Source organism: Acomys russatus, chromosome 4, assembly GCF_903995435.1.
Source record: "Acomys russatus chromosome 4, mAcoRus1.1, whole genome shotgun sequence".
NCBI lineage: Eukaryota > Metazoa > Chordata > Mammalia > Rodentia > Muridae > Acomys > Acomys russatus.
In genome coordinates this window covers 38856265-38991109 of record NC_067140.1, presented here as the reverse complement: position 1 = coordinate 38991109, position 134845 = coordinate 38856265, and the positions used below count along the sequence as shown (strand labels likewise).

Sequence of the window (134845 nt, the reverse complement as noted above, 5' to 3'; positions counted from 1 at the left end):
ATCACTTTAAAAAATGATTACAAGCCTCCTGAGATCAAGCTATGGAGTGCTTCTAAGTGTGGGTGTAAAGGCTGAGAAGAAGCTGGCGTTCCCAGGATTTTGCTGGTGATAAACCACTGGACCCAGAGAACAGGGCAAAAGGCTCGTGAGAAGAGGGAGGGGCTGGGAATGGATCAGAAAAGGGAGAGAAGCAATAAGCTGGTGATGTCATTCGGGAGATCAAGAGACTATAATTTGGCCTTATTGCTTGTGCTGATTGGAGGAGAAAGCAAGGTCATAAGGGTTAGAGTGGTCAGGAGGCTGTGATGGTTGCCAGGAGACAAGAAACAGGTGACACAGAGCACTCGCTTCCATGGGGGCAGGTGGAAGCAATCCAGGAGAGGCCAAACATTTCAAACTATGTGTGGATTCCAGTTTCTGTTTTTGATGTTGGCTTTGTTTGTGACAAGACTATGTAGCACAGGCTGGCCTGGAACTTAAAATCCTGCTATTGCTGTTTGCCTTGTACTGGGTTAAGAGCATATAGCACCAGACCTAACAATTGAAGTTTTTTAAAAATTGCATTTATTTATTTATTCAGTCTGTCTGTCTTTCTGTTTCTCTCTCTCTCTCTGCCTCTGTGTCTCTGTCTCTGTCTCTGTCTCTCTCTCTCTCTCTCTCTCTCTCTCTCTCTCTCTCTCTCTCTCTCTCTCTCTCTCTCTCTCTCTCTCTCTCTCTCTCTCTCTCTCTCTCTCTCTCTCTCTGTGTCCCACAGGAAACACCCACGCATGTGGAGGTCAGAGAATAATTTTCAGGTGTTTCTCTTTGCCTATACTGTGTGGGTCTCAGGGATCCAACTCAGGTCATCAGGCTTGGAGGCAAGGAAGGGCCTTAAACCACTGAGACATATCACCAGCTCCAAAGGCAGAGCTTTAGTTGCAGAAGACAACCTTGCATGCCTGTCTCACCTTCTACCTTGTTTGAGACCAGGGCTGCTGCTGCTTCTTCATTGCTGAAGTCAAGCCAGGCTAGCTGGTCTGACAGCTGGGGACTCTCCCGTCTTTACGTTTTGTCTACGTGCAGCGCTGTCATTACAGATGCTAGTGCTTGGCCCCCAGACAAGGGGAAGCATTTTAATCCATTGAGCTTAGCTTGCATTATTGTTGTTATTATTATTATTACTACTGTTATTATTATTGTTGTTGTTGTTATTATTATTATATTTGCTTATTTTATTTTGTGTGTATGATTGTTTTGCCTGAACGGATGTTTGTGTACTACATTCGGGCCTGGTGCCTACAGAGGTCAGAAGAGGGTGTTGATTATGTGACCCTTGAGCTCCTGATTGCTGTGAGCCACCATGTGAGTGGTGGGCACTGAACCCAACTGGGTCCTCAACAAGAACAACAAAAGCTGAACTATTTCTCCAGAATGGCTAGCTTGCGTCCTTAAAATGTATTCTGGTTGTCACTGGGCAGTGGTGGTGCACGCCTTTAATCCCAGCACTCTGGAGGCAGAGGCAGGTGGATCTCTGAGTTCCGGGCCAGCCTAGTCTACTGAAAAACAAAGCATTCTCAATGAGCACTTGCCTTTCCTCATGTCCCTAGCACACCAGATACTCTTGCATCACTAATGCTATAATGGACCACAGGTCAGCAGTGCGCACTCCCTAAACATCTCCGTATCTTTCTTCCGTCATTTACCATAGCCACGTCCTAAAGAGACTGCAGCTGATCGATCACCTCTGCTCTTTTTCTAGTTCATTCTGTCACCTGGTGAGATCTTTCTGGGAACTGAACTCAGTCCTGTAGAAGTGCAGTAGACGCCCTTACCTGCTGGGTGCATATCTCTAGCTAATGAGAACTCACTTAAAATAAAGTATTGCAGCTGGATGTGGTGGCATACACCTTTAAACCCAGCTGTGACTCATACTTTTAACCCCAGCGCTCTGGAGGCAGAGGCAGGTAGATCTCTGTGAGTTCGAGGCCAACCTGGTCTAGAGAGTGAGTTCTAGGAAACCCAGGACTATACAGAGAAACTCTGTCTTAAAAAAAAAAAACAAAAACTGTGTTGCAATACTTCCTAATTGTCCTTAGAAGATTGTTGGAATCGCAGTGCTAAACCATGGCATGTGGCAGCATCTTCTTCCAGGTGTGTAACATTTTCTTCTGAGATTGAAAGATTGCACCCTGCAGGGAAGCTCCTTAAGCAGGAAGGCAAACAGCTCAAAATAGCTTCAGGAAGTTCCTAAACCTTACCAGATTCACTAGGCCCCTCCCTGCCAGAGTTAGCAATAAAAGCTGAGAGTCCCTCTCAGAAAAGTGCACCTAAGCTGCAAAGAAGACTCTTAGATAAGACAGGCTGCAAAGAAGACTTTAAAAGGAGAAAAGCTAGCTGGGTATGGTGGCAAATGCCTTTAATCCCAGCACTCGGGAGGCAGAGACAGGTGGATCACTGTGAGTTCGAGGCCAGCTTGGTCTGCAAAGGGAATCCAGAACAGCCAAGACTACACAGAGAAACCCTGTGTCGAAAAACCAAAACTACTAACCAACCAACCAACCAACCAACCAAACAAACAAACAAACAAAAAAAAAAAAAAAAAAAAAAAAAAAGGAGAAAAGCTGCAAAGGAGATTCTGAGACCAGACTGGCTGCCTGGAAGAGGTTTATACCAGAGTCACTTGGAAGGGACACTCTCCAACCTGTTCAACTGCCTGCAAGCTGTGCCGTATACTCCAGGTTCCTACCTTTGTGAGCTGTCACCCATGCTAAGATGGGCCTTGGTGATGTGCTTTCTGTGAGTCATTTCTTCTTCTAAAGTAACCATTCTTCCTGTAGGTAACCCCAGTAAAACTCAGGGTTCACCCAGCTGGACTTTGATGGTATTCATACTTTGGTTTGTCATGAGCTCCCTCTCTGGGTAAGTAGACATGTACATTGTGTCTCTTCAGGAACAGTTCTGTCAGACGACACATGGGAAGAAGTAGCCTGCTGTGGAGCCATACCTGTGTCAGTCACCATTGTGTCACTATAGCATACACCCAAGACAATCTGTTTATAATAATGCATTTACTTTGACTCCTGGTTTAATTGGTTGGCCTCATTGTGTGAACAGAAAAAGGAGGAACTGGGGTTCCCCTCAGGGGCACATTCTCAGCGATACATCACCTCTCCATTCTCCTAATAGCACCACATGGGGGATTTAGATTTTTCCAGTTAGTCCTTTGTGGGACACTCAAGGCCCGAAATGCAGTACTACTGATCACGAAACTTTCCCATGACTTCCAATGGTGACTGGATGGCCACCAGGTCCTATCTCATGTGACCTTGATTTTTTTTTGTGACCTTGATTTTGTTCCAGAATTCATTCTTTCTCTTCTTCATTTGTTATGTTTCAAGTATGTGGATGTTCTTGTCTGTTCCTCAACTTCCCAAGCTTCTTCCTGACCCTGGGCCTCTTGTGTTCCCAGGAGTGTTTCTCATCACACTTGCCTCACTCCAATCTTCTCTGAGAGATAATCCTCAATGACTGTAAACAAAGCCCTTCTCTCTTTCCTTGGCATTAGTGTCCTCTTCTCCTCTCCACAGAATTCACCAGTATCGAAGTGTGTTATGGTCTGACTGTGTAGTATCTCCAAAATTTCATGTATTTGCACATTTGATGCCCAACTGATGGCACTATCTTGCGAGGTTGCAGAACTATTGAGGAGGGAAACATGGCTGGTGAGTGCAGTAGGTATAGATGAGACTTTGAGGATTTAGCCCAGGTCTGCCTCTAGTGGATCTCTCTGCCTCCTGATCAACTAATGTGTGAGAGGCCTCTGCCACATGCTTCTGCTGCTCTAGGTGGCATGCCTTTCCTGCTATGAAGGACTGGTATCCCTGAAACTGTAAGCCAAAATAAATCCTTTCTCCCTCACATTGTTTCTGTCAGGTTTCTTTTGTTGTATTTTTTTTTCAAGACAGGGTTTCTCTGTATCCTTGGCTGTCCTGGACTCACTTTGTAGGCCAGGCTGGCTTCAAACTCACAATGATCCACCTGCCTCTGCCTCCGGAGTGCTGGGATTAAAGATGTGCGCCATCACACTCTGCTCTGTCAGGTTTCTATCACAACAAAGAGAAAAGTTAACTAATAGAAAAGGGGACTCCCTTCATGAATGTTGCTTTTCTCTTGCTCCTTGAAGGTAGGAGCCATGCCTCTTGTTCATTTTTGCACCTCTAGTACTTAATACAAATCAATGATGGCACAATGTGTTGGCCAACCAGCAGAGTTGGGATTATGCAAAGGAAATAATTGAATCTGTATCCAAGGGACTGTTCATGTAGGATCTCCAACTTGATTTCCATCAAGGTATTCTCAGATTTAATTAATTACCAGCTGCCTTAGATGGGAATGTGGGCACTCCTCAATACCAAAAGAAAGAAAGAAAAGTAAAACCCAATGTATTGGAAATGTTCTGTTGCTATTAAGAAAAAGGTGGAAGAGAATTTTTGTTGTTTGTTTTTATCATTTGCTCCTCTGCTCCTCTACTAAACACACTTCAAGGTCCTGGGTTTTCTGGTAGATGTTGGCAGGAGGGAGCTCCTGGGCACTAAACCTTCTGTGCCAAAGGTCGCTGATTTTATGCCTTGCAATTAGGTCAGATGCTGAGCACAGTTCTCAAATGGTCCTGTTTTTATGGCTGGTGAGTGCTGAGGGTGCCCAAGTGCTTACCTGAGTTCTACATCCGGGTTGGTACCCATCATGAATAACCACATTAACTTATTTTATGACTGGAGCTTTGAGGACTGAGAACTGTATTCCAGTGTGCACATGGCTCAGAGGTCTACCTGTGTTCTCATAACTTATGTGCCAAAGGAGCTTGGATTGTTAAGACTCTCCTCCCCCCACATACATAGGGAATGGAAAGAGGCTGGGGAGACTAGTCCATAAAGCACTTGTTTCCGGGATCAGAAGTGCTTGTAAAATCTGGATTTGGGCACCTATGTCTAATGACAGTACTGTGACGGCAGAGACAGGAAAGATCTATTTCTAAGCTCACTGCCCAGCCACCCCAGCTGAAGGGCTGAGCTCCAGGCTCAGTGGGTGTGGTGGTTTGAATAAAAATGGCCCTCACAGGCCCATAGAGAGTGGCACTATTAGAAGGTGTGAGCTTGTTGGAGCAGGCGTGGTCTTGTTGGAGGAAGTATATGGCATTTCTCTTCCTGCTGCCTTCAAATCAAGATGCTGGGCTCTCAGCTCCTTCTCCAGCACCATGTCTGCCTGCGTGCTGCAATGCTTCCTGTTGTGACAATAATGGGCTAAACCTCTGACCAGTAAGCCAGGCCCAGTTAACTGTTTTCCTTTATGAGAGTTGCCATGGTTGCCTGGCATGGTGGCGCACGCCTTTAAACCCAGCACTCGGAAGGCAGAGGCAGGCGGATTGCTGTGAGTTCGAGGCCAGCCTGGTCTACAAAGTGAGTCCAGGACAGCCAAGGCTATACAGAGAAACCCTGTCTCAAAAAAAAAAAAAAAAAAAAAAAAAAAAAGAGTTGCCATGGTCATGGTGTCTCCTGACAGCATTAAATCCCTAACTAAGACAATGAGAGACTCCATCTTAAAAAATAAGGTGGAGAGCGATTGAAGAAGACATCATGAGCCTGGTGTAGTGGCACATACCTTTAATCAGCACTTGGGAGGCAGAGGCAGGGAGATCTGTGGATTCAAGGCCAGCCAGCTCTACAGATTGAGTTCCAGGACAGCCAGGGCTACACAGAGAAACCTAACTCAAAAAAAGAAAAAAAAAAATGTTGTTTCAGCGGTGGAGCATGCCTGTAATCCCAGTGCTCAGAGAGGCAGAGGCAGGCAGATCTCTGTGAGTTTGGGGCCAGCCTGGTCTACAAAGCGAGTCCAAGACAGCTGAGGATACACAGAAGCCCTGTCTTAAAAAGAAGAAGAAGAAGAAGAAGAAGAAGAAGAAGGAGAAGGAGAAGGAGAAGGAGAAGGAGAAGGAGAAGGAGAAGGAGAAGGAGAAGGAGAAGGAGAAGGAGAAGGAGAAGGAGAAGAAGAAAAAGACATCCAACATTAGCCTCTGGCCTCCACCCAGATGCACACACATGTGAATGATTACTTCCCCAAAAGGCATACACACAAACTCACACAGAAAGGAGATGAGATGAGGCTTGGAGGGATGTTATACCTTCCTCTCAGGAATTACCTGCCTGGTGTGGTATGAGACATCAAGGACACTGAGGAACGGAAGGTGGTGGTGTGAACTGGAGAGTGGACCTATATCACCTAAGACACTGGGTCACCCTTGTGGGATACCAAGTCCATAAGGCGCTGAGTAGTTTAATTCTGTCAGCTGGAGTGGTCCCTGTTATGAATCAGAGATGGAAGTAGTTAATGGAACCAGAGGATGTCCTGCATTGACTTTGCAGAAGACCTGCTCTATTCTTTCATGCTGTGGACAGTGTTGGACTGCTCACCTGACTGTGGTCTGATTAGGGCTCTTCTGTGGTGGAAATGAATCCTAGGCTTGGGTGGGCAAGCTTGCCAGGAAAAGCAGAACAGTAGGCCTCTGGAACCAAGGTAGTTTGTGTGCCTAGGGACCCGCCTCAGCAAAGGCCTTTGCTTTGCCCCATTCTCCATACCCCCTTTTTTCTGTCTCTGTCCACTGTGGCTGCTTTTACCTTAGTAGTACTCAATTGATGTCACCCAAAGTCAAGTTTTGTTTGAAAACAATGGATTCTCTTGCTAGGGGAAAAAATGTTTGAAACCCATGATGCTCTGGTGCATAATGTCTGCTTGCTCTCACCCCTTCTAGCACAGACAGGCTAAAAGGTGTAATGAGAGTGATGGGGAAATTGATGAAGCAGGACAGGAACAGAGAGAAGCCAGGAGTGGCTGGGATGGTGGCAAACTGGAAACTGTGTGTCCTCTCCAAATAGGGAGAAAAGCGTTGCAGAGCTGGTCACACGGTCTTGTGTGCCTACAGTATGGCTCCCACGTCTTTCATGGCAGGGTGAGAATCTCTGTTTTCTTTGTTTTTGTTTGTGTGTGTGTTTGTTTTTGTTTTTGTTAGTTTCTATGAGTAACCAGCTTTATTATTAATCTCCCATTGACAGGCATAAAAACCCAACATCCCCCCATCCCCCAACATGTTGAAAAGCATTTAACAAAAGCAGAGCCAACACTAGGGAGTCTGGGATCCTGTGACCTGTCATCTCTGCTTTAGTAGCCAGAAGTGAGTTTGAGCCTCTCCAAGGCATCCAAAGCTTCAGGGAGCCCTGGGGTCATCGTTTTGGGAGGACTGCCAGTTGAGTTCCATCTTTCTGAATTGGAGAAACAAGAGGGTTAATCTAGTGTGTCTATTCTCTTCAGGAAAATGCCTCATCTTCGGTTTGTTGTCCTTGCAAAACTGCCTGAACTTTAACATGTCCCTTCCACAGTGGAACCCAACCTTAATTTGTTTTTTTTTTCTCTCAGTTTCAATCTGTCGGCCAGCTCCTTCACAGTCTTCTCATGATGGCTGGGGTCCACCTCAAGGTGTTTCATTAGGGCCTGGTACTGTGTACAGGTTAAGCCAGAGTGTTCATCCCAGCTGGGCAGTCTCCGAGCTGCCTCCATTGGATTTGTCTCCATCAGAGTTACTTGGCTGCAGCTCGCTTGACTCCAGTTCCTCAGTTTCAAGAATCTCTGTTTTCACACGAAGCTTTCTGACTTAAGAAAATGGAACAAGCCGGGTGTGGTGGCGCAGAGGTGGAGGCAGAGGGAGGGGGAATCTCTGTGAATTCAAGGCCAGCCTGGTCTATAAATCGATTCCAGGATCATCAGGGCCAAAGAGAGAAATCCTGTCTCGAAAAACCAAAACAAACAAACAAGAGAAGAAAAAAAAAAAAAAAAAAAAAAAAAAAAGAAAAAAAAGAAAGGAAATGGAACAACATGAAATTCAAACAATATGCACATAACTAGTCCCGTCCCGCTGCAGACAGTCTGCAGCCTCTATAATCTAGAGTTCTGACAAATCATGACCTTCTACCTCCTCCCCCTCCTCCTTCCCCTTCTCATCCTCCTCCCTTCTTCCTTCTCTTTTTCTACTTCTTTCTCTATAGCTAATCCTGAAACTGGAATGTGATTTATCCAGTACATTTTGGGACAGAGTGAGTGTGTCAAAGGACAAATCTATAGCTTGGCCAAATCTAAGTCTAGATCTCACCCTTAGTCCTAAAAGGGCTGCCTACGATTTGTCCTTTCACCTGAAGCCTGGTTTGGGTCAGGTTTCATTTCAGAGAATGGCCATGACAAACTACAGGTATATGTGTGAAAAAGAACTAGCTAGCATTTTCTGCCCCCACAAATCTTTGTTTGTGTGTTTGTTTGTGTTTTGAGACAGGGTTTCTCTGTTCTAGCTCTGTAGATCAGTCTGGTCTCAAGCTTATGGAGATCTGCCTGTCTCTGCCTCCGGAGTGCTGGGATTGCAGTCTTGGCACCATCTCTGCCCAGTTCCTAAGAGATTGGGTGTTTTTGTTTGTTTGATTTTTCAAGACAGGGTTTCTCTGTGTAGTCCTGGCTGTTGGCTGTCCTGGACTCACTTTGTAGTCCAGGTTGGCCTCAAACTCACAGACATCTGCTAGTCTCTGCCTTGCCCAAGTGCTTGGATTACAGGCACGTACCACCTCGCCTGGCTATAAGCGAATATTTAAACATGATCTGTGTTGAATGCTCCCAAACAAGAAGACTCCCATTTCTTGGTAAGAAAAGACAGTGTTTACTGGACAGTTTTTTTTTTTTTTTAATTTGCAAGGTGGCAAGCAAGAGAGAATGGATCAGAGAAGCCCCGATTTACACCAAAATATTGGCTTCTCATTTTAAGAAGATTCTGTTTACAACGCTAAATTGGGTGTGCTGTCCTAGACTGTAATCCCAGCACTCAGGAGGTGGAGGAAGGGGAATTTACAGTTCAAGGTCATCCTGGGCTAAGGGATGTGGACGCCAGCCTGGGAGTTTAGAGCTCTATCTTGACAAGCAAGCAAAGAAACAAACACAAAATCAAATCAGCCAAAGTTAAAACCTTTTGAAAATTTTCTCCCAACATTTGAATACTTTTTCCTTCGCCTTCTTCACCGTCCTTGGGCAGGTCTGTAATTAATTTCACCCCTATTGCACGATGCCCTGTTCTTCATAGGCAGTCCGCATGGAATGTACTTATTCATGGAGTTTATTCCTAAAGCACATACTGTGGACATTCTGTGTGCCTGGTGCTCATCTAGTGACTTGGGCAATATCAATCAGCGAACAAAGGAATGTCTTTTTTTTGTTTTTTTTGTTTTTGTTTTTGTTTTTTTTTTTTTGTTTGTTTTTTTTGTTTTTGAGACAGGGTTTCTCTGTGTAGCCTTGGCTGTCCTGGACTTGCTTTGTAGACCAGGCTGGCCTTGAACTCACAGCGATCCGCCCGCCTCTGCCTCCCGAGTGCTGGGATTAAAGGCATGTGCCACCACTGCCCGGTTAGGAATGGGTTTTAAGATGGCTCTATATGTAGGTAGGTGGGAGGGGGAGAGATTACATTTAGGAAAATTAATTTATATAACATGTAATAATATTACAAGGTAATGGGTACTAAAGGGATAAATGAGAGTAGTGAAGGGCATTGGGAGGAAGGAATGGATTACAATTTTATTTTGAAACGGAATATTTTTGCAGGCTGACCCAGAACTTCGGATTCTCTGGCTACAGCATTCAAGTGCTGTGTTTACAGGGAGAAGGAATCAAATAGGTCTCCTTGAACAAAGACCTGTAGGGGGGGGAACCCTAGCAATGGAAATGCCTGGGCTCAAGGCTATCCTTTTCTTACTGCAGGGATAACAGTAATAATTGTGTCCTGTGGGTTCCTGTAGAGATTCCGTGTACTTCCTCAGTGTGAATTCCTCTCGTCCTTAGTCATGATCCCAGATCTCTATTGTCTTTACTCCCCTTTCAAGGGAGTAAACTGAGCCTTGGGAACTCTTCAGTAATTGGATAATACCCTGAAGCTAGGAAGGAGGTTGGTATAGCCTGCCTTGTCGCTCTTTGGCTTTCTCTTTGTCCTCCCACCACCACCACCCCCTTCCTCCTCTTCCTCCTCTTTCTTTGGAGACAGTGTCTATATAGCCTTGGCTGCCCTGGAACTCCATATGTAGATCAAACTGATGTTGAACTTGCAGAGATCCACTTCCCCCAGTGCTGCTCTTAGAAGCCTGTGCCACTGTGTTGGCTAGGCCAGCTTTCACTTCTTGCTCACTGCCCAGCTCCCCCAGGCTTTCTGCCTCCTGCACTGGGCTGGGCACCCTCCCCAACTTATAGAAGAGACCCTTCAGGTGAGACTCAAGGGCCTTCTGTAATCGTGGGGACTTCTCTAAGATCCCTGGACAAGGGAGGGCCTCACCTCCTCCCACGCCTTAACACAAACGTGTCATAGCGTTATAGTAGCCAAAGCAAACTCAAATTGTGCTCGGTTTTAACTAAAAAAGGGTGCACACATCTTTTCCTTTATCAAATGTCACTGTGGTTTTAGAAGTTTACGTGTTGATATGAGGTCGGACAGTGCTTTAAAAGAAGTTCCTGCTCAACCACTGGGTAAAAGCATGCAAGCAGGGAGTTCTGCAAACAGCTGCATTTAAAAAAAATTTTTTTTTGTTTGTTTTAAGACTAGGACTCATATAACCCGGGGTGGACTAGAACTCACCAAAGCGCTAGAGTGGCTCTCAACCTCCTTAAGGCTGAGACCCTTTAACACAGTTCCTTATGTTGTAGTGACCTATAACCATAAAGTTATTTCGTTGCTACTTCATGACTGTAATTTTACTACTGTTATGAACTGTAATAACTTGATATGCAGGATGTCTAATGTGCGACTCTCTGAAGGGTCTCGACTGGTTGAGTACTGCTGTGCTAGGATCATGAGCGCTTCACCACCAGATCGGATTCTTAGCACACCAAACAACACATTTCCAAAATAATTTTACATAATTAAATTATTTTTTCTTTTTTAAAAGACATATTTTTTCGAGACAGGGTTTCTCTGTGTAAGAGCTCTGCTGGCCTGGAATCCTCTCTGTAGACCAGGCTGGCCTGGAACTCACAGTGATCCACCTGCCCCTGCCTCCCAAGTGCTGGGATAAAAGACATGAGACACCATGCTCAGCTTGCAGACAGTGTGCTCTTAACCTCTGAGCCATCTCTCCAGCCCTACATTGTTTTTAAATTTTAGAATTGGTTGGTTTTCTGTGGTTTCAATTCTGAAAATCTGTGGTGTTTGTGAAACCGTCGCCTGGAAAGAGCACCCCAGATCTTTAAATTCGTTTTGCAACGCTAAGGAAGAGACACAAACACGTGTGGAATCGGCTTGAGAACCCTGCCTTAAAGCGCATTCGCACTTGAGCTCCCCTAAGCAGCAACAAAAACTCTCTCAGCCTCAAAAATGTTCAGCAGAACTCCGCTCCTTTTTATCTGGTCGCACTAACACCTCTGGCCTCCTGGGGGAGTTTCTTATTGTAGGGTTAGCAGTGGGAGGCCAATCTCATCTTCAGTTAGCAGAAAGGGTAGCGCGGAGATCCCTTGCTTTAAAGCATCTTCCCCTGCTTTTTAGGACCTCGGGCTTGGATTCCATGAAACTGTTGAAGGGGATTTAAGCGCTTGGGTCCACCGCCTCCCCTTGTTGTTGGCTAGGAGGCGTGGGATGGGGTGAAGCGAGGCGGGGGCGTTAGAGAGAAACTAAAGCGATGTGCACCGGACAGGAAAAGTGGGAGGAGGATGGGGAGGAGAGGAGGCGGCCGTAAGTTGAGAGGAGGGAAACAGTCACCAGTCGGACTTTTGAGGCTACGCCTGAGGGAAACCCTAGGCTGGACGCGACCAGGAGGAAGGCAGAGCTGAGAGGACCTAGGGAGGAAGAGCAAAGCGGGAAACATCCAAATCGCTAGTTCTCTCCAGCGAGAAAACTTTTCCTGGAACTCTGGAAACTTTTTCCTGCGCGCGCAGTCTGGGACGGAGGCGAACGGCGGGTGTGTGCGGCTCGGGTGACTCACGCAAGGGACCCCAAGAGGGTGAGTGGGGAAGTCCCTGGAGGGCCCGGAGTCATCGGTTCTGCAACTTAACAGGCTTGGAAAATAACTCGCTTGGTGTAATGTGGGGGCGGGAGTACGGGCATCGGGACAGAGAGACTGAGAGGAGACTCCACGAGGTTAAGGAGCCTCCGCATCGGATGCTATAGGCGGGGAGGTAGACCACCAAGAAGTGGGAGGGGGGGCGGTAGGGGTCAGGCCGTCCTGGGTATAGTGGGTCATGGTGGGCGAGGAAGCGCTGTGAACGGCTTTAGGGGGACCCATAGTGAGCTAGGAGATAGGAAAATAATGCGTCTGTCTCGTCCGCCCACGGCCGGAGGGGCAGACCTATAGAGCTCTGGGTGCTCAGGGGGCTGGCTATTCATCAGAGAGACTGATCCTCTCTGCCATCTCCTTTCCTGAAGGGAGGCATGGGAGCCAAGGCAGTAGAGGGCGGCCACTTGGCCCGATGCGCTGGGCCACTGTAGCCAGCGGACAGCCCGAGGGAGACCTGGCCCTAGTGGCGAGAAGCTCCAGTCGGGTTACTACGGCTCAGCGCCGTGAGCCCACGGTATCCCCTTTCCGCTTCGACTTTCGCGCCCGCGGGGCGTTGGGCCGGGATTTCCTCCGCGGGCCCCGGTGTACGCATTTTGCGTTTTTGCGCGCAGGGGGCGCTGTGGAGCCCGCGCCTCGCGGCGGGACTCCTGGTTCCCAGGACTCGCTCCCAATCTTTCCTGGAGTGCGACATGGACCAGGTGTGCTTGCAAAGTGTCCTTCAGGAATAGATTCTGGGGGTGCTACCTTCGTTGGCTGTAGGGATTTCCCCGAATTCTACCCGTGCCCTGCCAGGCATCACATGCCACCGCCGCCTCTTCCTCCGCCGTGCCAGAAGCCCGCGTTTTGCTTGTCAGCTGTAAAGTGGAGAGTATTTATAGACGCCACTGCAATCCTGCGGTGTGCAAGGTTTCAATTATTGCGCTGCGTCGCGCCCCACAAGACGAGATGCTTACGCGCGCTGCGGCTTAGCTAAAGCGTCTGTTGCGGAGACCCGCATGGAAAAAGTCTCCAGGCATCCCTACCGGGGTGGAGTTTTGAAATCCTTGCCCAAGGGATACATGCAAATTCAGATAACCCATGATCAGGACCACAACAGTCCTGGACAGTCACGTTCTATCCGTCGGCCGCTTTTCTCCTACACTCCGCCAGCATGGTATCAATCAGCCTTTGACCGCATATTAGTGATTTTGACCACCTAAGGTTTGAAGTAACAGTATTGGAGTAAAATTATTTTCCCCACATACTTCAAAACGTCTTTGTTCTGCTAAATCGCTTTGGTGGTAGAAGATGCTGTTGGTGATAACACGAAGTTGCAAGTGAGCCAGGAGGGAAATTTCATTTAGCCACATTTTAAAATTAGCTCTTAGTGAGGTTCCTTACACATCTGCCAGATGGGCCTAGAGCAGAGACGTCCTCTAATTTGCAGTACTGAGCTCCAGAAAGGAGCATGGGCTATGGAACCAACAAGGTTTCTGTAACATGCTGCCTTCCAGAGAAGAGAAGCAATGGTTGGCTAGGTTACAAAGTTGTCTAATGGTTTCTCCACTCCCACCCTTTGTTCTAGTGTTTTAACCACACTTTTAACAGCTGGACCTATTAATATATAACAGAAAACTGGAAGTAGAAATAAGCCTGCTTATATTGTGGAGACCTGCATGGAAAAAGTCTCCAGGCATCCCTACCGGGGTGGAGTTTTGAAATCCTTACCCAAGGGACACATGCAAATTCAGATAACCCATGATCAGGACCACAACAGTCCTGGACAGTCACGTTCTATCCGTCGGCCACTTTCCTCCTACACCTCTGCCAGCATGGTATCGATCGGCCTTTGACCGCATATTAGTGATTCTGACCACCTAAGGTTTGAAGTAACCTGAGCCTGTCTGGTTCCCGAAGCACTGAAGTTCATTTCTTTCAGATCTGGAGGGGTGCTGGTATGTATTTATTTCCCTGGGTGTGGTTTTAACAGAATCTTTAATGTTGAGACATTGAGAAAAAACTGCTTCTAAAAGTGAAGGAAACTGAGCTGGGCATGGTGGGCTTTAATCCCAGCACTCAGGAGGGAGAGGCAGGTGGATCTTTGTGTGTGAGTTCGAGGCCAGCCTGGTTTACAAAGCAAGTCCAGGACTACAAGAGAAGCCCTGTTTCAACAAACAAACAAACAAAAAGAAAGAAAGAAAATGAGGGAAACTGTAAACATCTCTTCACACCTTCTGATGACATGATGCTTTGCATTGAGACTGGTAATATTCCACAGTCCTCAACGAAATGTTGGTAGAGCACTACTGCATGCCCAACTGACTAGGTGAGCACACTGAGGCTCAGGAAATGTAAGGAGTCTGTCTTCGGCTACATGCCCAGGAGATGGAGCTCAGAATAGATTGCTACTCTAGGTTTGGAGGCTGGAGATATCCTCCTCTCTCTCTCTGTTGGATCTACCAGATGTTCACTAAGTCATCAAAGAGTTGATTGCATTTGTGTGTGCATGTATGTGTGTGCTGTGTGCTATGTCTGTATGCACTTCTGTATTTCAGTGCTGTGTGTGTGTGTGTGTGTGTGTAGAGGCCAGAGGTCAATGTCAGTGTCTTCGTCAGTTGATTTCTAATTTTTGAGTCAGAGTCTTTCACTGATTCTTCCAATTGGCTGGCCAGCAAGTCGCTGGAATCGTCCAGTGCACACCTGCCTCAGTACTGGGATGGCAGCAAACCATCAGGTCTGGCTTTTTACACGAATCCTGAAAATCCAAATTCAGGGCCTCATGATTGTGTGGCAGTGCTTTCCCAGCCAAATGAGCCTCCTCCTCAGCCCCCATGTTGTGTTGTTGTTTTGTGTTCAAATTACTGAGAAAGTTCCTCATCTTGTCTTAGAATACAATTGCAAGCCAGGTGCAGTGATGCGCATCTGTAAGCCCAGCACTTGGGAGGCAGAGGAAGGCGGATCTCTGTGAGTTTGAGGCCAGCCTAGTCTACAAAGCAAGTTCAGGACAACCAAGGCTATACAGAGAAACCCTGTCTCAAAAAAAAAAAAAAAAAAAAAGAAAAAAAGAAACCAAGAATTGCCATGAGTGTCTGAAAACCTCCCACTGAGGGGCCTTCCCCGAACGTTCTCTCTTCAGCTTACTCATTAACTTGGTGTATGTTGAACGTTGAATCCACTCATCCGGAGAAGGTACAACTCTTCTTGTCCTTCATCTGTCCACATTTCTCTGTCCCGGTGATACGAATGTGTGTTCCTGTGGTCTAGCTTTGCAGCCCTTGTATCAGGTAAAACAAATGCAAACTCTTTTTCTGAATTGCAGACTTTCTCTATTTGGTCCTTTTTTTTTTTTTGCCAAAGCCAGACCAGCATCGGATTGCACTAGCATGTGACTCTCTGCGAAGGATTGCTTACAATGTCTGTCATGAAGGGCTTGGTCTGTAGGGCTACCTCCCTCAGTGCAGACTGTAAACATATTAGAGGCCGTATTCACTGACTAACACAGTAGAGTGAATTAATACCTCTGTGGATGAGATTTGAAAGGAAGATATTTTTGTGTATTTTGTCCAGGATGCAGAGTTACTCTGAACCCTGGAAACAGTGGTACCTGGAAGGAGAAAGCATTACCGTCATAAGGGAAGAATCCACATTGGAGTTAAGAAGGGCACTGGGAACACAGATGACACAAGACAAAGACAAGCCATCAGAGATCAGCTAGACATAATTCACATTTTGGCAGCCTCCCAAGTTCTCAAGATGGGTCTAGCAGTTTACATGGAAGTTTCTGTATCAGAAGTCAGTGTTCTAGCACCGTAGGGAGTGTACAGTGGAGAAAAAGGAGGTCATGAGCCTCAAAAGATTGTCCCACGGAAGGAAAGAAGCCGAGAGTAAACACAGAGGACTCTACATTGGCTTGGTAAGGCGTGGTCCTCTGTCACACATCCATATAAGCCTTGGTGAACTACATGCCTGATGCGGTTCTCCGATGGGAGGGCAGTGGGAAAGGGAGTCCCCACCTCCTGGGAGTGCCTTTTATTTTTCCGTGCCAGCTTATAAACCAAAGAAGTGAGGGAGGCCCATGAGGCCTGTTTCCACTTTAATTGGACTTGGCCCTTTGAGGTAACAGTCACTCAATCTCTCTTTAAATATTCTTTTCTTATGCTTTGCCAGTTTATAGCCAGTGTAGAGCAATGCTTGGATTTCATTTCGGAAAAAGGGAGTGGGGGGTGGAGGAGGGAAGCCCAGAGGTTAGTGATTACCAAATTGGATTAAGTTCTGTCTAGCAGAGTTTAAAGAAATACTGCTTGGTCTCTAATTACCATTAACTAGGAATTTAAACACACTATTAAAGTGAGACTGGCTTTTAAAAAAATGCAGTATTTTCAGCTGTACCATATTCTAGAATTTTAGAAACTTTTATATAGTACATAAATGTATAGAGATATTCTTTATATAGGTATATCTCTGCACCCACATTTTACATTTCCATAGCAGATAATGCATGATGTCATTAATGGCTACACTAAAAAAAAAAAAAAAAAAAAAAAAAAAAAAAAAAAAAAATCAGAAGTTCACAGCCATGTTCAGCCACTTCAGCAGCTTCTGAAGAAGCCAGGTCACTGAGGTAACCTAGAAGGGTGTTGGAGAGTGACGAACTGTTGGGATCGCTTTTCCTCTTTTGACTGTGGTCTATGGGAAGACTTGCAAATACTAGCCCTGGTACTGCCCAGCATAATTACGTATGCAATATACTCTGTGTGTAATTATGTGTTGCCTTGCATTGTATATTTCCTCTTGCCTTTCTCTGCTCTCAGGCTCCCTCACCAGCTCTGAGGTGACAGTAGAAGAGTCTTACACAGTATCAGACTCAGGTTCAGCAATGCCTCCTGTTTCTCTCTCCTTCTCTTTTTACTTTACAGAGCTTTCCCCCAACCTTGCTGGAGCTTTTTTTTTTTTTTTTTTTTTTTTTTTTTTTTTTAAACACTCGTTGAGCTTTTGGTTTTGTGGAGAGAGCTGGGTTGCTCACAAATTCAAAGATTAAGGAAAAGGACTGTGTTGGGCGCCTTTGTCTGTTTAGATCCCTGGGGTATGCAGTTTAAGCAGAGCCAGGGACAAAAGCTAAAGGTTTGTTTCTGGCTCCGTGCTCAGAACTGGGATTCAGAATCCTAGGCCTGCCTCAGAATGTCTGTATTAGCTTGCTCTCAGCTGCCTCAGACTTTGTCACAACCTGCTCCTGACCGCAGCAGTGTAACTCCCTTCAGACTTACTGTTGAGTGCTACATAAATCCTTGGAAACTGACTCATTTGACCTTTCCTGGATCTCCTCGGGAGACCAGGGAGAATTCTGCAGTCGTCTGGAGAACTCTGGAGCATCAGGAGCCTATCTCCCTTGTCCCCTCACAGAGCCTGTGCCTCTTTTCCTTGTGGTATCTGCCAAATTAATGGGTAAACTTGGTAATCCTAGTGTTTCAGCAGGACAATAGATTCCTTGTAGGCTTTAGAAAACCCCTTGTGGCATGCCTTTTTACTCTCCATCCCCCCTTCCTCCATCCCCCATCCCCCTTCTCTCCTTCTCCCTCTCTCTTCCTCTCTCCCTCTGTATCTTTCTCCCTCTCTCCCTCGCCTGCCAAAGGTCAGTCTCAAGTAATGGTATCTCCAACGTCCAGCTTGGTGAACTAGAGTTTATTGGGGTTACTTACAGAGTGGAAGACTCAAAGACAGCTACATCACCAAAAGCCTGCCTGAGTATAGCAAACCTTGAAGCTCTTTGCATGCTATTCAGGCAGCTCGACAGGCTGGATAGTCTCTTGTTCTTAGCAGTCTTCCTTATCTAAAATGTCTCACGAGTGGGGCTTGTGAATCTTGTGAGTTTCAGTAACTTACTAAGACTTGGAAGTTGCTTATTTCTTGAGTCTTAGTGAGCCTCTGTCCTTGAGGGGGTTTGTTTTAATTTATAGGAAATTGCTACATGGCAGGGTCACAAGGAAATCCTATGAAACTACAATCTGTGGGTCCAGTTGGTCTTCATGGGGCCCTGGATGAATACCCGACTCCAGGACATAGTGTTTATATCCAGACTCTGGGTTTTGAAGCAAGGTTTCTCCTCTTTGGCTCTACTGACATTTTGAGCTGCAGAGTTCTTGTGGTGCTATGAGATGGCCTCTATCCAAGGGATACCCATGGTGTCCTCTGCCCTCATGCCTACAGTGGTAACAGTCCATAGTATCTCCTTACATGCTGACTGCTCCCTAGGGAAGCAGGAGACTGTCACTTTGTGCTATCAATGTTAGATGTATACCAGAGGCATCTGGCAGAAGCTAGTACCAAGCCTCAGCACTAATGTAACAAAATCCCCCGGGGAGGACCAAGGAATCTATCTATTCTGTCATCCTTTATTCATGGTGCCATTCTTGGTTTCAGTTAACTATAAGCAACCCTAGTATGAAAATGTTAGCTGGGGAGTTCCAAAAATAAAGAATTCAGGTTTAAAATTACACCCTATTCTGAGTAATATGATAAAACCCGCTGTTCCAAGATTTGCTGTTGGGTGAATCATGCCTTTGCCCGGTGTGCTTTCCTTGTATGCAATACCTGCTTGCTAGTGACTTAGCAGCTGTCAAAGACATCAAGTCCACTGTTACAGTATTGCAAGGCTAGTGTTGAAGTAACCCTTGTTTTACTTAAGAATTACACTAACTTCAAATGTCTAACACAGTTGTTATTCTATTTTTACCCCTTTATATTTTATAATTAGACTATCATAGCTGTACGCTAGTGTCACAAGCATGAAAGCATCTAGAGTCACCTGGGAGATGAGCCTCTGGGCATGCCTGTGATTGTATTAATTGAAGTAGGAAGATCTGCCCACTGTGGGGGCACCATTCCCTGGCTGGGGTCCTAATCTATATAAACGGAGAAAGGGAGCTGAGCAGCGGCATGAGTTCATCACTCTGTTCTCGCATTGCCATTTGTCTCTGTGGATGCAGTGTGGTCAGCTGCTCCAAGCTCCTGCTGCCTTGGCATCTGCATCATAATAGGTTATATACACTTGAGTAGAATAAACCTTTTCTTCTTTAAGTTGCTTTATTGCAGCAACGGGAAAAGAAGCTAAGACAATAGGCATGTGTGTATAGAAGAGAGTCACAGAATACAACTTACTTTTTGTAGGTTGAGGCATCCACTGGGGGTGCTGGAATGCATCCTTGTAGATGAGGGGGACGCCTGTGTTCTTTAAGAAGGTGATGGAGACTGTAGTTCTCTAAGTTTCTGGATAGTACAGATGTTAGGATTGAGTTATGATGCTGTGGCAGTGGGATGTTATCGAAATGCTCAGAGCCTCCCTTCTTCCAGGGCTGTTGGGAGGATCAAATAGGATAAGGAGGAAAAGTGTTTTAGGCACATATGTGCTGTGCAGATGTGAACAGGTGTCGTAGTACTACTGGCTGCTGGAGTTCTATTCTGTCGCTTTGATTGCTGTATCGCTGTATTTGTTTTACTCAGTCCTGTGTGCATTTTCTCTCAGGCCTACCTCGGCAACCTGCACAGGATTTCTCTGCACCGTCTCTCTAAGCTGCTGTGGTTGTGAACTGGGTACACTTTTCTCTCCACGCTCAAAACACACAGGTCTCAGACTGCTGCTCTGTGGCCTAGACTTTTGCTTTGGGCATTTTTTTGTTTGGCTTGCATAATGTTTTAAAGAAAAAGAAAAAAAGTTCAGGATCAGCCTAGACTACATATATTCGAGATCCTGTATCAAAAAAGCAAACACACACACACACACACACACACACACACACACACACACACACTGACTTTATTCTTTATTTTTGCCACAGTCCTGTGTGCCTCTTTAATCTTAGCTGCATTTCTGACCTTGACCATTATTAAGTTTGCCCTTTTGGGTAGGTGGGTGGATGGGAGATCCTTATTGTTTTCATTAATCAAGACCAATTAGTCTCTTATTTTCTTCTTAGACTCCATATACTAGTTGTTTTACAGCCAGCATAGAAGGTGTTTGAAGTGATAGTGTCATTCCATCCACTTCTTACAGAGAAGGCATTGTCTACTCTTTGAGCTGTTAAAGCTCCTGCTTATAGGTTGAGCAGTATAGCACGCACCTTTGATCCCAGCAGTTGGGAAGCAGAGGCAGGTAGATCTCTGAGTTCAAGGCCAGCCTGATATACATACATTGTGAGTTCTAGGACAGCTAGGGCTACACAGAGAAACTCTGACTCAAAAACAAAACCAACAAAAAACCAAAAAAGCAACAACGACAAAAATGTTTGTTTTCCTTTGCCAAAAGTTTCCCTATTCCTAGTTCCACACTCCAGAGTCACAGACAAGGAAGGAAAGGGAAACCTGTAGTTTTCAATTGGCCTTTGATAGGTCTTGTCAGTTTTGAATGCATTCTCACACTCTGCCTGTGGTGGTTTGAACTGACTATCTTCAGCCAAAAACCCTTGGTGGCCTGCTACAATGGTAGTACTACTTTCTGGTGTTTCCTAACTGCCCCTGAGCTCACTGGGGACAGTTTTTTTTCAGTCTTCTCTATGGCCCAGTGTCTTCCTCTGTTAGGTCTTGGCATACACCAGAGTGTGGTTGAGTTATACAGACTTTGGCTGACTTGTGACTTCCGGGAAATGACTGTGTTGAGACAGCTCTGCCCCTTTGCCCAGTCTCTCGGTTGACCTATTTCCTAGGGAGAAGTTTATATTCCCTTCACTTAAGAAAAACCATTTTATCTCTGAGAGAGGACCGACTTTTCAAGAAACAGCACTTTTAATGTGGAGTAAGTTTCCCAGCACTTCAAAGTGCCATTGGCTGCCAGGCAGGAGCATTTGACCTCTCCTTCACCCATCAGGGTTTTATATATATTATGTGTCAGAAATGTAATTGCTCTATAATGTTGCGTCTCGGCTACTGTTTTTGTCTAGACTTACTTACCGTGGGCAGACACTGCGGAATCACTGTGGATGACATTCACCGGCCACACCCAAATCATGTGCATTCCAAGAAACTAGTTGCTTAAGTGGGGCATCTAGGTGAGCACATAAGAAGTGTGGTATTTCCCACAGTTTCACTTAACTTACACCAAAGAAGGCCTTTTTTTTTTTTTTTGGGTGGTAATTATACAGTGTGTTTCTGGTCCAGGTAGTAATGTCATATGGTTACTTGTCGGTGAAACTAAATTACTAGTGTCCTGAGTCCTCTATACAATTAGTGACCTCAGCTGAGTTGAGGTCTACCCTTGAGCTTATGTCCTGTTTGCTCAGATGTAGAAGAGTGTCCAAATTTGGACTTTTAGACTCTCAGTTTGTTTTCCAAGGAGTGCTGAGAAAATTGCTCATCTTTCCCATTGGGCCTTTTCCATCTTTGTAGGACGCAGTGTTTGCCTTGCCCATGTGGTCTTGATCTATGGTGTCCTTGTGAATGCTAATGCTTAGATGGATCAGCGCTGAATCAGCAGTGAGGAGGATTTTTCTGGCCCCTTTGAGATAAGAACGTGCTCTTCCTGGGGACTTAGAAAACTGCTTTTAACACCCTCCTTTAAAAGTACCTATTGGGTGCTTTCAGGGTACCCAATGCTGTTGCTCTGTGTCAGGATACAATGTAAGAAGACAGGGGAGCCTTTGATTTGAAGGATTGGTCAGACTCAGAAAGAACAGTAGATACAAAGACTGCAGCTTGCCAAGAGAGTGCTTTGAGAAACGGGGTCTCCTTCCATGAGAGAGTTGAAGTAGAAAGCTCTGTGATGCTCACAGGGCCAAGTGGAGGGCTGTGTCCAGCTTTTTGGCAATCTGTGCAGCCTGCACACGCATGTGTAAAGCAGAGGGTTTGGGAGCTCAGACTCTAGGGTCCTGTAGGATCTTTGGAACACTTTTGCTAGTTTTCTGCTTTTATACCAAGTGACTCCCAATCCCTTGGCCTCTCCATCTGCAACGTAGGAATTTTAAAACAGGTAATAGTCTGATAAAGACAGCCTTTTTGGATTTTGCTGGAAATTACTGATGATAATAAATGCAAATTCAGGCCTGGTCTGTCACAACCAGACTTTAGTGATACGTTTTGTTGTTTTGTTTTGTTTGTTTGTTTGTTTGTTTGTTTTTTAAGACAAGGTTTCCTGGACTCACTTTGTGGCCTTGAACTCCCAGTGATCTGCCTGCCCCTGCCTCCCTGAGTGCTGGATTAAAGGTATGCACCACCATGCCCGGCTCTCACATATTCTTGAGTGTGATTTTTTTTTTTTAAAGAAACTTTCTAACTGCTGACTACTAATTCAGTCTCACCCAGCTGGCTGGGCCCTTCAGAGACCAAACATAAAGGTTTTGTTTTATCGTTTCATAGATATGGCCCCCAGCATTCTCAGACCAGGGCAAGCCACATCTCTTCCCATGTTCTGTTGACTTAATCAGTTCACTAAGGGTTTGGAAAAAAAAAATCCCCCCACTAGCCAGGATTTTCCCCTGCTTGGCCAGCTGTGTGGACGCCTACTACTTGTTGACCCTACACAGAGGTGTCAATAGTAGGCGCTCTGACAGACCCCCAAGAGTGTGATCCCTAACACCACACAGTCCAAAATCAGCCTCAGCCCATCGTTGGCTCCAAGCCAGCACTTCATGCGGCTCACCTCTGAACCCCATTTCTCTGAGCTCATCATTACCCCTTCATCTACTCCTCCGCTGAAGTACAACATCCCTCTGTGTCATACACACTCAGATTCAAGGAGTCAGGGTGAGCCTCAGCACCCCAGCTATGTCAGAGACATACAGCAGAGCAAAACCCTCCAAGCTGATGCAAGAAACCAAATCCACACTCCCCGGATGGACCCAGGCCCGTTGAATGAAACAGGCTACTTTTTTTCCCCCCCCAGAGCTGAGGACCAAACCCAGGGCCTTGTGCTTGCTAGGCAAGCGCTCTCCCACTGAGCTAAATCCTCAACTTCTAACAGGCCACTTTAAAGAGTGGGCTTGTTACTAGGTGGTGGTGACACAGGTCTTTAATTCTAGCACTTGGGAGGCAGAAGCAGGTGGATCCCTGAGTTTGAGGCCAGCCCGGCCTACAGAATGAGTTCCAACACAGCCAGAACTTCAGAGAAACCCTGTCTTAAAAAATAAAAATAAAAATAAACCTATAACTAAAGCTGGGCGTGATGTGCATGCCTTTAATCCCATGCACTCCGAGGCAGAGGCAGGCAGATCACTGTGAGTTTGAGGCCAGCTTTGTGTAAAAAGCAAGTCTAGGTACAACTAAGGCTACACAAAAAAATAGAATTTGTAATGTCTGAGAACATGGCTCCATGCTTCTCCCGAGAACCACTAGAATACAACAGAATACACTTGCAGGAATGCTGGGCCTTCTCTTGGGAACGGTCAGGTAAAATTGGGCCAATGTCAAAAGCTGGTTGGTTTCTGCAGTGACTGCCTTTGGCCTGGGTAGGTGCCACTTAGAAAGACAAGTTGGTTTCCCCTTACTCACTGCCATAGCCAGAGCTGGCCTGTTTAGTTAATTTATGATGCATGTTGAAAAAGAAAAGAAGAAGAAGAAAAAAGGATTGTGGGGAGAGGAGGCCTGGAGAAATTGCTCCGTCTTTCATTTTCTCTTCCACTATCATTTATGCAGAGCTCCCCAGGTTCCTACCAACAGTAGCCGAGGTGTAGAGTACCTGCTACATAAAACTGAGTGAGCAGGCACATGACCGAATGGACTGTAATTGTTAGCCTTGACTTGACATCAAAAGCCGAGTTCTGGTCCTGACTACCTTCTAAACACTGTCTTTGCACAAATCATATACCCTTTTCTCCTTTTGTTTTTCTTTTTCTAGGGCTGTAGGAGCCACTGTTGATGTTTTGGTTTATTTGAATAAATAATCCAAGTTCTCATTTCAAATTTAGAAAGTACAGAAGAGCGCGCAGAGAAGAGACTTTCCTGGTGTGCCTGTCACCTGGCCGAGGCCCTAGGGGCAACCAGCACTATCAGTATCTGGTCCATGGTTCCAGAGTCAATTTATGCTCTGTAGGGCAATACAAAAATGGCCTCCCGGCTGTTTTGTGGCGATGGCAGAGTGATACACACACACCTCTGTGTCAGCCTTCTTTCTTCTCAAGCCTCCCTGGATAGCATCCATTATTACACAGGATACCCGGTGGGTGGTGGACCACAGGACACCTGAGAACATGGGCCTTTAAAAAAGTATCAATTCATCGTGTGTGGTGGTGCACACTTTTATTCCCAGCACTCGGGAGGCAGAGGCAGGCGGATCGCTGTGAGTTCGAGGCCAGACTGGTCTACAAAGTGAGTCTAGGACAGCCAAGACTACAGAGAGAAACCCTGTCTTGAAAAACAAAACAAAACAAAAGTATCAATTTTGAATGTGTTCACAAGGCTGATTGTAATAAGGCCACAAGGGTGGTGAGGAGGAGGCTTTTTGGTGGTGATGAGAATTAACCAAGGGGTGAAGGGGGGAAAGAGAGCTTTCCTGACTAATGAACGGATGGTAGGTTTGAGCCTGGAGAATAGGATGGGAAATGTTTTATGCAGAGGGCACAGCGTGTGGGAAGGCCCTGGGTAGGGAACAGATGGTGGTGGTGGAAGTAATGCGGCCCAGTGAGTTGGCGTGCAAAAGGCAAGAGGGTTAGAGGTTGGCCTAGAGTTTAGTCTCAGACCTTGGCGAGTCTTTGAAGGTGTTCATACGACAAAGTGACATGAATGACATGTGTGCTGTGGGCTCTTCATTGTTGGATTCTTGTCCCATCACACTCTCTCATAAGTGTGTGACCTTAGATAACGGAACCTGGCTCCTGGTGACTGGAGGAGACAGTGCAAGGACTTTCATGGGCTTTGGGTTAAGATGTGACTCATTTTGTTTCTGTTTATCTAACTCGATTTGTAGACCAGGTTGGCCTCGAACCTACAGAGATCTGCCTGCCTCTGGCTCCCCAAGTGCTGGGATGACAGGGGTTAGCTATCGCTATTGCTGTGATAAAGACCATGGCCAAAAACAGCTTAGGAAGGCCTGGGCTTATTTCACTTCATGGCTTACAGTCCATCATAAAGGGAAGCAGGGCAGGAACCCAGAGGCAGGAACTGAAGGAGGTGACAAAGGATTGCTGCTCACTCAGGGCTTACTCCTCCAGCATTCCTGTTTGTTTGCTTATATACACCAGGACCATCTGCCTGGGGCGTGGCACTGCTCATTGTAGGATGAGCCCTTCCAATCAATCACCAAACAAGAAAATGCCCTATGGATTTGCCTACAAGCCTATTGGAGGGAGGCAGTTCCTCAGTTGACAGTCCCTCTTCCCAGACGACTCTAGCTTTGTGTGAAACTGACAAAAAAACTAACCAGCATAACAAGTGTTGCTGTCTACAGGTCACTGCTCCTCAGCCTGCTTCTGAGAGGAGGGTGTACGCATGGCAGATGCCCATGTCGGCGAGTTCTCAGTAACTAGCTCTGCCATTTCTCCTTCCAAAGGCAGCTCTGCTGCAGTAAGAGGATGGGTCAGCTGAGTGACAATGACTGAGTGTGGGGCTGAGTCCTGGCAGTCCCTGCATTGCTGGGAGACACTGGCTCCTGTGTTCAGCATGCAAGGCTGGAGCTGCTCAGCTCTGGGGGAGCATGTGAAATATGCTGTTTCTGTCTGCCTGGAAACTGGATTCTCCTCTTGTTCTGGAGGTTGCATCAGACTGGGTGGCTCTGTCTTGGACTTTGTTATTTACACTCAAAGTGGCTTTTTCCGGGAAGCCTCCAGTCATTACCAGCTACACACTTCTTTATTTTAAGCTGTTTGTGTCACAATTCTACTTCCTTTTTCAGAGGCCAGGATGGAGCCTTAGTGGACTCCATTCGCAAGTTCACCCTCTTTTGCCCTTCTTTGGTGGGTATGGTCTACATATCATTCCCCACCACCTGGCCCTATCCTCAGTCTTGGTATCTGGCTTTGTACACTCATCACCAGACTCCATCACATTCCTGTCTCCCACTCCATCTCTCCACCCCTATTCCTAACCCTGTCCTCATTGCCGTCTTTATCTCCATTCTCATTGTCTTTATGCTCTTCCCTGTGCCCCTCCCCATCCTCACCTCTGTCTTTGTGCCCATCCCCACCTCTGTCTTTGTGTCCCTCCCCATCCTCACCTCTGTTTTTGTGCCCCTCCCATCTTTACCTGTCTTTGTGCCCCTCCCATCCTTACCTCTGTCTTTGTGCCCCTCCCATCCTCACCTCTGTCTTTGTGCCCCTCCCATCCTCACCTCTGTCTTGTGCCCCTCCCATCCTCACCTCTGTCTTGGGCCCCTCCCAACCTCACCTCTGTCTTTGTGCCCATCCCAACCTCACCGCTGTCTTTGTGCCCCTCCCAACCTTACCTCCGTCTTTGTGCCCCTCCCAACATCACCTCTGTCTTTGTGCCCCTCCCATCCTCACCTCTGTCTTTGTGCCCCTCCCAACCTCAACTCTGTCTTTGTGCCCCTCCCATCCTCATCTCTGTCTTTGTGCCCCTCCCATCTTTACCTCTGTCTTTGTGCCCCTCCCATCCTCACCTCTGTCTTGGGCCCCTCCCAACCTCACCTCTGTCTTTGTGCCCCTCCCAACCTCACTGCTGTCTTTGTGCCCCTCCCAACCTTACCTCCGTCTTTGTGCCCCTCCCATCTTCACCTCTGTCTTTGTGCCTCTCCCATCCTCACCTCTGTCTTTGTGCCCCTCCCCATCTCCACCTCTGACTTTGTGCCCCTCCCATCCTCACCTGTCTTTGTGCCCCTCCCATCCTTACCTCTGTGTTTGTGCCCCTCCCATCTTCACCTCTGTCTTTGTGCCCCTCCCATCCTCACCTCTGTCTTTGTGCCCCTCCCAGCCCCACCTATGTCTTTGTGCCCCTCCCAACCTCAACTCTGTCTTTGTGCCCCTCCCAACCTCAACTGTCTTTGTGCCCCTCCCATCTTCACCTCTGTCTTTGTGCCTCTCCCATCCTCACCTCTGTCTTCGTGCCCCTCCCATCCTCACCTCTGTCTCTGTGCCCCTCCCATCCTCACCTCTGTCTTTGTGCCCCTCCCATCCTCACCTCTGTCTTTGTGCCTCTCCCATCCTCATCTCTGTCTTCGTGCCCCTCTTCATCTTCATGCCCACCTCCTGCCTCTCTGTGCTATCTCCAGCCTGTTTTCTTGACCCCAAACCCCAGCCCTGCCAGCTGTGGGGACAACAAATTGTTTTTCATGGCTTTCATGGGCCTTGTGTGAAAAGCTTGGCAAAGAAACTATGTGGGGAACCTAGAAAGCCAGTCCAGTGATGCCTCCCAGGGGTCTGTGACCCTCATAGTGCTTTGTGGACCCAGCCACCCCAGCTATCTGCAGAACTGAAGTGGACCATTCAGCGCCTAAGCCTGCTGGTTTAAAGCACTATTAAATGACAGTTTAGGTAGCTTGGTCCTTCAAAAGAGAAATGAGAGACACTAGCCCTGAGCTCTCGGTGGTGGTGCTGGTGACATGGACAGAAATATGTGCCTTTATAAGTCCCCACATTGAAGCTGTAGCCCTTGCACCTCCGGGTGTGTGTAGAGAAGGTGGGTATGTTAAAAGAAGGCTTTTTGAGTGGACTCCAACCCCATCTTTTAATATCCCCGTAAAAGAAGCCACTTAGGCATATGATGACTCAGCATGTGAGAACATAGAGGGAAGACCTGGTGAGAGGGCATCCATCTGAAAGCCAGAGCAAGAAGCCTCAGGACAGACCAACCCCACTGCTTCCCAGGTCTTGGGATTTTCAACCTCCAGAGCATAAGGAAGCCATTGGTGTGGTGAAAGCCTCCTGGGCTTTGGAGTTTTGTATCAGATTGAGCAGATTAATAGAGTGAGGGTAGTGATAGTGGTAATACAAATAAATAGGGAGTGTCATTTACCAACCACTTCCTCTATGTCTTTTTTGTCACCACACCTAGTCCTTATACCTGTCCTGACTTGTCTGCTTAGAGTCCTACTGGAAATGATAATACCATCCCATCTGTCTATCAGTCCTCCGTCTGTCTGTCCTTCTTTCTTTCTTTCTTTTGGGGGGGGGGGTTGAGACAGGGTTTCTCTGTGTAGCCTTGGCTGTCCTGGACTCACTTTGTAGACCAGGCTGGCCTTGAACTCATAACAATCTGCCTGCCTCTGCCTCCCAAGTGCTGGGATTAAAGGCATGCGCAAACAGCCCAGCCACTATTCCTTCTTCTTGATGTTGACACTGCAGTTCAGATAGTCCAAGACTGTGCATGCAGTAAATACTAGGTTCCAGTGGCTGCTATAACAAGTTACCACAACCTCTGTGGCTTAAAACTGTATTTACCGCTTGGCAGTGGTGGCACATGTTTGTTATTTATTTACTTATTTATTTATTTATTGGTTTTTTTTGAGACAAAGTCTCTCTGTGTTAGCCTTGGCTGTCCTGGAGTCACTTTGTAGACCAGACTGGCTTCGAACTCACGGCCATCCACTTGCCTCTGCCTCCCGAGTCCTGGGATTAAAGGCGTGCGCCACTATGGCCTGGCTGGCTTTTAATCCCAGTACTTCACTTGGGAGGCAGAGGCAGGCAGATCTCTGTGAGTTTGAGGCCAGGCTGGTCTACAGCCAGAGCTATTACACAGAGAAACCCTGTCTCAAAAAACCAAACCAAAACAAACTTTATTTACCCACAGTTCTGGAAAGCCAGGGTCCAGAACAAATTGTCTTTGAGATCATATACCTTCTGGGAGCTCTGGGAGACGACTGGCTTCTTCCCTCTTTTGTGCCTTGTGGTTGCATCCCTGTAGTCTTTGTCTCTGCCTTCCCATCTCCTGCTGTGCTGTCTGTCTTTTCTGCTGCTCCTTTGTCGTCCTCACCCCACTATTGAGGCTGCATGGATTGCATATAGAACCCATCGATCCTGGGTAATCACTTGCTCTTAAGAGCTTAAGTGCATCATAGCTTCTGCTGTATAAAGTACTACTTATGACTTCTAGGCATTAAGGCAAAGACATAAACCCATCATAGTGGCACATGCCTGAAATGCTAGCACTTGGGAGGTGGATCGTGAATTCAGGGTCATCCTTAGCTAAACAGAACATGCAAAACCAGCCTGGACTGTGTGAGAGTTGGTCTAGACGGTATCCTTAGGTCATTCCTTCTGCAGCCACCACGATGACAGCTTCTGTGATCCATGGCCTAGAGTGACAGCCTTGTGGTGGCTTATCCTCTGGAGCCAGAGGCATCTTCCCTTAGCCCTTTCCTGTGTGCTATTTCTAGATTACTCTGTGGGTGGATGTTAGAGCCACAGAGTGAAGCTGATGCAGACATCAGAGGCCCATCAGGGCCCCCAGACCTACAAATGGACTCATTCTTTGCAGTCCCCAAATCCTGGGAATCCTAGGACCGTCTTCAATGTCCTTAACATAGGGAAGTGGCTTAAATAAAATGTGAGATTCCAGCCAGGCAGTAGTGGCGCACGCCTTTAATCCCAGCACGTGGGAGGCAGAGGCAGGCGGATCTCTGTGAGTTCGAGGCCAGCCTGGTCTACAAAGTGAGTCCAGGATAGTCAAGGCTACACAGGTAAACCCTGTGTTGAAAAACAAAAACAAACAAACAAAAAAGTGAGATTCCATAAGTGTTTGGCTCACCTGCTGGTCTAACAGTAAAGCAGACCAAACCAAGTGGTATGAGATGTCTGTGGTATACTAGGAGGAAGAGCTACCCACCCTTGTTAAAATATTGTTGCTATTAAAGTGAAGTAAGGACCAGGGAGTTGTCTCAGTCTGTAAAGCGTTTACCACACAAGCAGAAAGACTTGTGTCTGTTCCTAGAAAAGCTAGGTGTGCTGGTGTATGCTTGTAATTCCAGCATTTGGGAAAGCAAAGATAGGCAGATCCCTAGGGCTCAGTGGCCAACCAGCCTAGCTCAATGAACCCAGTCTGGCTATTGAAAGACTGATGGTCACTTTGAGTGAAAAAGAGGTCATATGTAAGCTGCTGAGAGAGAAGAGCCATCCCTGTCTATGAACACATAATCATGGTTGTCCTGGAGGATATGACCATGGTTATGGGCACCTACTGCATGCATGTTACGAGAGTAACAAACTACTTTCTGTTTGTACTTAAGGCATATTCCACAGGATCAAACACATGCCTGACTCTATAAATCTGGCCAAAAGCCCATGGTTGTGGAACGGTTAGGCCTCAATGGACATAGTATCCATCTGCCTTCTAGAGGCATATGTCTGTGACCATAGATTAGGGAGTCTAAGTCCTCATCAGAGAAACATGTTTGTGCAGTGGGTGGGTTAAGTGCAAAAGCCCACAACTGGTCAGCACATAGAAAATAAGTGTCTGTAGAATGATCATCCACAAACGCGACATCTAATTACATCCTGTCTCCATGAGGCTTGGGGACAATCGCTGAACAGAGGAGTGGCAAGGTTGCAAGAGGCTGACATTGAGGAGGACCAGAGTGAAACAAGTGTCTCCTAGATGTGACTGGACCCTTGCACTCATAAACTCAGAGCAGGTGGGCTGCCTGCACAAGACCTGCACAAGTTCAACCCATCCATCTTCCAGCATGGCTGGGGGAGGGGATCACAAGCATGGTCCCCAGCTGAGGAGCTGCTAAAAGCTGATGGCTTCTTGGGGGAAGGAGAGTCAGTTTTCTTCGAAAATCAAGGGTGGGCAGTTCCCGAGGAGTGTCACCCGATGTTGTCTTTAAGCCACCACAGGCATATACTCCTATGGCTGTGCACACAGGACCGTGTAAACACAGACACAAAGTTAAATAAGACGAACAGTCACTCCTCAGTTGCACCCAGCCTCATATTAAGTGTTCACTGTCTCTGTATGGCTACGGACGGCATCATGGGTAGCATCAGTATGTGTAGTACTCTTGGCTTTCGGGGAGCTCACCCCTAAACCGCAGGCTTTTTGCTTCCTGTTGAAGACACCGTGAATGTTTTCATTTTTGTCCTATAGACACAAAGATGCCATTATCCAGAAGGTGTGAGCATGGCTTTTGGAGGCAATGTTGTATTCTTCAAGCTGCTGGCAGTTCACTGTCATAATTGAAATATGTGCTTGTGTGCACATGCACTTTTCAAGTGTGAATTATAGTGAGAACAGTTTGAAATACTTAAGAAAAAAAAGAAGACAAATCCAATCACCTTGGGTGACACCCTGTGGAGCCAGACTTAAAGGCATAGCCTTTCTCAACCAGCTTTGCGTTCCTTAAAGCCCCCCAGTTCTGGCTCAATGCCTGTTATGGGGAGTTGCTCTGCCTCAGTTTCTTCAATGAAGGTGGAACCTCTGCTCTGTCTGCTCCTGATGGTTGAGTGTAATATGTTTATTTGTATGTTTGTATGTTCACTTGTCTATAGAAAAGAGTCTCAGCTGGGCGGTGGTGGTGCAGTCTTTTAATCCCAGCACTTGGGAGGTAGAGGCAGGAGGATCTCTGAGTTCAAGGCCATCCTGGTCTACAAAGTTAGTCCAGGACAGCCAAGGCTGTTACACAGAGAAACTCTGTCTCGAAAAACAAAACAAAACAAAACAAAACAAACAAAAAAACAGAGATTGAGGGAATGTCCAACCAATGCCTGGCCCAACCCAAGACCCACCTCATGGAAGTGAGCCAACCCATGATACTATTAACGATACTCTGCTAGGCTTGCAGAATGGAGCCTAGCAGAGTTGTTCTCTGAGAGGCTCCATCCATCAGTGCTTCGAAACAGATGCTGAGACTCACAGCCAAACACTGGGTGAAGTGTAGGGAGTCTCGTGGAAAACCAATGTTATTTTATTGACTTGGTCAGAACCATGTTACGCTTGCCGCTTGTCAGGTACTCTTGTAAGTGAAGGGCTGTAACAGGCCGGAGCACAGAGAACACAGTGCCTGCAGGTTTTGCCTTTTACCCTTTCCCTGCCCCCCGCCCCCCATTCCCTTTACTTTGCCAAACAGTTAGATTACATTCCAAAAGCCAGCCACAAAATCTGTTCCCTTATCTGGCCACTTCCTCCTCTGGAGGCTGATCATCAAGGCCTAGGTATCAAAGGCAACAATCAAAAGCCCCCCTTTTGCCTACCCTAATTAACATGCCCAATCAAAACAAACCAACTCATCCTAACACAGGGTTTCCCCTTTTCCCTTTATAACCCACCATTTGCCTTCAGGCCACATCTGTCCTCTCTCTATCCAGAGGCAGTCCTTTGTGCTGGGAATTTGGTCTTGGTATGTGATGGGCCATCCTTCTTTTCACTGAGTGCTTTACAAATATTTACTCAGTAAAGCTTCCGGTACTGGAGGAGTGACTGTTGCTGTACCCTTTTCTTGGGGAGAAAAATCAAGCTTCAGAGGTCAGGTGGTACCTTGTCCAAGGTCACACAATGGGTAAGGGTGGCTGTCTGTCTTGACTGGCACAGCCTGAATTTCCTTATGATATTTTTTTGTTGTTGTTGTTTTTGTTTTGTTTTGTTTTGTTTTGTTTTTCTCTCTTCCCCTGTTCTTCTGCCCTGGTCATATGTGGCTACAGAGTTGATTTTGGTAGTTTACTTATCTCAGGGGCATGAGATTTAGATTTTGATATGAAAGCTGGTGACTGACATTTCAAACTTACTAGCTTTGATTCTGAGATCCTGTCTGAGTTTAGCAGCATGGAAAGTAGAGATGGCCTGGGACTCCTGTCAGTGACTTGCCTCTAGCTAGCAGTATACCCTCAGCTTGGTGACTTCTCTAACTTCAGATGGCATTTTTGCGAGGGCTGAATAAATCACCTTGGTGACAGTGTCCAGGAGCCATGAAGCAGGCTGCCCAGGCTTCTGTCATGTTGCAGTCCACCTTTGTCTTGAACAATAAGCTTGTGTGTGTTCATTGGTGAGTGAATCTCGTGCCTGCCTTCAAGATCTTCCTACAGTGACCTCCCTGGAGCTGCAGAACTTCTCAGGTCTGACACTGAGGAATGGAAGTTCTAGGTAGGTGCTGGCTTGATCCTGTGTTGGAGACGTTGGATACATCTTTTTGCTCACTTGCTCCACATTTGTTGGTTCTAAATGGCTGCGCTCCCAGGCCCTGTCTGTCTTGTCATTTCTGATTATATGTGGGTCAGGACAAGCCTGTGCCTGAAGGGCCAGCACCTTAGCAGGTGTGTGTGCAGGGTGTGCCAATCAGCGTTTCTTTAGGCCCTTGTTAGCACGTCCCATAGCTTCCTCCCACGGTCTCCATGAGGCTGCTTGGCTCTGTGACAAGCAGGGATGGTGTGAACCGCATACTCTCCTCGTTCTGTCATCACTTGAGAAGGGCAGAGGCTGGGGGCTGAAAAAAAGTCAGAGAGAGCGCCTTGCTGTGTGTGACCCATGACTCAGGGTGTGGGTACTGTGGTCATTGTCCTTGGGCTGAACATCACCCTTGTTTATAAGGGCGCAGGCCATGCTGCTGGAGCTGTCTGTCCCGTGTGACCAGGGCTGCCCTAGCTACTGTGGAGCAGGCTCAGATAGCTTGAGATGGGAGGCCTGGGAGCTGTGGCTGAGACACGGAAGCGTGGAAGCCACCTTAGATCCTCAGGGATTTGACCCCTAGGAGAAGTTAGGCATGTGTGCAATCCCCGACAGTGTGTGTTTTCTGAAGTTTTCTGCTCTCCTGAGCTAAGTGCCCAATAGTGGGTGGGAGCTTCATTGCCTCTCTTTAATGTCCTTAGAAAGTGAGTTAATATCCGGTAATTACACAGTGAGTTGCACTTCACAGGCCTTTGAAAGCAGCGGCCAGGGATGCAGCCTGTCTAAACAGAGAGACCTTTCCTGCCAAGTGAAAGCTCCAGCAACCCAGTGTCCCTGTTGTGAGGGATCCATGGTTTTATTTTGCCTTGCCCTCTTCACTGCTGTGCAGAGATCCTTCCAGAATCTTTTGGGCATTTGGGAACCTGCTGAAACCCTCTCTGGAACATAGCAGGCTTCTGCAACATTTATTGCTCAATTCTGAAAACTATTGATTTGCTCAGTGCACAGGTTTTCCAGGCAAAGACTGTTCAAGAAAATGGCCCAGGAATCTGCTTCCCTTAAGGAAAGCAGTTACAAGGTTTCAAAATGGGACTTGCCACCCTTCTTATGACACTTGATGTTACGAATCCAGTATAAATAGGCCCCTTGCCAACACACAACACACCAGTACCTCCTCCAAGCCTTCTGGTCAAGGTGAAATGTCATTGTTGTGGTGCTGACTGAGGTTGCTGGCTGAGGTGTCCCTCCCCGTCCACCAAACGCTGCAGCTGAGGCGGTAGGACTCTCCTTGCCAGCTTGCAGGCTGACACTCAAGGCTGGAATCTTCCTTTTGTTTCTAGATTGGTCTCTGGGACTTTTCTGAGTTAAGTTGGCCAGAAGTAGCAGACAAAACCAAAACAAGAAGAGAAATACTCTCTGAGAGAAATGCACCCAACCCTTCCAAGGAAAGTGCCTTTGGCCTTTTGGCTGTTGCCTGTAGTACTTCAGTCTGCTGAGGTGATTGCAATGATGGGTCCAAAAGTGCTGAGAGAAGAGCGCGGAAAGGAGCAAGCTGCCCCTGAGGCCCAGGGTTTCTGCTGAGCATGTCAGCTGAGCTCATTCCATCCTTCCCCAGGCCAGGGAGGTTGGTACGTCAGCATCTGAGAACGTTACACTCCCTGTGTCTGAAGTCATACGACTTGGTAGGAGCTGAGCTAATCCTTGAACCCCAGAACCAAAGCTCATTGCAAAGCCATCGCCATCCACCAGAACTCACCTTTGCAGCTTGTGATTTGCCATGAGGCACAGGATGTGTGTGTGTGTGTGTGTGTGTGTGTGTGTGTGTGTGTGTTTGTGTGTGTGCACGTGCACACACATCTGGAACTGGACACTAAACTGAAAGAGCTTAAGGCATGCATATATGCCAAGCAAGTGCTCTGCTTCTTTCTGAGTTGTACCTCCAGCTCTCCTTCTACTTAAGACAAATGTCTGTTTACTTATTGTGTGCACGTGTGCTCTCGAGCATGCGCATGTATGTATAATAGTGCACCTGTGGAAGTCAAAAGACAACCTTTGGAAGTTTGTCTCCTCTCTATCATGTGCATCTTGGGGTTTTTGAACTTGGGGCTTTCATGCTTCATGGCAGGCACTTTTACCTGCTGAGCCATCTTGCTGACACTTAAAGAAACCCAAATAAATAAGGTTTTGCTTTTTATTTTTAGTTGGAGGTCTACTTAAGTTTTCCAGGTTGACCTTGAACTCACAATGGTCTGTATCCTAGGAATGCCTTTGATTTCAGGTTCTCCTGCTTCAGCCTTCTGAGCAGCTGAGATTAGAGGTCTATACCCAGCTCTACTCAGGAGCAAGGTTATTGGACTTAATCTGGCAAGGTCAGTTGGATTTAGAAACACACAGAGCAAAGGGAACACCATTTTGGTAAAAACAGAACAAAAGTTGTCTCAGAAGCCTAGAAAAGGGAATATACAGGGCATGAAGCCCGGGGCTGAGTCATGGGACAGATAAATGGGACACATGTGACAGTCCCATGGACATCATTTTATCATCTCCCAGTACTTCAGTGCCTGGAGCATGTGGGGTCAATAAGTACTTATTGAGTGAACAGGTACTAGACTAGTCAGTCATCTTTACCGTGGAGTATGAGTCTTTGGAAGGCACAGCCTGGCCTGTAGACATTTTGAGTGCTTGACATACTATAGTGGTTCACCCACAGTGACCAGTAAATATGTGCTGATGGACTGAACGAACACACAGCAGGCAGGAAAGGGACGGCAAGATGCTCCCGGGAGGGGGGCACTTTGGCCTGGCTGGTGGGACAGAGGGTGAGAGGTCCTTATTGTCAAGGAAAAGGAGCTTTACATTCTTCTTGAGGCATTCACAAAGACTATCTTTCTGCTAGGGCTTGGTATGTCGCTCAGTCATAGAATGCTGGCTTACCTTATGCTAAGCCCTGGGTGCCATGCCTAGCACATGCATACATGCACACATACATGGATACCACACAGACACACACACACACACACACACACACACACACACACACACACACACACACACTGGGAGCCCCAGCCACAATAGAGGCTCTTGCTGTGTCTCTCCTGCCATTGATTTTAACATCATTTAGCTAGAGTCTAGCCAGCATCCTTTAGTTATGTTTCCCACCAGGTTCTCAATAAAGACTCCTTCTCATTTCAGGTGTTGGCTGAGAGTGAGGTCTTAAGACAGCCCAGCCGAACATCAGGAGAAGCCTTTTCTGTGGGTGGCCAGACACTTCTGGTCCTCAAGACATAGCTCAGTCCTCACCTGGACTTATGACCCGTGGCCTTGCTCCCCTCCTGCCCATTGAGTTCCACAAGATGGGCTCCTTCCGCCGGCCTAGACCACGGTTTATGAGCTCCCCTGTGCTGAGTGAGCTGCCTCGATTCCAGGCCGCCCGGCAGGCTCTGCAGCTGAGTTCCAACTCTGCCTGGAACAGGTAAGGGCTTGTGGGGCCCACACCACCAGGGAGGGTTCTGGGGTGATCTGGGGGTGGGCTGAGCATCTGCTGCCTCTGGGAGTTCATGAGTCTGATCATGGTGCAGACGATGAGTGGGGAAAGTACCCCTGTTTTCATCCCACGAAAGCAGCTCATTGTGAGTTCTGGCCTGTCAGGGTCAGTTTTACCAGCCTGGGTTAGAATCTATGGTTACTGTTTATGCCCCTTCACACCCTACCTACCGTGGGAGACTATCTGAGGGTGAGGTCTTTCAATCGAGACCTCATTGATTGATTAAATAATCAGAATGAGCTAATTGGCGACAAAGCTATAATATATAAAGGCAGGTTTACTGGGGTGGGAGGGGTAGGGGGAGGGAGAGTACATGCTGGGGGTGGGGAGAAGGGAAGGAGAGAGGGCAGGGAGGTGGGGAAAGGACAAGGGCGGTAATGGGCAAAAGGGTGAAACCAACATGTCTGCTTTATAGAGTGAGTCTCTGGAAGAGGGGAAGCCCCGCCCCTAGATAGAGGGCAGAGCATGCCAGCCACACCCCGCAGCAGGACCTAATACTCACATCACCTATTTCCCCTATAGGAAGCTTAGGTGGTTTCTGTGCACAGCTCAATGAGTGGCATATGCCAGTCTCCTTCACCTGCGCCACTGGTGCTCTGGGGAGATGTAGCTTTGGAAGGTGTCCACCGGAGATTATGGGCCAAAGTTGGAGCAGATGGGCAAATCAGCACTGCCTTATAAGTCGGTGGGCTGCTGGTTGTCAAATCTGTGTTGGACTCTGGGTAGAAGAAGGCATTACTGATCTCTCTGTGTGCCTTTTCCGCAACTGGCCATCAGGCACACTCAGCTAGCTGATCCAGCTCAGGAGTGCTGTCTGGAATGCTCTGGCATTCTGAGGATTATTGTCCCAGCATAGACTAAGTCTATGCCAGTATACTTCCCTCCCTGGTGTGAAATAAAGGGACAAGGAAGGTCCATGGAAAAATCTGTTATAAAGGCAAGCAGTTATTGTTTCTATCAGAGAAGATAGTGGCTTCCCAGCAGGGCCAGCTCCTGCTGGCAATGAGTGCTTTTTGGAAACTTGTAGGCACCAGCGATGGCAGTTGTCAGAGAGCTCATCCATGGCCTACCTCCATGTGTGCAAGAGGAACAAGCAGCCCTGGGTGACCTACAAGAGGCCTAGAGCTACCTTTGAATTCTTTTTTGCTCACTCTCCTCAATACTTTTGGGACATTAAGGAGAGAAGATGTGGCTGTGTGTGTGCGCCCTAGGCTTCCCAGCTCTTTGAGGACTTTCTCTGGGGGCTGTTTGAAAATATGGCCCCTAGAGGCAGATCACCTAACTGGGACATGTTTCTGTCTCTCTGCAGTGTGCAGACGGCTGTGATCAACGTTTTCAAAGGGGGCGGCTTGCAGAGCAATGAGCTATATGCACTGAACGAAAACATCAGGTACTTAGCTGGACAAAACCAGTTCTCTTTTCCCATTATGGGATTTAGGGTCCTCCCCACCTCCCACCTTCAAGCCGTGCTTGCTCCTTGCTTCTCCTCTGCTTCCTGTTAAATTGCTCTTGTAGCTGCTGTATTCTGAGACCCATCGAGACTTCTCATTGTGATATGCTGCCTCTGCTCACGTATAAAGTGCACTTTGTGCTGGGGTGCAGGTTGGTAGATAGGGGCTGGCACTAATTCTGTATTTATTGAGTGCCACCTAACTGTTAAGCACGGTATTAGGTGATAAGGCAGTATTTAGAACCAGATTATTTGAGACTCATCGCTGTTAATAAAAGAGTTCGTAGCAAATATTAAGGTACGTCCTTGATAGCCAGGTGCTGGAGCAGAGATTTGTGAACCCCGCTGTCCTGATTTGTTTGTTTGTTTGTTTTGATTTGAGACAGGGTATTAGGTAGCCCACATTGACCTTGAACTTGTTATGTAACTGAGGACGGCTTTGAATTACTGATCCTCCTGTCTCTACCTCCGAGTGCTGGGATTACAAGTGTGTGCTACCATCCTTGGTTTATAAGATGTTGAGGATAGAGCCTAGGGCCTCTTGGAATAGTAGGGAGCATTCTGTCAACTGAGCCACATCCCCACCTCACTCTCCTGGAATGTACAGTGAGATGGGATGATGACCATGTCAACTAATCATGAGCTGTGTTATCATTAAAAATAAAATAGCATGCAATAGATATGATATGGAGAGATTTATTGTAGAAGGAGAGAGGGGAGAGAGGGAAGGGGGGAGGAGCACCTCAGGGGGGGAGAGAGAGAGAGGGAGAGAGAGAGAGAGGGAGAGAGAGAGAGAGAGAGAGAGAGAGAGAGAGAGAGAGAGAGAGAGAGAGAGTAAGAGAATATAAGAGAGAGACAAAGTGGCAGGTTGGCCCCTTTATAGTCGGTCACACACCTGGCAGCAGCAGGTGATGACGGTCATAGGTGGTTAGGCAACCTAGAGGCGGCTGCCTATATGCTAACAGCTGATACAGTGAGACCTGTTGACATGACTGGCCCTTGCCTAGAGCCCAGTGACAATGGAGGGGATGCTTACGCTAGGATCTGAGGGTCTACAAGGACTCACTGGGGGAAGGGGCTCTACAGTGAGCATGGATCTGAAAGAAGCCTAAATACATAAGGTGTGAGGAGGGTGGTAGTACAGTGGATCTGAGTCTTCGTGAAGCCAGGGAAGTAACAGGGCTCAGCCCCCAGCTTAGCTGGGGCTACAGGGTTGAAGCAGCTAGCCTTTTAATTCCTCTCTGGCTATGTTAGATACAGAACATCTAGGCTACAGACCAGCCCTGCAGTGGGCAGAACAACAAACAGAGCCATTGTTCAGGCCTTGTTTACATGGAATTAAAGTCTGTGTTAAGGTCAGCAGGGTGTTTAAGAGTTGTTTTTACTAAAACCTGTACAGCAGCATATAAGCAAACAGCCATGTTACATTTCTTACCTATGTACTCGAATTTCATGTCCCAATTTCATAAATCTGGAAAGAGACAAAAGAGACTGGCTAGCCCAAAGCCTCATTTTACAGGGAAGGAAAGTGAGGTCCCAAGAAGGTATGTGTCAGGGCCAAAGCCGGGTCACCAGCCTCAGACTTGTAAGAAAAGAGTTCAGCTTATTCCAAGCACTGAGTTCCTGGCTCCTCCCCGCCAGGTTCCTCAGCCCCAGTGGAAGTACAAATAAATAATCTAGTGGATCAAGAATGTGCTAATTGTTTCTCACTTCAGGAGACAGATCCTGACATTGTACTTAAAAGATCTTTGTGGGCAGCTAGGAAGGTGGGAGCCAACCCTGATGTCACCTGCCCCACAAGACCAGGGAAGCAAGAAGCCACCAGGTGCCAAGGAGCCTTCTGAAGGGGAAGGCTGGCTCTGCAGCACGGAGAGATGCTTCCAGAAAACTTGCAGTTAAGATTTTTATTGGTTTTTAAAATGATCTCAGGGTTTCACTGTGTAGCCCTGGCTTTCCTGGAACTCACAGTGTAGACCAGGCTGGCCTCCTGAGTACTGGAACTAAAGGTGTGAGCCACCGAGCCTAGGCCTTTTACATTTTTTAAGTTGTTCTTTAAAATTCCTTTTTTAAAATTGGTATATCTGACTCTCAAATGCTAGTTTAAAAGAATAATTTCTCCAAGCAAAGCACTGGTTTCGAGTACGGCCAACAAGCCACACTAAGAAGGGCCATAGTGTGTACAGAACAGCATTTCTGTTATGGAAATGAGTTGTGTCCTCAGCAACTAGAGGCTCTTCCTGTCTACTCACAGATCATCTGCTTGCAGGACAGAGGGATATTTTTAACAGAGCAGAGGGCATAAAGGTGGGCAACAGCAGATGGTAGGAATGTTGGGAAGACATTGGAGGAAAGGCTCAGTTGTTCCTAGGCTTGTTCTTTAATTAATCTTGTCAGTCCTGTGTATATCTGTTCTAGGCTTTAAGTGTAGTGGAGCCAGCCACCACTGGATTCAGAGCCTGGGGAACCTAGGCTGGTTAAGCCCTCTGAGCTTGGGGAAGTTACTTAATTTTCCTATGTCTGTTTTTCCTTTCATAAAATGTGGGTGATAATAGGACCAACTTCATGGCAGTTGGGAGGACTGTGATCTTGCTTAAGTGACCTTAGCACAAAGTCTGATACAGAAGAACTGGTGAGTGAGTGTTAGGTATTCTTGATGCTTGCTAGGACAAGCACTTGGAAGTGATGGGGGTGAAATGTTGTGAGAGCGCCCCCCCACCCCCGCAGGGCAGCGTGATGAATGGTCCTGGGGATGGAACCAATGTGACCCCTTCCCTAGTGTTCTGGATGAGGTGAGCTCTCTTTGAAATAGAGATTTGGGTGGGCTGCTTAAAGAGCGTGCCTGGAATGAGGTTTGGGCGAGGCAGAATTCTTATAAGGACAGACAGCTATTTCTTCTTTCTGTGGAGACCAAGTCTAAGAGGAAATAACTTTCTCAGTTCTCCATTCGCTTCAGCCAAGCAGTAATAAACCTTTTGATGATCACCCTAGTGTCAAAACCTGAATCCTCTCCTCTGGGTCTCTGATTCCAGCCAGGTTTGGCTTCCTTCCCACCAACCTCCTCTTCTTCCCCCTCCTGCGCGCCCCCTGCCCCGCCGTGCCCCCTCCCCCGCCCCACCTCTGTGTGTGTATCTATCTGTCTGTGTCTTTCTGTGTCTGTTAGTGTGTACACTTGAGGGGTGGGCTGAGATTGAAATCAAGTTTCTTCCTTGGCTGCTCTCCGTCTTATTAATTATTATTATTTATTTCTGGTCTCCTTGGGCACCTGCACACATGTGGTTCACAGATAGACACAGATACACACTAACCCCGGGCCATATCTATCTGGCTAAGCTGGGTGACCCATGATATCTAGAAAACTGGCCCCAGTCCCGGTGCTGGCATTACAGACTCAAGCCATTATGCTCAGCTTTTGTGTAGATCTCGGGATCTGAACTCGGATTCTCACGTTGGTGCGGTGGCACTTTGCATACGGCCCTCATGGCTCTCTTGCTAGCTGTGTAGTCAGGATGCACTTGGGAGAAGTGAGCACTTGAAAGTAGGAGCCAGTGTGCACCATGGCCAGAAGACAGGTGTTTGTGCAACTGGGTCTTACAGTGCAGTCATTGCCAATGCTGGCACTTTTTTTCCTTTGTTTGTTTTGTTTTGTTTTTTTGAGTCAGGGTTTCTCTGTGTAGTCTTGGCTGTCCTAGACTCACTTTGTAGACAAGGCTGGTCTCGAACTCACAGCAATCTGCCTGCCTCTGCCTCCTGGAGTGCTGGGATTAAAACCACACCTGGCTTGGCCCTTTCTTTTAAGATGTGTTATTGAAAACATTGTCTTTAGGCTGGGCATAGTGGCGCACATTTTTAATCCCAGCACTCACTTAGGAGGCAAAGGCAGGCAGATCACTGTGAGTTTGAGGCCAGCCTAGTCTACAAAGTGAGTCTAGGACAGTCAAGGCTACACAGAGAAACCCTGTCTTGAAAAACCAAAAATAAATAAATAAATAAATAAATAAATTAATTAATTAATTAAAAAAAACACTGTCTTTGAAGTTTGCACAGGGAAGAACTTTGGTCCAAGTGTGGCCAAATTCTAAAACATATCATTGACAAGTATTTCCAGACCTTAGGAGTGAGTTCATCCAAAACAGAGTGGCCAGTTTTCCCCTAAGTGAGTTGAGGCACCTGCTTTGTCAGTATGAAAGCCATAAATCAAGAATATTTTCTATTTGCAACTGCCTTAGGAGACAGAATGCGATTCAATATCCCCAAAGACAAGGAGATGATCCTTCTGAGTGCAGTCATCGCTGTCCACAGTGCTGGCCCAGCCTGCACACCTCCCTGTCTGAATTCTCTGGAGCTTGGATATGGTGTTCCACCCTCCAGCCTTACCCCTGATTGGAGGTCTGAATTTCAGGAATCTTCTAGAAGCAGGAGTGGCTGAGTCTTAATTCGAGTCACGTTCTTCCTTGGCCAGCAAGAGCTAGAACAGTGAGACAACCAAGATTGACATTTACTGGTTCTTGTGAGAACCTGGGTTGGGCTGTATAGATGGAGCGGTTATTGCTGCTATTGGATTGAATGTTTGTGATTGTCTCTCCTGGGTCCTCGATGTGTTCTGGGGCAGCCCTTGAGGAGGGTAGTTCGGAGCTTGTATCAGAGGGGAGCCGGGCAGGGAGACATCATCTGGTTTAAGGGGGCTGGCAGAAGTGGGCACATCCTTAGATTGGGGACAGGACAGATTCCAGAATTGAAATCTGAGGGGGGAGCAGGTGGCCATCAAGTACACAGGGCAGCGGAGGACAAACGGTCTTTCTCTCAGCTCTCAGGGAGGACTTTTCTCTACAGAAATAAGTACTCCGAGGTACGGCTTTTGGAAGGCAGAGATGAGTTATCTGCAGGTGACCCAAGGCAGGAAATGTACATTTTCCTTCTTTCTCCAGCCACACCACTTCTGTTCTTGGGGATGGAGGTGGTGGCATAAAGGGAACTCCAGAGATTTCTAAGGTCTGATGACTGCTGACCTCTGGCTGGTCTGAGGAGGGACTTCTGTCTGAGGGGTCAGATGCTCGAATCCCAGAGGGAAATCCCTGAACTCTCCAATCTCTCTGAGCCTGCTGGCTGTAGTGGGAACCAAATGGCTGGGGAAAGCGTTGCAGGGGGATGAATAGTGTAAGCCTAAGTCTCACCCAAGTGGCTGATTGCACTGACACCAGTGTGAGGCACAATTTCCTGAGGCAGTGACTGCAGCGAGTGCCCATTGAGCAGAATGTGCCAGCCCCTCTCTAGACTGTCCAAGTGTCACGTCCTGAGGATGGATGCTGTCTCCCTATTGTACAGATGAGGAAGTACAGGTGCTCAGAGGTGGACTAGCTCACTGGGGTCATCTCTGCAGAAAGTGCTGGGGCCTAAACCCAGTCCACCATGTTGTCAGAAGTTAGAGTTCCATAGGGCACGCACAAGGCACATTCAAGCCTGATGCACCTGGGTATTGCATCACTGAAAGATCTTGCAGGGTGGCTGTTGGAGGCAATGTCTCAAAAATAAAACCCTGCTTTGGGAGGAAATACGTAAAACCTGTCTTTTTTGTTCTTTCTTTTTGAGACAGGTATCATCGTATGGCCTCAGTTAGCCTGGCGTTCACGTTGTAGGCTGGGCTGGCCTCAGAGGGTCAGAGCTGTCTTCTGAGCTTCTTCGGCTCTACTCAATCTCATGTTGGTGTCTTGTGCTGCAGTTGAGAAACACACTGGTCTTTGGGGACAGGAAGGTCTTTAACCAGAGTAGCAACTGGAGACCAATGCAGCTGGCCTAAATATTGTTTTAGAAATCTGCTCTTCCCTAAATCTCAAGATTTCTAGACTTTCTGCAAAGTTCCCATCTGGCAATATTAGACCCACAGCCTGGGCTTAGGCCAGTCAGGGGGTCTGGGATCTGTCTGCTAGTTTTAAAAGAAATTTCCTCAGCCCCTCAGTGTTCATATTTCCCCCCTCCCCATCTTGCCTTCTTCCTTTGTAGACATGGTGCATGCCGCCTTCATTTGAGTTCTAAGTACATTAGTCTTCTGTGGGCAGAGGTGGGCAATGTGGGAGACTCCCACCTGGGAGCTGTTGGAGAAGTCGAGTGTGTGCAAGCTGCCCCACATAGAATGTACCTCATAATGAGGAGCTTAGTCTGTGTGCCCATTATGGGGTGTCTCCCTTTCCCTCAGTGTTCCCACTGACACCCACTGGGGTACTGACAGATATGTGGAACTGGTAACATTGTGCCCCTTCCAGAAACACTAACGCCAGTACATCCCAGTGGAATAAGGCCAAAGGACCTTGAAAGGAGGGCTTTCATACGCTGCGGCTTAAAAGGCCATTGCCTCCGAACAAGTCCTGTGGTGGCTGCTAGGGAGGCTCTTCAGAGGAAGAACAGTCAGGCTGCATGAGCACCACTATGACATCTGGCCTGGAGGACCTTTCCGTTCCTGGATTTTGACGCAGTCGAGGTGGGTCCCACAAAGGGGCCTAGAGTGAAGTTGAGGTGTCCAAATATTTAATAACCAGTATTTCTCTCGTGACCTATCTTGCTGAATGGTGGCACCTGACAAGCAGAAGGTCTTGGCTGTCTTACTCCTCCACCTCTACACTCAGGGGTGATGGTGGCTGGTCATTCAGGTAGCTTCTCAGGGTCCCTTCTGCCCTGAGCCTCTGCTTCCTGGAACCCAACTTTGGCGCTGTCTGCTTTACCTCCAAGCCAACAAGAGTGGAGACTGTGTTGACAACATGGTGTGAGGAGGAGATCAAGGGTCTGTATCAGTGGTTCTCAACCTTCCTAAGGCTGCGACCCTTTAATACAGTTCCCAAGGCTGTGAGTCTAGCCATAAGATTATTTCATTGCTGCTTCACAACCATACTTTTTCTACTGTATGAATCAGAATATAAATATCTGATATGCAAGATATCCACTATGTGATGCCCAAAGGGGGTTGAGAATCCCTGGTCTACGTAATTACAGGAAGTCCTTTTTTGTTTTGTTATGGTTTTGGTTTTCCTGTGTAGCCTTTGCTGTCCTGGACTTGCTTTGTAGACCAGGCTAGCCTTGAACTCACAGCAATCTACCTGCCTCCGCCTCCCAAGTGCTGGGATTAAAGGCGTGCACCACCATCGCCCAGCTAGGAAGTCTTGTGAGCTAGGGTGGCAGCTCAGCTGATCAGCCTGGGCAGGTGTTGGGGTGTGACACAGAATAGCCCAGGAAATTGTTCCCCTTTGCCCCGGCCCCGCCTCTCCCCATCCCCACCCCCACACCCCGTTGTGGCTCCTTCTGCCTTCTAACTGAACTTCAGACTATTTCTGCTTTCACTTGTCTCACGTGTCCCACATAAACGTTTCCTTCCCATTGCTTTTGGCTCCCTAACTTCCTTCTAACTCACTGTTTGTAGTGGAGTGACTGCGAGCAGAAGTTTGTTGTCAAATGAAGCCAGGGGTCTGGGAATATGAAACTGATCGTATGGGTGTGGCCTGGACCAGAAGGTCCTTTCAGCCTCCAGCCACAACAACCCAGGTGATGTCTTCCCTTTAGCTCACAGAGTGGCTGGGCTCTGGGCCTCATGTGCTACTTACTCCATTCACATGTTTCCCAGGGCCTAAATCTGAGGTTGAGCAAAGCCAGTCTGCTGTCCTGGGCAGGAGTCAGGGAGAAGAAGGGCGGAGTCCTAGGGCTGTAGGCTTCAGAGTCAGGCATTCCTGGTAGACTTATCACAAGCTCATCCACAAAACATCTCAAAGATGAACTCACTTGCTTCTTGCAGCCATTCCGCTCAGTGGGTGTGTCTCACTGTCCACACATTCTCTGAGGACGGGGCGGGGAAGAAGGTCGGATGCATTTGCTTGCTTGTTGTTGTCTATAGCAAGGAAGTGGCCATCAGTATTCAGACCCAGGCAGCTGCTTCCAGATTTAATGAGCTGCTGTCTCCGAGGTCAGCTTCTCGGTCAGAAACAGGCTATTTCTGCTACTCTGCAGATACTTCTTAGGCTAAAACATAGATATATAAATGTTGTGCATCTCGCGGCCTGACACACATAAATAAAAAGACACCACTCTAGGTACAATTTGTTCTTATTCCTTACTATTTTAATTTGTTGCAGCAAATAATTGCATTTCTGTTGAACTGGAAAAAAATAGGTAAGTAGCCAGATTCTAGGCTTTGGAGCACCTTAGCCTTTTCACAACTTGGGAATTATAGGCTTCCATCCCACGAATCCAGCCAGCTTCTCTTCTTTGTATGCTTTACCCATGAACTAGATAAACTCGATGAGCCAGGGAATGGTGAGGGTAGGAACGGGATTATCTTGCTGATGCTGTGTGTGTGTGTGTGTGTGTGTGTGTGTGTGTTGTGTAGGTCTCTCTGTAGTAGGTGACTGTGGTGTGCATGTATATGTGTCTCTGTGTATGTATGTATGTCTGTGTGTATATATTTCTCTGTGTGTATATGTCTGTGTGTGTGTGTTTGTTATGTCTCTGTGTGTCATGTATGTGTGTGAGTGTGTCTGTCTTGTGTGTATGTGTGTGTGACTTTGTGTGTATGTGTATATGTGTTTGTTTGTTTATGCATCTGTATGTGTGTGTTTATATGTATGTAGACACATGCATGTGTGTGGACCAGAGGACAACCTTGGGTTTTTCCTTAGGAGCCATCCATGCTATTTCTGAGTTGCAGTGACCTGGGGTTACCAGTTCTGGCTAGCCAGTGAATCCTGCCTGGGGTTGCAAGTGCATGCTACCTGGGTTTTTGTTTGTTTTGTTTTTGTTGTTTGTTGTTTGTTGTTTTTTTCCCCACTTTACTTGGGTTTTAAAGTTCCAACTCAGGCCCCCAACCAAATTTTTAAAGAAATCTCAGCTTTTGAATGAGGGAGTTGTCATGGGGAAGATACTTGTCCAAGTTGTCTCCTCTCCTTCTTGTGCCCAGCACCATATCTAATACCTAACAGATTGCTAGTAGATTATTACAGATCAAAGAAGTAATCAGTGGGCTCCCTAGTCTCTCTGCCAGCTGCTCTTTTCCGTGTCAGTGGGGAGAGCGTGCAGAGTGTATTCATAAGAGGGGCAACAGCTACTGCATTCCACTTGAGATGCAGTTTATCTGAGTTAGGGTCAGAGTCTGCACACTGGCTGCCCTAACAAACTAGACTCAGTCACATATCCTCAATAGCAATGGCGAAAAGCAGAAAAAGGAGATTAATTCAATATAGTCATGTTGAAAAGGGAGCAAAGGGATCTAGTGACTCCTCAGGTCCATCTTTTGGGGTCCTGGCATAAGATTTAGTCTTAAACAGAAGGCAAGAGGCATGCCTGACTAAGCGGTCTTGGTCACAGTGTGGGCCTGACCATCACTGACCCATTATTGTCTCAGATCCAGACTGTCTCACAAATTGACAGAGTACATGAAATCTCTGGGAGGCAAGTGTACCCTTTGACCACACCACAGTTCTGCATTTTTTTCCCTATTTGAGCATGGGATTCCTGGGTAAATTCCAATTTTTTGAGGACTACTGTTTAGGAGTCTGATAGGTTATGGGAGAGGTGCAAGTGTCTCTTTCATATGTTGTTGGGTTTGTTGTTGTTGGTTTTGTTGTTTGTTTGTTTTGTTTTGTTTTGTTTTTTACCATCAGCATGGCTATAGACTGAGGTGGAAGTGTGGGAGACCTCCTAACTCTCAGTTTGGCTGACACATGAGTAGAGATTTTGTTTGTTTGTTTGTTTGCTTGTTTTTCAGAGGTGTCCTTTCCTTGTTAGACAAGAACAGAGTACATGGTGTAGAGGCAGCTGTGTAAGCTAACTCAGCTGTGGTCTGCCCACAGTTTGACCAGCCAGCACTCCTCCTGTCCCCTGGCCCTGGTCCTCTCTCCCTACGTCCTCTTCCTCTGTGTCCTCTGGGAACAGTGGTTCTCAGGTTACCAAGCCTAGGGAGGGCTGGAAGTGCAGGTTCATAGAACTTTCAGGATTCTGTCACCCCTATGCCTGCCTGCTTCCTGACACTGTGCCCTTGCTTGGAACTTACTCCCATAGTCCTTTCTTGGATTTCTGATTATCCTCAGTAACCTTGGTGATGACTACTGGTAATTTTATAATCTTTTTGAAAAGTGTTTTGAACATGATTGTATTCATACAGTTCAAAATTGTTATAGCTGGGGCGAGGGAGATGACTCAGTGGTAAAGTGTTGCCACATAAGTGTGTGGACTTGAGTTTGGGCCTCAGTGCCCATGAGAATAGCTGGGTATGGTGGTGTGTATTTGTACTTACAGTAGTGGGAAGGCAGAGCCAGGAGGATCCTTGACGATCAGCTCAGCCAGTTGACTGAGTGAGCCACAGGCCTTAGTGAGAGACAGACCTTGTCTCAAAAAACAAGATGGATGGCTTGTAAGGAATACCTGAGGTTGACCTCTGGTCTCCACATACACATGAACACACATGAGCATACATCTTCACACACACACACACACACACACACACGCACACGCACACGCACACGCACACACACGCACACACACACCTCCCCTATAAAAAGGTTTAAGGCAAAGAATCTTTGCTGATACCCCAAAAGCCTAGTTCCCATTTCCTTCTTTTCAAAGGCAGATGTCATCATTGTAACAGTATCTCGTTGAGTTGTCTTTAAGACCATCTTTCTGCATGTGTAGGAATGCACACAGAAGTGCACCTGGCGCCCTGGGGTTCCTTGTTCAAGGACCACAGACTAGATTAGACATGGGTAATAAGGTGGTGTATCTGTAGGAGCTTGGGTCCCCTTCACTTCAGGGAATAGTATGTTAAAGTGTTGTCTGGCCCTACTTAACTTCTAGTCACAGCCTCAATATTCAGCCTTGTGTTTTTTCTGTGTTATTTTGAAAGTGTTTCATGTGTCTAAGAATCAGGGTGCCTCAAGAATTCACGTCAGCTGTGATCACCGGAACAAGACTCACACGAGTTCCAGCCAGTCCAAATTCCAACACGAACAGGGGCTGCCTCATAAGCTTTACTCCTTACCCTTCCCACATCAGAGGAGCTATGACAGTTGATGACAGCTAGAGGAGAGAGTCATTTTTTTTCTTTGGGGTGGGGTGTAGCCTGGGTCTTCTCTGCTCTGTTAAGACTTATGAAATACCCAGAGGTGTGTTCCTATGGTTATTTGAAATCCCATAAAGTTGACAATGAAGGTTAGCAATCACAGACACCAATTCCACGGCATGTCATGTGATCTCAGTGTTATGTTGATTCCTCAGCCACAAAGACCGTCAGGAGGCATTTTTGCTTCCTAGTGAGAGGCAGACTCCTTGCCTCATTCTGCTTTGAAACATCCATGCAGGTGGTGCTAGCTGCTCCGTTCTGTTTTCTCTCCCAAGACATGCTCTCAGCCCAATTACTTTAAAAAAATGTTGATTTATTCAGTTTTCTTTCATGTGTATGGACGTTTGCCTGTGTGTGTATGTATATGCACTGCATGTATGCCTAGTGCCCACGGAGATCAGAAGAGGGCATAGGACCTTCTGGAATTGGACTTATGGCTAGTTATACATTTGTAGTGTAAGATGGGAGGCTTTCTCCTGTGGTCGGGTGACCTGGGCAGGTCTTTGTTCCACCCTCTTAGACAAAAAGCCCCTTCCTCTGAACCTCAGCTGCAGCATCTTTAAGATGGGTACAGAATAATAGAATTGTGAGCCTCCATGTGGATGCTGGGAACAGAACCTGGGACCTCTACAAGAGCAGCAAGTGCTTTTTATGGCTGAGCCATCTCTTTAGCCCTAGCCCAATATCTTTTGATTGATTCATTTCCACCTCTCATCAGGCTTGCCCACATCTTGGAGAACTCTTGGGGTGCATTGCTGGAGTGGCTCTTAGGTTACCTGCCACTAAGTCAAATTTAAAAATGCTTCATTTACTACCTAATATTTCTGCTGTGGGTAACGGGTCATGTTTTCTGTGTGGTTTCAGCTATCTAAGCTTTTGTGGACATTTCACCTGAGTGTTTCTCTCTTGCTCTGTCCCCAAATTCTTGTTCCTGTTTTATGCACATAATGACATATTGCTGTAACTGCCTATTTATTCATCAGTGACATGTGTGAGCATGTTCTGAGGGAAGTTAACACCTAGCAAGATTGTCAGAAATTTGAGCATTTGCTCATTAATAACCATAGCAGGTGGGAGAGGCAGTGAGAACCTTGAAGTCAGGGAGATTTTGCTCCCTAGAGAACTCACTGGATTCCAGGAGCCAGTTTTTCTTGTTTGTAGCTTTTTCTCACCTTGTTTGGATCAAATTCAAGATGAATCAGCATGGATGGGCCCATTATCTGTTTGTTTATATCTTTAGCACTTAAGATGCTTTGATATGCTATTATTTTATTTGTTTAACATCTGTATGCTATCTGTCCACATGCTTCACCCAAGAGTGAAAACTCTAAGAGAGCAGAGACCTTGTGTGTCTTCTTCACTGTGGAACAATGTGTGGGAAGATACAGGGCAACTGAATAAATAAATGTGTTGCCTAGGTAACCAGAAACTCAATTCTCCTCACTGTGGTCCCTTTTGCAGATTGCCCCAGTACATTCAGGGTGAGGTGAGACCACCCAAACATATCCTCAATTTCGAGTGACTTTCAAGTCTAGGACAGTGTGATGGACTTAGAGGAGAGGGGAGGTGGAGTTATAGGACAAGGTGTCGACTCTGAAGAAGGTCTAGGTTTGACCCTTGGCTCTTGGATTAATGTGTGAGATGGGGTGGGCACGACTTCTCCATCTACGGTACTTGTAACAATTGTGCCATCCTGCACACACTTTAAAATCTTAGGATGAGGAATGTCTGAACCATGTGTTTTAGACTCTAAGATGTTTATAGATGTTTGTCACTGCAGCAGCACTGGGGGTGGAGGGCTCTACCAGACCCTAGGAAAGAGAACTCCTTCTTTCAGCCTAGATTCTACCCCCGTGCTACTGGAAACACATTGTCATTAGTAACCAGCCCTTTGTTGATGTCCTTTGGAGTGGGTCTTCAGCCCCTGTCATCACACCAACAGCTGCCCGACTGAGGTTCTCTGTTTCTCTCTCCCCAGGCGGCTGCTAAAGAGTGAACTTGGATCATTCATTACAGACTATTTCCAGGTAAGCTCAGAGAGTCCCAGCATCCAGCGTTAATGAGGTTGATATACCAACAGGGTTAATGCTGCACATTTGCTCATTCCTTCAATGCCTACAGTTCTATGTGCTGCAGTGGCTGTAGGGGACTGCTGAGCCAGCTTGGTCCCTGATGCTAGTGGAGATCTGTCAGATCCCTTGCAGTAAGTCGTAGGCTTTTGGGTCCCAGGACTCATTTATATTGTTAAAAATTGTTGCTCATTTGATTCCTACCTGTCTGTCCTTACTATGAGAAATTGTGTCTCAGACACTTTGAAATATGTCTTAATTAGCTTACAGAGGACTACATAGCACATCTATGAGAGAAAAAAAATTTCCAGATTCAAACAGTATTAAGAAGAGTGGCATTGTTTTTGGGTGTGCAAATGTCTGCATGGCCTGCTTTCTGGAAGCCAATGTTTTCATCTTTCTGCTTCTTATTAGGTGGGTTGTGTATTGCATGCTGCACAGTCTCTGGACAGCTGTGCTGTCCAACACTGCGACGCAGGTGGGAAAAAGCAGAATCTGCTTTCTGTTACTGAAGACATAGTTTTTACCCAGAGGACCCTGACTCCCACCACTGCCCTAAACCCTTCCTGTCCTGTGTGTGCTATTTAGTTGAGTTAGGTGTGTATGTGCCCTTGGGCAGATTATTTCTTGCCACTAAGTCTCCTAGTCTGTTCTGTTGATGGCGGGATTAGACATGACAGTCAGACTTCCTTTCTGCCTACACTTGTTGAGGGGTTAAAAAAAGTCAAGGTACCAGATCAGGTCTCTCTCTTCCTCTGCAAAGGACAGTTTCTAAGTCATAGACACAAGCTGCTTCCTTAACTCTAACCAGAGGTGTTTGGAAGCTTCTGGGTGACAGTGAATGACCAATGTCCATGAAGTCAGCCCCTATTTCTCACTCATTTGTTAGGTGGGTTTGGGCAAGCTGCTTTATTTCTGTCTGTCTCAGTTTCCTTGTTTGTAGGATGAGAACAAAAATATAGTTTACCCCATTGCTGGTTTGCATGAAATAACAGTGGTGGAGAGCTCAGTGCCAGCTGTAGCAGGTACCATAGCATGGGAGTCAGGGTCATGGACCATTGAGGTACCCAGGGCCCAGTATAGCTTTTACTGAGTGTGTTACCATAAGAAAGTTGCCATATTTTTTTTTTTATTTCACTTTGCTCTTCTAAAAGCCATGAGATAACTCTTAGGATCTTCCTGTATAGGGTTACTGTAGGGACTAAATAAACTGTTATTTACAAAGCCCTTACTGGCTAGCACAAAATAAGAGAGTAATAGCATTTGTTAAATTTATGCTGATTCTTATTTATTATTCTGAGGCATAACCCATCCATTCAAATGGGAAAAGGAATGTAAAAATACATATAGTAGGGGCTGGAGAGATGGCTTAGTGGTTAAGAGTACTGGCTGCTCTTCTAGAGGACTCTGGTTCAATTCCTAGCATCCACATGGCAGCTCACAACTATGTATAACTCCAGTTCCAGGGGCTCCAACACTCACTCCTAGCGCGTGCACACACACACACACACACATGTGCGCACACACATACACACACGTGCGCGTGCACACACACACACATCACATCTCGTTTGCAGGTTTTTGTGTGTTATTTCGTATCCAAGTAGAGCAAAAATAGAAAACTAGAGATATGTTTGCATAAGAAACCTGAACACCATTTTGCTTTTTGACTCAAGTATTAGGAAATGTCAAACTCTTATGTTCACTTTTAAAGAATGACAGATGCCTGTCAGTTAAACACAAATGCGTATAAATACACATGTGCACACATGCATACATGCACACACACACACAGAGCAGAAAACAGTAACTCTAAATCTGGACAAACCAAGATCCAGAGGAAGCCTGGAATTCAGTCAGGTCATTCTCAGCTGCTTGACCTGTAGCATGTGTTGTGGGGGTGGGGACGGGAGACTGAAGACTCTGACTTTGAGTCCCAACTGTGAATCATCTCCTTTACCCTTAACTCAAAGGTCAGCCTCTACCTCACTTCGCCCCCTGTGGTCTCTATTGATTGATTTGAAGCTAGGCTACTGAGAACAGATTTTTTTTTTTTTTTTTTGTGAGTCCTGAAGAAGCCTGCTGGCTTGGCCTGGCCTGTCTTCCGCCCTGACATTTGAAAGAGATGGGGGTCCGTGTGGTTTCAGACAAGTCGTAAATGTCAGCTGTCTTTTGGTGTTTGGGGCTACCCCTAGGCCAGTAGGAAGGGTGTGTCTGCGTGGGGACTTGAGCATATGGGAAGCCCTGAGGTTTTGGGGGTGGCTAATACTGCTTACAAAGATGCCAGATACTTCAAAACTAATAACCACATGTCATTTCCTATCAGGAACTAACCAGAGAAGGTGCTTGGTGAGCACTGGTCCTTTTTCTTGGGGTGTGGTGTGGGGCTAATTTTCAGAACTTTGAATCTGAGATTTTCTTATTTGCAGTGCTAAACTGGGGGCTGGGGGGTGCAGGAGGGGTGGGGGGGAGGCTCTCCTAATAGTGATTTTAAGTGGATTTTTTTTTTAAGTTGTGGATATATCTTCCCTCTCCCACCCCCATGTGCTGTTTTCATGTTTAATGTTTTAGGGAGAGCAGGAGGGACTGTCTACCAAACACACTAGAAAAGACATTTAGGAGCCTAAACAATGTCAGTGAATAACATCAGAGAGCAGGTTTGGAAAGTATTTCCCTTTTAAAATGTTTACTTTAGCCCTTACCTTCATGCCAGAGAAAGTCTGAGCAGTCTTCTGGGACTTAGCAACCTCCTCATTAGAGGAAGAGAGAGCTGGCCTTAAATTTGGCATTTTTAGCTAGGGATATTTGACAGGCTAAGGTTCTGTGTCAATATTTTGTTGTCGTGAGTTAATTTCTGAGTTTTTTGTTTTTTTTTTCATTTGTGATAGTAGTGTTGTTACAGGGTCCCTTTAAAACACAATGACAATTTATTTCATTTATTTTGGGTTTTTTTTTGTGATTTTTAAAAAAATTTTGGTTTTTTGAGCTAGACATCCTCTGTGTAGCCTGTCCTGCACTCGATTTGTAGACCAGGCTGGTCTCAAATTTATAACAATCTGCCTGCCTCTGCTTCCTAGAGTTGCTGGGATTACAGGCATGCACCACCATGCCTGGCTACACAGAGACAATTTTGATAAGTAGCTTTAAGGATGACGATGCAGGTGGCCCTGGCTGTGGCCTCCAGGCTGAAGGTGGTTCAGGAGACATTTGAGTGGGGAAGGCTGGGGCTGGGCACCACTGAGAAAGCCTCTAACGATGCACCAGAAATCTCCACACAGGAGAGAGTCCAGAGGCAAGCTCAGCTTCACAACAGTCAAGGGACAAAGCCATAGGAGGCTCCAACGAAGAAGAACCTGGAGAAAATCAGGGAGACCTATGAGAAGCAGTGCCTCAGGACAATCAGGGAAGTCCTGAAACCTTGGTTGCTCAGAAGAATGTGTGAGGCTTAGATCCCCCTAGCCGTGTCTCCCCCCCCCCCCCCCCCCCCGCCCTTCCTACAGGCACCTGCATTTGGAAGTGTGGTCTGCCCCCTCCTGGGACCCTCCTCTCTCAGTGAGAGTGCACCATTTTCAGAGCCAGGAGCCAAGCTCTTCTGGTCTGGGGCTCTGCTTTTGCTAGCGCAAGCGAGCATTTTTATTCTACAAATTTAAAGAAAGAAAAGGATAATGAAAATGGCCTGAGGTGAGGGCAGGGGCAGCAGGTAGAAAAAAAACGGTGCTTATCTCAGGTCTGCACACAGAGAAGACAGCCTGTTTGGTCTGCAGGAGCCTGAGTAGATTTTCCTGAGACACTGGCCAGAGAAACCTGACATTTCCAGTACTGACTCCCCTCCCCCCTGTCTGTTTTGAATTGTGCCTGGGAGGAAAATTGAGGTTTCAGAGTAGAACTCTATCCTAGTGACTGCTTGGAGGGAGAACTGGTTCTCTGTCATGCTTGAAAATGGATATTATAAAATGATCTGCATTTTTGGATTGCCTAGTAATAAAGTATCTGCACGGTGTGAAGTATGGGAGGCAGTCGGGGTGTCGAACACCTCACTTTCTCAGTTCTTCATCTGTGGGTTACTGTGTTTGCTAAAAACCTTGCCTCAAGGCCAGAAGGTTCCATTTCTTTTGGTGGAATTAGAGTTTTGCTTCATATAGAAACTTGAGCTAGAGTCAAAGCTCTGACTGAATGAGTGTTAAGGGAGAAGGAAAGAGGAACACTACAGTTACCAATAGGTCATGGATTCCTGGCTGTGTTTGACGTATGTACATGCGTGCTTGCATGTGTGTGTGTTGGTGTTGTAAGTAAGGTGTGGTTGGACATTGCAACATAAAAGCACAGGGTGTCTGGGCCTACCGTGCACATACACATGTATGTGAATATGTAAGTATGTGCATATGTTTATCTGATTGCTGCAAGAGCCCCAGGAAAGGACTGATCATCATAGTGCAAGGAAGATGTGCACTTGGAAGTAGTTGACAGAGGAAACCCATGGTGAGGGGCCCTAGGCAGAATGGAGTTTAAAACTGAAAACAATGCAGAAATGTAAGTGAATCTACAGCCGGGCGTGGTGGTGCACACCTTTAATCCCAGCACCTGGGAGGCAGAGGCAGACAGATCTCTGTGAGTTCAAGGACAACCTGGTCTACAAAGCGAGTCCAGGACAACCACGGCTACATGGAAAAACCCTGTCTCAAAAAACCAAAACCAAAACAAACAAACAAAAACAGTGAATCTACCACCAGCAGCACACACAGTAGTAGGATGGGGATGGATGATCAGGCCCAGAATAAATAAATATAAGTGAATAAAATAAATAATTATGAAAATGGAACTTGTAAGGGACAGATAAGACAGGGTATTGAGAATAACTCTTGTGATTTTCAAATCCAAACTGAATGGGGAAGAAAAAGCACTGTTCCCTTTTTGTCCCATCTTGGAAGACTTCTTTAAGATGCAAGATTCCCCAAAAGGAAATAGAGATTTTGAGGTGTCCAGCTGGGAAGAAGGGGGACTCCATGCATAAACTGTGGGTTAAAAGTGGGGCAGTGCACAAAGCAGCTTGCCCAGGATTATGCTTGTAGGTGAGAAGGTCATTAGGACTGAGGTTGGGATGGTATTTGGGACAAAGGCTTGGTGAACCCTGTGCACACCAGAGTGGCCCAGAAATTCCTGTTGGCCACCCTGACCTCTGAGGTGGAGCTAACTAAGTCGAGGTACAAAGAGTATCCAGCCAGCCAGGGGTTGTCTTTCTCACGCTTTCTTGCTCCCTGTCTCTAGAGCAGTTGTATGAATTCTGTGCAATTATTGGAATATTTTTATTGTGCTTGTCTCATACTTTATGAAACTAGTGGAAAAATGAGTCTTGAGATGGATAACTTCAGGCCTTAATAGGTTTTAAATAAAGACGGAAATCAATGAGGTAATGGATCATTGGCTTCATTGGATTTGGGTTACTGCGTCTTTAATTGTGAGGGGGAAAATGCTATCAGTACAAAATGCTGAAAATATACCATCTGAGGATGGGCTCTAGGAAAGAGGCGTGGTTGGGGCTTTATCTATTGCCCTTCTTAGCTCTATCGGAGCAGGGTTCCTTTGATGTCATGCAGGCCTGTTCTGTGTGGGAATGTATTTCAAGGAGCCTGCAATGTATGAAATTGAGCGATTTCTTATAGACCAGATAAGGACTGAGATGACCCAGGATTCGTGGGGAGGCGAAGCGAAGGCGCAGCAAGCTTCAGTAGGTGCTGCACGTGGGGTGTGACAATGAGCAGACATGGCCTGCTGCCTAACGGTCATGGGAAATAAAGGTCGTTGTGAATTTTCGTTTGCTATGGAAAGCTTTCTCTGATGCTCCCTCTGAGAGTTATAATGAAGGCTGGGCATGTAGCTCGGTTGGTAGAGTGCTTAACAAGCATCCACGAGGCCATGTGTTCAACTCCTAACGTCCCAGAAGCCAGCAATGGTAGTACATGCCTGTAATGTACTTGCCATGGAGTTCTTTGTCCTGGGAAGGTAGAGGTGGTTTTATCCCTCCCCCCAATCCTTTTTGATTACCTTTTTTCCCTAGGTCCCTCTGATTGGGTTGGGAAGTACCCTGCTTGACAGGTGACATACATTGACTGACAAGCTGTACCCCGACACATGCCTATCCTCTTCTCTGCTCATCTCAGTACCTCCATCCAGCCCCACGCTGCCCAGGATGAACTGATTCCCTGCCCACCCCACCCCCGCCCCGCCATCAAAGGCTCAAAGGCCTTGGGATGCTTTCCTTCAAACATTCCTTGTTGGAGTTCATCCCAAACCTCGTTTTTCTGTTGGCAGCCCATTTCTCTGCATCTTAGTGGCGGGGGGGAGGGAGAATATGTCAGCTCTTCCCACTTCCGGATCCTTCTGCCACTTCATTAATGTGCTACGTTGTCCATGGCCAAGTTCACTGATGGCGTGCCAGCAGGATGTGTTAAGTAACAGCCGGCCCACTGCCAGCTCCCAAGTCGTTTCCCAAGGAGCTACTATTTAATGAACTGGTGGTTTGTGATTTGAAGCTGGCTGGGGAGGTAGGAGGGAGAGCCATTGGGGGGCTGGGAGGGGTCAGAAGAAAAAGTCCCTAACTGTCACTACTGCTTCACAGCAAATGCCTGCTCAGAGCGTTTGGATCCAGGCACTTGGCAGGGTTGGAATTTTTTGAGGTGAGATTTAGAAAGAAGAGATGCTTAGAGAAATAATGTGGAATACCTCAGTTAAAGCTTACCTTTCTCTCTCATTCCCTTCCCTCCTTTTGTTATTTCCTTCTCTCCCTCACTTCTTTCTTCCTTTTTTCTCCCTCCCTTGGTTTTTGTCTCTCAGAACCACTGAGCAGGCCTAAGTCCCACAGATGACAGTGGTGTGACCTTCATAATCTTCAGGGCCCAATGCTAAGTGAAAATATGGCAATAGATAGGCTGTGGACTTCCATCTCTTTGCAGTGGGTTTGCCACTGCTGCATACAGAAGTCAGTTAGCCTCTAAGAGGTCTTTGGACTCTCTACATTGTAGCACATATGACATAGGGGGGCAGGGAGGGACAACCACGCCCACCTAATTGTTAGCAAATGTGTCACAGCACTGCCAGACCCTGGTGGGGTGGCTGCCACCATGCTTATGTTCCAGAATTTGTAGGCATGTGTCCAACCCTGACCTCCACACATCATATCTTGACCTCCACTAACCACACCCCATTACTGCCTAAGTGGTAAGTCAGAGTGGGACAGTGTGGGTGTGACCCGGACACTGGGGACATCAAGCCTGCAAATGCCTCCTGGGAGGTGGTAGCTCCAGACTCTCTGTGCTTTTATGTTGCAGTGTTCCACCACACCTTCCTATAACACACATGCACGCACATGCACACACACACACACACACACACACACACACACACACACACACACACATACACACACAGACCACACATTCAGAGGTCTTAGAGATGTCAACAGCACCCCCTTCAAATGCTAGACCCTAAGAGATGCAGGATGCACAGGAGTGCAGGCACCTGTATGACTGACAACATGTGTGTAGACTTAACAGAGGGAAGATTCTTGATCAGTGGTGTCCCTGGAGTGAGGTGAGGACAAGAGCAGTCCTGGTGCCTGAGGTCAGATTGTTGGTGTGTGAATGAGAAGGTTCTCTGGGGAAGGGAAGCTAGGTACTGGGCAGCCCCTGAATCCTGGAAGCCCCGCAGGCACTGAAGGAAGGACTGACTCCTAGTGGAATCTGAGCTGCATTCCTGTGGGCTGGAGTCTGGGGAAGGGAACTCTAACCTAACCTCCGTTACTGCAAGATCAAAGCATTTGTGGCATGCTTTTCAAGGGGTTTTTAGCTTCTTGGAAAATGGAGCCCCTTAAATATCAGCAAATCTGTGTGTGAGCAGACCGTGGTGACCACAGGCTCCAAGCGGGGAGAAGGACTAGACAAGCCGAGAGGCTCCTTTAGACCTCACGTTTTTTGTTTATTTTGATCTAAGCTACAGAATTTCCGAGCTGTGTATCATGAGAGACTCAGAAAGAATGTTTTCTGTGTCATTTCCCTCCTAAGCCAGAAATAACTCCTTTTCCTTGGAAACGCATATTTTTTTCCCCTTCTAATATCTCCTTGAAGGGAGAAGACTAAGGGCCAGGAAGGAGGCCCTGGGCCATCTGTTGGAATTTATTCCTTCTCATTTGGACAAAGGAATGTTTACCAAATGAAGAAAATGGTAACAGATTTAGGGACCCTATGTCACCTCCCCCACTCCTTTAAAAGCATTCTGTTTCTTATCTTGACTCCTTAAAAATACAGAGTATTTCTTGTCACCAAAATAGGAGGCTGATTAAGTTCAACAGAGATCATGTTGGAGAGTGGTACTAAAGAAGAGGTCCTTGTCCTCAAGGATCTAAAAACCTAATGGGTATATTTAGTTGTGGTGTGTGAGTGTGTGTGTGTGTGTGTGTGTGTGTGTGTGTGTGTGTGTGTGTGTGTGTGTGTTGCACGCACAATACCTGAGTATTCATAAATTAGTGTGTTCGTGTGCCTCTGTGCATTTGGATCCCACAAGCACGATGTCAGACGTCCTGACTCTCTCTCTTCCACTTCAACCCTTTGTGGCTGAATCTCTCACTAAACCTGGAGCTAGGCTGGCAAGCTGCAAACCTCAGGGAGAGCCTCTTATCTCAACCCATCACAGCACTGGGACTGTAAGTACTTACTGCCACACTTCAGCCACATGAGTGCTGGGGATTTGAACTTGGGTCCTTATGCTTGCCTGGCAAGCACTTACCTACTGAGATATGCCCCTAACCCTGGAAGTATTTATTAGTTCGTGTTAAAACCTGAACTAATTTTTGTTTTATTTTTCAATTCTTTTTCCATCATAGTTTGCCACTGCTTCCGTTAGAGAACAGGTAATTAGAGAGATGGGGCAAGATGATAACAGCTACTCAACTACGTTACATGTCCATTAACATTTTAAAATATGGGGTTGGAGAGATGGTACAGTAGTTAATACTTCAGTTCCCAGGATCCACATTGGTTGACTGGCAACTGCCTGTGACTCCAGCTTCAGGGGATCCGATGCCTCTGGCCTTTGTGAGAACTGCACTCTCGTGTTCATTCCAACTCAGATGGACAAAGACACCTAATTACAAATAGTAAATATTTTAAATTAAAATATATTAAAATCAATTGAAAACATAATAAAATAATACAGTTAATGAAAAAAGAAGAAAACTGGTGAAAGCTGGAAAGGGCTGGAACACACACCTCTTAGTTCAGTACTGGGAGGCAGAGGAAGAAAGGTTCCAAGTTTGAGACCAGCTTGGGCCACATAGTGAGACACTGTCTGTAACTTACTGACTAACAAACTAAATAAATATACAAAGTAGCTGAGCAGGACCTGAGCCACTATGATACCCACATTCTTCCTACCCAACCACACACACACACACACACACACACACACACACACACACACACACACACACACACACACTACACGCACACGCTCACACACACACACACTACACGCACACGCTCACACACACACACACATACACACACACATTGTCATCATCACTGTTGTGCTACTTTTTGTGTCAACTTGATACAGGCTTGAGTCATCTGAGAGCTGGGGAGCTTCCAGATGATTGGGCTGTAGGCGAGCTATACTATAGGGCATTTTCTTAATTGGTGATTGGTATGGGAGGGCCCAGCCCAATGTGGGTGGTGCTATTCCTGGCTTGTGTGCTGTAAGAAAGCAGAGCGAGCAAACCATGAGGAGCAAACACCCAATGGCGCCCATTAGTGCACTCAGCATCAGTTCCTGCCTCAGGTTCCTGGCTTGTTTGGGTTCCTGCCTTGACTTCCCTCTGTGGCCTGTGACTCAGAATATGTTAGCCAAATAAACCTTGTCCCTTCCAAGTTGCTTTGGTCATGGTGTTTCGTTACGGCAGTAGAAACCCTAATAAGACAGCTAGCTGTATTGGGAGCTTTAGGTTTTATAAAGGGCAGTGTGAGGAGAGCATTGGTTGGTTTTGTTTGTTCATATACCACCTTTGCCCTCTTCTGTAAGGGTGCATATGTCTGTGGTAACCTTCAGTGACCACAGAGTGTCTGTGACGCACACAGGGGTGGTTCTGTGTGTTAGAGTGGCTTCTTGGTGAGATGCTCTTGTGTAAAGTGGAAAGAGCTTAGCTGCTGGGCCCAGGAAGTTTTATCTCCCATGGGAGATAAATGGCCTGCAGCCATTGGTAAGCAATGAAGAATTCTAATTCTCTGATAGATAAGGGACACTCATTCATTGCTGGTTTTATCTGGAGAGAACTTAGCCTGACTTTCTCTACAGCTCTCCCATGCTCACCCTGTCGATAGACACATATGCCCTGCTGTTGTGTTAAGTTTGAGAAACCCTAGTCTATTGTTTTTCAGATGTTTGTTTTTTAGGTATGTGCATGTGTGTGTATCTGTGTGCACAATGAGGGCAGGTGCCCATAGTGGCCAGAGGAACAGGGATCCTACTAGGGCTAAATATACAGGCAACTGTGAGCCATCAGATGTAAGTGCTGGCCACTGAGCCACTGTCCCAGCTCCCTGAATTTTGTTTGTCTGTTTGTTTGTTTTGCGATGGAGGTCTGCAGCCCTGGCTTTCCTGAAACTCATTATGTACACTAGGCTAGCCTTGACCTTATATAGATCCACCTGCCTCTGCCTTGAGGCAGGTGGGATTAAAGGCATGCATCATGACATCTGGCTCCAAATTTATTCTTAAAAAGAAAAAAACCTATCTCTGTTTAATTTCCTGTTTTTCTAGGTTCTCCATATGGGTTTAAGTCATCAAGGGCTTTAAGGACATTGGGCTCAACAGTGAATTGGACTGGGTCCTTTCTGTGTCTTATTTTGAGAGGTGGGGTGGCAACTGCATTTGGTTTTTGGTTTATTGCCCTTGGGCTGTATGATGTCTCACAGCCTTCCTCTGAAGTCTTGCCCTTCCAGGAGGACAAAGGGCTTCTTACACTTAGAGGCCTGACTAGGACAAGGGGCCTGGAAAGTCTGTGCTGGGAGTTGGAATTGGAGGAGGTCGGGCACTCCCCATCAGAATCACCCAGCTTTTGTGCTCTTTGTTGTCTTTTGGCAGAACCAGCTTCTTGCAAAAGGACTGTCCTTTGTGGAGGAGAAGATCAAGCTGTGTGAAGGCAAGTATGAGGCCTTGGTCCATGGGGCTGTGACTCAACCTCTGATGTGTGCACAGCTGAGGTGCTTCTGTCTAAAAGCAGCAGACTCCCAGTGAGCAAGTCAGCACTGCTTCTTGCTGGATTCAGTGGTTTGAACCAGCAGCCTCTGTCAGTGCAATGCAGACTGTCTTTGCGCAAATGAGTAGTGATCGGGGTGATTTGTTGGAGACCCAGGTAAGGAGTTTCCATAGATATGCCCTTTGAGGGGATACAGGCATTGGCTTTACCATAGATGCTGCCGGTCGATTTGGTCTGCTCTAGGCTGTTCTCCATCCACAACAGCACTATTTCGTGGAATCCTACTAGACAGAAGTGCTCCTCATTTGGGGGACGTTAGGACAAGCAGGCTCCCACTCAGTGGGATGTGATCTGACAGAAAAATGTCCTGGTCTGTCTGTGGTTTTAGAATCCAGCTGACAGAATGGAAACAAACTGACTGGAGAAGGGAGGTCCTCTCAAAGGAAAGAACTGACCATCTCTTCGATTCCACCACTGGCTTCTAGCAACGTGGCTTAGCATATTCCCTAGTTCTCTAGTGAATCTTAACAGATCCCCCCACCTCACCTCTTTCTCTCCCTCCCTCCCTCGCTCCCTCTCTACTCTCATATGCCAGGCTGGCCTCAAATTTACTACATAATAGAAAATGACCTAGAGCTTCTGAATCATCCTCCTGCCTCAACCTGTCCCAAGTTCTGGGACTACAGACACACACTGCCATACTTAGTTTATGCTGTGCTAGAGAGTAAACCCAGGGCTTTGTGCATGCTAGGCAAGAGCCTAGCAATGGAGGTGCACCCCCAGCTCAGAGTCTCATTTGAAAGTGATGACATGGGGGTGAGGACTTGTATCGAGTATAAGGTATGTATAACAGCATAGTCCACACACAGTTGGTCTAGCTTTTCTTTGTGCTCTAGCCTAATATCCTCAATATAGGCCAGATGGACACATGGACACAGACTTCACACGGCTGTATCTAGACATATACTGGAGTAGATGGCTTCAAAAACACATGGTGTCTATTGATATGTGACAACCTGATTGCGCTGGATTGACATGTCCAGTGAAAGGCGTTTCCCTGTTTTCTGAGAAAGAGCTCATGTCCAGTAATGAGGCTCCTGCAGAGACAAAGTTGGAAGGAAAATGAGAAACAGATGCTCGAAAGTTCTGGTGCTTCGCTTAAAGTAAATGTCCCCCCAAACCTTTGGGAAAAAAACAAGGGTAGGAATGCACACACTTAACACACACACACACACACACACACACACACACACACTTGTTCCCCTCTGGGCTACATCTAGGCTGTGATTTTTGTTTCTCTATGTCTGTGCATACTCACTAAATCAGGGCTCTAACGTCTTTGAGGTTGGAGCTGAAGAGACGGTTCATCAATTAAGAGGGCCTGCCTCTCTTGCAGAAGACCTGCGTCCCACATTAGAAGGCTGCTCAGTACCACCTGTAACTCCAGATCTGGGGGATCGGACTCCCTCTTCTGGCTTCCTTGGGCACCTGCATGCATGGATGCATATGGTTCTCCCACACACACAACACACACACACACACACACACACACACAGAGTGAAAATAAATTTTAAAAAGTCATTTGAAATTGTGATGAAACCTGTGATATTAAATGTCTGCCTGTCACTCCTACACAGTCCACAGCACTGACTTTCTCATCTCTTCACCTTGAAACTGGTAACTCCATACCAGTGAATCCCCGTGTTTTCCCAACCACCATCCACACCTTTCTTCCTGGGTTTTGACTAAGAGGGATCATACAGTAATGGCAGTTTTTGTAAGTGCCTTATTTCACTGAAATGATGCCTTCCTAGTCCATATATGTTGTCACATGTCAGGAGGCACCATGTGTTTTTGAAGCCATATACTCTAATATATAGCTAAATAACATTTTTCTTCACCCATCCATTCACGCATCAGGGGTAACTTGTTTTGCTGTTTTGTATCTTGGAGTCAGGATTGTACACAGGTGTTGGGGGGATAGCCCTCCAGTCAAGGAGGGACAGGAGCACTTGTCCCTGGCCATACATTTTGGATGTCAGACTTCTGGGGAGTTACTACAGCTCCTAGAAATGCATAAATCCAGCTCTATGAAACAGGTGCTGAGTAGGATTCAGATGTCCTTGAATCAGGAAGATGGGAGTGTGGGTACAAGTGACCATCAGCAGAGATGGAATCAAGATTGGAAACTCATAGATGGAGATACGATGGGATGACTGAAGCTCATCCAAGATTTCGTGTGCCTATAAACCCAAAGCATGGCTAAGGACCCAGGGGTGCATTGCAGGTGTTTCCCTGGGGCTTCCTAGTCTTAGGTTTGGGGCGTCGGAGCCCTGTCTGCACACTGCACAAGCATAGGAGGGCATTTAGGAGTTGTCTTCCTCTTCAATCAGAATAACTCTGCTCTTTGATTCCAAGTGCATTAGACCTTCAAGAAAGTTTTGTTTGGTTGAAAGGGCGTGCATGACACAAAAACTAAAGTTTGGCAATAACCAGAATGTCCTCCTGCACTGTGCCTCGTTGCACTTGGTTTAATTACTGTGTGCAGCTGTACTTGATGGCAGCTGGTGGGCAGGAGACGCCATATTGTTTTCAGTCTTTTCTACAGTTGCATTGACCTTCCTTCTCAGGATTTTTTTTAAAATAGCAACCCATATGTTGCTGACAATCTAACTCCTGTGGTGTATCAGAGGGAAGATTTGATGACAGACATCTAGAACCTTCCATTCAGACCTCCTTCACCTTTGCAGGGAGCTGGCTGATTTGTAAGCTTTTTCTGGAAATGAAGCTCCCTGTTTCCTCTACCTCTTTTTTCCTTTGTGTCTTCCTTTTGGTCTGTGCCTGCTGTTCTCACTTTCTGGCACCTTCTTTTCCTCCCTGATCTTTGTAGCCATCAGTCAGATCCAACCTCCCAGAAGGTACCTCCAAGCTCCAGGGTGGAAGGACTTCCTTTATGTGCTCATGAAGCCTCCATCTTAGCATGGAAGCAGGCACAGTACTGTTCCACAGCATTATCCCTCCTTCCCTTCACTATAGGAAGCTTCAGATAAGGGCTATCAACAGAGCAGACTTTACCCTCTTTGGCTCCAGTTTGGATTTAGGAAGCCAAATGACCCTTTGCTTTTCTGCCTCATCCCTACAGTGAATGAGCCACTGCTTACATCTGAAATATGCTTCTGGGTGGCTGATTGCCAGTAATTGGATGCCAGGTCCTTTGTTTGGTTCTGGGGGTGCTAAACTGAAATGAGAACAGATATGAATCAAATCATTATATATTAATATGTCAGTCATGTGTGAGTGTGTTAGTGGTTGGGTGGTGAGTGTAACCAAGACTAGTATTGTTAATGCACACAGGAGGGGTTTAGCTGGAGTTTTGGCTACTTTGTTGGGCTCTTTTTATGTACCACCCTTTACCACTCTTCTCAACCCTCAACACTAGGTAGGAGAGAAAGAAGGTTAGTGGGGAAAAGGGACATTGATATGGTTAGACTACTTCCTGCTGATTAGGGGCATCAAGTTCCTTGGGGCAGGGTTGGTCTTCACTGTCAGGATATCCAGTTTCTTCTACTTGTCTCTTTGTGTGCAATCACTTGGCAAACTGCACCCAACAGCAGCCAGCAGTAGGAGCAGCAGCTGGAGGAGCAGGAGCCCTTCTCCGGGTTCTAATATGTATATACCCTCTCGAGTCCTCAGAATTCCAAACGTCATGTATTTGTAGAAACTATGTGCAGCTGGCAGATTCACACCCCTGACAGAGCACAAATCAAATCATGGTCTGCTGCTGTGGACAGTCTGAAGCAGCCTCATATCCCACACCTGGAATTAAAACAAAAATAGACATCCATAACATTTCTGTGGGTTTTTGTTTTCCATTTTTTTGTTTTTCGAGATAGTGTCTCTCTCTGTGTTAGCCTTGGCTGTCGTGAGCTCACTTTGTAGACCAGGCTGGCCTCAAACTCTCAGTGATCCACCTGCCTTTGCCTCTCGAGTGCTGGGATTAAAGGTGTGCGCCACCACGCCTGGCTCCATTTCTGTGTTTTAAAAGAAACCAAAATTCTCACTACAGAGGGGTGTTGATTAACTGGAGGAAAGTTCCTGTAAGAATAAAGTCTGAACTGAAATGAGGATTAACAGACTAGTTAGACAAAGAGGGAAAGAAAGAGAAGGCTAAAAACATTTAAAAAAATAAAATAAAAAAGGAAAAAAGAAAAAGAGAAGGCTGCACAGAGGAATGATCATATGCAAAGGCTCTGTGGTGTGGGGGAGCTTGGCGAGCACAAGGGACTAAGATCAAACCTGCGTAACCACAGGCCAAAGACTGAAGGAAGTATAGCTGATGAAGTAGACACAGGAGGGGACACGTCCTCAGGGCTGTGTGGTCCACACTGTAGACGTGTCCTTTCTCCTAGGAGAAAACAGAAAATGTTCCTACCAACTAGAAAGCTTTGCTCTGTAATGTCACCTCTTTGGGTCAGATTGTGCCTCCTGCCCCCAGACAGACTTGGCATCTGCAACAACCTACATATTTGGCACATGCTATCTTTTTTTCATGGAGGCTTTTACATGGTGGTTTGTTGATTGCTGTGTCTGGCTTGGTGCCGTGCACATAAAGTGTAAGAGGGACAAGCCCATCCCAGACTTAAGTTCTAGTGGAGGACAATTCCAGCAATGTTTGATTATTGCTTTGCCAGGGAAAGCAGGGGATGACACAGGTTTGCACCCACCCTGACCTTCTAGAAGCTGTTAGCTACTAGCTGTGCCCTTGTTCTGTGCTTTTCCCCCAGCTACTGCTTTTATTGGCCATTAAATTAATAGTCAGAAGATGCTAAATGAATCTCTTAAGATTCGTTCCATGGAACTAATGGTGTTTTGCCAGACACGTCTCTTGGTGTCTTGTCTTGGCTGACCCAGTTTCTCTGCTCATGATGAGCATACAGTAGCCCATCAGCTCTGACATCTAGGTCATTAAGCAGCTGCCACCTCACCAGGCTCTCTCCTCTCCCATCCTTTCAGTGACATGAGGTGACCTGTGTACTTAACCCTGTGGGTGGCCTTTGGTTTCCTGGTGCCAGTATGAGCAGGCACAGTGAGGAGGTGTCTCCAAGCTACATAGCAACAGTGGGTGAAGATGATACTGTAGATCTCGTTTCTACTTCTCACCTGACAGCTCAAGCCCAGAATCAGGCCAGAGTATATAACTGCAGGCAGCTGTATATAACAGCTGTGCAGAGAAGTGTGTAACTACAAGCGGAGTATATGGTTAACTGTGCAAACAGCACTGTGTGCAGCTGTGCAAGCAGAGCGGTGTGTAACAACTGTGCCAATGGAGCAGTGCATAACTGCAAACAGAACAGCATATAACTGTGCAAGCAAGCCGGTAAAGAACATGGCTGGGGCCAGGGACTCCAAGTTTGCCTGTTAGCTGTGCGTCATTGGTCTAGTTACTTGGTGTCTCTGAGGGGCTAAAGGGCCTATGCACATCATACTGATCACTAGTTTAGCAGTGTCGGAAAAAGCTATAAATACTCCTGGATAACGCTTATCATGTGGCCTTAAATCTTCTCCCTTCTCTGAGTTTGGGGCAGAAAAGCACATTTGCGCGTTTCCGATTGTGTCTTCCCAGTTGAAATTTGTTATAATGGGGTACCCAAGATCACTTTATCAATAAGAAATGGGCTTGGGCTCACTGATTTGGAGGCTTGAACCCTTCGGTGCGTTCTCTGGTAGGAGCCTCATGGTGGGTGACATTGTGGTGGTAGGCAAGTGTGGAAGAGATCACATGAGGAACCAAGAAGCCAGCGAGGAAGCCAGAGATGAGCTCATGTTTTAAAACCTTGCTTTGCAGCCTGACCCGTTCCAAGAGGCCACACCTCTTAAAGATTTTATTCTGCCAGTTTTTTTTTGCTCTCTTGTTTTTGTGAGATAGGGTCTTGCTACAGAGCACAGGCTAGCCTCAAACTCACCCTGCATAGCCCAGGCTGGCCCTGAACTTAGGACCATTTGGCTTCTACCTCCCAAGTACTGGGATTACAAGTGCGCAGCCCCACTCTCTGCCCCCTCCACACTGGGGCCTGAGCCTACACCATGTGACAACTCGAGGACAGGTCATATCCAACTTTAGTACCATCTGATGCTACACTGGTTGGTGTCATACTTTGTGGCTTAGACATGCCTTCACCCCCTGCGAATGCTGTTCCTGAACTTACTTTCAGGGTCTCAGTAGTTATGTTGAATTTCAGTTGCTGTGTGTATCCTAAGAGGCATCTTCAGAAGGCTTTAGCCAGGGACAAAGACCCTGTAGCACTTGGCCATGATCCCTGGGCATTAGTAGCTTATGGCTACAAGGTCCCTAGTGAGTGTGACTTTATATTTGAGGAGGAGCTGTCCTATAAGTAATGACATGTTTTCTTCCTTCTCTCCCGTGTGCAGATGACAGTCGCATTGAGGTTCTGGCAGAAGTGTGGGACCACTTCTTCACCGAGACTCTCCCCACGCTGCAGGCGATATTTTATCCAGTTCAGGTCAGTGTCACTGGGATGTAAAAGCCTGTCTCCTCCACTGACCTGGGTGATCAGGCCTCTCGCTAAGAGGGGGTCAGTCTGGAAGTGGGGCACCTCACTCAGAAAGGGCTCCAGAGGTCTTCTGAGGACTCTCTGGGTCTATATATAGCCCCTAACTTCAAGTGAAGAAGAGAGTTACACACACACACAGGAGCAGGGAGAGAGAGAGGTGGGTTTTCTTTTTCCCTCTCTTTCTTTCTTACTCGACCTGTCCTTTCCACTGGCATTCTCTTTAAAATGCAATTTTAAAATGCTTTCTTAGTGCACAATGATCAGAAGGTCTTGATTCATTAGGACGGCATAACGTGTGTGTCTAGTGCGCTTTCACCATATTCACCCCTTTACTCTCTGCTGCTCCCTCCTTCTTCTCCCTCCTGCTGGACCCCTTGAAGTACATTTTAAGCAAGTTGCTGTTGTCCGGAAGTCGTGGGGAAAGACAATGTTCCTTGCTCTCTGTGATGGACTCTCACCCAGAGAGCAGCATGATGTAACAGTGCCGGCTGGGGGGGTGGAATGAGCAGGCTGGAGCTCTAGAGCATGGGCTGTCAGTGGTGTTTAACTTGGTGCACATAAGCCCCTGCAAAACATAGGCTTGGGATTTAGGGCTGCAGAGATAGCACAGCGGTTAAGAGTTTGTACTGTTCTTGGAGAGGCCCTAGGTTGCGATTCCCAACACCTGTGCTGGGTGGCTCACAACTGCGGGTAACTCCAGTTGCAGGGGACTCAGAGTCCAGGGGATTCCAGGCACCATGGGCCTCTGCACTCATCATGTGTTACAAACCCACACAGAGATGCTAACGTATGCATACACTTTAAAGTGGTAACAATAATAACTGTCTTTCTAGAACGTGGGGTTTAGGGGAGCCTCTTCAACACTAAAGAGTTTGCTGTAGCAAGCATGAGGTGCTGAGTTTAGATCCTCATCACCCATTCAGAGGTTGGGGCGGCAGCACATCTGTAACACCAGTGCTTGGGGGAAGGCAGGCAGATCTCTGAACCTTGCAGGCCAGGCAGTCTAGCGTAATTGGTGAGCTATTCCTCTCCCAAATTGCTCTCACATACCTGCAGCTTGCTCACATTCCTCTCCTCCCCCCGGGGTGAAGACTTTTGCCTCCTCTGGCTTTCTTGAAGTGTAAGTGTAATAAGCAGACTGGAAACAGAGCCACCAGCAGTGGTTGGAATTTCCTCATTCCACAGCGAAGGCCCCAGGAGATTGTTTGCACTTATGGTGCTTTAAAGGAATATGGGATTGCTTGCACTCCATAGCCAACATTTAAAGTTTTGCTTAGTGATGTCACTTCCCTTTGCAGACTTGCCTCTCACATCTCCTGTAACACAGTGCATATAGAAGCCCAGCTCTAGGCCATTCCTCTCACAATCCTCAAGCTGAACCAGACCCTGCAGCATCTGCACCCACAGATACCCTCTCTCTTGCAGTTGTTACCCCTTAGCAAGCAGCAGGTCCTCAGAAAGACGACAGACCCCAGGGTAGGATTCACTGATGTTGTGAATAAGCACACTAAGGGTTGCCTTCATTTCGAATTTTATATAAATTACAATGCATCCTGACACATGTGCATATGAAACCAGAACTCAGCCAGCATATTGTGTTTGATCTGTTTAACCTGGAGAAGGTGATGTGCAGATCATGCTCATTTGTACAGTAACTGCCAGGGCATGGTGATGGCTGTAGAATGCGGAGCATGGATCAGGATGGGCACTGAGGGGCTTAGAGCCAGGTGGGAACAAGGTCATATAGACCTAAGGATGGTTCTGTTTTGATTCTCTTTAAAAGTGGTAAGATCTGGCAATACCCGGTATTGCTCACTTCACTTTTCTCACCCCTAGCGACTAAGTGGCCACCCTGCCTACCAGGTAGTGACTGCAGATACTTATGTAAAGAGGCCCTGCTGGGAACATTCTAGAAAGGCACTGGGGTGGGAAGGGATGGAGTGGCAAAGCAGGTGGATTTGGAGGTTCAGCCAGAGAGGTTGTCTTAATTGTTTGGATGTGATTTTTTCTTTTTCTGAGCAGATGGGTTTAGAGTGGGTTGCTCTTGAATCTCCACCATGTTCGCTCATTTAAACAGTCATCCCTCCATTGTATGAAAAAGATGTGCTCTCCGATACTCACCGGGAGTGTGGGTCAGCACATTCTTTTGAGAGGCCAACATGGCAGTATCCATAATATGTGTGTGTGTGTGAGCACACATGCATGTGTGTCTTTGTGTATGTTTATATGTATGAGAATATATGTAGAGGCCAGAGGTCAGTATCAGGTGCCCATCTTGACTGCATATTTTTGAGACAGGGTTTTACTAAACCTGTTAGCTCACTGAATTGACTAAACTAACTGACCAGGAAGCCCTAGGAATCTGCTTGGCTCTACCTATCAAGCACTGAGATTACAGACTGCATCTGCTTTTTAAAATGTGGGTTCTTGGGCTGGAGAGATGGCTCAATGGTTAAGAGCAGTGGCTGCTCTTCCAGAGGTCCTGAGTTCAATTCCTACACCCACATGGTGGTTCACAACCATCTGTATTATCATCTGGTGCCCTCTTCTGATGTACATGAAGACAGCATCCTCATATACATAATAGATAGATAGATAGATAGATAGATAGATAGATAGATAGATAGATAGATATCTTTTTTTAAAATGTGGGTTCTTAGGCTCAAACTCAGGTCTTCATGCTTGGTTAGCCCTCACTTTAACGAGCCATCTCCCCATCCCCCTTTATTTTATTTTATTTTTTGGTTTTTCGAGACAGGGTTTCTCTGTGTAGTCTTGGCTGTCCTGGACTTGCTTTGTAGACCAGGCTGGCCTTGAACTCACAGCGATCTGCTTGCCTCTGCCTCCCAAGTGCTGGGATTAAAGATGTGCGCCACCACCGCCCAGCTTCGCCATCCCCCTTCAAAGAAAGGTATTGATAGTTTAAGTTTTTTCCCCTCCAAAAGAGTGGTAACGATCTGGATACACTAACAAAACTGTCCATAGAATCATGAATGAACATGTTTATAAAAGCATTGTTGTAGTATAAAAGGCAATTTTTAATTAAAGAAAAGTCATTTGGAGTATATTCACAGATTGGAATACTAAGTGTCCTTAAAGTAGTGTGGGGCAGGGGAGAAGCAAGGTGTGCTGATATGCATAGATGTCTAAATTACACGAAGCTAAATAAAGGCATGAAGAGTGCGGTCTCCATGTGGGGTTGAAGGCTCTGTGTGTAATTTTATAGAGGTAGGAGCTTGATAGAAAATCCAGAGGATAACTACAAGCCTTGGAAGAGTGGTTTCTAGTGTGGATATCAAGAAAGCTACAGAAGGTAGTTTCTAATTGCCCTAACCCTCTCCTAACTGTTGAATTATACCTAGAAACATCTATTACCTAGTGATTTAAAAGTGAAATCCTTGTTGTGTGGTGGAGAATTCTCTGGGTATATTCTAAGGAGTAGAATAGCTGGGTCTTGAGGAAAGCTTATTCCCAGTTTTCTGAGAAAGCACCAGATAAATTTCCAAAGTGGTTGTACAAGTTTGCATTCCCATCAGCAATGAAGGAGTGTTCCTCTCTCTCCATATCCTTGCCAGCACGTGGTGTCACTTGAATTTTTGATCTTAGCCATTCTGACTCCTTGGAATATATCCCAGAAAATGCTCCATCACACAACAAGGACATGTGATCAACCATGTTCATAGCAGCCTTATTCATAATAGCCAGAACCCGGAAACAGCCTAAATGTCCCTCAGTTGAAGAATGAATAAAGAAACTGTGGTACATTTACACTATGGAATACTACACAGCTAGTAAAAATAAGAAAATCCTGAAATTTGTGGACAAATGGATGGAACTAGAAATGATCATACTGAGTGAGTTCACCCAGAGGCAGAAAGACTCACATGGTATATACTCACTTATAATTAGGCACTAGCCCAAAAGGCATGTCCCATGAAAGCCTTCACTTACCAGGAGATTGGGATAGATGTGAGGACATCCTACTGGGACTCTAGGTAAGAGAAATATAGGAGATGAGGAAACAGAAGGACCCAGAGGCTCCTAGAAACCTACAAGAAGAACATCTTGATTGGTATTACCAAGTAGCCTGGCCTAAACAGAGTAGTGAGGGCTAGTACTGGGTGTTGCATCCCTAGCCATCCAGCTATCAAACATGAGCAATACCAGCCTTCCAACATTTTAGGTAGTGAAAGAATGAGACTGTATGTGTGGGGCACAGTGAAGACACCACTGGGACGGCCGCTCCATGATTATGGGGAAGGTTTTTATTGTGGACAAGAGACAGAGAGAGAGAGAGAGAGAGAGAGAGAGAGAGAGAGAGAGAGAGAGAGAGAGAGAGAGAGAGAGAGAGAGAGCGAACATCCATAGAGGCCTCTGGAAGAGTGCAGAGCCAAGAGAAAAAGACGCAGATTGGACATGGCCAGGGTTAGGGAAGTGGGGAGAACATCGAGAAAGAGAATAGTACAGAGGGAGATTGCCATTGTAAAGGGATCGGGAACAGCCTGGGGGCTAGCAGAAGGGCCAGGAGGGTAGTGTGAGGGGCCTTGAGATCTACCACAACTACTTGTGAGTAGGGATCCGGAGTATGGAGACCAGCATGGGCTTGGATAGGCAACCACATGTACATGTTAGTGGAAAGCTGTATGTCCCTTCTGCCAAAAGCAAGGGAAATGACTTCTTTTTATGGGTGGAAACTTGTTTTATAAGTTTCTAAGGAATTCTGGCTTTTTATCTACCAGACAGAAATCCTTCTTTAGTCCAGCTTGAGCTAAGGCATGACTTATTTCTACACATATGTACTGCCCGAGATCTAAAAAGACCAAGCAAAAGTACCTTTCCTTTGTAATTTGTAATCATTTTAATGCTTATGGAAAGAAAAATGTAAAATGTAAAAAAAAAAACCAACCCACTATGAGGTATAAATTGCAAGGCTTCAGATGTGTCCTCTGAGGGCAGCATGGAGGATTACAGGGTAGGAAGATCATTAATATGATGGACAGACAGAACGGCTTGGCCGGGCCTCTGAGCAGAGTCCAGGCTCCTCCCCCACAGACAGACAGCATGGTGGGAGCTCTGAAGAGCTCTCAACTGATTGGAGGGTGCCCACCCATGTTGGAGAGCAACTGCTTTGCCCTGTCTGCTGGCTCTTGAAACACCATCATAGGCACAGGGAGGAGGCATATTTAGTCAGGGTAGTGAGTGGCTGGTCAAGTTTATCCCCCTTCCCTCCACACCACATACGTGCAAATAAATCTTCAAACATGTAAAACCGCCCCTCCAAATCCCAGAGTTCCAGCAGATGGGAAGGACACACAGAACCCACAGCAGAATTTCTCAAGACTACACGCACTATTTACATCTTTTTTTTATTTACAGCTTCGGGTCCTGCCTAGCATCCATAGCCTAGCAAATTCAAACCCTTATGACTCTTGGCATCCTTATCTCCTGCCTACTACCTCAACAGCCAAAATAGTCACTCTCCCTCTCCTTGCTCCTGTTCTACACACTCCTTACTATTTTTCATCTTCAGTTACTTGTGATGAAGTAAGAACCTAACCTCTTATGTAACCACATAAGGTCTGATGTTGCCTGACGTGATGAGCGCTTCACGGGGGGGGGGGGGGGGGGGGGGGGGAAGGACAGCAGTAACTTTTTCTGTCTCTTTCTGTCATCTTCCTCTCGCTACTTCCTCAGCCACTGCAATCTCCTGACAGCATGGCCCCTATTGTATGTGTCTTGTATTGCCTTTGGGATCTTTAAGCATGTTGAGTCACACCTTGTCTTAGTGCCAGAGGACACAAGAGCTGGGTTTTCTTCTGAGACAGCCCACAGGCCTTGCACACGCCTGTCCCGGTCTATCCTGAGGACACTGTGAACACTTGCCTTGAACTACCTGAGGCTGGTGGGGACCCAGCAAGCACTCACCTCTTCTCTTTCCACCTGTCTTTCTCCTCAGGGACAGGAGCTGACCATCCGACAGATCTCCCTGCTGGGCTTCCGGGACCTGGTCCTGCTGAAGGTGAAGCTGGGTGACTTGCTACTGTTGGCGCAGTCCAAGTTGCCCTCATCTGTTATACAAATGCTGCTCATTCTGCAGGTAAGCACTGGGGGAGGCTTGCCCCTCATGCCAGCGAGCAGTGAACGAATCCTGCCATGATGGAGGTGGGGAGGAACTCGAACAACCGAGCAATGTAGCTAAGCTGTGCATTCTTCTGCTTGTTTGTCTGTGTTTCTTGGCTCACTGGCTCATGTGTAGTTGCTGTGCAACTGTCAAGTCCCTATTGCTGTACTCAGGCCTGGAACTGGAGTAAAGGGAGAAAACAAAACAAAATAAAACACCTGGGACCTGATTTACTGGGTGCCGTGGCTTTCTCAGTCCCTGTGAGGGTGGGATTTGGGTGCTCACATTCCCTCTGCTCTGAACACTCTTGTCTGGTACAGCCAAGATAGATCCTAAACTTTCTTCTCAGGCTTGCACCCTCAGCACCGAGCCCAGAGACTTGAGCACAAAAGCAGGCATTCATTGTGATGCCAGCTAGTGAGGGGTAGACATCTTCAACTATGCCAGGGAGCCAAGGAGTGCAAATGATGACAGAAGATCTGCCATTGTTAAGCCAAGGCACACCCAGAACTCCTGGATGGGCTTCATGACAAAGCAAGGCCATGTCAGGTCTCAGAGCCCCCAGCTCTGGTCACTTGTTGGTCTCTGCACTGTTCTTCCTTATTTCTCTCCGTGGCCTCAGCTGGCTGCTCTTGGAGTTGGTGTTTCTCTATTTGTGGAATTATTTGGACCAGATTAGATATGACATACCATGGTGTTTGTTTCCAGCGAGACACTACCCAGATGGCTCCGTGCTGTCTTCTCATCCCAATCCTAAATCAGCAACAGGAAGATGAGCTAACACTCCTCCGGCTCTGGCTGTTTGCCAGGTGCAGGCACAAGGACTGTAAATGTGCTGTGTTCCTAAACAATCCAAATAACCATGTTGTGAGGTCAGCGTTGTTGTTACTCCCGTGCTCCAGATGAGGAAACAAAAGCAGGACGCTTATGCACTTGAGTGAAATTTCTCAGCTGGTAAGAGGTTGAATGAGTCTAGGATGCCCAACTGTGAGCATCCTTCTCCTTCCTGTGTATAAGGGATCTGGTTGGCACATGTTGGAGATCCCCTTCGCCCACTCAGCCATGACCTTGAGTGGGTCCAGGTGGGAACAACATGCCCTGGGGAGCCCTTTCCTGTGGGTGGATGTGCAGTTCTCAGGTTCCAACCTCCATCGGGTTCTTGATACCTGGTAGAGTTGAGGGTGGGTATCCATCTACATCCTTTTGGTAGAAGAGAAGGATGGGCATGTTAAAAGTATCTGCAGCTTAGCTCCCAAATAATGGAGTGTAGCGAGGGAGCCCCTGAGAATTCTGCGAGTGAGGTTAGGAAGCTGGGTTCCACTTTCTGTTTTCATTTACAACACTTCAGGGGAGGCATCCAGCATTAGTTACTTCCCCTTTAGCTGTGACAAAATACCTGATAAAAACAGATTAAAAGAGGAAGTTTTTTTTTTAAGCTTACAGTCCTCACCACAGAGAAGGCAGGGCAACAGGAAGATGAGGCAGCTGGCCACGCTATATCTTGTATCTGTATCAGCAAGTGCAGGGGGCTGCCTGTTGGTGCTGTACTGGCTACCCTAATCTAGATAAGCCCTCACAGAGGTGCTCCTCAAGAGGTGTTTCCATGGCAACAGTTAAGATTAACCACCACACATCCCTTTCATTTGTGGTTATGGCTGCCTTTGGAGGACTCTTCCCAACTGAAGCTGAAGCCAGAGGGCCTGTTTCTATAAGGAAAGCTTTTTGAGGTTCTGGGTCCTGTGAAGAACAACCCAACAACACATGTGATCACCCCTGATGATGCACCAGAAGAACTTCAATCTACTCTGGCCTGGCCTGTTTACCCAGCCCCACTGCACCTGCAGCTCTCTCCGGCTGGCCTTAGGAGATCTGTTCAAGTGGACCGACAGGCCCTCCACCTCTCCATCAGATATTAGAACCTGACTTACCTGGTGCTGTAGCCTTCCTGGTCCCCACAGGGCTGGGGTCTTGGTGCTTGCTTTCCCTCTCTAAACCCTTGTCTGGAACAGTCAAAGCAAACCTTCAGCTTCATTCTCATACATGCGCCCTCAGCATCCAGCGCAGTCTTGATCATAAAAGTAGGTGTTTGTTGAGTGTGGTTCAGAAACTGATGGAGCCACTTAGTGAGACTCCCCCCAGGCCCCTGGCCTGAGTCTCATGATGGCTTCTTCCTTGAGAGGCATGAAATACAGCCAGAGAAGCTCTGTGGCTTTGTTGCGGTTCTGAAAAATTGGTCAATGAAACAGTCCCTGCTTTGGGTCTCTTTGTTTTTCAGTGTGATGGAGAGTCAGAGAAGGTAGCTGACTAACAAACTGACCTACGTGAGCTGGACCAGTCAGTCATTCCTCATCTTTTGCTCTCTCTGTCCCCCCTCCTAGCCTTCCTTTTTGCCTCCCTGTTGGTATTAGAAACACCCATAGAACTTCTGAGGTGGTTACACTCCAGGGAAGGGCACTTGGAAACTTTTCCTTCAGATCATCCTACGGGAGGTCTCCTTAGTCCCTTTTTCCCTTGGGAGATGCAGAGCTAAAGTAGGGAGGGTGACAGCAAGTGGTATAGGTCTTGCCTCAGTCCAAATCTACTTTTTTAAAAACATATTTTATTAATTTTTCATATTACATCTAAATTGTTATCCCATCCCTTGCATCTTCCCATTCCTCCTTCCCTCCCTCCTATTTTCCCCTTACTACTCTCCCCTATGACTGAGAGGGACCTCCTCCCCCTGTATATGCTCATAGGGTATCAAATCTCTTCTTGGTAGTGTGTTATCTTTCCTCTGAGTGCCACCAGGCCTCCCCATCCAGGAGACGTGGTCAAATATGGGGCACCAGCGTTCGTGTGAAAGTCAGTCCCCACTCTTCACTCAACTGTGGAGAATTTCCTGTCCATTGGCTAGATCTGGGTAGGGGTTTCGAAGTTTACTGCATGTATTGTCCTTGGCTGGTGCCATAGTTTGAGCAAGACCTCTGTGCCCAGATCTGCCCATCATAATGTTCTACTTGTAGGTTTTTAGGACCCTCTGGGTCCTTCTATTTCCCCATTCTCCCTTGCTCCTCTCACCTAGAGTCCCAATAGGAAGTCTTCCACTCTGTCCCACTTTTATGGTAAGCGAAGACTTCATGGGACATGCCCCTTGGGCTAGTGTCCAGATATAAGTGAGTATATACCATTTGACTTTCTGCTTCTGGGTGAACTCACTCATTATGATCATTTCTAGTTCAAGCCATTTGTCCACAAATCTCGGGAATTCCTTGTTTTTAATAGCTGAGTAGTATTCCACAGTGTAAATGTACCACAGTTTTTTTTTTTATCCATTCTTCTACTGAGGGACACTTAGGCTGTTTCCATGTTCTGGCTATTATGAATAAGGCTGCTATGAACATGGTTGAGCAAATTTTCTTGTTGTGTGCTGGAACATCTTCTGGGTATATTCCAAGGAGTGGAATAGCTGCGTCTTGAGGAAGCCTTATTCCCAGTTTTCTGAGATAGCGCCAGAGTGATTTCCAAACTCAAGTCCAAGTGGAATAAAGATCTCAACATAAAACCAGAGACACTAAATCAGTTAGAAGAAAAAGTGGGGAAGAGCCTGGAACACATTGGCACAGGAGACAACTTCCTGAACAGAACACCAACAGCCCAGGCCTTAAGGTCAACAATTAATAAATGGGACCTCATGAGGCTGGCAAGCTTCTGTAAAGCAGGGGACCCTGTCAACAGAACAAAGTGACAGACTACAGACTGGGAAAAGATCTTCACCAACCCTACATTTGACAAAGGTCTAATATCCAAAACATATAAAGAACTCAAGAAATTAAACATCACCAAACCAAGTAACCCAATTGAGAAATGGGGCTCAAAACTAAACAGAGAAGTCTCAAGAGAGGAATATCAAATGGCCGAGAAACACTTAAAGAAATGTTCAACATCCTTAATGATTAGGGAAATGCAAATCAAAACAACTCTGAGATTCCATCTTACACCCATCAGAATTGCTAAGATCAAAAACTCAAGTGACACCACATGCTGGCGAGGATGTGGAGAGAGAGGAACACTCCTTCATTGCTGGTGAGAATGCAGACTAGTACAACCAAATCTACTTCTAAGGCCCAAGGGCCAGCAGCTTGGGGATCCTGAATAGACTGCTCAGGGAATCATCCTGGGGCCACTCCTGCTGCTGAGAAAGCACGGTGGATTGTCTGTTCTTTCCTAGGCCCTTACTACCCACAGGGACATGCAACCTCGGTCTGATGTTCCCTAAATGACTCTGGATGATTCCCTAAATGATTCAAAGGAAGCAGAGCCTTTCTCAGACGTCAGCTCTCTCTTTTCCAGCCGACTCCTCCCTTCTTGGAAGATACAAGGGCACCTCCTACTATGCTAGAGAGATCCTTTTCTCAAGGGCTCCCACCCAGAGGATGAGGGAGGCCTGCAGTGAGTCCAGGGTCCTGTCCAAGAGACAAGGTGTGTGACATTGTCCTTGGAGGGCCCTGTGCCTAGTTCCATAGTCTCTTGTTTCCTGCTCAACATTCTTAATACTTTTTGAATGCAGGCCTCGGCATCTTCATTTTACACTGGGCCATGAGAAGTTGTTATTTACCGGCTGGGTTATGCTGAATGGTATAGCAGTGAGACAGAAGGCTGAGGCAGTCCTCAAGGGCCATGTCCCTGCAAGAGCTACCCAGCTGCCAGCTGTATTGTCACCCATTTTCCTCCTTCCTTTTGCCTCTTCTGTTCCCCGTCTTGGCTCTTTTGGGGGAAAGGCTAGAGAAGGTGCTGATGAGAACTATCAAGGAAAGAAATAAAAGAAGAAAAATGTTTCCTGGGCTTTGACACCTAATAAAAGTAATTTTTATGGCTCTGCCCTTAGGTGTGGTTTGATTCCTGCCCCTTTTTCTTCCTATTGCCTTGAGTACCCCCATTTGGGCGGGCCTCCCTGTGTATTTGTAAGTCAAGCAGCCTGTTTTCTTTTCCTTTTCCTTTCCAGCACTAAGCATTCTAATGCTTGAGCTCAGGGAGAGTGGAGCAGGAACAGAGGGCATGGGGAATCACCGCGCCTGGTTCCAGTGCCACAGTCAAGTTCATCCTGGTGGATAGTCACTTTCTCTGCATCTGTCTCTCTTCCCTTCCCTTTTCAGTTCCAGACTGCAAACTCGCATACATTCTGCAGCCTCTGCTCAGGTCTCTCGTTTCCTTAAGCCACCCAACACCCAGGGATTGGGATCTCTTTGGTGTAGCTGAGAAGGACCAAAAAAAGAGCACATTTTGTTGGGAACCACATCTCAGCCACATGTCCCCAATCTGCAGGAGCTGGCCCCACCTACTGCACTCCACAGACAACTCTGGGGCCCTCCCTGGTGAGCGATAGCTTTTTAAGGAAAACCATTCAGGATCTATTTTGAGAATTTGAGGTGATCATCTTGCTGGCTTAGCACAGAAACCACCAGAGTCTTGCTTCTTCCCCTATCAGGCCCTTGTCCCTTTCCAGGTGGTCTTTGGGTCTTTGCCACCCCTCTAACAAGAGGGCACACTTTTGCACCCCTTCCAATGAGAAATAGTTCACAAGGAGCCTGCTGGTTTTCTAGAAAGCAGGTTTCTACCAGCTCCTTTCCACTTTTGGCTGTTTATTTTGGTTGGCTTTTACCCAGGCCTTGGTTTGAGGACTCCTGCTGTGTGGCCTGCTGAAACTAGGCCTAGAGCTGCCCTTCCTTTCTCTTGTTCTGGACTTTTCTGTGCTTTTGCTCTGTTTCCTAACTTGGTAACAATTAATAGTCACATGGGCCCAGAGCCAGATAGCTTGGGTTCCAGCCCTGTATGTGTGTGTTGTTCTTTGTTTTTGTCATTTGTTGGCACCTCCTGGTGTTTATTTCTGGTCATTGGAAGGGGGACCTGTCCTTGGTGGTTGGGGGAGCCTTTTTGTTATTTCCCATGCAGTGCTTTTGTGAAGTGCCTATGTGCTGTGGGTGGGCTCACCACTGTTTTGTGGGTGGGATAGTTTCTGAGCCTTGCTGCCCCCTCACCTTTAGAGAGAGATAGGACTGTGCTACACTGTCCTGGGAGAAGCACCCAGCTCCAACTCTCGCATTTCCCTCCCGTCTATTACCTCATCTCCTTGTCCTGTCCTTTCTCATTCTCATCCATTGACTTGGTGCTTCTGGCCTGTTGCTTTCATTCTAACCACAAGGAGGCTGACTTGGGCCACACTCTGCCTTGTACATAGAGGAGAGTCATTGGCAGGCATTGACAAACACCCACTGGTGTGACACTTTTCACCGACTTTTATTTCTCTTGGCTGTTTATTTGTAGAGTGTTCATGAACCCACAGGCCCAAGTGAGGGCTATTTGCAACTGGAGGAGCTCGTGAAGCAAGTGGTGTCTCCCTTCCTTGGCATCAGCGGGGACCGCAGCTGCTCAGGCCCCATGTACTCACTGGGTAAGAAGCACTTAGCTCTAATGTCCAGAGCCTTGGGGATATTGATATTTATTGCTTGGCACCAAGCAGCAATCGTCTCTCCAGCACCTTGTTCCAGTGAAGGCCAGTGCAAGTCTTGGTTTGCTAGTTACAGATGCTCCTAGACTGTGTGGCAGCGACCTGCCCCTCTATCAATCTTCCTCAGAGACTGATCCCAGCTCCTGTAGTGGAAACTGTCTCACGCCTTTGATCAATGGCTTTATTCTTTCTCTTATGCCTAGACATTAATTTTATTTTTTTGTATTTACTATCAGAAACTGTATTTTTCTTATTACATTTGTCTTAGTGGGACTTACTATTGCCATCATGAAACACGGTGACCAAAAGCAACTTGGGGAGGAAACAGTTTCACTCATAGTTCCATTAAGTCATCATCAAAAGCAGTGAGGGAAGGAACCTGGAGACAGGAGCCGATGCAGAGACCATAGAGAGGTGCTGCTTACTGGCCTGCTACCCATGGCTCTCTCAGCCTCCTTTCTTATAGAACCCAGGGCCATTATCCCAGAGTTGAAACCACCCATAATGAGCTGGGCCCTCCCCCATCATCGCTAATTAAGAAAATTCCATACAGACTTGCCCACAGCCAGATCTTATGGAGGTATTCCATCCTCTCACATTTGACTTCCACCCTTGCAACCTCCCCCAAAATAAAAATGCACAAAAAAATAAATAAATAAACAAAACAAAGCATAGCAAATATCATGGAAGCTGTAGTGTGTCACACTGTGTCCCACAGTATGTCTCTCTGTGCACACATCTCCATTTGCAAATGCTCATTGGGATGAGTCATTGGTCTGGTTTGAGGTCTCTGGTTTCTCTGATACTATCAATATTGGATTTTCATCGGGACTCCTAGTTATCCTGCTGATCCCCTGTGTCATGGAGATCCTGCAGCTTTGGATCAGTAGGACTGGCCCTTTCCCGTACCCCAACAGTTCACAGATGATGTAGATTTGGGAGTGGGCCAACTAAAAGCCCTGTATCTGGGCCTGGGTAGTTGCTGAGCTAGTCAGCCCACTAGCTCTCCCTGATCCACATCACCAGGGTACGCTTTCCAGCACTGCTTTGGCTGGGCCATCCAGTTCTACCATCATGCAGGGTCAACTGTCCTGCTCTCATGCCCCTAGGCTGGCCCACCTGTGTCTAAACCTCCAGAGCCAGCTCCCCTGTGCTGCCCAGTTGAGGTGTGGGGCCCACTCTCCCAAGTGCTTCGGCTGGCAAGGAGCTGGGCCAGCTCGCCCCCTTTCACACCTTCAGGGCTGGCTCATCTGTGCCTTCGCCATCAGTGCCAGCTCCACTCTGTTGCCCAGGCAAGGTGCAGGGCCCGCTCTCTTGATCTCACGACCTTGGGCCCAGCTCTCCCAACTACTGCAGGTGGTGAGGGATGAGAGCAGGAAGGGCATCACCCCATACCTACTCCACCTGTTGGCAGATGAGTGGTGGGGCTGGTTCTCCTGTGGAGATATTTTCTTAATCGAGGCTCCCTCCTCTCAGATGACTTTAGCTTGTGTCAAGTTGACATGAAAGTAGCCAGTATAACACCCTTCACTCACATGGGTGGAAACCCACCCATGGTATTTTTTCCCCTTGACAGCAGCTCACCATGTAAAGCCACCATGTCATTTTTACAGTCAGATCTTTCATCTAGTGTTCCCACACTATTTCTGTAGGTATTGCAAGGTCTTTCACTGCGAGGGATGGAGTTCCTGGATTTGGGAGTAAGTCCCACTGGGGCCTCCTCTTTTGGTGGTTGTAAAGCTACTGCAGTACCAGGCACTGTCTTACTCTCTGGGAACAATCTAGAAATGAATCAGACCTGTTTCTTCGCCCAGTGAGAGCACAGTCTGGATGGTTTCAGGAGAAACATCTGGTGACTTAGTATGATACACTGTAGAATGGTTCCTAACAAAGCCACTGTCTAATGGAAACAGCCTTGTGAAAGGCTTGTTGTGACAAAGATTCTTCAGTTACTGCCTGAGATGTAAGCACCGAATCTCTGATCTCTTCTTCACTCCTTTCTCATGAGATTGGAAAGCTATTACCAGGCAAACGCTCACTTGCTTATTTCTGTCTTCAGCGTCTGCACTGGTACCAGACATACAGCCATGTAGTAATACAGCAATACAGTGCTTGCTAGACCCATGCAGGCGGTTGTACTCCCAAGCCAGGGCAGCAGGCACCCACAGAAAAGCGCAGGGCAGGAAACATCACCTAGATTGGAACCTCTTCATCCTCTGTCCTCTTCCTTCTGTGATGGAGTTGCAGCTGAGCTCCAAGCCAAGGGGGTGAGGAGCAGGTTCCAGAGAACTTGCTTCCTCTCCTGTGCCTCTCTGTAGAAGAGAGTAGTTTCCCTGGCTCTGGTTCTGGTTTCTCCGGAGATACTAGTATCACGCATTACCACGGCAGCCACAGATTGGAGGAGGCTGGATGCAGTCAGGTGACTCCTGGGTCTGCTCACAGCCTCAATCTTGATCTCTTCCTCACTCCCTTCACACAGGATCTGAGAGCTATTGAAGGAAGACAGCCTCCAGCCCTCTGCCATAAGCTGGATGCTATAGTGCTGTGGTCTCCATGGAGCTGGATGCTGTCATGCTGCAGTCTCCATGGATCCCACCTTTCTTTTATCTGCCTGGGCTCATGTCATTTAAGGGATAGGGACCCAGGGAGATGTCAGGATGCCAGCAGGGTAGCTGGCTTCTGCCAAGAACGCCACTGTAGTCAGGGCTGATGCGAAGACAGGGGAAGAAAAATACCTTTTCTTCAACCCCGATAAGCTCTTAGTTGGAACAGATCCCTGTAGCAGATTAATGAATAAAACAAACAAGTGTATTGAAATATGTTCGCACATAAAGGGGAGACATCCAGGGAACAAGTAGTTTTCAAATGGTTGGCTTTGAATTCCTGTTTATGTAAAGTCTTTAGTAAAGAGCAGTAATTTTGAGACAGGGGCTCATGTAGCTCAAGCTGGCCTCAGCCTTATTATGTCGCTGAAGTAGACCTTGAACTTCTGGTTCTCCAGTTTAAACCAGCTTCTTCATTGCCTCTAGTTCACTAATCCTTTGTGCTTTAAAAATTATTTTACTGTTTTATGTGTATGGGTGTTTTGCCTGTATGTGTGCTCTTGTGTGTTTAGTGCCGGAAGAGGCCAGAAAAAGACATTAATTCCTTTGGAACTGGAGTTACAGGTGGTTTTGCGCTGAGATGTACTGCTGGGAATTGAATATAGGTTTGATAGAAGAGCAGCCAATCAGTGCTCTTTTTTCTTTCTTTCTTTCTTTTTTTTGGGGGGTTTTTTTTGTTTTTGTTTTTGTTTTGTTTTGTTTTGTTTTGGTTTTTTGAAACAGGGCTTTTCTGTGTAGTCCTGGCTGTCCTGGACTAGCTTTGTAGACCAGGCTAGCCTCGAACTCACTCACAGAGATCTGCCTGTCTCTGCCTCCCAGAGTACTGGGATTCCAGGTGTGTGGCACTGTGCTAGGGTACAGCCGGTGCTCTTAACTGCTAATCCATCTCTTTGGTTCCCACTTCATGCTTTGAGGAGGCATATTCTGGTCTCCCAGGCCTGGAACAAGAGTAGATATATGCTGGGCAGTGGTGGCGCACACCCTTGATCCCAGCACTCTGGAGGCAGAAGGAGGCAGACCTCTTCTGAGTTCAAGGCCAGCCTGGTCCACAGAGTGAGTTCCAGGACAGCCAGGGCTACACAGAGAATCCCTGTCAGAGTAGATTTGAGAACTCTAAGAGGAGTTATCTCTTCTTGACACAGTTTTTGTCAAATAAGGCAAGGACTGAGACTTTATTCTTATATCAAGGACTGTGCTTTTCATTTAAATTATGTTTATTTATGTGTGTGGATGCATGTGCGTGTATCTACACACATGTCCATCCACACACATGTCCATCCACACATGCTACAACCCAAGTATGGAGGCCAGAGAACAGCTTGTGGGAGGCCATTTTTCCTTCCATCATGTTGGTTCTGGGGTTCAGACTCAGGTTGACAGGCTTGGTGACAGGCACCTTCACCTATGGAGCCATTCTGGCAGCCCAGTCCTTGTTTTTGAAAGGTTGTCTTGAAAGGCATTTTTCTCTTTTGAGCAATTCTCAAAATTATTGAATTGAATCGAATTGAATAGCAACTCACCAGATGTGTTTTCAGACTCTGCCAGGCATCGTGTGAACTGCTGCAGCTGTGAGCAAACACCACTGCCCACAGTCCAGTGAGGGGTGAAATTACACAGGTGCTCTGAGGGGGAAGCACAGGGCACAGAAAGGCTCCCTGGAGGAAGTGATGTCTGTTTTGGGAAATGTAGGATGAGCAGGAGTTGGCGGAGTAAACAAGAGGAAGGGAGACTGGCCAGTCCGGAAGGACCATTGGGAAGACTTTGAGAGTCATGGGAGCACCACAGCATGGAGCTTCAGAGGTGCAGTCACCAGTGGAACGAAACAGCACTGGCAATGGGCCAAATTCTCGGCACTGTGCTGGGCGGGCTGTGGGGCAGGATGGCCATTCCTCACAAGGGCTAAAGTCACTGGGCTCTTTGAGTTAGGATCCTAAAGCTAAGAGCTTCTGCAGCTGCCCTCGACAGTCCACCATCCCTCTTCCCCACACCGTCAGCAGTGAGGATATGAGCTCATTAAGGAATAGCGGCATAGGCAGTCCTGCTCTTCGCTTCCTTAGTCCAAGAGGTGTCCCGGGCCAGAGATTTCATTCCAGACCTATGCATGTTAAAAGCTGAGGTGACTTGCCTTAACCTTTTCAGGCCATGACCACCATTGACATGAAAGTAGCATTTTTCTCAGTCTAGGGCAGAGGAGTGTTAAGACAGTAATTGAGGTGCTGGAGATGTGGCTTAAAAAGTTAAAAGCGCATATTGCTCTTGTAGAAGATCTAAAGTCAGTTTCTAGAACCTACCACAAGTCCCTGTAACTCCAGCTCCACAGAGATTACAATACTTCTGGCCTCTGTGAGTAGGTGCACTAGGGTGCACATACCCACACATGGACACACTTATACACACATTTTTTTTTACCCTCACATGGACAATTTTTTGAGTGGACAATGAAAAAATTTAAGAGTCACATTCGAGTTATGAGAGATCTTTCTATCTGAGGCAGGACCGTGCTGTGGCTCCCCTGAGAGAGCAGCGTGAGATTGTCAGGGCAAATGGGGCATCATCTGAAAAGCGACTCAGCCATTGGTCATGCTGCACACTCCAGGCTTTTGGCAGGTGTGCATGGCCCTAAGAGGGTGGTGCTATTGTTACTCTTGGGGTGCCTGAGAAAGTTCCTCAGCTTTGTAGACCAGAAACATGTAAACTTACACTGTATCCCTGTCATGTGCCCTGCATCCTTGACTACAAAGATGCTGGCCAGTGTCTTGCTGGATGTGGCCTGGGACCAGGACCTAGACTGTTGCTTTAGAGCAATAGATGAGTGAACCTATCCAAGGCACCAAATGGAGTGTGTGTGTGCGCATGTGTGCAAGCCCTTCCCTCCAAAGTCTCATTTTTTTTTCTTTTTTTCCTTTAATTACGATGACAAAGGAAGGACCAGGCGAGAAGGGCAACGGTGAAACTAAAGGAAAAGCAACAACAACAAAAAACGCAGACCTTGCCGAGGCCAGGCCCAAGTATTACCTTTCAAGAAACCCAAATTCCTGAGCTCCTTGGGATTTCCTGAGTCTCTCAGGTTGCCTCCTCTGCAGCAAACATTCGGGAGGCTGCATTCCTCCTCCACAACCTTGCTCCTTTCTATCCTTGGGCCCTTCTGTAGAGCCTGCCCTGTGGCTGGATGCCACCTTGTCTGCACAACACAGGGTTTCTGTGTCTTTCAGGTGTGGAAGTAGAGGAAGAACTGACAGTGGCTTTGGTAGGCAGAGGCATTCTGGGAACCTACCCGGAACCACTCCCTCCCCTCCAGGCTTTGCCTCTCTAGGAGTTTAAAAGGAACTGCCACTGCTGGCTTCCATGGGGATGAAAGCAGGTCTCAGTTGGGGGCCTGTGAGGAAGGAATAAAGGCTCTGCTGGCCCTATCTCCTGAAAGTGAAGGAGGAAGGGTAGGTGGCCTGAGAGTGGGGGTCAGCTGAGGTGACAGACCAGCACCTCCCAGCAAGACTGCTCCATAGCAAGGAAAGCCCAGACTGTAGGTCTCAGGTGTTAGTTCCTAGGAAGACAATCTCAGTGAGTCCTCAGTGGGAGACTCCATTCCCTTTCCTCGGGGGGGGGGGGGGGGACGGGGGACATCCTGCTATCTATCCCTGGTGCAAAGAAGAGAGGGAGAAGCGCTGTCTGTCAGGAAACTTGGCAAACCAGGAGGCTCGGGTGGCCTTGGCTCTGACAGAAGCAAGTTGGGCATCAAAACATTCTTCAAGACTGTAGAAGGGAGCACTAGCTGTAGGCCTCTCCTGCGAGTCACTGCCAGGCAAGAGAGGAGGCAGCGTGAATAAAGTGGGGCCTTGGTGACCACAGGGGTCAGGGCTCAGCTGTGTGGTCTGGTGTTAGTTACCTGCCTTCTGGGAGCTACTTGGGACCAGCCCTGGTCTTCTGCTGGGAGACAGCAGAGGAAGAAACTGCACAGAGGGCCAAGGTTAGCAATGCTGTGTCATGTTGTATTATCGGCCTCTTAGGAGCGGCTTGTCCCCTTCTTCCTCCAGGTGTGAGGGTTACCTACTGATCTTCCCCTTGAGCCAAATCCTGGTCATGCTGTGTGATTTGCCTGGCCTCCCCTTGGAATGTACAAGGCTTGGGGATACATTCTTCTTTGTACTAAGACCCTAGAGATGTTTCTGTGTCTTGAATAGCATGGCTGTCTGAAATGCGCTCTCTTCAAGACCTCTCTCTTGGGGTTATGGAGGTGCTTTAGTCAGTAAAGTGTTTGCCATGAAGGGATAAGAACTCAAGTCTAGTCCCCTAGAATCCATGTTAAGAAGCTGGGTGTGGTGGTATACCTTCCACCCCAGAAACTGGATTCCTGAGCTTGTTAGCCAGTTAGTTTAGCTGAATTGATGAGGCTCAGGTTCAGGGTGAGAGCCAGTCTCAAAAGAATTCAGTGCAGAAGTGGCTGAGAGAAATACAAATGGCACCTTCTTGGCCTCCAAATGCATGCCCATATACATACACACACACACACACACACACACACACACACACACACACACACACACACATACACACACACACACACACACACACGCACGCACACACATTTCTAAGATACTCTTGGGACCTCTGCTCTGACATTTGTCACATTGATATCAGAGAAACCAGAATACCCTCTTAAGGGCTCTTAGTCTCATTACTAAAATAATTTTAAGAGGAAGTTGAAGGACAATTTTATTGGAGTTGAAATGAAAAACTCCTATTAGGGAGGAAAAAAAGAATTCAGGAAGGTGTGGTGGCGCATGCCTTTAATGCTAGTACTCTGGAGGCAGAGGCAGGCGGGTCTCTGTGAGTTAGAAGCCAGCCTGGTCTACAAAGTGTGTTCCAGGACATCCAGGGCTATACAGAGAAACCCTGTCTCAAAAAACCAAAAAAAAAACAAAATGAGGCAAAACAAAAGACTCAAAGTTGGGGGCGGGGTTAGGAAGGTAAGTGGATCTGGCTTGAATTAGGGAAAGGGGTTGGACAGTGTATGAAATTTTAAAGAAGGTAAAAATTTTAAAAAAGAAAAGGCCCCAGGGCAGGCAAGCTGTAAATCTTAACAGCTGCCTGGAGGAGAAAAAAAATGGGATGTTGGCGGTGAACATACGGCTTGGGTTACTAGGATGGAGGTATGTCACATGGCAGCAAGAAGCCACATAGGCAGGGATCTGGGCATTTGTGAAAGAGTAAGAAAACAGAAAACCTGTAGTGTCAGGTAAAGCATACTTGTGTTTTAGCCAGCATTTCAAAGAAGTGGAAAAGACAAAATAAACAGACAGAAAAGTAGGCAGACCCAGCTAAACTTCAGGCAGTGTGTTGGGGTGGGGCTTCTGGGAAGGAAAAGTACAGTATCTCATTAAAGGAATAATAATTCTGCCTATCTCTTAAGCATAGCTTAAAGTTGACCCTGCTTTCCTAAGGATAGGCCTGTGCCAAGTCATAGCCCCTGAAATATTCCAACTGAAATATTGGGTCTCCCAGCAGAACAGAGGTGTTCTCCTCTTGCCTGGAAGTCTTTGTTTAATGAGCCTTTACCGCTACTCTAAAAGCAGGAGGTCTGCTGTGGGCCCCAGACTTGAGCCTTGGCTCATAAGTAATTGTGACTGTGGACTTCATGTTCATTTCCTCTAAAACATCAGGAGGAGGTTGTGTTGGTGAAGCATTTCCTTTGGGGCACGGTACTCAGCCGTTGTTGGGCACCCAGCACAGAGCTGCAGCTGGGCTCCTCCACCCTTCTCACATACACGTGTGTGTGAACTTCTCCGGGCTCCTACCCTCTTTCAAAGCCATGCCTCTCTTCTTTTCAGCGGTTAGTGTGGTGTTTTGCATAGTGTAGCTCTACAAGTGTTTGCTGAAGGCTAGGACAGGCGTGGTTCTAAGCACACGCTTGCTCAGCTGTCCCAATCTCGCTCTGTTGAGATGCTGACTAAAACACAGCCCAAGTGGCCTTTTGTTAATTCACTGCCTGTAGAATACTTCAAGGGCTTGGCTGCAATAAGAAATGGATGATCTCCAGGAAACCCTCAAAGACACCTCTCCTGGGCTCATCCCAGCAGGTTGAGGCCCATGAAATCCTTCAGCCGGAGATACAATGTGTCTCAGCTACACAAACCGAGTCTGCATTCCCCCCACTTCTCCTGTGTCCTCCCCAGGCCCATCCTGTCTTCCCCTACTGGAGGATCTCCCTCACCTCCTGGGTGTGGGGTTGCAGGGGTGGGGATGTTCACAGGTCAGGAAAGTTCTTCTCTTTTCTCCGGCTCTGTCTCTGCACACACTCCACCTTGCAGATGAGTGTTTTGCCTCAGCAACAGAGACTGGCTTCTAGGACATGTCCTCTGAAGCTATTGGGCCCAGCTTCTGCTGGTCAGATCGCAGGTTTCCTCACAGCCAGTTCCCAGTGCTTGGTTGGAAAAGTAGTGTGAGAAATGAGTTGTTCCTAGTGGCCTCGTTTGGAGGATGGTTCCTCAGCTGGGTCCTTGCTGCTATGAAGTCTTCCGGTGCTTTGGTTGTAGAAGTAGTCATTGTTATAACGTGAGAGCATTCTAAAGATGTGCCTGTGAGGGGACAAAGTACTGTGCATAAATTATTTCTTATTATCGTCCGTTTGCATTCCATACCTCATTCCCTGTTCAGGAGACCCACCAGCCTCCTGGTGAGCACCCTCGGAATGAGGTGGTCCTTTTACCACCTGAGTTCAGAGGGTGCTGTCTCAAATCACCTCGAGTCCTGCTCCTCCACCCCCATGAGTTCTGTAGTCTTAGTAACTGGGGTCCCCAGCCCCTTGTCATCTTCATCTTCACCACTGCAATCCTGCCTGTTGTGGACCACTTCTTTTCTTTACTCCGATACTGGCCTTCCCTTTGTTCATGTGTCTGCACCCTCCTTGACTTTTCTTGCTTGTTTCTCTGGCAGTTACCCAGGCTCCACCTCCTGCTAGGGCCCTCTCCTGAAGCACAGCCTATCCCCTGTCACTGACACTCCCATCTGGCCCCACAGGACCTGTGAGGGCACACTTGCCCACCTGGATGGGCGCAGCTTCATTTGAGCTCCTGCAGTGCTGTGACCCTAGGGCTCATCCAGCAACTTGCTCAGGCTGTTGCCACCATTCAGAGTGTTACCCTCCTTCATTCTCTTCAGGACCTTACCGCCCTGAAGGCTCCTCTCCAGTGTACATCCTTGGCCAGTTTCCCGATTGTCCCAGATACTCTTTTCCCACTGGTGGACACTGCTACCTGCTTGCCCTTCCTCAAGGTTCTTTGTTTATGGCATTTTTGGGGTGGGCTTTGTATGGGCAGCTAGGAAAGCCAAGTCTAGAGTGACAGAGAACTCCTCTGAGTCCCAGTCTGACTGTGTTCTATGTGAGCTCGGGTAAATGTCTGCTTCTCAGATGCTCAGTTTCCTCCTCTTGGTAGTAGACACTTACAACCTCGAGATGCTATGATTTAGGCTCAGCTTCCAGCAAGAGTCCAGAATGCGGGCCAAACTTTTTTTTTTTTAACTTTTGTGGTTATGAGATTTTAACCTAGGTCATCGCACATGCAGGTAAGTGTTCTACCATTGAGCTATATACACTACCAGCTTTCTCTATACTATTTACTGTGAGATAGTCTCACTTGCTCAGGCTAGCTTTGATTTGCTCTGTAGCCCAGGCAGACCTTTAGTTTGAGGTCCTGCTGTCTCAGCCTCCTGAGTAGCTGGGACACCAAGCTTGTAGCACAAAGCCTCACGCATATTGAGGCTTCAGCAGTTTCTGTAGTGTAGTGCTGACACTGGGAGGCTTCTTGAGTGCCCTTCATTTTCTTCATGGAGACAGGGTCTCTCCATTGATGATACAGGTCAGTCTAGCTAGGGAGCTTGCTCCAGGGATCGCCTGTTTCTGCCTTCTGAGTGCTGGGATTACAGGGCAGTTACCATACCCATGAGTTCTGGGGATCCGAACCCTTTTCCTCACGCTACTGCAGCAAAGGTGTTATCCACTAAACCATCTCCCCACTCCCTGGCTGGTTTTTGGCTTTGGGAGTTTTTTTTTGGTTTTTGTTTTTTTGTTGTTGTTTTGTTTGTTTTTGGTTTGTTTGGTTTTTTGAGATAGAGGTTCTCTTTGTAGCCTTGGCTGTCCTGGCCTCGAACTCACAGCAATCCACCTGCCCCTGCCTCCCTGAGTGCCGGGATTAAAGGCGTGTGCTACCACGCTTGGCTTTGTTTTCATTTTTAAGCAAGGGTCTCTCACTGGCCTGGAACTTGCCCAATGGGCCAGGCTGGCTGGCCTAGTACCAAGGACCTGCGTGTCTCCACCACCCCAGCTCTGCATTTACAAGCTCACACCACTGCATCTGGCCTTTTAGCTTGGTCCTGTGATCAGATGCAGGTCCTCAGGCTTGTAAGGCAACCCCCAGTTCTCCCGACACTGCAGACACGCCTCCTGAGCAGGATGCTGAAGCCCTGGCTAATGTACACATCGTCGGCAAAGATGGTTGAATTAAAGACTAATTCAGTGAGGCTCGGGCAGCACCAGGAAAGGGGGGTGGGGGTGGGGGAGGGGGTTGTGGCATGTTCACTCCCTCCAGGAAGGTTTTAAGTGAGCATTTCTATGGTGTTGTGGATGACCACATGCAGGATCTGTTGTAAACAGGTAACGCTGCATGACATTTAGATAGCCTTGTTCTCCAATGCATGCAGCCCGACCCCACCTAAAGCTGTTTTGGGAGGCTGAGCCACCCCCTCCCTCTTCCTCTTTTTGAGGAGAAGCTTCTGGCCACTGTCTTTTACCATCCTGATCACAGTTGTCACTGCTTTTTCTCTTGCAGCCAGGAGGCATTCCAGGGTCCGGCCCAAGGTGACTGTCCTGAACTATGCCTCTTTGATGACCACAGTTGGTCGACCACTGAATGAGATGGTCTTGAGCCCGCTAACAGAACAAGAAGGGGAGGCGTACTTGGAGAAGTGTGGCAGTGTTCGGCGGCACACGGTGGCCAATGCTCACTCGGACATCCAGCTGTTGGCTATGGCCACCATGATGCACTCAGGGTTGGGGGAGGAGGCTGGTGATGAGGACAAGCACCTGCTCCTGCCACCCAGCTTCCCGCCACCACACCGCCAGTGCTCCAGTGAGCCCAGCATCCCCGATAGCCCTGATGAGCTGGAACTAGAAGACGTAGCAAGTGGCAGCCAGGAGGACTCAGAGCTGAACTGTGCTTCCCTCAGCTGAGCTGCCACCTCCAGGGACCCATCCCTCTTTTGTGAACCAGGATGGAGACACCCTTTGCCTTTCCAAGGGGCTCTTGTTTTGAACAACACTGCCTTATTTCCTTCAGGGCACAAGGCAAGTCTTCATGCCCTTGGCAAGCACCGGTAGACCTGCCCACTCTGGTGTCTGTGACCAGCTCCTTGTACCACTGTTCTCCTGACTTCAGCCTTGCCTAATCCACCTGGATCCTCATCTCCGGGCCTTCCCCATCCTATTGGACTGGCTGATGCACCTAGTATATAGTGCTCTGGCATCACTACAGTAGAAGGTTGACTACATATGGACATCTGGGATGTGCCAGCCTTTGCAGTTCCCCTAATATTCTATGAGGCAGAAGCCAGTGGGTGGAAAGAGTAGTAGAGGTTCTGTATATCGTGGAAGTCAACTGTAGCCCATGCCACATATGGACCTGAGGGATGTCGCCTCATCACTTTAATTGCAGAGTTACTGGGAATGCATTGTCTTACTTGTGGGCTGCAGGCGAGGGTCCATCCTTATGTCTATCCAGGTGTCACGTGCTAGCTACATGAAGAGCGTTAGCATAGGAGAACCTACCAGGCTGGTGTAGCCTGTCTTGCATTAAGCCTCTCAGCACGTCCCTCTCAGGCTTCCTCCCAGAGTCCAGAAATGAACCTTCTCAGGCACTGGTGCCTTACTCCCGCTCCAGTTTCAGGAACTGACCACTCTCCTGTTGCGTGTTTGAGAGGCTGCCTGACAGCAACTGACCTAGTCTGTGTCTGGATTTCACTTGAATTTACAAAATGTGTAGTGTTCAAAAAAATTGTTTGCAAATATTTGCACATAGACTCTTGCACTGTTCATTTCCAGCAGAGTGTGTTTGCAGACTTAGCACAAGTGGACCCTTTCAAAAGGTGATGGAACAGCTCAGGACAAATGGGTTGGTAGTGGGCAGGACTCACATACCTCAGAGCCCGGGAAGAGCCAGATCTGTGTCTGGAATGGCCTGTGGCCTCTAGGGAAGGGGTCAGGCGACTGCCTCTTGAGCAGAGAAATGTAGTGACTGGAATGTATCTCTGCTTTATAGTGGAAGGAAAGAGATGGGGATGTGGACACATTTTATCTGGAGGGATTTTTACCTCCTTGAGATTATTGAAGTACCCAAAATTGTCTGGAATTCCTGTCACATCAGTCTCAAGATGCTGTTTGAGGCAGCAGCTTTGTTACTGTGCTAAGTCCTTGCTACTGCTCCCTCCAGATTGGAGTAGGGCAACCTTGTGCCTTGAGTGCCTGGCTTCCTCTTCGTCGTTCTCTATGGTTTTGCTAATAGATGCTCAGAATAACATAGAAGGTTTCTCCTGACTCTGCTCATGATGTGTGCTGGCCTTTCAGCATCTGCTCAGTGTTTGGAAATTTTGTGGATGGAATCTCAATACATAAGCCACCAACAGGAGAAAAGGCCCTTCAAGTTCATCTAAGCTTTGATGGTGTCTCTCTTCTGGCCCAAGGTCTGAACACAGCTGTGATTTTTGATGGGCTCTGCTTTAGACATTGTAATCTTAAAAATGTTTAAATTTTGTCCTTCCAAGGGGATTTTTTTTTTTCGAGACAGGGTCTCTTTGTGTCACCTTGGTTATCCTGGACTCGCTTTGTAGACCAGGCTGGCCTCAAACTCACAGAGATCTACCTGCCTCTGCCTCCCGAGTACTGGGATTAAAGGCATGTGCCACCACGCCCGGCCCCCAGGGAAAATTTAAAAGAGAAATGTCTACATGTGTGCACATACTGTGCTCATGTACTTAACACACACTCACACCCATACATGTGTGCACAACATCTGAACCCATACATGTGCACAATACTCTGCATATACAAAAAGAAGTGTTCAAATTCCTTTCATCATTTCAAACAAAAATTAATCTTTCTTATGTAGTGTCTAAAGTTGGCAGATTAGGGGCTGGAGACCTGGCTTGGTGCTCACTCAGGAGTACATGCTGCTCCTGCAGAAGGCCAGAATACGTGATTTAGTTCCTGGCACCTACATCAGGCAGCTCACAACTCCAGTCCCTGGGATTCTGATGCCCTCTTCTCCCCTCCGAGGGCACCTGAATGCACGTGGTACACATACATAACACTCAAACAAGCATGCTCATGCACATGTGCACACAAACTAAAATATTTTTCAAAAGTCCCTCCATAAGTTAATTAATGTGTGTTAGCAAGCAGAACGTTGCTGTTTATTTAACTTCATTGATGGCTAGGTCCTTGTTAGTACAGCAAGCACACACTTGAGATTATTTATTGATCCAGGCAAAGTAATTAGTCATGTTTGGGCTTGCTGTTTTTCATTGATAAGATTAACAATGCATGTTTTGAAAATGCCTTTTCACTTATCTTGGATGTCACTGCTGAGGACAGCAGTTGTCAGTTTAATGCATGAGCTATTGTGCTGAAAGGGCATGGGCTCATGTACTTTATTGCTGCTGACTTTAAACAGTTTACAGCTCATCTTTGGACATACCTGATATTAATACAAAAATATCCCAGACTGTACTCATCAATGTTTTTTGGGCACTTGTGGCCATTTTAGCCACCAGGCTTGCTGCAGGAGTGTCTCCAGTAGCAGTTTTAATCAGGTTTTCTCCCCCTGGTGCCATAGAGTGTCGTCTTGCTATTGTATGCCAAGGGTTTAGTGACAGGAAGTAACCCGAGTGCTGGGCTCTGAGCAAATCCACACACTAAGCTCCTTTCTTGTTGGGTGTTTTAAAAGTAAATACAAATAAACATTGTTTAGGTCATGGGTGCAGGTGTGCAGAATGCTTCCAGTGTGTTGTGGTTGACTTTGCAAGCACAGTAAGGGTGGCTATGGTGCAGTTTGCCTTCAAAACTCCCTGCCCGGCCTGGGTGCTATCTGCTCTGTTTCCTTCATCTTCTGCAGAGGCAGGCTGTGCCCTTGTTTCATTGGCCAGCCTAGACCGGGGCGGCAAGTTCTTTTCCTGGAGAAGTGTCTCATCTAGGGAGCATAGGAAACACTGAAAAAAGTCCTGCAAGGCTTCATCTTAAAACACAATCTTAAACTATCCTAAACCGGGTGGTGGTGGTGGTGCACACCTTTAATCCCAGCACTTGGGAGGGAGAGGCAGGCGGATCTCTGAGTTCAAGGACATGCAAGTTCCAGGACAGCCAAGGCTACATAGAAACTCTATCTCAATAAAACTAAAAATGGAAAGGTAAAAACAAAATAAAACCACCCCAGTCTTTGCTTATAGAGTGTTTGACCCAGAGAGGATGCTTCCAGTGGTGTGTTTATCATGGGCTCTTCACATATTCCCTTCTGAGTCTATTTGACAGGAGAAATGTATAATGTTCTACTCTTTACATAAATACTTTTAGAGGGGTGATAGTAGTTTGAGGCCTCAGAAGGCCTAACGTGTGTTGGGAGAGTTGCTGTCTCAGCTGATCAATTACACTGGTTTTGCTGGTGGGTGGGCATTGGGTATTCTACCTCACCAGTGAAGATGAGCACAAGCAGAGGAGTATAGGCAGCCTCTGGAAGCTGCATGGGCAAGGACACATCATCTCCGGGAGCTCCCAGAGAGTAACAGCCCTGACACCTTGGTTCCAGGCTAGTGAGGATCATGCCAGACTTGTAACTTACAGACCTGTGAGATTAGCCCAAGTGTTGTTTGGTTTTTAAGTCATTGGCACGATGTTAGACCACTGTATACATCCATTTACCTGTTTAGTTACTCATTAGGTTTTGGGGACACTTTCACTGCATAAACACTTCTTGGTGCTAGGAATACAGTGGTGGGAAAATAGTGGAGGTGCTTGCTTCCTTGGAGACTGGAGTGGTTGGAACCAAGCCCCAAGTCCAGTGTTGTAGCTTCCTGCTTTAGGAGGCATTCTGGCTTGAGAGAAAAGGAAGAGCAGCTCAGCCAGGAGTTTACCAGCTCCTGTTACAAGGTGAGTGTTGGCTTCATGGTTCCCGGAGAAATCAAGAACTGGCCAGTTCCAGAGGACATGGGCAAGAGTCCAGCATCCTAGGCAGGGTGTTTCATATACACAACAGACTTGGGTGGGTTTTTTTTTTTCTTTCCCCTTCCATATTATTTGTTTAAGTGTGACTTCAAAACTTAGTATTTAGTAAATGTAACAATTATGAATGTAACAAATAATATTCTTTGCATTAGAGCCAATAAGTAAATTCAAAAACCCTTTTTAGGCTTTTATATTTGGATGACAGAATTGATTACTCTATTTATAAATCTAGCAGATGTTAGCAATAACTTTCTAGCAAACTTTGAATAATGCTTAGTCCTGTTTAGGAGCTCAGCCCAGCACTTCACACACTTTTAAGTGAATGCACAGATTTAATCTACTTCTGTTTTTCTGGCAGTAAGCAAAAGCATCCTATGCCATGGAAGCTGATAAGTTGAGCTTATGAGGGAAACTGGAAGTTCCATTAAATGCGTCCATTCTACTCTCCACAAACTTAGATGCCACCATAAAATATCACAAGCTAAGTCAGCTCTCATTCACATATTTTAAAGTGGACTTACAAAACTCTCAGGAATGGGCTTTATTTTTTTAAAATATTACATGTGCCAAGAATATCTGCTCTATCTAAGTCCCTTCCTAGCCCATGTTGCAGTTCTTTTTTATTTGGTTTTTGAAGACAGGTTTCCTGGCTGTCTTAGACTTTGATCAGTAGATGAGGCTGGCCTTGAGCTCTGCCTGCCTCTGCCTCCTGAGTGCTGGGACTAAATGCAGGCGCCACACACCTAGCTAATTGTCTTCTAAGTTCTTCCCACACTTAAAGCTAACTCTTCCTGAGGAGCTAGCTGGATTGTGCTGTTGGCTAAGATTCCCGCTTTGCAACAGTTGTGATTCTGTGGCTAGGATTCTACAAAACCATTTGTCCTGCCATTTTGGCCCCTATAGATACTGGAACCTCTGAGGGGATGGAAGGTGGGATGGGTGACTCCTGTCTTTGTCCGTATAACCTGGAAGGGGGAGTTGGCTCCAGCAGCAGCAGTGAGTTCTTGTGCACAGTTTTTCTACAGTCTCAGAACCCGCCTTAACACCTCCCCCTGCCCTCAGACATACCAGCGCCAATCAGCTTGGGCCCCTCTTCAGAGTCTGAAGTTCAGTTCTCAGGAACCCTCTCTAGCCTGTGCGATGTCAGCGTCCTTCTCTTATTTGCCTCCTCTTGTGGGAGGTGGTTGATGCTTGTAGTTGCGATTTGTATGATTCCACCACATTCCCTCTTTGCTATTTTATTTTCTCAAAACCTGATTAACCTTACATTAAACTCTCTGGTAAAATAACAGATGTAGGGGTCAGAAAGATGGCTCAGCAGTTAAAGAGTGCTTCCTTCTCTTTCAATGGGGACCAGGACCCATATTAGGCAGCTTCATCCAACTGTAACTCAGGCCCCAGGAGGATCTCATACCCTCTTCTGGCCTCTGTGGGCACCTATACATGCACACACACACACACACACACACACACACACACACACACACACACACACTCACACAGGTGGGGGGATAAATCAATCAATTAATAACATATAAGATGTGGCTTCTGTCCTCTCATTAGCTCCTGACTGAAGAACCAGGTTTGAAAAATACACTCCCTAAAGAAGGCAGCAATGCTTCCAGGTAACCAAGGTTACTCTTGGGTGTGGACTGAGCTGGAGGCACTCCACCTAAGGACCGTGCTTTAATCTGAAGTAATCTTGGTGACTGCTCTTCAGCATTCTTGAGTTACAGGTGACAGTCTTGAAGCACAGGTGACTTTCACCTGCTCTTAAGATGGCTTCATAACTTAAAAATACTCTTGGAGGTCGGCAGGTGGTGGTGCACGCCTTTAATCCCAGCACTAGGGAGGCAGAGGCAGGTGGGTCGCTGTGAGTTTGAGGCCAGCCTGGTCTACAAAGCCAAGACTACACAGAGAAACCCTGTCTCAGAAAGCAAACAAACAAACAAACAAACAAAAACCAAAACAAACAAACAAAAAAACCATACTTTTGTAGGTTCTGTTCCTGTGAGTGCAGCTCTTCAGAATGCCTTTCTCACAAGTCACTCAGTCACTCACTAGGAAGGGTTTTAATTTGTTTGGCTTCTCTGGGCTCAGTCTCCTGACCTTTGAAAAGAATTCTAAAGCAATGTAAATACCTTCTTCGGTTGATCTGTACTCTTGACTAGATTCCGAGTCCTAAATTCTTTCATAGTCTTAAGACCGTGTCCCTCTTAGCAAATGTCTAAGATTTAGTAACATACCAGTCAAATGTCTCAGATAGTTCTCTTGTTATCCATAACATCATTCCATTTTTCTGTAAACTGATATAGGATTGAATCTACTTGTCTGCCAAGAAAAATATTTCCTACCTACCTGAGTAATCTTGAGACGGGTTCAATAAATGGAATCAGCATAAGGCTTTAGGGTCTTTGCATGGAGGAAAGGCTTGTGTCAGATTAGTTTCTCTGTTAAATAATGAAAACGCCAGGGGTGGAAAAAAAAAATATATCAAATGTTTGAAGAAATCAGCCCAGGTGGGATCTGAGAGGATCTGGTCACTGAGTGAAAACAAACATGTGGGACAAACAGACTGCTTTCCCCGCCACAAGCTTGTGGGGTAACAGTAGGAAGCAGCAGGCTCTGGACTGCAGAGGAGTTGGACCTTGAAACTAAAACCTACCGACAAGGTCTCTTTGAATTGTTGGCTGGTCCCTAGGCAGAGAACATGTCATGGTTAATATGCCAAGTGTCTCCCAAAGGTTGCATGTTGACTTGCAGGTGGATCTAGTCAGCTAGGGAACTGCCAGGAGGTGAGGCCTAGCAGAAAGAAGTTGAATCACTGGAGGTTTTGTTCTTGAATAGAAAGCTGGGAACCCAGGCTCTTTTATCTTTTTGCTTCGAAGCTACCATTAAGTGAGAAACTTTGTTCCCACCACGTACTTAGACTGTGATGAATTATTCACCAAAGGATCTTAACAATAAGGCCAAGTAACCATGTACCGAAGCATCTAGAATATTAGCCAAGACTAACTTGCCCCCTCCCATCTCAAGAATTTTGTCATAGCGATGAAAAGGTAGCAGCATATCCCAAACTGCCAGATCTGGCTGAAGGGAAAACAGTATCTACCATGATTAATAGATGGATTCATTTCAGTTCCTACGGACTATTGAGGAGGTTCAGGCCCTACCAGGGTTGGGGGCGTTGGAACACATTCTCAGCATTGGATTGAGTCTTACTCTAATATCCTGGAGTTAAACACAACTACATTGATAATTACATTAAGTGTAAATGGACTAAACAAGTCAATGAAAAGGCAAAAAATCGTCTGCAGAGAGTTAAATAGTAACATGTTGTTTGTAAGAGACATGCAATTTATTGTTTGTTTGTTTGGTTGGTTTTTTACTTACTCATTTTGAGACAAAGTTTCACTATGCAGCTTTGGCTGTCCTAGAGCTCAATATATAGACCAGGCTGGCTTCAAACTTAACAAGATGCACCTGCCTTTGCCTCCTTAGTGCCGGGACTAATGGTGTGTGCCATCATGTCCAGCAAGAGACACACTTTAAGAAATACTAAGAAATAGACTGGTAGCAGAATGATGGAAAAAAAATATAACATGTAAAAATAACACTTAGCAAGAGAAACTTGATGTTGCCAGTTAAAAGGATGCAAATTTCATAATGATAAATCAATTCAAAAGGAAGATATGAATCATAACGCACATATCAGCATTTATTAGTCATCAGCTATAGGTCAAGGACCATTATAAGTATTATGCATTACTTGTTTTGTATGGGTCCTCTGAGTAATTTTATGAAGTAAATTTTTGTATCCCAGTCTTACTAGATGAGGAAGGTAAAGTCCCAATTCCTGAGATGACATAGATAGAGGTATTGATAAGACATGATCCACATCTGGCTTCATCTGGGTTTCTGTGCTTATGGCCACAGTATTAAAACACTGTGACACTCTCATAATGCCGTATAGGTCCATGGAAGAGAACCAAGAGATGAAAAATCATTGTATTTATAGTGACTTGTTTCTTCTTGTTGTATCACTTTTACAAATGTGCAAGGCAGCCAGGCAGAGCTGGGTGGTGCACACCTTTAATTCCAGTAGTTGGAAGGCAGAGACAGGCAGATCTCTATGAGTTCGAGGCCAGCCTGGTCTACAGCGTGAATTCCATGCCAGTCAGGGCTACATAGAGAAACCCTATCTTGAAAAAGCCAAATCAAACCAAACCAAACCAACAAACAAAATAAAATCAAATGTGCAAGGCAATTGACTAGAGAACTGCTTCAAATAATTTAACAATTCATGGTAAATCAGATACTCAAGCAAAAAGGTGATGGCCATTACCACACATACAAATGAACTCAATGGGTAATAGGCTTAACATGAGAGTGAAAAATGAAACATTTTAGACAAAAACAGGAGAACAATGAGTTAAGCAAAAAGTTTCTACAGTCTACAAAGAAAAGCATCATTAGACCTCATTAAAATAATTAAGAGAAAATCACCAAGACAACAAAGTAGAGGGAAGTACTTGCAAAAAATGTATCTGTCAAAGACTTGCAGCAAGACTTACAAAGAATTCTTAGAAATAAGAATAAATAAATAGAATGGGGAAAAAGCAAAAGTTGTGAATAAAAAAAAAAAAAAAAAAAAAAACCTCACCCAAGAAAACATGGCCGAGAAGCATGCATGAAATAAAGATCAGCTTTCTTAGGTGTGGGGGAAATGTGCATTTTAAACCACAAGGCACCATTTCCTACCTACCAGAAGAGCTGGCTACAGCAAATGAGACAGACAGTAGTAAGTGTTGACAAGGCTGTGAACAAATTGGGAACCTCTGTCCACTGTTGGCCAAAATGTAAAATGGTGCAGTTACTTTGTAGGTTTGGCAGTTCCTCAAAAGTTTAAGCTTAAGAACTATTAAGAGGAATTTCATTTCTAGTTTTCTACTCAATTTAAGAGAAATGAAAAAGCACACACACACCCCTCACATGTGTATGTTCAAGCAGCGTTATGAATTAGAATGCAAACTGGAAACAACTGGAGCACATACTATGCGACGAGGCTGTCTTGGGGGCTCACTATGTAGCTCAAGTTTGCCTCTCACATGGTTCTCCTGTCTTGTCCTTCTGGGTGCTGGGATGACAGACATATGCCATCATCACGTTGTCATGCAACTACCAATGCCATCCATCTACAGAACATGCCAGAGATTGGCTGTTTTCCTAGCTGAAACTCCCCACCCGTGCTGACTGTCTCTCTGCTCAGCTGGTAGGCAGCATTCTGCTTTTTGTAGTGACTACATAATTTCTGTAAGTGGGACCCTGCAGTTCTTGTCCTTTGTGACTGGCTCATTTCACTTTGCACATCGTGCAGATTTCTTTTTAATTCCTTCATTTTTTTAAGGCTGAAAAATATTCCATTGTATGCATAGTGTTCTAACATTCTGTCCTTTCATCCAGTGTGGGTACTTTTTGTACGTGTGAATGATACTGTTATGATTGTTGTCATAGAGACACCTGGACACTGGAGAAATTTATGATGTAGAAAACTTACTTCAATTTGAGATCAGCCTGGTCTATGAAATGAGTCCAGGACAGCCAAACCAAACCAAGTAACCAAAAATACATACTTCAATAAAATCATTTTGTTAAAGGATCTGTTTTCAAAGTTTTAAGAATCAATAAATGAGATGCTATTATAAAATAAATTAATTGATGATAAATTTGTCCTTTGGGATGAGTTTTTAACTCACTTTACAGCTAACTTAGGACAGTGGGGGCATGGGTAAATGGTAGGATACGGGCTTGGTGTGCATGAGGCACAGAGTTCAAGTCTTGACACCAAAATAGAACTTTTAAAGATAATATAGTAACAAAAAAAAAAAAAAAAAAAAAAAGACAAAGCTAAAGCTGGAGAGATGGCTCAGTGGTTAAGAGCACAATCTGCTCTTCCAGAGGTCTTGAGTTCAATTCCCAGCAAGCACATGGTAGCTTAAAACCATCTATATTGGGGCCTGATACCCTCTTCTGGCATGCAGCTATACATGCAGATAGATCTCTTACATGTAAAATAAATAGATAAATCTTAAAAAAAAAAAAAAAAAAAAGACAGAGCTTCATTTTTAAGGAGAGGAAAATAGCAGCAGCAGAAGAAACATAGGGCATGCTGGAAATTCAACTTTACCCCCCACCCCCCAAAAATCACTATAGCTTCATCTTATTTGAAATAGAAAGGAATTGAAATTCAGAAGCTGCTAAACTTCAGCATTAATCTCACATAGAGATTTCATTTCCAAACTCCTCCCAGAATCAAAGTTACAAAGCAGTGTGAGAGGGGCGGGAGACAGCTTCATCTCTGCTGGGTGGCTTGCACTTGTACCCTTAGCTGAGAACGGGAGGCTCCCTGGAGCTCCCTGGCCTGCCGGCCTAGCCTTCTTGGTGAATTTCAGGTTATTAAGAGACCCTGCCCTCAAACCGAGGTGGGTAGTGCCTGGGGAATGGCCCCTGAGGATGTTTTTTAGCTTCAACACATGTGCACCTGCACATACATGACCCCCACACACAACTGCACATACCGAGCAAGAGTGCTGAGTTGGCACATGAAGCCTGTCTAGCTCATGGTTCTTGATGGCCATAGTTTAATTCCCCAAGTGGATATTCTGTCACAGAAAACAAAGGATGCTTTTGATGTTTAAACAAAGCCTCTGAAATTTTCAGTTAAGAATAAAAAGAATAGGATATAAAAGCTTCCTGGGCTTTCACGACAAACTTCTAAGAGGAGCTGTAAAGAATGACTGGGTTTGAAGCAGAAGATGAGAAGTCACCCAGCTAAACTGCAGGAAGATGTGGCCGCGATGAGTGTCCCTTATAAATCCAAGGGCATCAGACATAAACTCTGAGTCCATTAGTAGCTCCTCCCTCTCACAATCTTGGTTTTTTTAATATAACTGCTCCAATCTGAATTCTCACCGGGAGGTGTGGAGTCCATTTCATAGTCTGCTGTCTTTATTCACTTAAAGGAAAAAACACAACAACAACAACAAAAACTGGGCCAGGCATGGGTGGCGCATGCCTTTAATGTCAGCACTCTGGAGGCAGAGGCAGGCGGATCTCTGAGTTTGAGGCCAGCCTGGTCTACATAGTAACTATAAGAGGCCTACAAGGGCTACATAAAGAAATAGCATCTCCACAAACAAACAAACAAACAAACAAACAAACAAACCCCAACCCCCCCAACCGAAACCCAACCCAAACCAATCAAAATAAAACACACACACATATACACGCACACTTAAGAACAAAATAGTTAAAACAAAGAAACAAGGCAAAACTCAAATAGCCTATTCTTCAAATATTTGACAGACCTTCCCAAGAATTGTTTGATTTTTCTAGGAGCTCCATTTGTTGGATCCTCTAGTTTTTTTTTTTAAGAGCCCAGATACTGTGAAGCAGTGTGCTAGTTTGGGTCAAAGTTAATAGTATATTTCTTTTTCTTTTTTTTCTTTCTCTCCCTGAGGGACATTGCCATTTTCAACTGTAACCAGGTGATCTACCTCTATTGTTCTCATTTGTTTGGAGCATGCTTCCTGGTGGGTTTTATAAGCCTCTCTCCCCAAGTGCTCACTGCATCTGCTTTCCTTTATGGTTCAGTCACACAGTAATGAACAGAGCACAATCTTCAACATGCTCCGGTTTCTACACAGGTGTGAGAGGCAGGATTTTAACAATCCCATTTGATGCTGACATACCTCCACCTACCCCTCTTCCTGGTGCCAGTGATTACCTGCTCTGGCTGCAGATGTCTCCCACCATCCTTCGATCCTTTGCCCACTCCCTTGGAGTCAAATGCAGCAAGTCTGCTACAGGTTTGGCCATAGGTGGTCTGGGTAGTGGAGGCAGCTTCTTCGCCGGGGCACCATCCCCCCCCCAACCCCCCCACCCGCGTCTCTTTCTTGTCCTCTACCCTCTCACCCCCATCCTCCTCCTCTTCCTTCTTCTTTTCTTAAATGCTCTTTTTCTGACAGAATCCAGAGCTAGGCTAGCAGGTAACCACTAAGGTATGACCCCAGCACTGTGTGTGTGTGTGTGTGTGTGTGTGTGTATTCTTTGCTCAAACACCTCGAGAAAGCTGCAAGGTGAACTGGATGGGTAAGGATGCTAATGCCACCTTGGTTCTCATTGTTCAGAGGGGACAGAGGTAACTTCAGCTAAACACTGGGGCCTTGGGATGCACTTAGTCCATCCCATAAAGCCATCTAGTCCATTTTCCTGAACACAAACTGGAACAAGGCAGTTGATCTTAAGTATGAACCCACCATCAGCTGTAATAAAACGGGAACTTGGAGCAACCACGAATCTGTATGTATAGGTTCAACCATGTGAAGCTGCCACAATTTAACTCTTTACTGACACCCAGTGTGTGGTTTGATCCAATAACTCCCCAAGTACTTCATTTTTCATTTTTTTCTCTCCCCCTCCTTTTTTTTTTTTTTTTTTTTTTTTTTGAGACAGGGTTTTTCTATGTAGCATTGGCTGTCCTGGACTAACTTTGTAGACCGGGCTGGCCTCGACCTCACAGTGATTGGCCTACCTCTGCCTCCCAAGTGCTAGGATTAAGGCATGCGCCACCACCGCCCGGCTTCCCTAAGTATTTCTAACTCGAAGCCATTTGGCAACTAACTGGTGGGTATCATTGGAACAAGGCTCTTCACCATTTGGAGAAAATGTCTCATTAGAGTTTACTGGGTTTAAAGGAAAAATTAAGGACTCCCTTCCTGGAAAAATGAGTTCAGTACAACTTCTTAAAAACTCAGGAAAAATGTGTGGAGCTTTTAAAGATGCAGGACGGCCTGGATAAATTCTATTTCACACTTTTCCCCCACCCCCGTTTCTTTTTTGTAAGGCTATTCAGGAGTAGAGTTCTGCTGCCACCTACTGCTTGCTACATTGCTCTTTTCTTTTTAAGGAGTAATAGATTTTCATTTTATTTGTGTGGGTGTTTTGCTTGCATGTGCATCACATGTGTATCTTGCCTATGGCGATTAGAAGAGGACACCAGATCCCCTGGAACTGGAGTTAGAGGTGTTTGCTAGTAGTCATGTGGGTGCTAGGAATCGAATGTGGGTCCTCTGGAAGAGCAGCCAATGCTCTTAAGGGCTGGAGTAATTTCTTCAGCCCCTTCGGTGTCCTTACATCGGGGTTTGCTCTGTAGTCTTGTCAGGCACTCTTGTAGTCTGGAATTTTATAGGCGGCAATTGACAAAGCGGTATGACAATAGGCTGAAATGCAACTTCAAACATTTCTTTTCTTCAGTTCTGGGACCTGAATTGTGGGCTTCAAACCTGTTAGGAAAGTCCTCTACCAATGGGCTATCATCTTATCCCTCACTGAAAACAGATTTCAAAATGTTGCCTGTGTATGAGCACATGTATGTGTGGGGAGGTTGGAGGACAACTTGCAGGAGCCAGTTTTCTCCTGCCACTGTGTCTTGTGGATGCCAGGCTTACTATCACACAGGCAGGCTTTGAAGCTGTGCTCCACCTACCCCCTAAGTAGCTGGGATTGAAGGTCTGCACCAGTGGGCCCAGGTCTATTTCCTTACAATCCATGCATTTCATCCAACGTTTAGCACAGGGTGTGGGGAGAACTGCTTCAGAGAACTCAGTATCGTTCAGGTTAGTACATCATAGCTTCATAGTACAACTTGGCCTTGCAGACAGCTGACAGCAGTGCAAAGTAACTGTTGGTTTTAGAGGGGGAACTGTGCCCCCCTTTTAACAAAAAGACTTTTTATTTATTACATATACAGTGCTCTTCCTGCATGTACACTTGCACACCAGAAGAGGGCACCAGATCTCATTATAGATGGTTGTGAGCCACCATGTGGTTGCTGGGAATTGAACTCAGGACCTCTGGAAGAGCAGATAGTGCTGTTAACTTCTGAGCCATCTCTCTAGCCCGTGCCCTGTTTTTTGTTTGTTTCTTTACTGTTGTTGTTGGTTTTTTTGTTTGTTTTGTTTTTATTTTTTGTTTTTTTTTTCTTCCGAGACAGGGTTTCTCTGTGTAGCTTTGGCTGTCCTGGACTCACTTTATAGACCTGGTTGGCCTTGAACTAACAGCCATCCACTTGCCTCTGCCCCCGCCCCCCAAGTGCTGGGATTAGGGGTGTGCACACCATGCCCAGCACGCCCTGCTCTTTTGACTTTCCTCACCCAACTCCAGGGCAACCTAGCTCTGATCGGTTCACATACATGTTCCAGCACTTCTGTGTGTCCGTCCTTTGCTTCTTCCTTTCAACTAGTTGTGACATCCCTTGGTTCCCTCATTAAGATTTCATAACTGGCCGTGGTGGTGCACACCTTTCATCCCAACACTTAGGAGGCAGAAGTAGGTGGATCTTTGTGAGTTTGAGTCCATCCTTGTCTACAAAGTGAGTCCGGGACTGCCAGGGCTACTCAGGGAAACCCTGTCTTAAAAAGCCAAAAAAAAAAAAAAAAAAAAAAAAAAAAAAAAAAAAAAGAAGAAAAAAAGAAAAGAAAAAAAAGAAAAAAAAAAGGATAAAATGTTTTACTGCATGTGATTTTAGCTAAAAGCCAAGAAGCAGCCATAAAATTAATACATGCTCATTTGGTATTAATATGAGCATATCATTATTACTTTTCAGGATTTTGAAATCTGCCTTTTAGTGCGGTTTTATTATTTAGCTTTTTGGAGAATGAATTCTGTAATCAGACCTAGTTTTATATTAAAATGTAAACATCTCCATCTCAACTGCTATAGTTTGGATCTGAAAATAACCCCTAAAGGCCGTGTGTTGTTTCCCCCCCCCCCTCCTTTTTTTTTTTCCACTGTAGGCCCTATGAAAAGCAGTTGTCTTTTTGTTTTTTGTTTTTATACCTGAGGCAGTATTTGGAGGTGGTGGAAGTTTTAAGAAGCGGGGCCTTGCTGGGTGGTGGTGGAACACAGCTTTAACTCCAGAACTCACTCAGGAGGCAGAGACAGGCTGGTCTCTGTGAGTTCAAAGCAGACCAGCCTGGCCTACACACTGAGCCCCAGTAAATCTGCCTCTGGCTGCCCCAGGCCTTTCAGAGATAGAGAGCACACACAAGGATTATTTTTGGAAGGCTGTGTTACTCATGCCAGTCCTAGCACAAAATCAAATAAAATATGGAGATGGCCTGGGGAGATGGCTTAGCTGGTAAAGGACCTGCAGCCATGAGGACCTAAGTTCAATCCCCAGCATCCATGTAAGAGAGCCAGGCACGGGGCTGTAGCTCCAGCGTTAGGGGACTGGAGATCAAGAAAAGTGCATCCCCAGAGCCCACTGGCCAGTCTAGCCAAATTGGTGAGCTCCAGCTTCAGAGACAGAGAGACTCTGTCTCAAAAGATAACATGGAAGTCATCAAGGAAGGCACTTCACATTGACCTGTGGCCTCCACTTGCACATGCTGCCGATGTAACCCCAACATGGCTGAAAGTGCACGTGTTCCTCAACATGCACGTTACGTGCATGCATATCCCCAACACATGAACACATACACACAAACAAAAAATGAAATAAAAATAGGAAAACAGTCGCTCATAGATTGAACAGCTTACCTGAAAAATCAAAATGGAGTGCTAAAATCGTTTTCAAAAGGTTACTCTACGATTAACAGTGTTTCATGTTTGGAATTTAAAATTAAGGTGGCATGTCTTAAAGCACTTACATGCTTTTCGGCTTTCATATTGTACTAAGGGATGCTACGTCTTAGGTATGTTTTAGATAGCCCTCTAATGGAAGCAGGTTTATTTTAAAAACAAAGGACGACCTCATGACCAAGCGCTGGCTCAGTTAAGAGTGGCTCTTTCCGAAGACAAGTTGCTGGATCCCCAGCACCTGTAGGAAAGCTCACAATCATTTGCAGCTCCAGTCCCAACCATCTTCTGGCCTCCCAGGGCACCTGACACACATGAAGTACATAAACATATATTCAGGCAAGCACCCAAACATAACACAGAACATTACAGGGCAGCTTGCTAAGGGGAGAGCAACGCTTGGAAATGGGAAGAGTGTTGTTGTTGTTGTTGTTGTTTTGAGACAGGGTTTCTCTGTGTTGCTTTGGCTGTCTTGGACTTGATTTGTAGACCAGGCTGGCCTCACACTCATTACAATCTGCATTCCTCTGCCTTCCTGGTGCTAGGATTAAAGGTGGGCGCCATCGCTCCAGGCTGACCCTGCCAGTGTTCGTCTGAAATAAATTCATGTGGTCACCTGGTTTACCCTCGGCCTACAGTGGCTATAGAAAACTTTGTCTGGGCTTGTGTTTCAAATAGACTTGAAGCTTCAGGCTGTTGTAACTTGCTTAAACTCTATAGCCCCTCTGTTGAGACATACTTTAGTTCCTAGTGACTGCAGCTTCTCTGTTAACACCAACTCTTAGCATATTAAGAAACCATTTTGACTCCAAGTCTCCATTTTGATCATTAGGTGAGATTAAGTTCCCAGGCCCTACATGCCTGGAACCAGGAAGGTTCAATGCTTGCTGCTTAGAATAAAACAATAGATGATAAATGCATGTTCTGCTTGGGTTAAAGATAAATAATGTTCTACTAGAGTTGAGGCTGCAACATCCTGCTACGTTCCTTACTCCCAGAGAGCTGGAAAGCCCCCAGGAGCTCACCTACCTTAAATCCCAGCCAATCAGCTTAAAATGCTTTGTTTAGCCACCTGGTTACATTGTGCTCAGAACAAAATACATTCTTCTTGTGTTTGGCTAATCAAAATGATGTAATGCTGCCTTCCTCCTCATTTCCTGCCTGGTTACCTTGTTACCGTTTTTCTTATAAAAAGCCTGCCTTAGAAGCAGACCAATGTCACCGTCTGATTCCTGACTTTGGACTGTGGCCCTGACTGGTCAGCTCTTGTTACCAAGTCTAATAATGTACAGGCTGTGGCCCAGACCCGCCAGTTCTTGTTCAGTGTTCAAAGAAAACTTCCATCAGAGTCTGGTGTTCGAGTGGTCAGTATGTCGCTATTCCTGAACCCTAACAAGGCCAGAAACCATTGCCAAAATAAGGAACTACAGTGAGTCCTCAGTTTCCTAAGGATCAAGGTACTTACTTATGGCTTTTTATTTCAAATAGAACCTAGCACCTGGTATTTGTTTTCTTTTCATCATCACAAGACCCAGCACTCCAAACAGAGTAACACTAAAGCAAGTTAGTTATTTTATTAAAACCACTGTGATATTTGCACACACACACACAGACACACACTTCATTTCAATTAAGTACTTATTTGTAAAGATACTGTGCAATAGGCAGGCTGATAAAGTAAAGGAGGGGAGGAGGTATGCCAGTCTACACTTATACTCAAAAAATTCAAGGCATGTTGTTTTGGTCATATTTTTTACAGTTAAGACCCAAATGAAAGCCAGAACTCCAGGTGCCTTTGTGAAATGAATGTGAGTGCACACTTGTGACCTGGGTTTGGAAAGATGCCATACTTATCCTTTAGGACTGCAGAGAGCCTGCTTTAACCTCAGACCTTCTGCAATCTGCTATACCGGCTTGAGGGACAGCAGGTGAGGCGGGGTAGCTGGGAGTGCCCAGGAAGGGCTTGCTTTGCACAGCATCACATGGCATGTGTGCTGACTGGGACACTGAGTTTGGACAATGATTTCAATTTGTCTCTAAACAAACCTGCTCAACTGAAACGTAAGATCAGTACCACCCACACCTTACCTTTCCTCTGGCCTCACTATAGCACATATTCTCAGAGTCCGGAGCATTAGAAAGACCCCTTACCAATTCCACCCCAGAATTCTGAGCACAGTAGGCTTGTGACCTTCTGACCACTGCATTTTAAAAAAAGATTTATTTTTCATACAGTATTCTGCCTATATGTGCCCACACACCGGAAGAGGGCACGAGATCTCATTATAGATGGTTATGAGTCACCATGTGGTTGCTGGGAATTGAACTCAGGACCTTTGAAACAACAGGACAGTGCTCTTAACCTCTGAGCCGTCTCTCCAGCCCTGCATTTTGATTTTTAAAGTCAGTTTTCATTCTACCATTTTTCCTAGTTATAAAACTATAAGCAGCCTCCCTGCCTATAAAATACCTGCAAAGATAGATTTAAGCATTAATATTACCCACTCCCTAATAAATACATTTCAAATTCTAACTCCCACTTTACAGGTAGGTAAACTATCACAAATAAAACAACCTATGTGGTCAGTTAGCAGTGAAGTGAGGCATGGAGGTCCTTATGCTCACAGATTAGCATTAGAGGAGCCTGGAATGTTAGCACACAGTCTTGTTCCTTCAAGGGAAGGAATGCATAACCTCTCACGCACCCAGAAACTGGGAACAGACAAACATTCTAGCTTGAGGACCCCTATGCAATCTGTGTGGTAGGAGACCACACCTGACCCTCCTCCAGTCCCATATTAAAAGCTTGTTTTCCTTCAGTCAGTCTATAGAACCCATCATGGAAGGTGCCATGTGTACTTTATAAAGCTTTAATATGATCATGTTCAACTTTATTTAGCTTACTTTGTTCATCAAAGAGATTTATATGTGCTTGGTTGTATATACAGGGTTGAATTAATTATCACGAGAAAAGTGTTCACCAAACTGTGCTGTGATTAAATATGCCAAAACCCAACCACTTGGGGTCAGACTCCCAAAAGTTTGAATCAACAACTACTTAGTTGTGTTGAACTGAACTCCCTTCTTGCCTCTGAGGATCATCACTCTGTGGCCACAGAGACCCCTCACAACAATCTATCTCCAGACTCTAAATTTAGCATTTATATGCTAAACCACTTATCTTTAGTCCCCAGGGAACATAATCCTGAAATCATACATTTTAGCAAAATGTGCCCCAATTATACTCTTACCCATGGAATTAACTCACATAAGAAAATAACATAATATTCTACATAACCAGAAACTTCTAAGTAAATCCTTTATGAAAAAAATTCCAAAAATATACTCCTGTAGACAAAGAAATAAGATTAAAATTACACATAACATCCACACACATTTCAAGTTGGCATTAAGTGGAGGCTACAATTTGAATTAAAATAAAATATCACACATTTCCAAGGAGAATTTTAGACAACTCCAAGTTGTCTAATTATTTCAGGAGTGAACAGTCTTAAAGAAAAACTAGAAGTTACATTATAAGTAGCATTGCATCACAGAGCAAACCTGACAAAAAACGTTACTGCAGAGCCTAGGGGATAGATGCCCACTAGGCTTTAAGAATATCTGCTTATTTGAGAACTGCCATAATAAAGTCCTGGGGGCAAGGCAGAAAAAAGAGCAGTCCCTCTACATAACAAGTAGGCTACCCAGAATCCAGCCAATTTCCCCTCTGGCTTTCATCAAGTGTTGTTACTATTGGCCAGGCCCAAGCACAGGAAGCGAGGAAGAGGGGTTCAGCAGCAACCAGAACGGGATGTCCACCCTCTCCTGGGACTAGCACCGGAGGGAAAGGGATTTCAGGAGACAGACTGAGTTAATTCTGATTGGCAAGGGTCTATAGCAGGCTCGCTCCTTCTCTGCCAGGCAGGGCTGGTTCTGCTGAGGAGACACAGGGTAGGAAAAGGAGCGCCTCTCCACATTCCACAACACTTTCAACTAGAATTGTTTCCCTGTTTTAATTTTTTTTTAATTAGCCTGAACTTTTTGGATGGGGTGGACACAGGGAGCACTCATAAAAATAACTATGTTAATCCATTTCCAGTGACTTTATGGCCAAATGTGAGCGCGTTCAGGTTGGTCACATCTAGTGTCATTTTTCTGGATTCTGGGAATTGGGAAGCACAAATCCATCCCACAGACAACCACATCAACTATGAAATAAATGAGAACTATCCTGAGAATGCTGGCATGTAAAAAGAGTATTTCAAGAGACAATCAAGTGACTATTGACTGTGTCCTATCAAACCCCTTAAGGCATCATGGAAACTAATCACCAAATACCCCATAAAAGTGTAATGGCATTTTATGTTAGGACAATGGGACATTTGGGGCAACTCAGAAGAGGGCGAATAACCAAAAAAAAAAAAAAAAAAAAAAAAAAAAAAGAGAGAGAGAGAGAGAGAAAAGCACTTCAAAGTCTTAAGTTAGAGAAACCTCTCTTGTAATTAAAACATTTTCTGGTCACAAGAAAATTAAGAAAACTCTAGTAACAAGCAACTTCCCAGTAAAGAGAAGATATTTTAATTGCACGCATAAGTCACAAGTTTGTCTTAACTCTGATTGACCATGGCACAAATTCAACTTTATACAGTTACAGAATTGAACTGTTGTAGGTCATCCAACACCTGTCAGTTAAGATTTTGTTAGGGGCCAGGCAGTGGTGGCCCACGCCTTTAATCCCAGCACTCGGGAGGCAGAGGTGGGTAGATCTCTGTGAATTCGAGGCCAGTCTGGTCTACAAAGTGAGTCCAGGACAGTGAAGGCTACAACAGAGGAACCCTGTCTCAAAAACCAAACAAAGAAAAAAAAAAAAAACAACAACAACCAACCAACCAAACAAAGATTTTGCTAGGGTTAAAAAGCACTTCGTGCACTCTAATTCACTTTTCCTTCTTCTTCATTTCTGAATGCTGAATGGCTAGAAATGGTATTAGCCAATGGATAGTAACCAGTTATCAAACTACAATCACCATCTGGCCTATTTCTAGTAGGAAAATATTTGACTTGGAGAAAAACCTCCAATAGTAAGTTGCACATTTTTCTAAGAAAAAACAATAAAAAAAATAGCAATGTTCTAGATTGGTAAGAAAAGATGGCCAACACACTCTAGATTGTAGTTTCTCACAGACCGACTAAGAATGTGTAGGAGGGAGGGAGGGAGGCAGTTAAGAAGTGTGTGGAAAGAAACCAGTTTTCTAGGGTAAGCCTCAACTCTCAGCTGACCTTTGTAAGGCTTGGCTTTGAATGGCAGCTTATTTTGATTCTGCATTCATGGCAACTAACTATCATAAAATAACTGCTTGGCTAGAAGTCCTAAAACTGCCCAAGGTGCACTTCAGCTGATGGATACGAACTGAAGCAAGCCTCCGTGTTAGTAGCAGGGACAGGGACACAGTTTCCCACTGGTGAAGCCTTTAGTGAGTGAGCTGCTAGCACTGAGCTGCTCAGCTCGGGTGCTAGAAAGATCTAGTCCACCTTGCCTTACAGTAGGAACAATGTTGAGCTGGGAAATGCAAACAAAACAAAAAACCCCAAAAAGCCAAAAAAAACCCTTAAGATGCTGGAGTTAAAAAAAAAAAAAAAAAAAAAAAAAAAAGGAAAAACCAAGGCAGGAAATGACTGTTCTTACTACCCAATACTGACATCTTTTAAATAAAGATCTGATCAGGAAGTTTTTAAATACCATTTCCTTTTTCAAAGCCAAGAGGTGGAGGGGAGCTGATATTCTGTGGTGACATTTAACTTTCTCCTGATAAAATACTTATTATATAATACTTTAAAAATTAAGAATATATACAGAAAATAAGTCCTTGAGTAGTTGAGTACATCTTGAGGCATTTTCTAAATAAATACAAAAATAACTACTACTTGCTTTTTCAAAAAAACCCCACATATATTTATTCCCTGGGAAACAATTACTGGAAGAAGGGCAATGCATGTTTCCCCAGGTTGGAGGTACTGTAAGAGCCTCAGGTCTGCTGGAGGCAGAGCTAAGGGACACATATTACCAGGAAACCAAGCAATGACGCGTGATGAGCTTGTGCTAACAGTAGGAGACAAGATGTTCCCTTCACCTTTATGGGTGGAATGGAAGCAAAGAGAAAAATGAAGAGGCCAAAGTGACACTGGCAGGGGACAGGCTACAAATGAAAACCAGTGTCAAGGTCTCTCAGGGTCTTCTGGAAAGCAAGGCAGATCTGGGCACTGGTCAGGGGCTCTGATCCGGCTGACATACAAATGTCTTTCTAATTAGCAGAAACCTTAAGTAATCTCACATACATAGCAGAAGGTGGATCCTTAGGTTTCCTATAAAGGCTCTAATAGTTGTGGGACTCCCTGAGAACTAGATTCCACAGTACTATACATGTACAGGCCACTAACATGCACAGCAACACAGCAGCACAGCAGTCACCTCTCCACGTCAGGACACCTGGGCATGCCCATAGAGTCCACAGGATATGCTCAGAACTATACTGAGCAGCACACCACCACTCAAGCTGAGTGTCCATACAGCCATGGCAGCCAACGCTGGTTCAGTCCTCTCTCAAGTACCTACAACAATTTCCCAAGTTCTAACAAATTCTCTTTTGAGGAAATAAAATTTTATTTATTTATTTATTATATTTCATGTGCATTGGTGTTTTGCCTGCATGTATGTTTGTGGGAGGGTATCATATCCTATGGAACAGTTGTGAGCCATGTGGGTGCTGGGAATTGATCCAAGGTCCTCTGGAAGAGCAGCCAATGCTCTTAACCACTGAGCCATTTCTCTAGCCCCTTGAAGAAATCAATTGTATTTCAATTAAGTTAAATCAAAAGGCAGTGAAGAAGGCTGAAGTTTCCTGCCTACTGTCATCGTCATCCATGACGCATCAGCCATCATGCGGTTTATGGCTGATGAGTTGAGTCACTTTTAATGTTTGTGCTGGTGATTTTGTGTTTGCAAACAGCAGAAGACATGCCCAGGGATGAGAAACTAGGCTGCACTGAGCAGACAGTATCACTGGATGGTGCTACCACAGTTATCACGAAGTGGAGAAGATGCTGCCAGGAGCCTCAAAATATGCGAGCAGGGGAGGAAGACTTGGTGCTCGACGGACAGTAAGTTCACACTAAATAGGTAAGGGTTAAACCAGTCCCTGGATCCTTAGTGAACAACAGGGAAGGCAGGACATGAGAACTTAAGCCTTCCAGGGATCATGGTTCAAAGCTTCTAAAATTCACAGCAATCAACTAAAATGAGAACTCCATACCAGAGCAGTACCTTTCTCCCTGACATCCGCACAGGCAGTAGTAAGTCCCACATTTAATACGGTACACACATGTCCCACAAGCCTACAGTCTTAAAGGCACCTAGTATCATTAAATGATGAGCTTCAGTACACTAACTCTGGCCTTTCTTGCAGTAAAGTACATGAACAAGAAAAGCCCACGGAAATGCAGTGACGCAATCCACTGGCAAATAGTGCACACAGGCCCTTCAAATGTTAAGTTCTGGAGGCACGAGGAACATGGAGATTGCCATGAAAACTGCCTCAGAGATTTGTAACTATAAGAAGTGGGAAGTGGTCTCACTGATGACATCTGCTCGAGGTCTTACCCCTTTCCTGTGCTTGTCTGGGTACTGCTTATTGGGCCAGGCAAGGAAAACACAGTTTTCCCATGTGGTTCCCAGTTTTTTTCACACAAGCAAATGGATGCTACACCCCTGCATCAGTACTTCGTGGCTGGAATCCCTCCTTGCGAAGGCCACCCATGTCAAAGCGGGTGGAGACTTCACAGCGCACTAGTAATGTATCGTCCTTAACGAAGGTTCCCTGTCTTAAGGCTTCCAGGTGCATAAATGTTACATAGCCAAAACCTTTGGGGTTCCGTGGGATTGTGGGCCGCTGAAAGGCAAGCAGCTCTGGCTTAGCATCCATGACCTCTTCGTGGTTTTGCCTTATTACTGCTTCAGACTGATCAAGAATTGTAAGGCGTATTGTACCCTGGAAGGGCCAGGGGAGGTGGCTGTCATATTCTCCCTGCATTGTGTGGACAAAGAGGGATATATAGTTTGCGCAGCGCTGAGCGGTTGGTAACTGAAGGTGCAGGCGCATACACAGCTTGTAGCCAGGTTTGCCTGTGTAGAATCCAGGGCTATGAATGACAACAGGCTTTTCTTCTTCTTGGGATTTCAAGTGCATCCCAAAGTTGCTAATCTTCCAAATGTAAATCCCATTACACTGCTGTGCTTCCATTTCAGCAACTTTGTCTTCGAGGGTTCGAATGGTTCGTTTGAGCTCGCTTACATACATACTCTGAGTTTCCATTTTGGCAGTCAGCTCCCGGATTTGATGGTCCTGTCTTACTAGGCGACCCTCCAACTGTTTGACAGTTTCCTCATAATTTGGGTCCTCTGGACGATATCCACGGGACGGAGAGGAAGCATCACACGGCCGCAAAGCGAGGTTTACGTTATGAACAGCCTGGGCCAACAGTCTCATGTGCAGTTGGGTATTCTCCTGCAGGTGTCGGGCCAAGTGATTCCTCTGCATCTGAAACGAAGCACAAGCCCTAAGTCGGGAGCACTCACTGAGGACGAGGAAAAGGACCTCGCTAGACAGACAAGAGGTTTGGGAAGCAGCATCACAATTTCTCTCAAACCTTTGTCACTTCTTTGTTGTCACCTGATCCAACGAAATAATTCCCTTATTTTACTAAAGCCAACTGACACTCATTCACTCTCAGCTGTCACTCCGATAACTTTCCTTCTGTCAAACTAGGATCTACACCCAGCTTTCTTTTCTGATTCAAACACCCAGGCTCTTTCCACACGCTCCTTCTTCCTCTACTGTTCTCTCCTCAGAAACAGAATATTCTTTTGATTTGTGTTTTGGTTTTTCGAGACAGGGTTTCTCTGTGTAGCCCTGGCTGTCCTAGACTCGCTTTGTAGACCAGGCTGGCCTCGAACTCACAGTGATCCACCTGCCTCTGCCTCCTGAGTGCTGAGATTACAGGTATGCATGTGTGTTTTATGTTAGAGTGTACATGTGAATGCAGGTGCCACAGAGTCCAGGGGCTAGGGTTCCGTGCTACTGTGAGCCACCTGATGTAGGAACTCCTGAGCCATCTTCTAGGGCAGCCTTGAACACCTAAAGATTTCTTCCACAGGTGGTAAGATGGCTCAATGGGTAGCAAGCAGTGTCTGCCACCAAAGAATGACAGCCCCTTGGTCCCCAGGGATCCACATGGTGGAAGGAGAAAACTAACTCCTAGAAGCTGTCCTTTGGCCTCCAAATGCGTGCCATGGAACACACACCTACATACATACTGATGTGCATTCATAATATGCACACAAATTAAAAAAGCAAAGATTTCATCTAAACACGTTCAATCGTGCCTACCTAAATACTTTAGCCAGTGGTAACTATCTGTGTTTAATAGCATTGATAATCATAATAATTTACATCAAGTGTTTATATAAATGTTTTATAAAATCTTACATTTAAATTTGTATTCTTCAGTAGACGGTAGACCTTAGTATATTTTAAAAATTCATATTCTAGAATTCAAAGAAAACTTACCTTCTCATGACAGCCAAAAACACTGAATGTGCAAGGGATTGGAGCTGTTGGGCAGTCTAGGTCATAATGATTAGGCATCTGAAAATCAAGGCATAATGATTAGACATCTGAAAATCAAGAGGAAGGGCTGAAAAATGTCTCTGTATATTATGCTCTAGATGATAATACATTTAAAAACAAATTTATATTACACTAAGAAAAACTATGTATTATCCACGGCTTCTTCATAATTCTGAGAGAAATTAAGTATTAACATCTTATATCACCCCTCAATTCACTAAACTTCATTTCTTAAAATGGGTTTGTTTCTAGTGTAGGGAACTGCTGCCCTCTTGTGGCATTTTTCAAGAAAACATGCCTAACAACTACCATGGCAAACCCAAAGCGTGTTCTCCCCCCCCCCACCCCCCACCGTGGTCTAGGGACCAGACATACATTTATTAAAGACACTGAATAGATCCATTACTTCTCACATGACCTTTCATAAATCATCTTATCCTTAAAACTCTGGCATATTTTGGTTCTACTGGGGAACTTGGTTGTTATATGGTTGAGACACAACCATCCTGGGCTGGACACAGCACCCCAGCTTCAACTCAAGCGATGGTGTGGTCACAGGACTGTCTTAGTTGCTTCAAGAGAAGTGTCATCCCTCAGTATAACCAACACTACTGGCCATTTGCTATTTTGCCAGAAAGGTTCAAAAGGACAGACCCCAAGCAGTCTACAGAGGCCTTTTATTGTGTGTTTATATCTCTAGAAAAAGGATCCCAGGATTTTCTCTCGTGTGCTTTTTTTTTTTTTTTTTAAACATTTTTTATTTTTTACATATACATTTATATTATTACACGTATATACAACAAACTACCTATAGGAAGAAGAACCATGACACAATCCTCTGTGTTCTTATCTTGCTTCTTCAGGGTCCATGATGCCAGCTGAAGTTGAGTACAATTAAGCCAAACTGATGGGCTGTGACAGATTGTTCTGTCATTTTTCTAGGTCTCTGAGCCCTGTCAAGTCTAGGGTTTTTCATTCCACACTTGCCTGTGTGGTTCACAGTGACTTTCCTAGCTCTGTGATCATCAATGATTTCAAATTTGCCAATGTAGCCATGCCTCCTTGTCATGGTCAAGGACCTGGTGTTTGCCTCTCTTCTTAGCACTGCTGATGCTCTTGAGAGCATCTGCCAAGACAGTCATGTGACCATGATGGAAAGGATGGAGGAATTTCAGTCCTTGATTTGAGGGCTCAAAGATATCTTCTTACTATGATCTTAAAGGAAGATCATATTTAGAAAATGGTACCAAGGTAGCCTGGTATAATGGCAAATGCCTTTAGTCCCAGCACTCAAGGCAGAGGCTGGTGTATCTCCCTACGTTTGAGACCAGCTTGGTCTATACAGTGAATTCCAGGCCAACCATGGCTACACGGAGAGACCATATTTAAAAAACAAACAAACAAACACCCCCCCTAAACCGAAACCAACCAACCAACCAACCACAGAAAAGGTACCAAGGGGCTGGACAGGTGGAGTATACTTGCTTAGCATGTGTGAACCTGGGATGTGAAGCCCCAATACAGAAAGGAGAAAGAAAAGAAAGGGAGGAGGAAGAGCAAGGGGATGAAGGACAGAAAGAGGACAACCAGCTAGGAGCCAAGTGAAAGTAGAGCCTAATTTTCTCTAGAAATTGAGCCATAGTTGTTGACTGAAGTGAGGTTAATGTCACAGCAAAAATAAAAGTCCAAGTTTTCTGGTGTTTCATTTATGGTTTCTGTCTTTATTAAATTTTTTGACCTTTTATAAGCATACCATAGTTTTCTTTAAAGATTAATTGAAAACAAAAAAAGGAAACCAGAGGTGTGAGATGACTTCATGAGCAAACGTTTAACACTTTCAAATGAGGATTCTTGGAAAAATACTACCTTACTAACAGGGACATGGAAACACTTAGTCAAGTGGCAGGTCCTATGTTTCTTTCTACAAGTAAGATAATCAGTGAGTTTTTTTTCACTTATAGACTTTTTTGGACACACACAGATTTAGTGACTAATATTCATCCTTTGTGGGTTAACTCCCTAAATGTCAACAGAGAGCAACTGGATGGAATTTTCCTTTCTTTATTAATAATTAAAATATAACAGTTTTCTATTGTAACTGCTGCCTTTGATGAAGTTCACTGTGGCTGGGGAGGCTACAGGTTCTGGGAGCCCTCTGCATGCCCCAGGAACTGGCGCAACACAGTACTGAGCAGATGGGCTTTCTCCTATTTCCTCCTTCTCTCAGCCAGTCTCTGACAAGCGGGCCCTCATTTCAATGTGTAAATATGTTCCTCTTCAAGTCTGCCTTTTCTTTAAGTTGATCTTAGAACTACTGGTTTTGGTTCAGTTTTAATTAATTTCTTTGTCTGTGCTGGGTATCAAACACAAGGTAGATTCTCTACCCCCCTGAATTCCATCCCTAGCCAATGGAATCCTCTTGTCTTTCTTTTCCTTTTTGTGGGGGGGGTTGGGGGAGAAGGGGCTCTCTATGTAGTCCTGGAACTTACTATGTAGCCAAGGCTGGCCTTGAACTCACAGAGATACATATAAACATAGGTATCATGCATATGACACAGGATTTTTTTTTCCCGAGACAGTGTTTCTCTGTGTAGCCCTGGCTGTCCTGGATTTCGCCTTGTAGATCAGGCTGGCCTCAAGCTCACAGAGATCCACCTGCCTCTACCTCCCTAAGTGCTTGGATTACAGGCATGCACCACTAAGCCCAGTTATGACTTAGGAATCTTAAGCACCTAAAAATGATAGATTTTTGTTCCTTTGAAATATTACTTGCATTAATTTTTATAATCTTTTGTACAGTAGAATGCTTAAACATATACCAATTTTTCTTTATTGATCTACATTGTGAATTTAAAAAACCCTGGCAGTTCTTCAAGCTCCTAAGGAAATAGTGATTTGCAGAAGACAGTCCTACCTGCTCTCTGATGAGGACTGTACCACAGTATTCACAGATGACATTTGCCAAAGGACAGCTCTGATCGTGGATCTAAGTTGTATGAGAATTCAGAAATGAAAAAAATTAAGAAAAATTTCAGAGAGAAAATCTGAAACAATAAAAAGACTGACTTTTATAGATAGTAATCTTCTCATCTGAACATAAGAAGGGCATTTGTTGATGCAAAGTTAAATGTGAGACATTTGCTGGTTAGTGAGACTGAGTCTCCAGACTCCTTCAAAGAATATGCTAGCATGCAAAACAGAGTTAGAGACTTTTTTTTTAACCTCAAGGCAGAGTACCCCTGATTTGCATGGGTAGCACTTGCTGATGCTGTAATTCGCCAAAGGCAACAGTTTTTAGCAGCAGCATGACAATTTAATAGCAATTCTTTCCAGTAAGTTGACGTAAACAAACAAATAGCATTAGGGCACAAGGCTTTGGTACCTGAGTTCTTAGAAGGGGAGCCCCATTTATCTAGAACACAGTGATGTTGGTTTAACTGATATGCTGAGAAACAGAAAACCTTCCCTTCTTCATTTGTTTAAGTTGACAGAGGTACCAATTTGTTCCAACTATGACTGAGACTTTACATATTTATTATTAGCAAGTTAGCTGACTTTTGACTACTTTACCAACATTCTAAGTAGAAAGTGCTCAATTTCCTGAGGAACAAACTTAGAAGAATAAAAGTCTGAAGAAGTAACTACATATTAGTTATAAAGGAACATAAAATAATGTAGGTTATTTTAATTAAGAGTACAAAGGTAGGGCTTCAATGTTGCCCGGACATTGATGATGTCAGAATGATAGCCTCTTTACATCTCAGCTGAATGAAAACAACTGCTCTACCGTCATGATGCTGCCAGGCACCATAATGCTTCCTTTTAAAGCTTAAGGTATGATATACATATTAAAAAGTGAGTGGAGTATTTTCTAAGAATGTGTGTGTACTCAGGGATATAAGATAGATTATAGGGGACTGCTTTTCCCTGAGGCATTGGCTCGAGAGTCAGGTATTGTTACACTGTTATTAAAAGCTGTGAAATCACTAAAAAAAAAAAAAAAGTGAGTGGAGCCAATGACGTAACACCAGAGGAACCCACTTTGCTGTATTTAATGAATTCTTTCCTACAGACACAATAGCTCACATTCCTTGTGAAACAAGTCTGGATAAATCCTACACAGTAACCATACTACGTGTTTGTCTGCGATCAGATCATTCATTAAAATTCAGATGGGGAAGTAAACCCGTATAAGCCTTTCCTAGCAGCTTTTGTTCATTGTTTGCTCTTAATAACTAAGTTAAAATGCTTTTTAAGGGTATGCAAATACAAATTCCACACTTATAAACTGTGGATGTCCCGAAACTTCATTTCTTTCTTAGAAATTAGTTTTTAAAATTAGATAATATATATTCATTTTTGTAGTTATATCCTTATCTAATGCTAGCCCTTTCAAATATGTACTTAAAATGCAATTAGCAAATCTAAGTTAGCACCTACCTCTTTATCTTCATATGCCATAGACACAGCACAGTTTACACAAGAAACCTGTCTCCTGGGGCAATCCTCGATAATGTGTGTATTAAACTGGCACTTTTGGAAAGGATGCTGGCATTGGGGACAATTCATTAGAGCAAATTCACAATGTACTTGATGATCCTGTATAAAGAAAGACTATTAATTAGTATTTGAAAACCCTAAAAAATTTTCTAAAGATAATCTCTTTAAAAATACAATTTTTTTCTTTCAGAATTAGTTTTCACTGTCAATTTGATATAACCCAAGTCACCCATTTGAAGGACTGCTCAGATCAGACTGGCCTATAGGCATGTCCACAGGGACTATCCTGACTGTTAACTGCTGTAGGAGGGCCAGTCCACTGTGCGTGGCACCATTCCTTGGGCAGGTGGTCCTAGGTTGTATAAGAAAGCTAGCTGAGCAAACCATGTTTCTCCAATTTCTCCGCCTGAGTTTTAGGCCTGACTTCCTCCATAACAGGCTATGATCTGGAACTGTATGCCCAACAGACCCTTTCCTGCCCTAAACTGCTTTTGGTCAGAGTGTATTATCACATCAACAGAAACCAAATTAGAGCAGTGGCTAAAGGCAACATTCTCTAGCCATGCACAGTAGGAAGGTCTTAATGGAGCCTTCCAGATAATAATTGTGGATGTCAAGCTTTTAAAAAGAATGTGACGTCTCAAGTTTATACTTCCAGGTAGGGAAGTTTTGGAAAGAAATTATATTTCCAGATTAACAATTTATACTCTGCTAAAAGGGTCACTCCCACAAAAAAGGCTGAAGGGATGGCATGGCTCAGTGGTTAAAGTGACCACTGCTCTTCAAAAGGACCGGAATTGGGTTCTCAGTATCCACACTGGGCTGATAACAACTCCTGTTACTCCAGGGAATCCCAAAACTCTCCTAGACTCCATGGGCACCTGCACACACATGGCATACACTCAAATACACAGACAGACAGACACACACACACGTAAATCTTTTTTAAAAAGTAGAAAGAGCTAAATAAAAGGGATAGAGTTCAACTATGCCCTAAACATTTATTTCAAACAGAATATTACCCATATTTGATTTTTGGTTAAGGAAAAAAAAAAAAAAAAAAAAAAAAAAACAAAAAGGAAAAAAAAAAACAGAACAACAAAAACAACAACAAAAAAAAAAAAAAAAAAGAAAAGAAAAGAAAAAAGAAAGAAAAAACCCAAATAGTTGATTTGTTTAATTAAAAAGAAAATTATCTAAAGTTATGGGGTTAAAATGTAACTCTTGCAATTAAGGAGCTCTTCAACTGTTATACCTGTTCTGATCTGAAAAACTTCTAAGAATACAGACTTATTTTATTGCTGGTACAAAGCTAAAGCAGAAAGAAAAATTTTTTTTCTAATTTTTTACATTCAATGGTGAAAGGGTTATGAGTATCTGGTAAGAATATGCTATATTAGTCAATCCTGATTGGCTAGCTATAGCAATACCCAGACAACACAGCAGTCATTATGCTCTAGAGAAGACACTGTGACAACAGCCAGAAAGCATCCTTGATACCTCGAGATGTCTCAGTTCCATCTTTTGCAAACAGCCTTTATTTGGGCACTTCACCATCAGGGAAAGAATCTCTCGCTTTGCGAAATTGTCAGGAAACAGTTGATTTTCCAGCAGTATTTCATTGTCGACTGGGCACTTGTGACCTGCATCCCTAAAAGAAGCAGGAAACTTAGAATTAGTGGCCTTAACCATACACCTTGGAAAATTAACTAGCTCTCCATATGAAACAACAGAATGCACTACACTGCACAGCAACACCAACATGATATGCATAATGTAGAGTCCATGAATTCATTTATGAAATGAATGCGAACTAGGACCGCACTGACTATCTATTGAGAGCTAACAGGTTATAGATTGCGGCATAGATTACACCTAGAAAATGGGCAAAACACTGAATAAAATCATAGTTTGATTGGCATAAAAATCAAGTGAAGGTTAGTTAGGGAAGAGGCGGCCATCTGGCTGGCCTGCGCTCTGATACACCTATATAGTCTACCAGTAAGCCAGACGATGCTGCTCACAGTATTAGCACCATGTCTACAGTTTATTGGTCAGTTACAAACAAATCTTGAAGCAGTTAGCAGCACCCTTCTGAGGCTTCTGGTAAGCTTCGAAATGAGGCCTCCCCATGGTACTCTAGCTCCTCAGCAACAAAAGGGTGATTTTATTTGCATATCTCAGGTGAACTACTTTGGAATGTCTCAAAGAAAAATTTTTTTTTCCAGACAGGGTCTCACAATATGGCTCTGGCTATCCTGGAAATAATTGTATAGCCCAGGCTGGCTTCAAACTCATAGAGATCCACTTGCCTCTGCCTTTTGAGTGCTGGGATTAAAGGCATGTACCACGTTGCCTGGAATCAAATTTGTTTTAAAATATTATATTTTTATTTTAAATTATGTGTATGTATCTGTGTGGAGGTATGTGCACATGAGTGCAGGTGCTCATGGAGGTCAGAGATGTTGGGTCCTAGGAGCTGTAGTTACAGTCAGTTATGAACCACCTAATGGGGGCTCTGAGAACTGAACTTGTGTCCTCTGCAAGAGCAGTAAACGCTCTTAACCACGGAGCCATCTCTCCCGGTATGCAGGGATGTTTCAATCTTGTCTAACAAAATATGATAATGAGGTAGGCCAGAGGAGCCTTCTCCACCACTGAAACATCTCCTCAACGCTGCCTGCTGCTAGGACTGGACATGCTGTCTGGGATCACACAGCACAGAACTAATCAAAGAGAGGCACAGAGATGATCTTTATAGGGTCTATTTACGATTATCTAATACATGCCAGGTGTGGGATCTCTGTGAGTTTGAGGCCAGCTTGGTCTATATAGGGAGCTCCTGGAGAGCCAGCACTACATGTCTGTCTCAAAAAAAAAAATTACAGAATAAACCATCAGATACTTCAGACACTTTAAAGCACAGAAAGCCAGGAATAAATCTTATAAAAGAGAAAGTAAGAAACCTTTCTAAGTAAACCTAAAATCATTACTCATAGTTTAGGTAACCCAAAGAAAATGAAATTAGACCAAGATCCATTTTGAATTCTTGAATAACAGGGAATGAAGAAGTTTTAGCAGTTCATAAGAGCATTGAAGTGATAGTATGCAGCCATTTCTAACTTCAAAGGAAATGGGATAAAGCCTCCAATTTCCTTCTGTGGGATTTACTTTTTTTTTTTTTAAACCATAACACTGTCCTACAAATTTCAAAATACTTTACTACAAAGACTTCTAAAGATTAGCTAGTTCCCTTCCTGGACACTTGATAAAACAGTACACATTTCTACCTGTAAGAAATCAGCATGGCTGAAAATGGTGGCACACACCTATAATCCCAGCACTCAGGGAGGTAGAGGCAGGCGGATCTCTTTGAGTTCAAGGTATACTAAGCTGGGACAGCCAGGGCTACACAGAGAACCCTGTCTTGAAAAACCAAAAACCAAAACCAAAACAAAACAAAACAAAATCCCAAAACAAAAAACCCATAACAAAACAAAACAAAACCCCAGCATGTCACATGTGCAACCATTTTTACCTACTTATATTAAGACATGTACAGGAGGATGAGCCTTAGACACCCATCTACTGTGTTCTAAACCAGAGGACCCAGGAGACACTATGACCTCACATGTGGGAATGAAGGCGATTCTGTTAGCATCTAGTAGACACACAGCAGGCATGCGGCTAATGGTCTAACAGGGAGAGGACATTCTGCCACAATAAAGAAGTATCTGTCCCTGAGTAGCAACAGTGCCAAGGCTGGAAAACAAACACACGAACAACCTTATCCTCTACAGCCCTTATTCATTCAGTGCTAGGCAACACATTTCCCCTCAAACCAAAGAGATGTGCTTTGTTCCCTTGCAACTTAATTCAAGCTCCAGGTATGAATATGGTCTCCTTAATTTCACGTTTTATTGAAAAGCTGATACAGAAATTAAAAGATAAAAATGTATAGACCACTGAGAAACCCAGGATGGCTTTAGCCTACTCATGAATTGTTTCAGTTTGGTCCCTAATGCAGCAATGCTCAAAACAGAGCTTTGGAGAAGTGACTAGAACTCTCATGAGGGCTCTGACCCCCTCAGTGGATTAATCCAATTGTGGGTTCATAGTCTTTTGGTCAGTGTGGAGGTAATGGGACCCAGGAAGTGGGACCTAGCTGATCTGAATGAGGGTCTTTTTCTTTTGTATATTAACACACTTAAAACAATTACATATAAATGCCACTGTGCGGAAGGCACTGCTCCTGTAATTAGAGAAAAACAATGTAACACCTCTGTCTCAAGGAGGCAGACAAAACACATCCATTAGTACGTATTTAAGGGCAAAAGTGCGAGGGGAAAAGTATAGCCTGGTCAGGAAGATCTGAAGTGCTAGAAGGCAAGCAGAGTCAGGACATCAGCAAGCAGGATTGTGCCTGACGTGTACAGTGGACAGCATGCAGAAAGGAGTGAAGGAGAGCGAATGCTTGGAGAGGCCAGACCATGAATCAGATGGCCTTTCACTCCCAGACTTTCACTCCCAGAGAACTCATGAAATATATTCTGAGCCAAGGGGACATCAGTTGACTTGTACACAGGACCACTTTGGTTACAGTAATGAGACTGGGAGAAGGTAAGGCTAGGAGGAGGAAGGCCTGTTAGAGCTCACATCAAGCTATACATTTATGTACGGCTGTGTGAGCAGGCGCAGTAGTAGGAGCAGGAAGACGGGACTGGACTATGGAAATGCTGGTCATTTTACAGGTGCTCACAGATGGAAGGCAACACAACCTGCCACAGTTAACAATGGAATACAGACTCCCTCACAGAATCAGCATTCCTCAACTGGCTGGGTTTATCATACAGTGGTTCTCAACCCTCCTAACACTATGACCCTTTAATACAGGTCATTCTTCATGTTTGGAGACCACCCTCAACCATAAAATTACTTTTGTTGCTACTTCAGACCTGTAATTTTGCTATTGTTGTGGATCGTAATGTAAATATCTGATATGCAGGTTATCTGATATGTGAGCCATGTGGAAGGCTTGTTTCTCCTCCAAAGGGGTTGCGACCCCACAGTCTGAGAAGTACTGTTCTAGTAGCCTAATTCAGGCAAATTAAAGTACTACTTTCAGGAACCATAGACTCCTCTCTTAGTTTGCATTAGAACTGCTGGAGGCAGAAGTAGCTATTTACTTTCTAGTTGTCCTGAAAGCCAGAGAGGGGAGGACACAGACATCTCCTTTCATACTGCAGTATAATCTGGGATAAGTCCCCAACCACCTCACGTTCCTGTCCATTCTGTCTTTTTCTTAAGCAGCTTTCTCTGTCTGCCTGTCCTTGAGACAGCCTGTTTCTAACATGCTCTTTGCATTTGGTGGTTACAGGGCACCGTTCTCTCTTAACATCAAATACCTTATGGATTTGGTGATGCAGGCTTTGCAGAACCTGTGGCCACATGGTGTTTGCACCGCTTCCCGTAAAGCCATCAAGCAGATGGGGCACTCATACTTGCTTTCCAAAGGTGGGTCAAACTCCACATCATATCCCTGGATCTCTTCCATAAAGGAGCTGGAAAGGTTCCCCGTGGAGGCAGAGCCACTCACACTGTCATCTTTCATTGCAGCACTGCAGGAGGTGGCCATGGCAGCACAGCAGTCACTTGAGGAGTGGCTGGACCCACAGCTGTTTTCACAGTTTAACAGACTCATAGTAGCTTTGTTCCCAGTTGATCTGTAAACATAGCAAGAAGAAAACAACAAAAATGCTTTAGCGTGCAAACATATAGCTCACTATACGAGTCACCAGTTGTTCATATGTTTTAATATTATTTACACATTAACTTTTAAAGTGTTTTGAGCTGTTCCATATGCCCACCACTTCACAGTAAGTGATCTGATTCCCTCATGAATCACCTATGGGGAACACATACCAGACAGATCTTTCAAGGAGAGGTCTTGGTCTAATACAATGACAACACAAAGTTACAAAGGAACAGCGATCCAAACACAACGCTCTCCTCTACCACCTGTTTCCAGTGACCGAGAGCACTGTCATGCCCAGACCGCAGTGCAAATTCTTACAGTTTTGGTTGTGAGCCTAGCCTTCAATGGCTGAGCCATCCCTCCAGCCCTGAGGAGGTTCTTTTTGTTATTGAAAGTCCATTAAGTATTCTGAGCTGAAGAGAAACCAGGCAGCAGGGAACCAAGTGACCACACAGCAGCCAGAGTGTGATCTGGGGCAAATAACGGGAACCATTTGTACTTTGTTTCTTCTTCTGTATCTAAAATTCCATGAAGATTTCTAAATGCTTAGTGTGTCAATTTCTATTATAGAGATAGAATGGAATTTAAGTTATGTTTGTCTCCTTCTGCCTTCAGCCAGGTCAGATGACCATGTTTCATTACTAATGACTGGAAAAACATGTGAGGTTTCTTTGCCTATGGAAACATTGTTACTGGGAGCAGACAAATGAGTTCAAATTCTAAACTGTTATGTTACATACATGAGATGTGAACATATAAAAACACCTTATAACACATATAACCAACTATGTCTTTAGCTTAGATAATCATCATTGAGGAAAGTCCTAATGTAAACTATAGTTCTAGAAGCAGAATGCAAACCTCTAGTCAACACAGCAGACAATTACCTCCATGTGTGTCTATATAAAAACTTGGTGTGCCACTTTGTCTGATGGGGGACTCAGCAACAGCTATCAGAAAAGTGCTGTCCCTAACCCTGACCACCTGAGTTCGGTCCCTGGAGCCCACAGGTTGTCCTCCCACCTCCATACATGTGCCACCTACACCTCTCAGACAACAGTACACAAATGTGTTGAATAACAACAAAAAACCTAATAATAACAATAACAATAATAAAAAGAAGGGAGTTCTCAGTTGGGTCTAATAGGGCAGGTCTGTAATCTCAACTACTAGGGAAGCTGGGGCAGGACTGCAAATTCTAGACAAGCCTCAACAACTTAGTGAGACCTTGCTTCAGTATAGTCAGAAAAGGCTAGGAAAACAGCCTGATGGTACAGGACTTGCCAGGTGCAATCCCCTGAACTGGAAATCATGATGGGTGCTCACAATCTTTCCACCTTTTATATGCCTCAAAGGTCAGAGCTCCTGCTCTTCCAGGGGACCCAAGGCTCATCCCTTCATCCATGTTGGGTGGCTAACAACCACCTCTAACTTGGGCTCCAGGAGATCTGGTTTTTATAAGCACCTGAACTCACATGTATGTAGATACACACACACACACACACACACACACACACACACACACACACACACACAGAGAGAAATAGACATAATTAAAAATAAAATACATCTTAACCAAAAAAAACAAAAAAACAAAAAAAACCCCAAACCCTAAAGCGGCAGCTCTGGCTGCATGGGCAGTACTGTGGCGCAGTGCAGAGCTCAGGGCTAGGCTGGACAGTTTGCACCTAGGCCTTTCTCATTACTTGGTCACGACTTGAGCCGAGCGGGTAATCCTGCTATGCTTCAGTTTCCTCTCCTGAGGTTAGCAACAGGTTCTATCTGAGAGCTGTACCTGGCAATCAGAACAAGTTATTCTTCCATACAGTTTTACACACTATTGTCCTCACTTATCAGGGTGAAAACCACAGAGCTTAAAAAGGTCAACTTAGCCAAGGTCTCCAGTGACCTAACAGGGTTGGATCAAACCCCAAAGTCTCCTTGACCCCAGAACCTAGGCACCTCTGCACTACATTATCTTTATCTGTGGATAAAAACCATTTAAGATTCAGTCCTTTTTGAGTGTGGTCTGGCCAATGAATGACTCACCAGAGACTTCAAGCCATTTTACTTTATTTTTTATAAAATTTTGAAAACTTGAAATTATCTCCCAAAGCCTTACCATTTCTAATGTGAACTCCTAGGAGAGGCTCATTCTGACTGGATAACAGGAAGGAATGAGGGACAGTGATTCACAGCAGAACTAGGCATGCATGCCTCTGTCCAAAGACTGAGCATAAGATCCCCCTTCCTGCCTTCCCATTTGAGGACAATGACAGCTATGCCAAAATATGTATTATCTCCTTTGCTATGTTCCTTCCATGCACAGTCTTGAACCTACATCCTTAGTCATGTTTTCTAGAAGTAGACTTGTTGGGTCAAAGGGCATGTAATTTTAAAATTTTCTGATAAATGATGTTGCTTATCCAATATTTATCAGAGGCTTTCTAGTCTTCCTTCCCAGAGCATCTACAAGAGCTCATCTTATACACCCTTGTTATACACCCTTATACACCTTGATATAGTTCAACCCTTTAATTTTTTTTAGCTGTTTTGTTTTGCTTTGCTTAGTAGATTCACTTCTGAGACATTACATTTGCTACTGAGCTGCAAGCAGTGCTAGCCAGATGACAGGCAGGAGGTAAGTCAAGTCTTCCTGTCCTGCCACATGTTTAGTTTAAAATTCAGCTTACCCGGCAGCCTCTATACTGCTTTCTTGTTGTCCAGTTCAAGACTCGAGTGTCATCTGATTTAAAGAGATCTTTTATGAACTACATGTTCCTAGGAAAACATGCCTCGTAGTAACAATTCTTTAAAAGGATTTCCACTAAGGAGTACATTGCAAGTGCCCTCCACCCCACAGAAGGGTTTCTTCCAGTAGCCCTGATTATCCTACAACTCACTATGTTGACTAACCTGGCCTCAAACTCAAGAGATCCACCTGCCTCTGCTGGGTTTAAAGGAATGACCCGCCACACCAGGCTGTAGGTGGACTCTTAAAAACCTATACAAGCAGCTGGGGAGTGGTGGCACATACCTTTAAGTCCTAGCACTCGAGGCCGAGGCAGGAGGATTTCTCAGTTCAAGGCCAGCCTGGTCTAGAGAGTGAATTCCAGGACAGCCAGGGCTACAAAGAGAAACCCTGTCTCAAAAAAAAAAAACAAAACAAAAAACAAAAAACAAACCCAAACCATAAGGAAACCTATGCAAGCATCTTCGGACAAAGGAGTGAGTGGCAAGAGCATAAGGAAGGTGTAAAGGGGACTGACGTGGCCATGGCATTCTCGAACCTTCTCATCAGCTATGAGTGCCTGTTCAAGATCCCTCCTTGGGCACTGCAGAGGTGGATTGGCAGTTCAGAACAAGTGCAGTTCTTCCAGAAGACTCACGTTTGGATCCCAGGATCCATGTCAGAAGGCTTACAATTGCCTATACTTCCAGCTCCAGGGGATCTGATACTTCTTCTGGCTTCCGTTGGCTACCCACAACAGGCAGGCCGACAGACAGACAGACAGACAGACAGACAGACACACACACACACACACACACACACACACACACACACACACACACAAAGCAAGTAAATTAATTAAAAAGATAAAGATCCCTCCTTAACATTTTCAAATTGGGGAACACTGTCAAGGTTGGGGAAGAGTTCACAAAGCATCACCCTTCTCTGAGTTCTCAGTTGCAGTTGGGGGCTGCTAGAGGACAGGTATTTCCTGCAGCAGTGTAGTCACTGTGAGGTTGCCTGTTCTCCTGTAAAGAAGCCCTCACTCATGCTCCTGAGGGCAACCCTAGTGAAACTCATTGGTTTATCAAATACACACACACACACACACACACACACACACACACACACCAGGGGTGTTATCATTAGAAAAAAAAAAATCAAGCTGTTTTCATTACTTGAAAGCCTATGGAATGTGTGCACATATTTGTGTGTGTGTGCGTGCGTGCGTGCGTGCGTGCGTGCGTGCGTGCGTGCGTGCGTGTATTTAATATACTGCAATACCTTAACACTATTATAGTAACTAGACTGCAGTTTAATTAATATCAGGGAATTTAAGCTAAACCAAGTATAGGTGAGTAGCATTTAGTATCTTTATGTTTAGTTCTTCTGAGGAAAGTTATTTTCACATGTTGCAATGGCATATATATATTCCTGCCTGTAATTTCCCTACAATGAATAGCTATCTTAATTAACATTTAGAGAAGAAGGAAAAGCACATTGAATCAGCTACAGAGATAGGAACTTAATGAGGTCTGTGCAGAAACACTCTGCTCTGGGGATTTCCTTCATGAGCTGCTACACAATCAGGCTCCAGACACACTAACGTAAATAATATGCTTTGGTATAATTATTTCTTACAGCTTAAAAAAAAAAAAACTTATTTGGGTGGCCTTCCCTATGAATAGAAGTGGCAGAGTGAAATTTAAGTCATTTTTTATCTGGTGCTTCATGACTGCAATCGTTTGCCCCCAGAGAATCCAATAAGGCACGCGTTAATGAAATAACCATTACCAGCCGGCTTCAACTCCACAGTAAGTAAATAATGAAATTAGCCTCGCCAGAAATCATGGCTTGTATCACAGATCTCTATCTAGGTATATATTATAATTCAAAGCAAAGCTGATAGAGGTCTTGTGCGCAGGGTAGGATGACCCAGAAAACCAGATGCTAACGCTAGGGTGTGTGAAACTAAAAAAATGTGTGAGTTATGTCCTGAATGCATACATTTTAAGTCAGCTGGAGCGCATATATAAGTAAACACGTAATTCACAAGTCAAAACCACATAAAAGAAAATACTGACAAGTGACCTTTAATTCTCTACTGCAAGGTGCTCACTAGGTGGGAGCCACCAGGTGGAAGGAAAGAAGTGAATTGTCCTGTGACTTCCACATGCAAGCTTATGCTAGGTGTACATGCATGTACACACACACACACACACACACACACACACACACACACACAGGTTTATGTAAAAAAGACAAAAATTCAGGCCAGGCGGTGGTGGCGTGCGCCTTTAATTGCAACACCTGGGAGGCAGAGGCAGGCAGATCTCTGTGTTCGAGGCCAGCTTGGTTTACTGAGTGAGTTCCAGGACAGCCAGAGCTGTTACACAGAGAAAGCCTGACTTGAAAAACCAATCAGAGCTGGGCGTGGTGGCGCATGCCTTTAATCCCAGCACTCAGGAGGCAGAGGCAGGCGGATCGCTGTGAGTTCGAGGCCAGCCTGTCTACAAAGCGAGTCCAGGACAGCCAAAGCTACACAGAGAGACCCTGTCTCAAAAAACCAAAAAAAAAAACCAAAAAAAAAAAAAAAAAGAAAAAGAAAAACCAACCAACCAACCAAACAAAACAAAAAAACAACAACAAAACACAAAAAACAAAAATCCAAAGTTCTTTACTAACAGGAACCTTAAAAACAGGAGTCCTTAAAATTCCACTCGTCAAATGCAAAGACCTGCTGCTGCTAATGTGCTACGATGATTAAGAAAAGGCACAAATATTCAATTGATGTAATTTAGTTTTGAACCCAAATTCAAGGAGCTTTCCTTACTCACGACTTATATGCTCTTCCAAAAGCCAAGGATTCTGGACAATCGCTTACACAAATCAAGTGGCCAAAATTTATTAGCAGTAGCTATCAAGACAAGGAAGAAAAACAGGCTATAATTTTGAAATAGTACACACAGTGCATCAAGACGATTCTTGTGGCCAACCACTGGCTCAACACTTTCCTCTAGTTACATGACTCTAAACCATCTATACTCCATCTGCACC

General features: G+C 45.6%; 2 protein-coding genes across 2 annotated transcripts in view; one reads left to right on the top strand and one right to left on the bottom strand.

Moving 5' to 3' along the window:
- The first annotated feature begins 36086 nt into the window (after window positions 1-36086).
- On the top strand, window positions 36087-93501 carry Prr5l (proline rich 5 like). Its single transcript, XM_051144218.1, has 8 exons — window positions 36087-36507; window positions 37889-37969; window positions 51097-51145; window positions 62318-62375; window positions 68862-68953; window positions 74961-75101; window positions 81429-81555; window positions 93038-93501. The coding sequence occupies exons 1-8, from the start codon at window positions 36344-36346 to the stop codon at window positions 93436-93438; spliced, it is 1113 nt and encodes a 370-aa protein (XP_051000175.1). The 5' UTR covers window positions 36087-36343; the 3' UTR covers window positions 93439-93501.
- Window positions 93502-116868: 23367 nt separating this feature from the next.
- Window positions 116869-134845, bottom strand: part of Traf6 (TNF receptor associated factor 6) — an 18930-nt gene continuing 953 nt past the window's right edge. Inside the window, exons 2-7 of the mRNA XM_051144217.1 lie at window positions 128708-129025; window positions 124803-124953; window positions 123243-123401; window positions 121717-121788; window positions 118743-118820; window positions 116869-117713 (exon numbers count right to left, since the gene is read on the bottom strand). Of these exons, the coding sequence (XP_051000174.1) occupies window positions 116877-117713; window positions 118743-118820; window positions 121717-121788; window positions 123243-123401; window positions 124803-124953; window positions 128708-129003 (1593 nt within the window). The 5' untranslated portion in view covers window positions 129004-129025 and the 3' untranslated portion in view covers window positions 116869-116876. The remainder of the gene's footprint in view (window positions 117714-118742; window positions 118821-121716; window positions 121789-123242; window positions 123402-124802; window positions 124954-128707; window positions 129026-134845) is intronic.

Excerpts from the sequence above, each read along its gene's own strand:
- Prr5l (XM_051144218.1), top strand. The coding sequence starts at position 36,344 with ATGACCCGTGGCCTTGCTCCCCTCCTGCCCATTGAGTTCCACAAGATG. Across the intron at positions 62,376-68,861 it reads GAAGATCAAGCTGTGTGAAG|ATGACAGTCGCATTGAGGTT; the intron begins GCAAGTATGAGG and ends TCCCGTGTGCAG. Across the intron at positions 75,102-81,428 it reads AAATGCTGCTCATTCTGCAG|AGTGTTCATGAACCCACAGG; the intron begins GTAAGCACTGGG and ends GTTTATTTGTAG.